The sequence below is a fragment of the Cydia fagiglandana genome, chromosome 14, assembly GCF_963556715.1.
Source record: "Cydia fagiglandana chromosome 14, ilCydFagi1.1, whole genome shotgun sequence".
Lineage (NCBI taxonomy): Eukaryota > Metazoa > Arthropoda > Insecta > Lepidoptera > Tortricidae > Cydia > Cydia fagiglandana.
In genome coordinates, this window is record NC_085945.1 from 2,329,298 (window position 1) to 2,455,860 (window position 126,563).

A 126,563-nucleotide genomic window follows, 5' to 3' on the forward strand; every position below is an offset into this window, starting at 1 on the left:
AGTTTGGAGACGGCTCTGCCCCAAATTGCTGCGACCAGCGTTATTACCACATTTCCAAGCATTTGCCATGTTTATTTGACTTTGTGTTGGTACTATAATGTCTCATTAACATTTAGATTTAGACCAAGATAAGTCTGCAACGATTTGAAAAATACTTATACAAATTTTACTTGAACTTGAATTTGTACCATAGTTGTAAGTTGTGGACTAAAGTTACCTACCTGATTTTGCGGTACCTTTAGTTACAAATATAAGTATAACTTAATACGACAAAATCGTCACCCTTCAGTTGACAACCGAGGGACCAAATTCAAGCAATAGAGTATTGGCTCCTCTACACGATAGGCCAACACCGGTCACTCCAAGGGACGCAGCCATGCGGTAGAATGAGATAGCAATATCACTTGCTCCCTCTAACGCATAAATGCGTCCCTTGGAGTGGCCGGCGTTGGCCCATCGTGTAGAGGAGACATATAAGGTGATTTATTTATTAACACAGCTTACGCATGCTCAGATAATTTTCATTATAATAATATGCTAGTGTGTGAAGTTACCATATCATTTTATAAAAATTTATAGTTTTGGCTTGTAAGGTAAAAACGTTAGAACTATTGTTAAAATGAATCAAGAACTGTGGAACTATGCTAATAGAAAAAAACATGATCTGCTAGATTTTGATTAGTATATGCTAACTTAGCCTTGATATCACAAAGCATACCATACGTTTACACGCATATAAGTGCTACGAGTTACGCTCGTAGCGTGGTTCACCTTTTTCTTGTGTTTCGTTCATCATCATCATCATTTCAGCCTATATACGTCCCACTGCTGAGCACAGGCCTCCTCTCATGCGCGAGAGGGCTTGGGCTATAGTCCCCACGCTAGCCCAATGCGGATTGGGTGACTTTTTTTTGGGGGGATATGTTGGGGACTAGGCGGATTGTGTTTCGTTATTGACAGTAAAAGTAAGAGTATACTAGCTGCCTTAAGCTATGACAGCCTACTCGTAGGTGTTGAAGGGAACAGTTTTGGATATGTGTGACAAAATACGGGTCTGAGGGCCTACCGCGAACCACGTTCGACGTTTTGCCTCTCTGTCGCACTTGTAAATTCGTACGTAAATGTGACAGGGAGGCAACATCGGACGTGGTTCGCGGTAGACCCTCTGGCATGGGGGGCGGTGTGATTCATTTGACACTCCACTAGACAATCTTCTTCAATGTTGTCTGCGGTCTCGGTGGGTGTGTATGCTATCAATTTTGGCAGCACGATATCGTCGTCACAGTAATACTGCCGTATTTGAACTTCAAGATATTCACAAGAGAGGACACGTACTAGATCCATTCTAGATACGTTATAGTTTAGATATCAACTAGTTCTCTTTTGCAGCGCAATTCGGGCAACCAATGTCACTTTTACGTTAGATAGAGTAAGATATCTATTAGATGTGAATTGGATCTCTAAGTCATATCCTGTGGAAATCGTTCAAGAGTATCTCCAGAATCGCGCAATTGTCAAATTTGACAGGTTAGATCTTAAACATATCGTTATCGTATCTTGGTGATGTCTAAAAGATATCTAATAGATATCTATTTCAAAATCCGCATCGGGCCCATAGACCCGGTGTTTTAGATGTGGATGTAGTAATTCGATTATGACTTAAATCATTTATTTACATACAATATATATACAGTGGTACAACTAAACGAAATTAATAACTAGCTTAAATCTAAAATAGGCCCCTGAGGCATTCGATTATTAGATCAGATGTAGATACCTATAGTAATTAGGTTAATATTAAATATGATGCTGAAAATAGGACTCTTAGGTGGTCTTTCAAGCAGGGACCAATACCGGTATTATTAAAAATCAAAATAACACATTGCATTCGCAATATTTCTCTGATATTCTAGAATGATATTTAGGTAAGGACAATGCATTATCAGATTAGCTAATTGAAATGCAAAAATATACATACAACTTACTAAATTTGTATGAAACATATACCGGTTTTCAGTCCTCGCTTTCAAGGCCGACGCTACATAAATGAAATGTTAGTATTACAATTTGAAATTTTGTTTTCCACGCCAATGATGTCATGTTACTCGCAATAAACGTAAAAAAACACAGCGGCCATTCGTCGGGTCCGGCCAGGAACGGCGTCATTATACCCGCAATCAGCGTTGGCACGCGACCGTCATTTGCCGGGCATTCAGTTCTTCACTCAAAACTGTCTCCAGCTATGTTGATATTGTTACTACATACACACAAGTGTACCAACTAAATAACTATATGTGACGTTCCACGGGAAAAGGTACCTTATGAGGGTTTCTAGTTTCGGAGATATGAAATGTTTTGTAAAGAGGTGAAAAAATGCTCAATTTTTTTTTATTGTGTGATCTGAAACCTTAATGCGTAACGTTTGTTTACCTGTTTTTATTTTTGTTATAAGTTAGTTATAAGCCTAGTAATGTCGTCTCAGAGTTTAGTAAAAAGGTACAAAAAAACTAGTCAATACGGGAAAAGAAGTTTGGTAGAGAACTGTATTAGCATTCTGCAAAACTAATTTGATAATTTCAGTTCTGGTTGGGGCGCCTAGCAAATATTATAACCGTACATCGACCGACATTACAAATCCAAGTAGCCTGCTATTATACCAAATTTACTCTCGTCAAGTCTTTCTTAACTAGTATAATCTTCATTTAGTTTGGTCGCATGCAATAAATCAGCCATTGGTTTGCTGAAAAATGCCAATACCCGACGCATTACCTTATGGAATATCTGAGGTCATTGAACCTCAATGCCGCTTGTCTTCAATGGCAACCAAAATATATTATTGATAAGAAATAGACGATTTATACCATCTTTACCCAAAAATATTATTAGTTTATCCTAACTGTTCCATCATCATCATGCCTCATCATGTAACTTAACCACAAGGTACCTTTTCATTACATACAAATTATTGGTCTTTTTTAAGATTATTATGACGAAGAACTAATTAAATTTGTGGCAGTTTAATGTAAATTAATATTTTCTATTCATAAAAGATAAACTGCAATGTGATGGATGTTTTGTAGTGATGTATTATTAGATTTATTTCCATAAGGTACCTTTTCGTAAATGTATGGAGCAAATACTGTAATTGTTATGTAAGTTTAAAGTGGCATAAGGGGTTAAATATAGTATTTAGTTGGGGTTTTAGGATTTATTTCATTTGAATGACAGAATTTCTTTCATATGTGCTCAGAAAAATTGATTGTGTGTTACATTAAAAGTAAAAATATTCAATTTTCTGATTTTATATGAAAAAGTCAGAAAATACATTTTCACCTCTAAATCGGTATTGTTTTTTGCTTAAACTGTCTCTCAGTGTCGTTTTCTAATAGATACAATTTAAATCTTGAGAGCTCATTGCAATCAATCGTGAAAATGAAATAAAACTTTATTTTCAAGAGATTGGTTAGTATACACATAAATCAGTCGATATCAAAGGTTTCTATTTGCATTACAGAACAAGTCGCAACATTTTTTTAATCTCAGATATATAAGGTATTATTATTTGTAGTCAACTATGTAACTTACTTCAGGAACATAGTTTTTTAGACGGCTAAACTTAAAACTTCTCTATCGTAAAGTTGCTCATTTCACATCATTATTTTCAAAAAATCATATCTCTGTAACTACGCAACTTAGAAGGTTGATCTTTTGTGTTATCGATAGCTTATTTATTGTAGATTACTGGAGTATGCATAACTCCATACCCGCCATAAGGTACCTTTGCCCGTGGGACGTCACATATAAAAGTAAGGGAGATAGGAATGGGGTGTATTATTATCAAGATTTTTTTTTACATTTTTACTTACCTAACTTATATGCAATTGCACTTTATGCTTAATAAATTTTGTCCTCCAAGGGCCACTTGCACCATTTACTAATCCCGGGGTTAACCGGTTAAACCTGGTGTTACCATGGTTACCAGTACAATTTGACACTGGGTTAAAGGTTTAACCGTTTCTATATAATTATACTTCTTATGTTGATTGTATAAATTTTATTATCATATTATATAGCAAACTTAATACAAGTATCTTATAAAATCTTATTTTATCTCTTATCTTACTTCTTATGTGTATATAATTACATCAGAATACCGTCCGCAATTTTGTACCACACTGAAAATAAATAAAGCCAAAAAACACAAAAGTCGCACAGATCAAACAAATCCACGCCGCATTTGACTAATTGCTTATTAAATTACATTTTTCATTCGTCATTCGCTCCTAAATAAATATTCCTTTGCATAATGTTATCATGCTACATATAGAGAGTTATGTAACACGATGTGTAGCAATTACATTTACATTGTTGATTCAGATTCGCACTAAGACATGGAATACTCCTATTGTTGACCGTGGGCCAGGATTTCCATGACCAATAGCATCCCGGGTGGAACCTCGTAACCTCGTAACCGGGCGATGTGTATTGAGCCCTCGTGGACGTTAGCTGCCGCTCTGTTGGTGGGTCGGGGAAAGGCAGCCACCCAAACACGTAAAAAATGTAAATAAATTTAGCATCGCCTCCTGATTGTAACTTTATCAGGAAATTGTTAAAATATTACTTTGAATTTAAAAAAATTGTCAGCCGGTTGTATTGCGGTAGAAAGACTGTCAGCTGGTAGCATGAACATGTAAAAAGTACTACTATAATTATACTTAAATACAATTTTAAAAAGTGGCCGAGAAAATTAAATAATGTTCTTCGAATTAAGTAGGTAGGTACTTACTTAACCATCTGAATTTAAATTATGAAATCAAACAATGTACAAAGCTTCAAGGAACATGTCATATTAATATACCTAGTGAAAAAATACTCGACCTTTCCTAATACTTTTCATTGAAAAACTTTTTTGGAGCGAGCCGGGAATATTTATTCGGACTAAAAATAAGCCAAACCTAATTTCCGGTTGGGAAATAAACTACTTTCTTTACACATCACCAAATCCTAGTAAATTAACTTTACATTTTTCGTCTTTAGTATTTTAAACTTAAGGTTGATTTTTGAATAACGCTTCTAATTAAGATACGAGCTTCAATAAGTAGGTGTTGGAATTAATTTCAAGTTGTGTTTAGCAGTGTGCATTGTCGAGAATTCTAAACAATTCTGTGTAAAATAGACGACGGTATATTAGTTGTTAGGAGGAAATTATTTGTAAGATGTGACGCTATTTTAAACAGTTCAGTTAGGACTGTTTCATTATAGAGTTAATTACCGGAGACACTTACCGGTGGTGGTGACACGCCTTTACGAGCTGCAAATCACGAGATACAGCGATTTCTAATAAAATCCTTCTATAAATCTTATACGGTTATTGTAGGTTGCGCGCTTTGATCTTGACGACCGGTCTGGCCTATTGGGTAGTGACTCTGCCTGTGAAGCCGATGGTCCTGGGTTCAAATCCCAGTAAGGGCATTTATTTGTGTGATAACTCAGATAGAGAATATTGGTATAAGGGTCATGCAAGAAAATAAGGATTTAAAGTCCATTTACTATTTCATGATGTCTGGGAAACTCGCACAACCTTACTCATACTATAAAAAAATTTGACCCTTATGGATGAGTCACGTTAGACCGGGCCGTGTCTGGAGCTTCCGGAGCTTACTATTATATGACATGACAGGTGATCACTGATGCTTTCCATAGAAAGCGATGCGCCGGAAGTTCCGGCCCGGACACGGCCCGGTCTAACGTGAGTCATCCTTTATGGTGGCCTATTCACAGCCAGTGTAGCGTAAGTCAAGACGGATTCTAGACTCTCTGGACCCGATTCGGATTTTGAAATAGACATCTATTAGATATATTTTAGTCATCACCAAGATACGATAACGATATGTTTAAGATCTAACCTGTCAAATTTGACATTTGCGCGATTCTGGAGATATTCTTGAACGACTTCCTCAGGATATGACTTAGAGATCTAATTCACATCTAATACATATCTTACTCTATCTAACGTAAAAGTGACATTGGTAGCCCGAATTGCGCGGCAAAAGAGAACTAGTTGATATCTAAATTATAACGTATCTAGAATGGATCTAGTACGTGTCGTCTCTTGTGAATATCTTGAAGTTCGAATACGTCAGTTTCTTGCCTCTTATGCCTTACACAGCCCTGGTAATAGTTGTCTAATAAATTTTTGCTCAACCCCCCATAACCGTTTGCTCGCGCTAGCTCTAATTAATTTCCGCTGCGCCCGAGTTATGCGCTCTAACTGTCCGTGTTACAGAACACTTATTCAGCTAAGTGTGTCTTAGTGCGCTTTTAAATTCTATAGTAGTTAAGAAGAAATAATGGGCCCGATTCGGATTTCGGAATAGACATCTATTAGATATCTTTTAGACATCACCAAGATACGATAACGATATGTTTAAGACCTAACCTGTCAAATTTGACATTTGCTCGATTCTGGAGATACTCTTGAACGATTTCCTCAGGATATGACTTAAAGATCCAATTTACATCTAATAGATATCGTACGCTATCTAACGTAAAAGTGACATTGATTGCCCGAATTGCGCGGCAAAAGACAACTAGTTGATATCTAAACTATAACGTATCTAGAATGGATCTAGTACGTGTCGTCTCTTGTGAATATCTTGAAGTTCGAATACGTCAGTCTCTTGCCTCTTATGCCTTACACAGCCCTGGTAATAGTTGTCTAATAAATTTTTGCTCAACCCCCCATAACCGTTTGCTCGCGCTAGCTCTAATTAATTTCCGCTGCGCCCGAGTTATGCGCTCTAACTGTCCGTGTTACAGAACACTTATTCAGCTAAGTGTGTCTTAGTGCGCTTTTAAATTATATAGTGGTTAAGAAGGAATAATGACAATTGGGCGGCATTTAACTAATAGGGAATATTACGAAAAACTCTGCGTAGAGGGCGTCACTAGGCCAATTACATGGCCTACCGTGAAACACGACATCGAAATCGAGGCAGATAAAGAAATTTCTATGTTCGCGTTTTGCGGTAGGCCACCTGTAAACAAACCGCCTTGATACATCAATTTCAGTGAACACTTGTCAAAAAACTGTTTAAGTTAAAATGTTGAAGTTACTCTATGGTTTACTAAACAAATTAGTGCTGCACTCTGGCGACAGAACATTGCAGTAATACTCCCTATTAAGTTTTACAAACAGAGTTTTAGAGATGTTTTCATTTGTTATGGGCTCTATTCTTCGAGCAACACCGGCGTCCGACACGTCGGAAGGGACTGGGCTCCTCCCAAGCGATATCTTACCGTACAAATCGTCTGCCCTTTTTTTGCGGGGGGACACGTGCACACAGTCACACTTCTCACTCACTGTATACCAAAGACATATGTAACTTCGTATAAGATGAATAAAGTCTAAGAAAAAAACGTGCCTCGGAAATCAAGAAAAAGTAATTTTCTGATAGATGGCGCACATACCTTTGGCCTATGCTCGGCTAGATGGCGTATGGAACAGTATTTACATTTATTTTTTCTTTCTTTTTCTATTTTGTATAATTTGTGTGTCTCTTATTTGATTTTGTATGTCATTTTCGTATTAGAATTTTGTATATATACCTATTGTCACAAACAAATAAACAGATTATCTGTCTATCTATGAAAATTCCGGTGTCTAGGCTGGCAACATGAAACTCAATAGATCAGAAGGATGCAGACGTTTATGGCTGAACCACTGCCAAGCGGATATAGATGGACCAAGTGGAATGATATTGACAGGTTTATTGTACAGATGTCGCTATAATGTTGTATTTTATGATATAATTGTGTAGTAGGTCAAGATTCTAAGATAAAGATAAAATCAATTTATTCAAGTAGGATCTGGTGAATCGCTTTTGCATCGTCAATGTCCACATTTTATGTTAAACATGCACAGTTATAGTAAAATTAATTAAAAGGAGTCAATAAAATAGAAGGAAATGTCAAGAAAATCGCAAATAAGAATAAATAGTAGATTACAATTTGGAAATGATGAAAGGAAAGTGCCTACTTAATACTAAACTAAAAATTAAAACATGCAAAAGTGCGATTACCTAATTGTAGTTATGTCATTATGTATTTACAATAATTTAATTTCATGCAACATCAAAATATATAGAAATTAAAAATTTAGTTAAGGATAACTCACGTTAGACCGGGCCGTTTCCGGGCCGGAGCTTCCGGCGCTTAGTTTTCTATGATAGATGATCACGTGATGCTTTCCATAGAGAATGAAGCTCCGGAAGCTCAGGGCCGGACACGGCGCAGTCTAACGTGAGTCGTCCTTTTGTGATGGCACTTCATAGACTAGGAATCCTCTAGACCGAGTTTAGAGCAATTATTTCATGCAACCGATGCTGCCAAAAATGCGGGGGTGCGCGGGACGAGGTGAGCGAAGTCCCGTGCCGTGACTGGTCCGTTCAAAGACACGGACGTCACACAAAGACACTTTCGACTGGAACATGGAGTAAAATTACCGTATGCGTGGCAGAGGGGGTAGCGCGACTATGCTCAGTCTGGGGGACACGAGAACGTTTTTAACTTTTTAGATTCAAAATGAATCACATAAACGACATCGCATCTCATAACTCGACATTCTCACTTTTCCGACATTCTCGGCTCGGCCGAGTTCATTACGCCCACAATTATCCCTTTAATAGGGCACATAAAAGCTAATGGTCCCGACACTCCCGACTGTACCGCTGAGATACGGGCATGCGAAGTGATTACATAAGTTGTAGGCTGGAGACGGTGGCGAGACTGTAGGAGAATGGAAACTGAAAATGGGGGGGGGGGAGTATACCTACCAACAGGTTGGCCAACAGATCTGTGCATTTCCGTTGCCAGAAGTTTTTGAGATTATACTGAGCAACTTTTACTATGGGACTAACCCCGAAATCGGGAAAAATTGTTTTTCTTTTCATACATTTTGGCTGGTCCATTTTCTATGGCAGGGTAAATTGTTTTTTGCGATTTCGGGGTTGGTCTCATAGTAAAAGTTGCTCCGTATAATCCCAAAACCTCCCTGGCAACGGGAATCCACTTATTTTTTGGCCACCGTGTAGAAGAGAGATTAACACTTTGAACTGCGAAAAATCATAAGCTGGTTGCTCGCTGCTGCGGGGTAAAAAAGCCTTTAGCGTAAAACATTAAAAAAAACCGGGCAAGTGCGAGTCGGACTCGCGCACGAAGGGTTCCGTACCATAATGCAAAAAAAAAAAAACAAAAATAAGCAAAAAAAACGGTCACCCATCCAAGTACTGACCACTCCCGACGTTGCTTAACTTTGGTCAAAAATCACGTTTGTTGTATGGGAGCCCCATTTAAATCTTTATTTTATTCTGTTTTTAGTACTTGTTGTTATAGCGGCAACAGAAATACATCATCTGTGAAAATTTCAACTGTCTAGCTATCACCGTTCGTGAGATACAGTCTGGTGACGGACGGACGGACGGACGGACGGACGGACAGCGAAGTCTTAGTAATAGGGTCCCGTTTTACCCTTTGGGTACGGAACCCTAAAAAATGCGCGTTGCTCCAGAACTTCTAGTGTAAATTTCATTCTACATATATTATATTTTCTACACATACAGTGTATAGCGTGACGGACGTACGCATTTGCGTCAACCGTAATTGGTGTACTTAACTGGTGTTTGGTTTCTCGCTACATTTCGTAAAGCAGCAAACGGTTTTTAAAATTGACACCGTGTTTTAAACACGATTTGCTTTTTATATTTTACAGAGCGTTACTGTTTTTGTGTTCTCTTTTTAGACAAATTAACAAAAAAAGTACGCTTTTTTCAGATTTTCCTAGCATTAAAACAAAGAGAACAAAATGAAAAGGTTTTATTTGCCTATAACAACGGGTAAATTGAGCCAAATTCCGGAAACATTGTTAATGACGGCTCAAAATAGGATTATTTTAGTTCTTCTTGACTCCGTGAACAGAATTTGTTTAATTTGAGAGCTGTGCCTCGGAATATTACACGTGTAAAAGATTAAATATAAGGGATCGGATACGCGTGTTTTTGTATTGGAACGAAAACGGTATTTTTTCGTTCTTTGTTAATTATTTAATTTCTAATTGGGTAATCTAATAATAAGAATGCAGTATTATTTCTTTTTAAAAATAAAGGAATGTCTCCTTTAAGTAAAATAAGTTTTTGGCAAAAATGACATTTTTGGTACAAGCTTTTATCGCTGACTGTACTTTTCTTTCCACAGGCAACTAATGCTCATCGAGACAATTCTAAAAACCCTAAACATAATTAGGTTTCGTTGTTTTATCACATAGTTCCTATCCATCATCAGATCACCTCGATGACACCATAATATTGCATTGTCACCCGACTTACGTATGTATGCAAAAGTTCAGCTCATTCGGAAACCGGGAAGTGGATCAAATTTAACTTGCAAGATTTGATTACACACAGACAGACAGACAGACAGACAGACAACGGTCAGGTGAAACTAAATAAAAGCTTGTAAATGAGCCAACTTAAGGATGTAAGGTAGTTTCCCTCCAGGGCCTGACTTATTTTTCCACACTCTCGGCGCGATTCAGGAAATGAATTAGAGATTCACTAGATATGATATGAAATAGTAAATATATGTGACGTTCCACGGCAAAAGGTACCTTATGACAGTTGGCGCTTACGCTATTATTAACGCCGCTCCAATATTATTGCGGTCACCATAAGGTACCTTTTGCCGTGGAACGTCACATATCTTGACTATTTCATATCTAGTGAATCTCTAATTTATTTCCCGAATCGCGCCGTCTATATATAGTAGATAGGATATACTTAGATGACTTAGATAAATACCTAAACGCAGAGAAAACACACATAACTCAGTACAGGACTAAAATTCTATATTTCTCTATGATCATACAGAAGGGTAATTTACCCTCTTACAGTATTACTCCTTAATCCAATTGTGTCTAGTGTAAGTAATTGAAGCGTGTAATAGGGTGATTGCGTCAGTTTACCGTCACGTGCTAGTTTCCGCCCACTTGACGGATTAGCAAATAATACATTTAATTTATGATTTGCTTCTTGTGAAATATCCACTCACATGCTTTTGCCAACTGTAGTTGCCAGCTGTCACCCACATTTTATAGAAATAATAGAGGAAATATCAATCATGTGATTGGATATAATTTTTATGTAGATGGATAAGTTGTTTAGATATTATGGATTGCAATAAGTCCAAATATGTGCAGCAATGAAGGTTTATATTCAAATTTCGTCAAGTGGACGGAAACTGACACCGGACGAAAACTAACGCAATGACCCTAGTCCGTGTAGGTAATTATACCATTGTCGGCACAATTTATGCCACCGCATATCGTAGCAACATTAAAACTCTATCAAAAACCGTTTAGCGAGCTAACTGAACACTGAAATAGTGTTACAATTTATAAAGAAGAAGAGATTTTATTTATTATGAAATAGAGTTAAACCAAGAAAAGTCTGCAGCGATTTTGATAGCCTACGCAGTGCAAGTGTTATTTTTTTACGTCAAAATTTCATGTAAGTTTGACATTTAAAATAACACTTGCATTGCGTGGGCTATCAGAGGCGGCGAGATTGTTCGTAGGCAATCCGGAGCTAAGTTGCCATTCCTTTTCTTCATAAGTTTAAAGAAAATGGCCCAAGAGCAATATCAGACAAGCCGATAGGAATCGAGTTATATGGACGCTCCGCCACTACTGTGGGCTATCAAAATCGCTGCAGATTTTTCTTGGTCTAACACTAGTAGATAAATTATTTAACAGTTTCACTGCCAACACGAGCTACGCGCTACGAGCGTAACTGATAACATGGGAAAACCTGTATGTAGCGAAAAGCGTCTACGAACAGAGAACCCGCCTAGCGGGACGTTGCCGTCGTTGCCAATGGATGTGTTAAGTACAGTTTTTAGATTTTTTCAATAATCATTTTGACTGGCAATTTTTCAAGTTACTTAGGGGTTGTGCACAAATCACGCGAGGTGTTTCCGGCTACTTTTTTTTCTTAGTTTCGTTCACTGTAAAAAAATACACGTGAGGTTTCCTTATACCCCCCTCCCCCAACGTGATCTATCGTGATTTTTTCGTGACCCCCCCTCCCCCTATCGAGCCTCGCGTGATTTGTGCACAAGCCCTTATGAGTAGATAAACATAAAAATCGTTTAACCACAATTAATTGTTTCAATTTTATGAGCAGATATTTTACTTTTCTGCCTGCCTTTAACGTAGTAAATTTTTTCTTTACTCATACGTCATAACATCTTCAAACATACATTTTATATTAACTAAAAATGGGTTTAATTAAATCTCCTATTTCCATATTTTATGAAAATTTATTTCAATATTTTTTTTTATCATATTATATTATCTATTACGTAGGTATCTATCAATCAATCATTCATTTCAGACATAAAAACCCATATCATTTGTTAATATGCTATAACAATAGAAATTAATGTGAATAATTATACTTTTATAAATCCAACAACTAAGTACCTCTATAAAATATACTTTACACTTTTAAAAGGCCTTTGTAAAACCCTCAGGGTTCATAACTCGCCTACTTTACATACTTCTAACCATACAACTTACCTTTTAACTTATACTTTTTAGGGTTCCGTACCCAAAGGGTAAAACGGGACCCTATTACTAAGACTTCGCTGTCCGTCCGTCCGTCCGTCCGTCCGTCCGTCCGTCCGTCTGTCTGTCACCAGGCTGTATCTCACGAACCGTGATAGACAGTTGAAATTTTCACAGATGATGTATTTCTGTTGCCGCTATAACAACAAATAATAAAAACAGAATAAAATAAAGATTTAAGTGGGGCTCCCATACAGCAAACGTGATTTTTGACCAAAGTTAACACGTTCAATGCGAAGCTGCATTTTGTGAACTCGCTCCCAGTGCATTACAACCCATGAGAGTCCTGTATTGAACTTTTTCGCTGTGCGGTACAAGTCAATTACAGCCTGTATGAAGGGGTTTATATTTTACCTAAAATATCTTTACTAAGTATATACTTATTAAATTTAATCATGACAATGTTTAGTTTAATAACTAATCTACCTTATATTGCTTTCGCCGAGGTTGATGATGATGACCGTTGGTTGAGCTTTTATAGACGAATTAATTAACAGGTCAAAATTGACTTGTAACGCACAGCCAGGGCGGGCAGGGGTAAAAGTGTCGATGATTTAGTAGTGATGGGAAAGATAAACAAACAAATATATCGATACAATTTTTAACTGTAGGTATATTTTTAAGGCAATTCTTACTGAATGTGTATGCATGTCTGCATATTAAATTGTTTTCGTCTTTGAATGAAACTTTTGTCAATAACTGCACTAACAACTCATTGAAGCAAATTCCCTTTTTAACTAAGAGGCTGCATGCATATACAATCCAGGCGTTTACAATACAAGTCCCAAATAAAATGCTCATCATTAATTTTGTCTACCATTTTAATCCCCTTTTTAAGGCTGAATAATATGCAGTCATTTTGCCACTATAATCATAATTAACAAACATGTGCATTGATAACAGGGTAACAACACCGGCCGTACACAACAGGTCATATAGGCCCTGTTCCGCACTGAATAGCAAAATCTGGTGCGCACAGGTCTTACGTGACCTGTTAATTAATTTATATCCTGTTAGATAGAATGTTAAATGACAAACATAAATGTATACTTGACTATATAAAACAATTAAAATATCACAACATTATCGCCTTCGCACCAAGGGGATATTACGTATTTCGGACGCCGCACCAGGCGAAAGTCCAGTACAGGGTCAAAATGACCTGTTACGCAGTGAACGTGTTAAGCAACGTCGGGCGTGGTCAGTACTTGGATGGGTGACCGTTTTCTTTTTTCATTTTTTCCGTTTTTTTTGCTTTATGGTACGGAACCCTTCGTGCGCGAGTCCGACTCGCACTTGCCCGGTTTTTTCCTTTCCGCAAGAACAAACCCCAAGATTTATAACTACCCCCCTAATTCAGTGAGAGAATTCACTTGACGTCTAGTTAAGGCAAAGTTTTCCTGCCAGGAATTTATGTAGGGAGATAAATTTACATTTTGCATCCGGCCGTGATGACCCTTAAGACTGAATACGTCTTTATTTCTCTACTGAGGTTTTTGTAGCAATTTTCAGTGTTTGAAAGGCAGAGTAACAGGTCAATTCGAACGTACTTTGAGATCAGAATGATATTTAAATCATGTAAAATATATTAAGAACGAGTCACTAATGTATTTCACGTCGAAAAACGCTCAACATGTTTCACTCCGTACCGAGGAGTGTCATCAGGAGGTTGCGTTTACGGTGACGGACCGGCGCAGACCCGTTTTTAATATATTTAATATGTCTGTGTCTCACGGAAGTTTTGTTATTAAAATTGAATCATGCAGATCATGCTATTATTTAATTATCGAGCGTCTCGCCCGCGCCATATATGTAGATGTCGGCGGCCGATCGTAAGATTAGGCAGATCGTAAATGTTCCTGTGTAATGTTTTGACGATAGTCACATTTAACCAATATATAGGTAGGATAGGTTCGTTCCATATGCCCGAAGGGCAAACTGCCCAGAAATAGGAGCCCCGCACAGCGGGGCTCCGTCGACTCAGAGAATGAGTCAAAGATTTTCACGTTTCACGATATGCCTAGGAATTTCACGATATGCCTGATTTTACGATCGGCCGCCGACATATACGCCACCAGTACAGTAAAGTGTAAAAATATGGGTGTAGACAACTTATTTAAAAATATGTCCCATAGTTATTCATAGGGCCATATTTTTGAGATGATTGGAGAACCCATATTTTTACATTTGACTGTACAAGCGAAATACACAATAAAAATACTTAACACGATTCAAGTATGATGTCAGTTTACTTTGGTAATATCACAGTAATATAGTGATTTGGGATGTTTTCAGGTTTAGACGATTTGAGTTATTCGGGATTAAAGTGAAAAGTCAAAAGTAATGAAATACTCCTTAAATTTGGTGCCTCTATCGTTTAATTGGATAATATTTTACATATATAATAGATTGGATATATGTACGATAAAAACACGAGCGGCGAAGTTATCAACATGAATAAGGCGAGAAGTTCGCAACTATGTTTTCAACTCGCGCATAATAACATAGTTGAGTAAGATCAGATCGGCATGCAAGCTTTATTGTGCACTTTTAATAAGAATTTGTTCGTGGAGCGTGAAAAGTAGATAACTAGACTAAAATTGTTTTCTTTTTTATTTAGGTATATTTTTTCAATCTGCATATAAGTATTAAACAATACGAGTAGGTAAAAATAAAGAGTTATAAAATGCCACTTCTCGCGTAACTTTTTAAAATAAATTCACGCCGATTACTCCTTCTCGCGTTATGGCTCCTCTACACGATGGGCCAACGCCGGCCACTCCTAGGGACGCGTTTAATGCATTAGAGGGAGCAAGTGATATTCCTATCTCAATCTACCGCATGGCTGCGTCCCTTGGAGTGGCCGGCGTTGGCCCATCGTGTAGAGGAGTCGTTAGCCGTAGCAACATTTACGAGTACCTACTCGTGCAGGACGCACGCCCTACAACCCTAACCCTAATCCTAGGGTTACCTATAACCCTAGCGTTACCTATAACCCTAGCTACAGTTGTAGTGCATACTTATTTTAACGGAAACGTACGAATGTGCCTTCCCAAGTAGCATGGAAGTGTCGGCAACATCAATATAGCAGCCAATTAAGAACTTAGAGTGATTTAAGGGACGTATAAGAGTGTCAGAAAAGATTTAAGCTGTATAAAAGGTACTTTACAGATATTATACAGCTCAAGCTGTATAAAATCATTATAAAGGATTCTGCGGAAGCATGGGGTGCTTTATCAGAATGTAAAAAATCTACTATAAAACTAAAAGTGTTGTGAGAGACTACAAGCTAATTCTATCGTAAAAGCTGTATACAGGCTGTATTGTAGTAACACTTGGCACTTTTAGCTGTACAAAAGTATCTGTCAACTCCGTTTTAAAACATTAAGTGTTGTGAAACACTACAAGCTAATTTTATCGTAAAAGCTGTATACAGGCTGTATTGTAGTATCACTTGGCACTTGTAGCTGTACAAATGTATCTGTCAACCCCGTTTTAAAGCTATTTCTTATGGCGTAATCTTACTCTCCTATAAGAATAGTAGTTGTATAACTTCTGTCTGTAAGGGTATTATAAAACCAAATGAATAAATGGCAGCTATAGTACAGCTTTTTTCTGTATTACTGATAGAGTCGCTTATAATAATCTTTTGGCGTAATTTTACACTCGTATAAGTATAGTAGTGTAATGATTTCTGAAAATAAGTGTATTATAAAACTAAAGGAATATATGACCGTTACAGTACAGGTTTTTTATTTGTTATACGGATCTCTAAAGAGAATTATAACTTATGTACGGAGAACCGAAATACAGCCAAACGAATACAAATATTCTATTATAAAGCTGTTTTAATTACAAAAGCTGTAAAAGACACTCCATTTATTACACAGCACAGCTACTAAGATTATAATGCTCTCCAACTATCCTGTAGGCTGTTTAAAAATTGTCGCCATTTTACAATAAAAAAAAATGTATTTGTAAATATAATTAAAGAAATACTTGCAAATATTTAGCAGACTAGCGCCGTGTTATGATTACCAGCTAAAATAAATTGTTTAGCCTTAGAATTAATATTTATAAATATTTTTGATACTCTAACCTTAAAAACAAACAGTAACTTTACCGATTTTTGATATTTTCCTTATGGTTTCTCTTTGTTATTTTGTAGGCGCGTAAATATTTTGCCAGAAAAGATACACAGGTTCACAATAAATAATAATCCGCACTTACCAATAATGTAATATTCCATTCAAGTCCAGTATAATATTTACTTTTACTTTTACCATCCACTATAACACTTTATTGTAGCCATTACTATATTACGAATGAACAAGATTAAGACATTTTAGTTTCTTAAATAATTATTATTCTCTTGTAATTCTTTCTTATAACTCATTTAAAACTTATATTCTTATATCGTACTTATAAGAGATTATCTGTAGTGTTAAGGTTTCCTGTTACACCGAAATATAGCTGTAATGCAGCTATTATGCAGCTTATGTATTGCTTATACAGCTACTCTACAGCTCTAATAACGCCAAAGGCTGTATAATTTGGGCCCTTTTTTTACTTATAAGGGCTGTATAAGCGCTTATACAGCCTTTGTACAGCCTAACTGTACAGCTTATAGTATACAAATAAACTTTAATACAGCTTATATACAGCTTGCAATGCTACTTGGGTTGCTATTTTAAGACAGACTCGGTACAAAAAGTACTGCGGTTGCAAGCAGCATGACAAATACGAACGTTAGCGAGAAAGTACGATGGAAAACAATTAATTCACTAGAGTTAGACCTAGAAAAGTTTGCAGCGATTTTAATAGCCCACGCAGTGCAAGTGTTATTTATACATCATAATTTCATAGAAGTTTGACGTTTAAAATAACACTTGCACTGCGTGGGCTATCAAAATCGCTGCAGACTTTTCTTGGTCTAACTCTACATTTGTATTACTATGATGCTCAATATTAAAATGGCGTATGTTAAAAATATCACACTTATACCGGGTGTGGCCTGTAACATGAGAAAATAATTAAATCATAGATTGTAGGTACTCCTCAAACGGTGGCACTTTTGTTCAACAATTTTAAAAAATTAGGAAGTATTTAGACTCCCTATTTTTCATACAAAATAAATATTATCTTCAATGGACGCCATCGCCACGCCATAACATTGTGATTGACATTGCTTGTCACGCCTTAAACATAACAGAATTCGCAATACATTACGTCTTAGAATAAACTTTAAAGTGTATTAAAAATCAAACCACAAGTTATTTTTAAAAGTCGCTGAACAAATGTTGGTCAGTATGAGGAGTAACAGCCTATAGTTTAATTTTTTGCTCATTTTACAGGCCACACCCGGTATATCATCATGCATCAGTCACTCCCTGCATTTAATTTTTTTGCCTACTCCTACTGTCGCGGCACACGTCGCGAATACGTTATGGCAGTTATAACGTCACGTGACAGTTATAGCGTCACGTGACATCTGTAGCGTCACGCGCAATATGTCACGCGTCGCGTTAATAAAACGCTCGTGACGTAAATCCGTGTAATATCACAGAGTTAGAGCATGGGCAGAGATATTGTTGAGACGATTTTATAACACGCGGGTTTCCTCATGTTTACCTGCGACATACTCACGTCACGTACATAACTATCTCGGGGGCGTGAGGTGAATGTAATTGATGACGTAAAGTGTGGTGAAAATATAATACTTATACTTATTTTCATAGAAATTTGGCGTTTGGAATAGTTATGTACAAAAAATTGTACGCAGGGATTTAGGAGGATAGTAGGTACCACTTTTTATTGAGTCTCAAGTACTTTTACTGAAAGTATAATAATGTATTCAGCTTGCAAGAGTAGGGTGTTTACAGACGAGACGTTAACGAGTTCTTTGTGACAGGTCCTTACTTTGTCATTGTAAATTCTGTGCAGAGTTAGCTTGGTCCAACTTTGTATGAAGTCTATGAAGTAACAGTTTTGGCTACGATCGTACCTCTGTCCACTTTTCAAATCTGTGTGTCAGAGACATAGACTAGGAATCCTCTAGACCGAGTTTAGAGCAATTATTTCATGCAACCGATGATGCCAAAAATGCGGGGGTGCGCGGGACGAGGTGAGCGAAGTCCCGTGCCGTGATTGGTCCGTTCAAAGACACGGACGTCACACAAAGACACTTTCGACTCGAACATGGAGTAAAATTAGCGTATGCGTGGCAGAGGGGGTAGCGCGACTATGCTCGGTCTAGAGGATTCCTAGTCTATGGTCAGAGATCACGTCACTGGCAATACTCTGACATGTGTGATATAGGGGTGTGGCAGTGAGGAAACAATTAATGAAATAAGCGGAAATATTAATATTAGATTTAATCGTGAAGAGTATTTAATATTATTATTGGAGTTAAACAACAACGTAGTGAAGTGTTCGGCGTTCAGGGGTTATAATGATAACACAAGAGTCGAGTAAATACTGAATATATTGGTAGAAAGCGCTGGCCTTATATACTAAGGTTTTAACAGGTTTAATCGAGTGGAAGTTATGGCAATGGTCATTAACCATTGTATAGTAAATTACAGTAAGTCAAGGTTTATGGCATCGTTAACTTAATGTTCTATAAAGTAGTAAAATACATATATGGGAGATAGGCATCAAGTATCAGCTGTATCAGCTGATAGCAGCTGTGTATGATCTGACTACACTACAGCTTTCCCGTTTTTTTTTTTTTTTTTTAAGACAAAAAATATATAACAAGTATTATTTTTTTGCTTAAGTGAACTTATATCTATGGTATACATATTGGTTCTTAAAATTATGAATGTAATAAAAATCTTAATGCTATTTGGATATGCAATTTGCTTACATGCTTATTTCTAAGATTACATGTTCCTTATATGGTTATGGAATACATTGTTACATTAACATGTGTTTACTTTTATTGAATCTGTTAATATGATATTTATTTGTTAGGCATTATTGATTAATTTTCTGTGTCATGGAGATAGTGGTTCCTTATATGGATGGTGGTATGCGATGGGATGGCTTTTTTTTCATCAGAATTCTTGCTCGTAAATTGTTTGTTATGGTAAAGAGTTGATCACCAATGAGCCATTTTGTAATGTCTGCATTGTGACCTAATAATGTAAGCTGACTTCGTGATACTTGTCACCTGTCTTTTAAAAAGTACACAGCGCCTTTTAATAGCGCTCTGGTCGTTCGACCTTTTTTTACATACAACATATTTATTAAGGATACAAAATTTATTATTTATTATAGCGCCCAAGGACCGCTGCAATTGAGAGCTCGCTCGAATTGTTTTGGTTTCGAGGGTTATTGCCTGGTTGTATCCTGGTGTACCTTGCTTACATTATTTATTTCCACGAGCTATCCAGTTTTGAAAGGAAATCATCATTTTGAAAACTTAAAGCATATATAAAGTCATAATAACTTATTGGTCATAATATTCTTATGAATTTAGATGGTACGGCAATATTCACTTTGCTTACAACAATATTTGAAATTGGTATAACACAGTTATGCTTAAATTGTACCTCTTAACATCGTATGGTCGTTGTTGGACACTAGGGGGGTAGTAGTAGCGACGGCTCTGGTGCTGGTGACTCGCTGCAGGTGCTGGGTAATGGCGGCGGGGCTGATAATATGCTCTTCCTAGACGCTTGCGCCGGCGCGCGGCGCGCGCATGCCGCACTCGTCCTGCCCTGTAGTCATCTGGTGGTTGCTGTTAGGCACAGGCGGTGTTGGTAGTGGCGGCGGGCCTGGTGCTGGGCTAGCTGGCTGGCTGGTTGGCTGGCTGGCTGGCTTACTGGCTGGCTGGGCGGCGTCTAAGCCGGGGCTGCCTCGAGCAGCCCGACTGGCAGGGTCGCCATGAAGTGTTCGGCGTTCAGGGGTTATAATGATAACACAAGAGTCGAGTAAATACTGAATATATTGGTAGAAAGCGCTGGCCTTATATACTAAGGTTTTAACAGGTTTAATCGAGTGGAAGTTATGGCAATGGTCATTAACCATTGTATAGTAAATTACAGTAAGTCAAGGTTTATGGCATCGTTAACTTAATGTTCTATAAAGTAGTAAAATACATATATGGGAGATAGGCATCAAGTATCAGCTGTATCAGCTGATAGCAGCTGTGTATGATCTGACTACACTACAGTAGCCCCTTAGTATAATATTGTAACAACAACAATAACATTGTAACAATAACACAACAATAATAATATCATTGTAATCCTTATTTAGTTCCAACGTGGTTTAATAAATAGTAAAATAATTAACACTACTTAATAGGGCATACTGAAAATTCCTGGAACTAGCCACTTAGAAAATATAAGTCTTTTCATTTATTAGAATCCAGAAGCTTTCAGTATGGCCCACGTAATTATTTATTTATTTAAACCTTTGGGAAACAAACAGCCAAAAACAACACATATAGTAAATCAGATAACACATTCACAAGCCACACAGTTTCCACTAATGAATAATAACAGTTATGTTGCTCAGAATCTAACATTAATACAATTCAAACTTAAACCTAATTTAACATTAATAGAATTTACAACATGCAAAACTCGAATACCTAACTTGAATTGTTGTAATAACAGACATAAAAACAACATGTATTGTGAACATTGGAAAGTATGATGTAATATAGTTACTAATGGATATTATTTTTATTTTCATTTATTTATTTTTCTTCTTAGGCTAGGTCATTTATAACATGAATATAAAAGTAAAATACAAAAACACATAAAAAACAACAATAAGTATAAACACATTATAAAATACCTAACCTAGGGTGCCGCCAGCAGCGGGGCAGGGCCCAAGCTGCCAGTGGTCAGGGCCGCAGAGAGAGGAACCGGCGGACTATCCGCGCCGTGTCCAAGATCACCGCCTTCTGCATCTGACCCTTGATCCAACCACCTAGCAAGAGTCTCTCAAGATGTCGGTCGAGACTCTTCGCTATTAGACCGTTCACTGAAACGACTATCGGGACAATGATCGTCGAATCAACATCCCACATAGCGGTTATCTCGTGAGCCAAGTCTAGGTACTTACTGGACTTGTCCTTCTCGGCTTTCACGAGATTCTCATCATGGGGGATGGTGATGTCAACGAGCACGGCCCGACGTTATTTTTATTTTTATTATTAACTGTACTTTTTATTGCAGAAACAAACTGTTGTAATGATAAATGAAATATATCAGTATCAGAAAATTTTTCATTAAAAGTTCTACACGCTCTAGCTAAGAAGCTATTTCTTGCATATGTAGTGCGCACAAAGTTAATTGCAAAAAGGTTTGTGGAGCGAGTTCGCCGATTAGGACAGCGAATCGAAATTTTAGATAAAATAATAAATAAGGCCATGTAAGATTTTGAACAAAAAAATTTGATCTCGAATTTCTCTACGTGTTTGAAGAGACTCTAAATTGTCAGAGCTAAAAGATTTAAATTTATATTTCATTGTTCTAATAAATTTGATTTGAATATTTTCAATTGTGTGGATGTGAACATTGAAATGAGGATTCCAGACTGTAGTCGCGTATTCTAAGTTTGACCTAACAAATGCGTTAAATAGAAGTTGCAGAGTCTTAGGGTTTGTAAAATCCTTGCTTTGGCGGAAAATGAATCCCATCATTCTGTATGCTTTCGCTGAAATTTTGTCAATATGTGAAATAAATTGTAGTTCACTATCGAGATTTAAACCCAAATCCTTCACTTCAGACACAACTCTTAACATTTTGTTGTTTAAAGAATAATTATGCTGTATCTTATTGCGTTTTCTTGTAAATGTAATAGCACAGCACTTTTCGACATTCAAGTACAGCTCATTCATAGAACAATATAAAGTCAGTCTATCAAGATCAGCTTGAAGTTTCATGCAATCATCACTATTTTTTATAATACTATATATTTTAGTGTCGTCGGCATATAATAATAAATCAGAAAATTTGAAACAATCAACAACGTCATTAATGTAAATATTGAATAATAATGGACCCAAATGGGATCCCTGAGGTACGCCTGAAGATACGGGAACAAAGCTAGAAGTGTATCCCTTTATAGCAACTGCTTGCGTTCTGTCGCGCAGGTAGGAAGTAAGCCATCTCAAAAGATTACCGTGAATTCCAAAAGTTTGTAATTTTTGAATAAGCAAAGAATGAGAAATTTTATCGAATGCTTTGGAGTAGTCGGTATAAATAACATCTACCTGATAGCCCTTATCCATTGCATTCGTCGTAAAATCAATCAACTGACATAAATTGGACTCAGTAGAACGTCTATTGATAAACCCATGTTGCTAATTTACCAATTTCGGTCGAACTGCGTAAAACAGTGAGTCGTAGATAAGTCGTAAATAACCGACAACTTAGAGATACCCCGATAGTTTTTTATATCATGTTTATTGCCACTTTTATGGATTGGAACTACGATCGATCTCTTCCAACAACATGGCAATGTCCCGGTCCTTAAAGAAAGATTGAATAGTAGGCATATGGGAAAAGCTAACCTCGCCCGACAGTTCTTTAAAAATATTGGATGTATTCCATCTGGTCCACAGCCTTTAGAGGTCACCAATCCCTTAAGGTAGCTTATACACCGTGAAATTTTAGTGGTTGTTTTCCCGCGGCAGGTCGATTTGCTATCGGTAGTACTTTCGAATTATGATAGACAAACTTATAAATAAACTGTTTTCCAAAAAAAAAAATTACAAAAAAATAACCTAAACTCGAACAAGCGAAAAACAATAGTAACACACTAAAACTGCAAGTCGACGACAGTTCCCGATATTGTAAACAGATAAACAAAATAAACAAGCTCATGTTACTTTTTTAAACTGTGTAACAGGCTAGAGTGCTTTACTGTTTGACAACTGAAATTAAAATTTACTTAGACAGTTCCTTCACGATTAACAGTTGAAATAAAACCTTTTTATTAGTTTGATGATTGCCTTTACTTTGTGTCAACTTTGGTAAATCGAATAATTACATCCTCTTCGCTTATTAAACTAATGTGATAACAGATCCTGTCAATGTCATCACTGCTATTTCTAGTAAAATGGATTGACATTACGAATATTCTAATTTAGAGTACGTCGCGATGGTGCAGCTCGGCTGCCCTAAGCAGAAAACAAGTAACCCAGTTTTGGCAAATTTTTGAGGAGAGCAAAAAAACGTAATTTGTCTGTTTTGTTAGGTATTTGGTCTAAAATGTAACATTATTTTATACCATTATGTTAAGGGCGATAAAATTAAGCTTATACGGACTTAATTTTTTTATATTCTTTTATACAAAACTTTGTACAGGCATAAATTGTTTTCTGTGTAGTTTACTGCCCGAAAATCTCAGAACCATTCTACACAAATTCAAGTATCTTGTGTTTAGCTTTGAAATAGCAAGCACTTTAGCTTCTTAAATACTAAACATATTTGGCTCTCCGCTCAATAACTTTTCAAATTTTCATGCAATTCTGAAGGAAAAGGTATCAAATAAAAGCTAATGACATAAGCTACCGAAAACTCATTTTTATTTCTTTCAGGTTTGTCGACTTCAAAATTTCTGTTAGATAATAAAAAACGCTTGAAAAAATTATATTTTTTTATATATATTTACAATAGACCCCTGTATTTAGCCTTTGTGGACTATACAAAGGCTTTCGACAGCATTACGCACGAGTCCATATTTACAGCACTTCGCCATCAAGATATCGAGCCCACATATATAGATCTACTAAATTCCATTTACAACAACAGTACCGCTAATATAAAACTACAATCCTCTGGTCAGCCGTTCAAAATAGAAAGAGGCGTAAAACAGGGGGACCCGTTATCTCCAAAACTCTTCACAAGTACCCTTGAACATGTATTTAGGAGCTTGGCGGTCCCTTGGGAAAACAAGGGCATTGTCATCGACGACCGAAGACTAACAAATCTCCGCTTCGCCGATGACATTGTACTGTTTTCCTCATCAGCCCGAGAACTCCAACTAATGCTCCAAGACCTAAGCTCAGCAAGCCTTCAAGTTGGTCTTACAATGAACAGGACCAAAACGCAAATAATGACCAACAGCACAAAACGTGGGGTCGAGGTAGATGGGCAGACAATACATTATGTCGACGAGTACCCGTATCTGGGCCAATTAGTCTCCTTCAGCCATAGACAGGATAAAGAAGTCGAAAGACGGATCCAAAACGCGTGGAGGAGCTATTGGTCTATGAAGGAGCTGATGAAGGGCGACCTTCCTCTGACCCTAAAACGGAAACTCGTCGACATGTGCATTCTGCCTGTCCTAACCTACGGTGCTCAAACGTGGTCACTCACCGAGGCGCAAAAGACCAAATTGAAGGTTTGCCAGAGAGCTATGGAGCGCAGCATACTAGGAGTAAAACGGATGGACCGAATCCGTAACTCTACGCTGCGCTCAAAAACGCGCATTACCGATGTTGGAACTAAGACCGCCAAGCTGAAATGGGACTGGGCCGGCCATGTCTGCCGCATGCACCCACAGAGGTGGGCCAAAATAACCACGGTATGGGTGCCGCAAGACGGGCGAGGATGTGGTAGGCCCAGACGGAGATGGCGGGACGACCTGGACGCATACCTTAACGACTGGCCGGAGATTGCCCAAAATCGAGACGAATGGAAATCAAGGGGGGAGGCCTTTGCCCAGCAGTGGGACACCGTATAGGCTTTTCTAATATATATTTAAAACTCATTTTCTCTTGGAAAATATACTTTTTTTCATTAGTAATGGATGTTCCCATCCTCAGACCTTCTGACAGATGGTTATTGGTACCTATTTCATCGATTTTATTTATTTCCCGCGATTATTTTGTGATACAATGTCCCATTCTTTCAACTAAACTTCTGTCTTCGTGGATGGGTGGTATTAAACTTCTAAATTAACCTAAAAAAAGATACGGTCGTTTATGCCAAAATACGTAGGTATTCGACACTCTCACGGGAATCAAAATTTAAAGGGTACCTAAGTAGGTAGAACTATGAAATTTGGCAAGTAATATTGTCTTACACTATATGTAGAGGGAATAATCTGAAAACTATAAAGTACAAAAAAAGGAATACCTAATTTAAATTTGTAAGGTGGGCGAGTCCGACTTGTTGCATTTTTTATAGTCCTATTTGACAGATGTCTTTGATAGGAATGAGGCTGGTGCATGGCATGGTGAGAGCTGGTGAGTCCATTCAAATCAATATTTGGGGACAATCTTTCACCGGTTGACCTAGCCCCAAATTAAGAAAAGTTTGTACTGTGAGTACTAGGCGACGATATACATACTTGCATAGATAAATACTTAGGTACATAGTTACTTTATTTACTATTTAACTTTACTGATGTAACAAAGTAAAAATCTAATTAAATCCTTCAAGTCAATTTTACCTATTTCTTATAAAGCAATATCGATTCTTGGCTATGTTACCTATTAATATGGTAAGTAATAAAATTGGTGGTTCTCTTTAGTGGCTAGAGTTAAACCAAGAAAAGTCTGCAGAGATTCTGACAGCACACGCAGTGCAGGTGTTATTTTAAACGTCAAACTTCTACGAAATTATGATATAAATAACACTGACACTGAGTGTGCTCTGCAGACTTTTCTTGGTCTAACTCTACTAATAGACTCCTCGAATGATTCACTTTACCACATAATATATGTCTTTATAAAAAATCAATTGTTGGCATTATTTCTGGATTAAATATTTCCCTTTTGGTCAATTGAATCCATTGAGTTATTGTTTGTTTCTATTTTTTCCAAAACCTTTGGCATGGATACGGCATGATTATGATTTTTGTTTTCATTACTGTAGACAATACAGATAATTTTAATTGTTTTAACAACACTTTTTCTCTATACTTAAATCTCACAGACTCTTCGCATGTTAGCCTTTGACACGAATATTGCTAAGCAAATTTGTTTTCTATGTATATGTTTAAACAAGGTACCTTCTGTATAACTTTGTAACTAATTTCTAACCTAAATTGCAGATTCTGTTGGGAGATACTTGTTTTACCATTGTAATAAACTGATTCGCAGTTACGAACATCTACGCTAAACTCAAGTATCTCGGTCATCTATATGAATTACAAGTATCTCTGTTTAGTTACTTGAATTTAGCGTAGAAATGGGACATATACTTGAATTTAGCGTAGAATACGGGGTCAAAAAAAGATACTTGGATTTTAAAAACATGAATATTTTAAAAACTACGCATTCTTTTACAATTATTTTTTTGGTGAAAGATGCGCCTGAAATTGTAGATTCCGAAAATCCAAAAAACCCGTTTTTGAAAATTTCCGAGATACTTGTTTTCTGCTTAGGGCAGCCGCTGTACGCTAGGGCTAACTACGATTCCTACGCCGCCCGGCGACTTTACGCGGAACCGGACCATTTACAGTCGCTGCGTCTTCGGGGATTTTAAACCCCCAAGTTACACACGGACGAACAAATTGTCGCTGCAACACAGCGGCTGCTTAACCACGGGCAGTTTCAAACGCCAGCACATGCACAGGGCAGAGGTGATTGTGTATTGAACGTGGCGGATTGCAGTTCGAACAATTATTGCGGTATCGGGAAGTTTAAGTGTTTGTTTAAGTTTTTGATCATTAAAAGCTTGATCTTAACTTGTTATGTTTACTTTTAAGGATCTGCAAACTAACTGCACGTAAAATGTGTGAAGGAAAAATAAATGAAACTACTTTTTAGGTTATTATGTTTCATTCACTCAAAAGAATTAGGTAGGTACTACTGCAGTGCTACTACTGGTGTTAGGTCACTTTCGAGTTTCGTTCGACACATTTATAAATCTGGCATTTCTTAACATTATTTAAAAAAAAGATTACACATCGACTGTATATCGATAGCAGAATCATTTCGTTGCGGGAAAACAACCACTAAAATTTCACGGTGTATATTATTATGTTCCAAATTCCAATAATATTTTTTCTGAAAAGTGATTTCAAAACAATAGGTAGGGTAATGTGTAGGTTTTTTTTTATACCACATCGGTGGCAAACAAGCATACGGCCCGCCTGATGGTAAGCAGTCACCGTAGCCTATGGACGCCTGCAACTCCAGAGGTGTTACATGCGCGTTGCCGACCTTTTAAAAACCTGTACACTCCTTTTTTGAAGAACCCCATACTTTAGACCCTCGGGAAAACCTCGGAAGGGAGCTCATTCCACAGCCGGAGCGTCCGCGGGAGGAAATTCCTCTTAAATCGCACAGTACGCGACCATTTAGGTTCTAGGGTGTGAGGATGAACACCCTGCCGGCGGCGAGCGGTGCGGTGATAGAAAGCAGGTAGGTAGGTAGGTATTTTAAATTATTTGGCGACAGCTCTTTTTTTCAATTTAATTCATACATACAGTCAGCTGCACAAGTTGCTAAGCGGGCCAGGTGTTCAAAATGATCTTGACGCGACTTTATTGTTAAGAGAATAAGAGCGTGTCAAGGTAATTTTGAACACCTCGCCCGCTTAGCAACTTAGCTCCTGACTGTACATGTTACATCTTGTGAACTTTGGGCCCAAAGTTTCGGGTGTAAATCACTATCTACCATAATATTTAAACAAGCACAATATAATGGACTTATGGCTCCTCTACACGATGGCCCAGCGCTGGCCACTCCAAGGGACGCAGCCATGCGGTAGAATGAGATAGCAATATCACTTGCTCCCTCTAACGCATACATGCGTCCCTTGGAGTGGCCGGCGCTGGCCCATCGTGTAGTGTAGAGGAGCCATCACAAGAATTTTTTTCCCAACTGCCAACTTCCTCCAAGAAAACATATTTCGTTTTTCATTACATGTATGATGATGTATGACTTACGTTATAATATATGTAGTAGGTTTCTTCCTCCATTTCCTTACAGCATTAAAAATATTATAGCAATTTTTTCTCGGCGCCCAGAGAGGCCATAAATTCCGTAAACCATAGTAAATGACATTTCAATAGGAAAGTATGCCCATTAAAAACGCATTAGTGGGAATCGGGGTTTATACGTCATTAACCCGGTGTATTGTTGGCCTTAACCTATCATAGACAAAGCTAATAAGGGTGAGGATTTAAAATTTTTGTGGCCTAGGCCGGAAAGGGTTGGACTGTGCCAATTAGGTATTAGCAAATTGGTTTTTCTGTTTTTTGAGAGTTAAACTGGCTTTATTCATTCAAACAAACATAAATATATATATATTTAAAAAATATAAGAAGTATTTCAATAAATAAATCATATAAAAATGATCATATTTATGACGACAACATTAATTGCTGTTTGTTAGGCTGAACATTTTTTAATTAAAATATTCTTGTAATTTCTTTCTGAACATATTTGATACGGTAATTAAAAACGATATTGTGTTTCGAGAAGACATAATTATATTTACCTACGTACAAAGACTTATACATTCTATCTTTATTAATTAATCTTAAAATACGCTTAAGAATATTTGGTATATGTAGATCTTTCTTTTTTCAGCATCTCTCAGCATCTTCGGTTAATAATTTTTATTACCTAATTAGAAAGTAACGAATATTAAATTATGTATTATATAAGGGCAGACAATAAGCCGAAGCATTTAAACTTTTAATTATTACCTATTTGATAGGTATTTCTGATTAAACCTAAGGTTTTCACGTAATAAATAAAATATAAAATAATAGGTACTGTGAAATCTTGAAAGCAGAGAGAGAAAAATGGAATGGCGGGACGGTCTCGACGCCTTTCACAGCAACTGACGAGAGCATGCACCATAAGGGGCCATCCATTAATTACGTCACACCAATTTCTAGGTTTTTTGACCCCTCCCCCCCTTGTCACACTTGGTCACATTTGGCAAACCCCTCCCCCCCTAGTGTGACGTCACATTTTTTCTACGAAATCGCCAAATCGAATTAAGTAAGTACCTAAGTATTATTAATATTTTATCAAAATATTTTTGACGATAGAAAATTAAACGATTAAAAGCTATTTATTTTTAAAAACTTGTTATTTAAATGTACAGCAAAATAAATAATTTAAATAAATTTTCGGTTACTGATGAAGTTAAAGTGACGTCACAAAGTTTGTGTCTCCCCCCTCCCCCATGTCACAATGTGTCACATTTTCTTGCCCCCCTCCCTCCCCCTAAACGTGTGACGTAATTAATGGATGACCCCTAAGCCATGATGAGTGACCAGCAGAGCCATACAATATAAGCTATGAAAAAACGCGTGAAATCTAACTTTCACATATTATAATTAAAATGTAAGTTAAACTTCATTTATTTACAAACAAGATATACCTATACAGTGGTATCACTAAAATAAATTTCTAACTAGGATAATTAAAAAAAAATAAGTAGGCACTCATAATAATACTACTTCTAAAAACCGGGCAAGTGCGAGTCGGACTCGCGCACGAAGGGTTCCGTACCATAAAACAAAAAAAAAACGGAAAAAATGCAAAAAGAAAACGGTCACCCATCCAAGTAATGACCACGCCCGACGTTGCTTAACTTTGGTCAAAAATCACGTTTGCTGTATGGGAGCCCCACTTAAATCTTTATTTTATTCTGTTTTTAGTATTTGTTGTTATAGCGGCAACAGAAATACATCATCTGTGAAAATTTCAACTGTCTAGCTATCACGGTTCGTGAGATACAGCCTGGTGACTGACGGACGGACGGACGGACGGACGGACGGACGGACGGACGGACAACGAAGTCTTAGTAATAGGGTCCCGTTTTACCCTTTGGGTACGGAACCCTAATAATAGGGTCCCGTTTTACCCTTTGGGCACGGAACCCTAAAAAGTAATTGATCTTAGCCCCTATAGCCACCCAGAGACCTGGGTAAAGGCCTGTGTACACCAAAAGCGTGGGCGTAGACGTTTGCGCGTTGTAATATATAGGTCCTTATGAGAGGCGGCACACCGCAAGCGTGACGTACTTGCAAGTCTACGCACACACGTGAAGATAAAAGTACGCTAATTTCTTTAAGGTTTGAAGGTCTTATTGGTTCGGAAATAGCATCAAAATTATTATATCCAGGAAAATTTATAAAATTGACGTTAATTTGGAGTTTAAAATTCCCTTGTACATTTCACTGTTATTTGTTACGAAATGACTTTGATGTGGCACGGGAGGAAAATATATACTTTTCACAAATATAACGTCTTTTGTGAGCAGAAATGCTTTACTGTATAATGAGCATCGTTAAATTTAATTATACAGGTAGTATTTTATGCAAAAATATTTCACAATTCATTTCACATATCCTGTGTTTGTATACAAAAGTGCTTAAATATTATGTTACGGAACCGACTTTATGCCGAGGTTTTTGTTCGTTGTTTGTAAGAACCTTTTTTCCCATTTTAACCATGTAAAAACCAGGAAAATGTATGCTTTCTACGTTCTGTTACCTAATTACATTGACTTTTTCAGAAACTTCTTAGAGTTAGACCAAAAAAGTCTGCAGCGATTATGATAGGGCTATCATTGTCATCTACACGCAGAGCAAGTGTTATTTTAAACGACAAACTTCTATGAAATTATGACGTAGAAATAACACTTGCATTGCGTGGGCTATCAAAATCGCTGCAGACTTTTCTTGGTTTAACTCTAGTTAGGTATGTTTGATATTGCAAAAAAATAAAGCGAAATATCTAACTTGTTTCCGTCTTTTACATTAAACGTGAAGATATCGTACGTCGTCTGCGCAAGTGTACAATTTCAGACTTTAATGCATATGTGTCATATCTTTCTCCTGTGAGATGTATGCACGGATCGCACTTACTAGATGGATCATACTTGTGAATCGCGGTCACTAATTATTGGCGCTCCATAATCCCTATTATTAATATTATAATTGCAAAAGTAACTCTATGTCTGCCCGTCTGTTACTTCTTCGCGATTAAACCGCTGAACCGATTTAGATAAAATTTGGTATGTTGGGTACTTTTTATTAATCAACATCATCATAGCTAGTTTGATATAAGAGCGTAAATGCACTTAAATTGTGTCCATGTTTGCGGCCTCTATCATATAAGTAGGTACTTGGTCTTGGCTGATACTCTAACTATACTCTATACTCTGTATCTTTAGATATTAAAAAAAACTAGTACCTAAACAAAATCTTACCTCAAATGGCTTCTTAACATGATGTTACATGATCAAATAATGTAGGTTAAAGTCAGGTCGTACAGTGACAGATCCAGGTGGTTTTGTATTTGGCTGGTTATCTAATCAATAAATGTTATAATTACCCTAAAATGTACAAATTATTTGTTTACTTTTATTTAAGTGCCTAAAAATATCTACAGAGTATACATGAGGCCTAGCCGAAATGAAAATAATGAATACAAAACGCCAATCGGAACTCAATAATGTATGCAAATAGTCACTTGACTTTTCGTAGTAGGTATATCTTGTGTCCGTTTGTTCATGTACGATTGTCATCTTGGCTAGGCTGTCAGATCAAATCGACTACAAGATGGAGCGTGGTCTTATTTAAACGGTTCTAATTTAGTATGGGAGTTCTCGACGAGTTGGGAGTTGGGAACGTTTTCGTGAACGTTTCATAATGCGGTGTCTACTATTAGTTGTCTATGGACGTATGAAATGCAATGCTAAACAACTGCACTTGACTACGACAAGCTAATGCAAACGCTGCAATGCATTTCAACTTGTATACCTAAGTAACATTTTGTCGGCAGTAACGTCGCGTTGTAATGTTATTGGTGCAGAAAGATAAAGATAAAGATAAAAAATAGTTTATTCAAGTAGGCATATTACAATGCGCTTATGAACGTCAAATAAATTTACCGGCTCCAACCGTACACCTCTGCCCCGAGAAGATTTAAATCCCCCCTCAATTGGACCCCCTCAAAAGGACTCACGCTTGACCGGGCCGGGGCCGCGCCGGAGCTTCCGGCGCTTCGTATTCTATGGAAAGCACCACGTGATCACCGATCAGCTGTCATAGAAAATTACATGTCGGACGCCTCGGCCCGGGCACGGCCCGGTCTAGTATGATTCATCCTTAATGCTGGTAGTAACGGTGGTTGGCAACGGTATCTAAATCCTAAATAATGCGGTCCTGTGCCTGCAAAAGAATAAACCAAACGAGTTTTTCACAAGCGGGATCAGATGGCGTGTAGCTGTCAAAAAACCATTTGTAGGTAGCTATTATATCAATATACAAAGCTTATATGATATGATATGATATGATATGATATGATATGATTTATTTATCTCACAATATACAATGTCACTTAAAATTACACATGGTAAATTTTTAGGAATTTATATTGTGATTGTCAGTTTTTTAGGGTTCCGTACCCAAAGGGTAAAACGGGACGCTATTACTAAGACTTCGCTGTCCGTCCGTCCGTCCGTCCGTCCGTCCGTCTGTCACCAGGCTGTATCTCACGAACCGTGATAGCTAGACAGTTGAAATTTTCACAGATGATGTATTTCTGTTGCCGCTATAACAACAAATACTAAAAACAGAATAAAATAAAGATTTAAATGGGGCTCCCATACAACAAACGTGATTTTTGATCAAAGTTAAGCAACGTCGGGAGTGGTCAGTACTTTTTTTTTTTGCTTTTTTTTTGTTTTTTTTTGCATTATGGTACGAAACCCTTCGTGCGCGAGTCCGACTCGCACTTGCCCGGTTTTTTACATTATGAATAATTACAAAAAATAACACTATATATTTTAGATTCCAAAACAATAAATAAATAAATAGTATAGGACATTTTTACACAAATTGACTAAGCCCCACCGTAAGCTCAAGAAGGCTTGTGTTGTGGGTACTCAGACAATGATATATATAATATATAAGTATTTATATACTTAAATACATAGAAAACAACCATGACTCAGGAACAAATATCTGTACAATATATATTTTAGATTCCAAAAATGGCACTAAAAAATTAAAAAGTCAACCTAAAATAAGTTTACGCGCACAAAGTCGTGCGTGAGTTGCAAGTCAAGACGATTGTCATCAAATCGAGTTAGTATATACCTGAAACATATTATGTATAACTCATACAGGCCAATTCAAACGTGCACTGACATCAAACCGATATTGGAATCATATAATTTAGCTGTCATTCGCACGGGCGTCTCGCGCGCACTAATAATAACACTTGTGCGGCCAAGTCCGAGCGAAATGAGCGCGCGAATGACAGCTAACTAAATAATACGTTCGAATTGGTCTGTTAGTCCTATTCCCAATAGGCCTCGTGCATGCACTATAGGGGACAACATAGAAGCCGTCAGATCTTTGGCGCGAGGCGTAAATGTGACGTTTATGCTTCCGATGTAGCCCACAAGATAGCAGAACCTACTATGCACAAGGAAACGTACCGACGAGAACGGTAGATGACAGCACTTCCTTTTGCAATGTACATGTGCACATATGTTTCGGATTGAGGCCACAAGATGGCAGACCCTCCAACGCGCACAGTCCCTATAATATCTCCAAGACAGAACCAAACAACTGACTTACAACGTCATTACAGTCAAGGCAAAAATAAATGGAAAAAGTTGCCGTTCCCGGACATAGCTATTTGCCATTTATTAAGACAAATCGGTATTGTTTACAAACGGGGATATATAACACAGAAATGGATAGCTTGTTAATCTTAAAAGGAAAAGAACAGTGTGTTAAGGGCATGCTGAGTTATGGAAGCGTTTGTATAATAACCTAATTTTACCGTTCAACTCTCGTATTTTTTAGTCTCGCGACATATAATTGACGACGGGCTGGTCGGGTGGGTATTAGTGACCCTACCTATGAAGCCGATGGTCTCGGGTTCGAATCCTTGTAAGGGCATTTATTTGTGTGATGACACAGATATTTGTTCCTGAGTTAGGGTTGTTTTCTATGTATTTAAGTTTTTATATAATATATATATCGTTGTCTGAGTACCCACAACACAAGCCTTCTTGAGCTTACCGTGGGGCTTAATCAATTTATGTAAAAATGTCCTGTAATATTTATTTACTTTGAAGAGCCTGAGGTCTCTATTTTCAAGCACTAACCGTAAGAACCCTACAACTTACTTTTCCACTCATGTGGATAAAATGCAACTTTCTCGTCAGTGTATGAACAATGAAAAGAGCGACGAGCTGGTGTGGACAAAATTATATTCTTCCGAAGTCTTTGCGACACCCACGCCAAGAAATGCTTTGAATAAGCTTTAGAATGGTGTCAGCTGTATAAACGGAATTTGCAAGTAAAAGATAGGCAGATGAATAAAACAGTCGTGACCTTTATGTGAGACCACTCACAAGTTTAGATAAACTAACGGTAATAACGGTAACGGTAACGGTGATAAAAAATTATTAACCCACTAATTTTATTCTAGTACTACGGTGATGATATTCCTTTATTTTATACTATATCCATATTTAGGAAGAGTAATAACTGACAATAGTTTGAAAATAGTACATTTTAATGCAAGTGAGCAAAATAATGTAAGATTCTCCAAATGTAGGAGACGGTACTGGTACTACCGCGCATCTTTTGTTTTTATTCTATAGATTTTTTTGAAAGATGTGCAATGAAAAGAAGAGTACGATTCTCCAAATGTAGGAGACGGTACTACCGCGCGCCTTTTGTTTTTATTGTATAGATTCATACATAACTAGTTACTCGTACTTTTTATCAATGAATTATGTACTCGTAAGGCTGCTAATAGTATAAAGGATCGGCAATAACTATATAGTGATAAAACAGTTATCTGAGACTGTCGGCCCTATTCTAACTTTAACACTAGAGATCATCTAGACATGAATAAGATACGATATCGAGAAGATATAGTCATTTGTAAGTTAGATATGTCAAATTTGACATTTCCGCGATTCTGGAGGTCCACTTGAACGATTTCTACTAGTTATGACCTAGATATCCAAGTCACATCTAGTCGATATCTAATGTAAATCTAGTTGATCTCTATATCGTCTCTAGATCTTGTGATTATCTCGTTTCCCGAATATGCGTGTGTTTCTTTTTAAAGATGTGCAATGAAAATAAGAGTATTCTTACCTTTCACAAAAGTTTAGGTTTTCTTACTTCCAATGCTTTAGGTACCTACGCAAAAAAACCGGGCAAGTGCGAGTCGGACTCGCGCACGAAGGGTTCCGTACCATAATGCAAAAAAAAAAACAAAAAAAAGCAAAAAAAAAAAACGGTCACCCATCCAAGTACTGACCACTCCCGACGTTGCTTAACTTTGGTCAAAAATCACGTTTGTTGTATGGGAGCCCTATTTAAATCTTTATTTTATTCTATTTTTAGTATTTGTTGTTATAGCGGCAACTGAAATACATCATCTGTGAAAATTTCAACTGTCTAGCTATCACGGTTCGTGAGATACAGCCTGGTGACAGACGGACGGACGGACGGACGGACAGCGAAGTCTTAGTAATAGGATCCCGTTTTACCCTTTGGGTACGGAACCCTAAAAACGAACAAACATAATTTACAACCTCTCTCGAAAGTCGGTTAAATACGATCACTTAACCTTAACGAGCGACAAATCTCAGTTAGCGAGTTCAGAAGCAAACGAGCGGGGACAAAGTAACTGTTCTGCGCGTCGCTGATGACTTTTGCAAACTTTGCCTGCTTTTTTGTAACAGTTAACCCCGGAAGGCCCAATGTGCGTTAAAATATACTCCGTTTCAAGCTTATTAGGACCTTTAAAAACCAAATAGAGTAGCATTATTCTCATTGCTTTATGAGTAGGGGAGACCGAGGTGAGTTGTAACAGAGGAGAGTTGGAACATCGTCGATTTTTTTTTTAAATCTATTAACTAGAAACTAGGTCGCAACAGTGTGCGTTTGTTAGCTTGTAACTTGAACTAACAAACGCGCGCTATTGCGACCTGGTTTCTAGTTAATAGATTCCAAAAAAATCGACGATGTTCCAACTCTCCTCTGTCACAACTCACTTCGGTCTCCCCTACAAATAAACGAATTTCAACGCAACGCCGTTTCCAAAACAGACGCCAGCTATGGAACTAAAATTTGTTCGTTATTTCGGCCGGTGTATTATTCAAATTACACCCTTTTCCGTTGAGACGGGTTCAAACTATCAGCATTGTCCTGCCTTCACAGAATGTAGTACACAGACACCGCATAATATTTTTTTAAAGACCCCCTATTATTTTTGTATTAAGGAGAAGGGTCCATAAATAACACTACTAAAAGTTCACTGTGTTGGGCAAGACTCGAACTCGTGACCTCGGGGTACCAACCCACCTCTCTACTAACTGAACTACAGAGACTTCCAATTCAATTTCCACTTCTCCTTAATTTATTTAATGGTAACATTCCATTTCTAACCGCAGCTGCACTACCGGTACTGAACGCGTCGCTGTCATTGTCAATTTCCATAGTAAAATTGACAGTAGTGCAGCTGTCGTTGGAAATGGAATGTTACCCTAATTCATAAACCTACTTGTTGATGTGTTTTTGCTTGTATGTAAGTAAGTTTACTTGACTTGCAATACCAACTTTGATTTTCCATGCCCTGAAGCAAAATATATAATATTTGACGGGATTTGATAATTTTTTGATGAAAATCTACTGAAAAACACCCCACTTTTAGGTTGGCATTATTTATTCAAAAAATAATAAAAATAAAACCTACCACCGAATTGATAACCTCTTTCTTTGAGATTTGGATGTCGGTTAATGAGATTTGGAAGTCGGTTAAAAACTAAATTTTACCCCCGTGGCGTCAGTGGTACGGCAAATGGATGCGCCATTTGGCGTTCAAAATGTTAAAATATTTAGATTTTTATTTGTCGTTTTTTCTTTCTTTTTGTCATCCTGTAGGTATGTGATCTGCACACTTCTCTCTAATGTATGCAGGAATTAACAGAATTAAGGCGGCTAGTCGTACTAATTTTCGGTTTGCTGACTTGCCTCCATTATTATTTAGCTCATAAATCTTGTTAGCGCTGAATTATTTTGTAGTTTATTTCGTAAGGTCAGTTCAGATAATTTACGAGGTGACCTACATAGTAATAAGTATATCCTAGGATAGTTTATGTCTTTGGTCTATCTAGATAGATTTTATTATAGGAATAATATACAGTAGAACCTTGATTATCAGAACCTTTATTATTATCCGAACCCTTAATAAATTTAGCCTAACTTTTTCTGGTGTTTCATATTTTAGCACTAATTGTACGTCAAATGTTTATACAGGGTGTTTGGTACATCGATAGCCTGAGTCATTTGCTATCTTCTCATGCCTAGAAAAACAAAATTTGCCATGGTTTTTTTTACTACTACGCAAGTAAAAATTAGAAATTTACGAAAAACTGTCATAGAAGTGAAACTTTTTTTTTTGCACTAATTAAAAATTTCTGGGCCTGAGAAGATAGCAAATGACTCAACCTATCTGCCGTTTTAATTTAGCAAACGATGTACCAAACACCCTGTATATTCTATTGTTTTGAATCATTCAATTGATAATCACGTTTCTATTTATTAATTTTAAAAATATAATATTAATTTAACCCAAACTGCGCCTAATTGGCACAAAATATGCAAACTGCGCTGTGAAATTAATCCCACCAATTCAAAGCCTTGTGAAGTCACACTATCGCTTTTATAGCAAGTGCCGCAAACTGGCCCGAGACACAAGCGGAGGCGGGAGTCGATTTAAAATTGATCACAGCTGGAAGGTAAAATGAAAAGGAATGGATTTAAGGATGTCCCACGCTAGGATGGTACAGCACAGATCGGTCAGGTTGACATCGGTAACCCATTGATAACTTGTGGAATTAACAGCGCCATTTATCTGACGCTTTTATGTACTTAATCGAACCCTAGATGGCTTGTCAATAGTTTGATAATCAATACGTAGGTATCTAATAAGGGTTCCCAGTACAATTAAGTCAGGTACCCACTGAAAATCAGCGTCATGGCTTGCTGTGGCATTATGCTGAGTGGGGATCCTGTTTAGCATCTAAGTAGTTTGTGTAATTTGTTTTGTGTGTTTATTATCCACATAACCCGGATGTTAAATAAATGTATTTCTTCGTCTTCTTCTTTCTTCAATATAGTTCATAGGTGAATAAGGAAAATAAGTATTTTACTGTCCAAATTTAAGGATGACTCACGTTAGACCGGGCCGTGTCCGGGCCGGAGCTTCCGGCGCTTACGTTTCTATGATATGAAAGGCGATCACGTGATGCTTTGCATAGAAAACGATGCGCCGAAAGCTCCGGGTCGGACACGGCCCGGTCTAACGTGAGTCATTATTTACTCGATACGAAGCATACCTACGCTTGTTTTGCTCGACTCTCCCAAGATCCTACGACATCTGCCCACGTGCCAACAACCTTAATGAATCAAAATAAACAGAAATTGCTAACTTTTTACAAATAATTCAACCATCATCATTTCAAATAACAATCAAATCATTTGTATAAATAATAAAATCTTAAAATCAAACATTCCGCCGTATTCTTTTGCTTAAACCCCAAACTGCAAGGTTGGCGGAGTAGAAATTAATTAGAGAAAGCCGGCAAACTTGCCGTGGCCTCGCTTATTAGGCTTTAGGCAAAAATATATGAGACAGCGAGACTGTCAGGCAGGGCCTTTATGCCTCCTTAAGGAGTAACGTGTGAAGAGGTATGATAACGGCTTGTATTAGCTGGTGGGTTTTATAAGGGTTTAGAAGTAGTTGGTTGGTTATAAGTAGGCTTTGGTGTCAATCTTGATACAAGATGTAGTAGAGTTAGCGAGCGACACGCACCCCGCGGCGAGCGATACATACCGCGCGGCTATCGTGAGATCATTATTAGTGCTTAAGTGCCATAATTAGTGCCGGCCAAGTGCGAGTTGCACTCGCGCACGAAGGGTTCCGTACCATTACGCAAAAAACGGCGAAAAAAATCACGTTTGTTGTATAGGAGCCCCACTTAAATATTTATTTCATTTTGTTTTCAGTATTTTATGCTATAGCGGTAGCAGAAATAAATCATCTGTGAAAATTTCAACTGTCAGTTCTATCACGATCACGGTTCATGAGTTATTACAGCCTGGGGATAGACAAACGGACGGACATACGGATAGACGGACAGACGGACAGCGGAGTCTTATCTGTATAGATACTTACCATAATGATTTTCTTCTATATTCGCTGATATCGCATCCTTATTATTTCCTCCTGCAACGTCATTATCATAATAGCTTCCAACCTAAAGCGAACGCTCACCTTTCATTAAAATTGTATATTTAATGCTCTCGATAGCACCTAAGAGTTGTATCTCCAATGTAACTTGGCAATTTGGTGTTAGATAAACCGTGTGTCACGGAACACTTATTTATAGAAATAATAGAAATAGTAATAATTTTAATCGTGAGCACAAACACAAAATAAAAACGTATACTGAACAGAGAAACATAAAAAAGAGAAAGTGCCACGAAATGGTCTCACCGCAGCATGTTGCTGGCGACTTCCAGCGCTGATCTTCCGATGAGACCATTCGGTGAAACAATCACAACAGGTAACATTCATTTGGCTCTCAAGTTTTGAAAAAATGTATCCTACCTTCTCTGTATCTTTAAGTTTTTAAATAAAAGTAAACAAAATCTACTCTCAAATGGCTCCTTAAGCCAGACAGATGCCTTTTCATGTGGATAAGGGTTAAATAAGGAAATTAACCTTTATAACTCTTAACTTTTGGGTAAGTCTACAGGAAAGACGAGAACACAGTTTTGTGTTTGACCCATGTTTATGTCAAACATATATCTACTTAGTACAAATATTAATATTTTCCCCGTGTACTAAGGTAAAATATGAGTGAGTAGAATATCATTAAAACTAGTCAGAAACTAATTTTCATAGGTAAAAGTCTGTTATTTTGCAATTTCCTGACTCCCAACATAATCCCAGATTCGCAGCAAAGTTCCGTAAGTAGCAACTAAATTCGCCCCAAACTAGGGGGCAAAATATACGCGTCGCACTTACCAGAGGCATTATTCTCATTGCTAGGAGAGATACAGCCGTATTCGAACAATGAGTACGTCAAATACTAGATATTGAAAAGATATGGAATAGATATGTTAGTGTCAAACAAGTGTCAAAAGTGATTTTTTTGTTTGAAGAAATGTCAATGGTGATGCAAATCCTTAAGATGACCAATATAGAAAGAAAGAACAATGAAAGAAAGAAAGAATATATAGATACATTTATTCACGTCATCACAGTTACAAAACCAGTTAAATTAAAACAAGATATAGGTCAGATGGACGTTAAAACCTTTTATTTCTCTTTGCTAAAAAACCGCGTATTTTACACGTAATAAATTGGTGTTACCAGTTTTTTTAGATGGGTTTTTTAAGCCTCATATTGATATGCACTTTACTCACTTGAGAAGTTACAGTCAAGTAATTCAGACTTTTATATTTATTGCAGTCAAATCATGATCAAAATAAGTATGTCGTTGAGTTGCTTGAGTGCCATGAGTTCAATTACATTTGTATTTTCGATAATTGGCTTAAAATTGTAATTTTAGAATACCTATCTGACAAAAATACACATATTTTTTTACAATAAAGTACAGATACGAAAAATGCATCGACACATCTTGACATTTTGTTTCCAAAATGAAACAGTACGGTTACCATCAGTTTCTCACTGACATAAACGCCGTCGAGAACGTAATTTACTTTCTATACATCTCGCTCGCACTCGCATATTAGTGCAAACGGGATGTATAGAAAGTAAATTACGTTCTCGACGGCGTTTATGTCAGTGAGAAACTGATGGTAACCGTAGGTACTGAATATAATTATGCGTGCACGATAGAGATAGTAAGTTTCACACATTTGACTTGTAATTATTACTTTATTTTGATTATCTGTATTTTACTTTGTATATATTGTAGCTATTTGTATACGTAATTAGTCTAATTATGCGGTGTATTGGCCTATGCTGTGATGCCGTGTAAATGTATTAAATAATAAATAAATAAATGATAACAGACAATAGTAAGCGTCATACAAAAAGTAACAAGCATTTTTCATTAGTCTGGTTTTTATTTGGTGCAGCCGTCATCAACGCGCCAACACTCGGAATGGCACCAGTGTTTAAAGCTGCGTAGGAAACAGTAGTCACAATGAATGGCTGCTTCGCCGATACTTGGAGTCCGCGTATCTCAGACCGGCAGGCTCCATTAGCTGGTTAACCTCAGGACACATTGATAAGAGGAGCGGATAAGTTAGTTTCATAACAGTAGAGTCACAATGAATGGCTGCTTTGCTGATACCTGGAGTCCGCGTATCTCAGACCGGCGGGCTCCATTAAGTAGCTAGTTAACCTCATGATACATTGATAAGAGTGAAAAACTTACATAATTAAGGAAGCAAGATTTTTTATTCAAATCTTTGCAGATGGCTCTTCTCTTCTTGAAATCTTTGCAATATGTATATTTGAAATTGTATGTAGTTCAACATAAAAATGTATGCTTAATAGTAAATTTTTCGTACTTTTAATTTTTCTTGCACCTATTACTACTTGTTCTCTGTTTGGCCCAAGGGTTAACTGGTAGAGAATGCCTTCTGGCATTAAGTTCGCCTTTTGTACAACTTTTACTGTGCAATAAAGTTTAAATAAATCAATAAATAAATGACTGAAGTAGCAAATATCAGTCAGATTGCGACCGCAGCAGCGTTACTGTTGTGGCATTATGGTAACATTCCATTTCTAACCGCAGCTGCACTACCGGTACTGAACGCGTCGCTGTCATTATCAATTTCCATAGTTAGAAATGGAATGTTACCCTTATTCTACTATCGCGCGAGTTAGACCAAGAAAAGTCTGCAGGGATTTGATAGCCCACGCAGTGCAAGTGTTAATTATACGAATATCTCCTTCATTTAGTTTCATAGATGCTATAAATCAGCAGGTAAATGAGGTTTTTCTTCATATAACCCTGGCTATCCGCTCCGCTACCCGCCCCGCTGGCGCTCACTACTAGACCCCCACATCAATGGCAGGGTGTAACCACGGTCGTAACGATCTAATGATGCAAACGCACTCCCAGTTTGCTGAACAAAGAATGTCTCCTTCTAGTTTCGTTACTGAGACTATCTAGATCTGCAGGCCGGTAAATGAGGTTTTCCTCATACCGCGTTTTAACGAGCATCGACTATGAATAAGCTTTGGAAATTTTACACGAATTCGTCAAAAACAAGATTTTAGGGTTTCGTACTAAACTAGGTAACAGTTTCATCTTGTCTGTTCTATACGCTACGGTTCAACTCAAATGTTTTTAGTCATTAAAATTTACTTGATAATGAACTTAAAGCTTATAGTCGCTGACGGACGGACAAACAAAAAGATAATAATTATACAATCATAGTTAATAGATTTTGACTTCAGTAAGTACACTAAAAACTCATTTCCTCTGTAATAGCTATCAACCAATATTTTACCTCAACATCCATTAATATGCTTAATAGCATTATTGTCGTTGCACCAACATGTGGTAATGTATGCTCCCGCCAAGGATAGCGGCGACTCATTAAATGGGAGCCCAGATACGCTGACCACAGCGAGGCCACGAGATTAGCGATTAAACAAATAAGCCACTTTTTTCTGCATTCTAGCGCAAAAAAATATGCTATATAAGCTGAAAAAGTCGAGGCATCGGAGGCGGCTGAATGCCCAGAGACATTACCGAGAAAAACGAAAATCGAAATTTATTTATCTGCCTCTCTATCGTTCAAATATGCAAGTTAGATGGGGAGGCAGATAACGAAATTTTGATTTTCGCTTTTCGTAGTAGGCACTCTGACTACTAGGCCACTCTTTCACTGCGGTACGCGTCCCAAATCCTCCGGAGCAAAGCAGAGCTATAACCCGAAAATCAAAGTTCGCAAATTGCTGGGATTTTTCTTTGTCACTCTAATTACGCCTTCATTGGAGTAAAAGAGAAAGATCCCCGCAATTTGCGAATTTCAGTTTTCGCGGTAGCCGCGCAGAGCCAAACGGAGCCGAGTTTGCCCCAGGTCAGGAGTGTCTCCCCACTGCCACGGTAAATATGGAATAATGGCTGTAAACTGCTTTTGAGACGACCTTGACGATCCTTTTTGGTGATTGACGCGCATCTCGAGAGAAAACCTGACGAATTCTTTTACTTCAATTTGAATCCGGCTTCTGAAAGTCTGTTATATTGCCTTTTCCTGACAAACAATGAAAGAAACAAAAATGTGTCCTAATCCCATGGATTCAAAAAAAGAATGTGTCAAAAATGCGACGCGCAATTACGAAATCTAAATGGGTAAAGTTAAGACATAAATTGCTTTATGAAAATTCGTGTGAAATAGGGCCCATTTACGAGGGTCGAGTGGTAACAAACCAAGGTGTCCTGGTTAGAAGTTTGGAATAGTTCCTCAAACTATGTGGGTACTTATAACTATAAGTAAGATAGTTTATGCTTTATAGCCTTGAATGTAATTAATGTTGAAAATTTCGTCGAGTACCTAGAGCATCGCATTGAAAAATTGCTAATCATGAATCTACTTAAAAAGTTTATACCATAATCCATTTTTGTTGTTAGTAAAAGTAAGTAGAGTTAGACCAGGAAAAGTCTGCAGTGATTTTGATAGCCCACGCAGTGCAAGTGTTACTTAGACGTCATAATTTCATAGAAGTTTGACGTTTAAAATTACACTTGCACTGCATGGGCTATCAAAATCGCTGCAGACTTTTCTCGGTCTGACTCTAAGTAACACTTTATTGTACGGAAGAGAGGAGTACAGGTACACCAGATAGAACATAAATATAGTACAAGAGCGAACTTATCCCTAAGAAGGATCTCTTCCAGTTAACCTATATACCTAAGGAGTAATTAAAAACTATACCTAGAGTTATGTTTTTGTTTGTTATCAAAAATGTGTTCATAAGCTCGTTTAGTGGCCCAACGCCAACAGTTTTAGCCGAATCGCCTAAAACGGCCGTGCACGTTGCAAAGCCCGGAGTTCCCGGGTATTAACGGAAGTTTAAGCACCAGGTAATCTAGGTATCGGTGATTTTCTATTGGTCTAATTGGAGTAGGTTCTCTAGTTTTGAACGCGTCGGCACAGAATAAATAATAGTACTAGGTACAGAAGACTCACTCTCTAGCAAAACGCGTCTGTTACGATCAGTACAGATATGGCCGCTAGGTGGCGACAGCGCCACGCGCGGCTTATGGCTTTCCCCAAAATTGGGGTGGAACGGATGTACTTTTAGCTACCTGTAGCAAAGCGACGAAATCGCGGAGTGAGCCACGCCTGGCGTCGGGAACGTAAGTGTTTGTAAGTGTTGATGTTGCTTGTTGAAGTGTTGTACTACCTAAGTTGTTGGTGTTATACAAATAATTGATGTAGGTTATACTGGATTTCTTGGTTATACTGGATTGGACCCGGGTATGTCCTTAAACTACGTCCAAGACCAAAAAATTTACAGTTCGCCCGAACACGCTAGTTTTCTCTCCTGTGGGCAATAGTTAACAGCTTGTGGGCATGTAAGTAATGATTTTATCATAGTTCTGTAAATAAAAGGAAGACCTTTTTATGTGGATAAGGGTTAAATAATAAAATTAATCTTTATAGCCCTAAACTTTTGTGTATGTCTACAGGAAAGAACGTAACGCCGTGATCTGTTTGACCCTTATGGCATTCACCCCCATAAAAGGGGGAGGCCTATGTTCAGCAGTGGACGTCTTATGGCTGGGATGATGATGATACTGGATTTCTTTGTGTAAACTTATACCGCGTGGAACAGAATGAGGGAGTTTTATGCAAACGAGGAATTTTTCAAGCTACGTACCTACTTAATTTTTCACTTAAAATTAATCACGTTAATATTTATAACTGTTTTTGATATACAGTTTGTTAAACTTAAACATTAATGCGAAAAGTATGACTCAACCATAGCAAGTAGATCCAAATAATAACATGACAAGTGTCGATGTAAAATATATATAACTTTTTAGGGTTGTCACTGATATAAAAATATTTCATTTTAATTATTTCGTTCGTTCAGACTACCAGCACACAACAGGGGGCCGATTTTTGAATTTCGACCACTCGATTTCGTGTATTTCGTTAATTAATATCTCCACTACTAGGCATTTAAATTTTACTAATATAATTGAAATTGAGTGATCAATACCACTTGATTCCAAATGTTCATCGCTCGTATCTCAAAAATAAGCATTTCGCCGTTTTCCATCGATATTCGAGTGACGAAATCGAGCGATCGAAATTCAAAAATCGGCCCCCAGCCTCTCAACCTAATTGTAACAACGCACGGAATGTCGTAATATTAAAGCAGTATTTGAACAATTGAATTATTCAAATACTGCTTTAGATCACATTTCTCGTTTTCAAGGAGTAAATTAACATCCCAGTCACTGTAAATATTTTTCGTTGATCACAAAAATATCCCAAAACGGCGTCCATCAAAGTCATCAGTTTCCGTCCCAAACAGTCAGTTTACCCAATATTTTCCGGAAGCAAATTAAAAACGCACGGAATTAAAACCGTCCGGAATTCCCACGCGATCGGGGAATAAAATAAAAATAAAAAGCGGCATTAATCCTTGATATTCGTCTCATTAGCCATAATTCAGTGCGAGTAGGCATTTCTCTGTTGGAATTTGAGCCATATTTCAGCTCCCAAGTGGTCGTTCAATTTAGAATGCTGTCCAAGTTTAGAGCGGATAGCGGGGTCTTAACAATTACGAAAATGTTAAAACTCTGATTTAACACATTCGTAATCCGATTTTTACTCATTATTATTTACTAAAACGGGACTTATACGTGTACAAATAGAATTACCTCCGACGTTTCGAGAGATTTTGACAGCACACGCAGTGCAGATGTTATTTAGACGTCAAGCTTCTATGAAATTATGACGTATAAATAACACACTATGCTATCAAAATCTCTGTAGACTTTTCTTGGTCTAAGCTAGGCTCTCGCCTTAAATACACCATACACTATTTTCCGTTCGGACGGGAGTTAAGCATCCACATGCATCCAAAAAATTCTCGAGGATTTGGTGAAGGTAAGAACCGGTGGTAGTTTTTGACTTTCATTAGTATAATGTAATGTGCCTAAATTGAAGAATAAAGTTTTTCGGGTGCCGACCTCGTCGCACAATAAACGATTGTCTTAATGTTATGTTACGCCTAAAATTTTATTCGCATAATTTTTCTCCAGCTGAAAAAAAGAGTATTTTCGAAAATATTTTGCATAGGTTATGTGGAATACGGTAGGTTAGGTTAATTTGTTTTATAATTTTTCAGAAATGTTATTAGTTTCAGCACAATAACAATTATGCGAAATGAGTTTTATGCGTAACATTACATTACATCTTTGTTTATGTTATTGTTCATTTATTGTAAACTTCGTGTATGTGTAATAAAGAGTATTGTATTGTATTGTATTGTACACTAGGACAATCAATTATTATGCGACCCAGTATAGACCCAAGTTTTAATTTACATCCCCGCTCATCGCTTATGAACCGCACCGCCGCGTCACGCCTCCGCCTGTGTTTGAGAAGATAATTTTCTTCTTAATTAACCTGCTTTGGATGGCGTATTTAATTACGGCATCGAGACGTGAGAGTGTGATGATGATGACTCTTTGTACGTTGCAATTGGATCCTTTAATACCTTTAGCTGGGACGTGAACAGAGGTGTTTGGGACGGAAATATTTAATTTTAAGCACGTACGTTTCTCGATTCGATCGTAGGTGTGGTGCAAGTAAATGAAAGCATGAAAACCGGTCAAGTGCGAGTCGGGCTCGCGTTCCAAGGGTTCCGTAGATTAGCCAATTTTTAACAATGTATTTTTATACGTGAAACGCGAGTCAATTGCCTTTAAAAAACCCGTAGGGGTCGGATCAAAAAGTAAGTAATTAGTGCGACTCACGCTTCACGTTTATTCTTTTAGAGGTACGGAACCCTAAAAAAAATGAAAGCAGTGAAGAGTGGATTTTCTTGTGGCGTTAGCCGTGATGTTAGCGCCATAATTATTAACCCTTATATTACTAACTAAACTTACCTTAGATTATAGTTTAATTTATAATTATCCACTGAAAATCTTGCGTTTTGGAAGTAAAGACTAAAATAAACACACAATCAACAACGAAAGATTTTATTTTAGTTAAAAACGCCTTTGATTTATTTTAACCAACGCATTTATTCTTTTATATATTAAACTCCAATCGTTAAATAATGATTGAAAATGATGACGTGACGTTTCGTTGCAACCTGATACATTTTTTTTTACTTTTCGATTGGAGCTTGTGCATAAATGATTGTCATCATAGCTACATTCAAGACCTTTACAAATTGCAGTCTAACCATTAGGGTCAAATTGGTTAAAATTCTACTGAATTTTACTAACTTTACTAAGGTACAAAAATCCAATAAAATATCTAGATATAAAGTGTCATTCTATGAAACTTGCTAACTATGTAAACAAAAGTCACCAGTAAATTCACCATTCAGAGACAATTTCAATATGACGGTTTGTTTACATAGTTAGCAATTTCCATAGAATGACACTTTATGTACAACATAACTTCACCAAGCGAGAAGAACACTTCTCGCCCCCTCATCACTGACCACATTCGTGATCAAACAACCCCTCAACCTCACCCAACACACGCTGATCACAATCCACACACACACGATCCACGCACTCTGCCACAAATACAAGAAATGTGTGTCCAAATACCGGCCCCAGAAGAACGGAAAAGTGTAAGAGAACATAAGATGACCGGCGAGAGTGGCGATGGAGGAAATGCCGCAGGTTGTGATGATGCTGCTTGAAAACTGACGGACTTCGGTGAGATGGTACACGGAGGTATAGACGAAGAGAACGGCAGAGGCTATGAGGAGGATAGAAGATATCGGCCTGAAAAAAGAAAAGAAATAGGTAAGATATATATAGTTGGTCAAGCAGATCTTGTCAGTAGAAAAGGCAAATTTGAAAAATGTAGGCGCGAAGGGATAACGTCTCATAGAAAATTTGAATGTCGCGCCCTTTTATACTGACAAGATTTGCTTGACCATCTATATAAACATTTTTAAGGATGAGTAAAAATGCCTCAAAACCTTATAGACTATGAAAAAAATGTTAGAAAACTAAGCCTAACTATGATTCTTTACCCATCATGCTAATTCATAGTTAATAATTTTAAGTGCGGAGAGATGACTAACAAACAGCTACATTTGAATTGAACAGTGTAGAATTTTCGCATGAACAAATCTCAACAACACAAAAAAAAAACATGCTAAAATTCTTAATTATATGATACTTTATTTTGGCAAATCTAACTAACTAAGGGAAGAAATAGGAAATGACAAAAACGATATCAGATGCAAGCGGAGTCGCCCTCGTTATTTTATGACATAACGACTTATAAACTCCTCAACATACCAGTTAAAATACAATCAAATTGATTCGAGGAATATGTTCGTATTACCACAGAATAAATAATAGTACTAGGTACAGAAGACTCACTCTCTAACAAAACGCGTCTGTCACGATCAGCACAGATATGGCCGCTAGGTGGCGACAGCGCCACGCGCGGCTTATGGCAAATCCCAAAATTGGGGTCGAACGGATGGACTTTTAGCTGCCTGTAGCAAAGCGCACGAAATCGCGGAGTGAGCCACGCCTGGTATTACCTAACTATGTATACGATGAAAATCTCTGTAACCACTGTTACGGGCCGCATAATAGCAATTGTATTCATTAAAATTCCAATTCAGGCAAATAAATGTATTGTTATTCATCGACAGGGGTATCAACAATAATTAATTCATTAGCACAATGATTAGCCTCTATTATCACCGCCATATTGCCAATATCGGACGAATCATGATTTAATTACTTTATATTGCGTTAATACGGTTTGCATACAAATTTGTTTGTATTGTTTGGAGCGATAAGAGTCCGGTTCGAAGGAACAATATTTGTTTGTCTAACTAAACTAAAATTGTGGACTGAAATGAAAAATGTACCTACCTATTAGTTGTTATGTGTGTAACATTGATAAAATTTTACTAGGATTTGTTTCTTAAGGTTATAAATGTTGCTTCTTACTCGTAGGTGCACTTAAATAGGTGGAAATATAGCGCCTCGTAGGTTACTTAAAAAAAACTAATAACACTTTTAATAAAGTGTCATTCAATGGAAATTGCTAACTATGTAAACAAACCGCCATATTGAATTTGTCTCTGAATGGTGAATTTTCTAGTGACTTTTGTTTATATAGTTAGCAAGTTCCATATTATTTATTTTTATAATTTATTGTTCAGAACACATACAGTCACACACACACACACGCACGCACGCACGCACGCACGCACGCAAGCACGCACGCACGGAAGCACGCACGCACGCACGCACGCACGCACGCACTCACGCACGCACGCACTCAAGCACGCACGCACGCACGCACGCACGCACGCACGCACGCACGCACGCGATTACCAATATTAAGATTAAAATTAATCTAGTCGAATACAGCATACGTTGTTAACAACGTCAGACGATAATATTTGCTGTGCATAAAATGAAAACTTACCAAAGATTAAAATTGAGAGGACTGGCGACCGCAGCTAGGATAATACCAGTTACTCCAAAAACGGATGCCCAGGAACACCACTGCTTCATTTTGGATCTGTGATCATCATGTTGGAGGTAGATGACACCAGCTTTTAGTCCAACTAGTGCTGTGAGTGTGTATGAAATTATTCCTGGAAAATAAATAACTGTGTGGAAATACTTGCGTATAAAGCTGCTACGGGTAGGCGGAGAGGAAATTAAACAAAGAGTTAAGAAAAGTAACTAATTTATTCTCCGCCGCAAGCACACGAATAGGTCGTAGGGTAGGGTTCTAGGCCGGTACTGATTTTGCTCCGAGGACAGTTCCACCACGCAAGTACTCCCCTGAAGCTGCCGGAGCCACTGCGGGTTTGGAGACGGAGACGGACGAGCTGAGGGACGTCAGCTGGGCCGCTCAGGAACTGCCGGCTGGTCTTCACGGCTACGGTCTTAGCCGTAACTAGGCCCCCTGGAATTTATTTCCATTGTGTAAAGGAAAGTTCTTAATATGTCTCCGCTGACTGTACCCGGCACGGCAAGAAGCAAAGCAGGAAGCAGTACTGCGTGATGATGATGGTGAAAGTTTGGTGATGTGCGGAATGGTACAGTCAGACGGAGTTTACACTTTGCACTGATGTCATGTTTAAAAGAACAAGTTATAAAACAAAACTGAGTGTAGGAATCTAACGGTCAAAATTTGAATTTAAAAAGTACTGGAAATTAAATTAACTCATAGACTTTAAGTAAACACAATTTAGCAATTAAAACGAGATGAAATAAGAGTGAAATGTATGCAAGAATACTTGAATTAAGTGGCAAGCAAAATCACACAAAGAAGTAGCATAGCAAAATAGCCGTTAGAAATAACATTTAAATCTACCTGCTTAGAATAAGCGTAAGAAATGTTCAACACTTACCCAAAGGGGATTTTAAACACTAAAAATGATTCCATTTGCACTAAATGAGTGCAGGAACGGAATGAATAAATATAATCGTACAAATTCATTCTCGCCGGGCACGACAGACGTCGCTGCGCGAAGGCAAGCGAGCGTGCGCCGGCGACGAAAGCTAGATCTGTCCTGCCCTGATCGACTGGCGCGCGGGCCCGCGCGGAGAGAGGGTCCGCGGGACGGGGACGCCGCTAGCCGGTTTACGTCGAACAAAAGAGTGTTGCTCGAAGTACAGTGAGTCGCAATTAGAGGGAACAGTTTTGTGTAAATAATATTAAAGTGATATTATTAAAGACAAGTGTTTATTATTAAAGTATTTATATTTTAATGCCATATAAGTTATTTTACAATCTAATTTAATTTTATAAATGTAACCTAGGTTACGTAACGTATCTACGTTACAATACCCCGGCGCGTGGTCAAGGATTTTATGTCATCTAAAGGAAATAAAATCCACAGAACTAAGCACTTGTTAATACGCTTCCATAAATCTTCATTCATACTTCACGCTTGCATAAAACATTAGTAACCACTCGAAAATACGTTCAATAATTTAATTACTAACGCACAATCACAAAATAATAATGAGGTGTCTCGTTACATGAACTAGAAACCCTACAAGTACCTTGCTAAATAGGAGGTATCACGCACTATTTTTAAATTAAATGAATATCTTCGGAAGGAAAAGAAAGCCACACTTCGCAATTGATTACGCAATTTCTGCACTGTGCGTACAGTATTTGGAAGTGAAAAGGATTTAGTTGTCAAAGCCATTGGTTATTAATAAGTCAAGAAAAATTGGGTAAATGTTGAACAAATTCAAAAAAATAACAAAATACTCCGTCTGTTACAACAGTAATTAAAAAAAATTACGAACGTTTTTGGTTGTTTTTCTTAAAAGCACGAAAGAAAATGTAAGAAGCAGAAGCAGAAAGAAAGAGAAAAAAAACAACACAAAAATAAAAATCAAAAAAGCGTTTAAATGCAACTAATGCGTACGGAGCGTAAATGTACAAAAAAAAACAGATTTAGTTAAAATTAAAAAACACACTCTAATATGGCCGACTGTACTAATGAAAAGACTACTGATAACGGTTACAATTAAAAAAAATGCCAAATAAGTAACAAAAAAAATAATTCAACAAATGCGGCTGACTATACAGTGCGTACGATACAAAGAGATTGCAAACAAATTTACAACAATACACTACTCCGTACACTGTAGCTGCTGGCAACCAAAAAATAAAAAAAGGAAAAAAAACGTTTCACAAAAAATAAAAAAAACCAAAACACCACACAAACACACAAACCACAGATACCCACTCAGAGCAAAATCAGACCCTATTTAAAAAAAACCACGGTGAGGCGCCAGTGCTACGGGTAGGCGGAGAGGAAATTAAACAAAGAGTTAAGAAAAGTAACTAATTTATTCTCCGCCGCAAGCACACGAATAGGTCGTAGGGTAGGGTTCTAGGCCGGTACTGATTTTGCTCCGAGGACAGTTCCACCACGCAAGTACTCCCCTGAAGCTGCCGGAGCCACTGCGGGTTTGGAGACGGAGACGGACGAGCTGAGGGACGTCAGCTGGGCCGCTCAGGAACTGCCGGCTGGTCTTCACGGCTACGGTCTTAGCCGTAACTAGGCCCCCTGGAATTTATTTCCATTGTGTAAAGGAAAGTTCTTAATATGTCTCCGCTGACTGTACCCGGCACGGCAAGAAGCAAAGCAGGAAGCAGTACTGCGTGATGATGATGGTGAAAGTTTGGTGATGTGCGGAATGGTACAGTCAGACGGAGTTTACACTTTGCACTGATGTCATGTTTAAAAGAACAAGTTATAAAACAAAACTGAGTGTAGGAATCTAACGGTCAAAATTTGAATTTAAAAAGTACTGGAAATTAAATTAACTCATAGACTTTAAGTAAACACAATTTAGCAATTAAAACGAGATGAAATAAGAGTGAAATGTATGCAAGAATACTTGAATTAAGTGGCAAGCAAAATCACACAAAGAAGTAGCATAGCGAAATAGCCGTTAGAAATAACATTTAAATCTACCTGCTTAGAATAAGCGTAAGAAATGTTCAACACTTACCCAAAGGGGATTTTAAACACTAAAAATGATTCCATTTGCACTAAATGAGTGCAGGAACGGAATGAATAAATATAATCGTACAAATTCATTCTCGCCGGGCACGACAGACGTCGCTGCGCGAAGGCAAGCGAGCGTGCGCCGGTGACGAAAGCTAGATCTGTCCTGCCCTGATCGACTGGCGCGCGGGCCCGCGCGGAGAGAGGGTCCGCGGGACGGGGACGCCGCTAGCCGGTTTACGTCGAACAAAAGAGTGTTGCTCGAAGTACAGTGAGTCGCAATTAGAGGGAACAGTTTTGTGTAAATAATATTAAAGTGATATTATTAAAGACAAGTGTTTATTATTAAAGTATTTATATTTTAATGCCATATAAGTTATTTTACAATCTAATTTAATTTTATAAATGTAACCTAGGTTACGTAACGTATCTACGTTACAAAGCTTAGAAACAAAAAAGTGGAAAAATTCACTATCTTGGGTGGGACAACTCAGTATTTATTTCCAATTTTAATTTGTTTCTATGCTTAATAGCATCAAAGAGTTTAGATAGTATAGAGGGGTCCTGTCATAGTAAATTTTGTAGTCACTGTAAATTTACTGCCATCTATCGACACACGACTAAAACTCAAAATTAACACGTATAAACTAACACGTATGGCTTCGTCACTTTTTCTTTAATATGTGATATTTCATAAGATTTCAAGAATAAATTATAATTATTTGCGTGGGTTATGTTAAACTTATGGCATTCAGTGGGTAGTGATTAAAAATGTGATTTGTGTTTACCCGAATATTTGTTAATTAATCTGTGGGTAGTCGCGAAAATGACCCTTCTCTCCTACCCGCCAATTCTAATGAGGGAAAAGTATAAAATGTAACTTACCATGGGATGGAGGGATCATTCTCGCTTGGCGCTTGACCCAGTAACATGTAGCACGAAGGTTACGGCTTGTTAAACTAAATATTGTCAAAGAGTGTTGAAGTAAGAAGTTGGAGTAAAATAAAAGTAATTGATTGTACGAAGGACTTTGATTCATCACAAGTCAGAAGCGGTGATCAACGGCGCCCATAAAAGGACTAGAACGTGTGAGTACCTAGTATACATATACATATTTTATATACTCAGACGTTATGGTAGTAAGTTTTAAGTTGCAATGCTTGTAACCTCAAAACCTGATTAAGAATACATGTAGATTCGCGATCATGGGTCAAGTTGAAGTAACGAATGCAGACTTATTACATAATTTAGAATTCTGCTGGTAATCAAAATCGGTACAGGTATTGAGCAAGTTAACCTTTTTTTTTACAAGAGCCATGTTTAAGATAAGACCGTGGTTACAAGTTGTCTTAGAATTTGAATACTTACTTACGATTAGTGTGTACAGTGTAGTAGTATGTTTTTTTTTTGTGTAATATCGATGTTTAGCCGAGCATAGGCATATACGATACGTGATCGCGATTATAGTGAAATTGGATACGATTTGGATAAATATTTAATGAATCCATTAGCAATTAAGATACAAACATGTATAATTGTACGTGTACGGTTATAGGCAAGTAGGTAAGTTTATTGTCATTAAAGGAACAATTTCATTTACCAGAGTGGTTTTAAATTTAAATAGCCCATATTGTGAAGAAACATACAGTGTGAAGTGCTCTGTTGTCATGCAGATTTTGTTTAAATACTTGCTGTCGTTAAAATGAAAGTATTTACATCATGCATATTAAATATATACGTGAGTTTCGAATACTGATCTTAATCTATTCTAATAAATAGTATGAGCTAAATGATCTAATAAGTAAAGTCATACATGATAACGCCTTTGATTGGTTTCTGAAATGAATAAAGGGCTCCATTAGGTTAATGACACGTTGTCATTAACAGTGTAGTCACCATGTAGGTGGTGTACCATCATAGTCAGACGGGTCAGACCCTAATGTCTTTGTTATACAGATTTTTATTGGTAAATTTTTCATGTCATTCGATTTTTACAAATAAAATTATTATTAACTATAATAAGTGAAAATGTTATAGTAGGTAAATAAGTAATTAATAATGGGAGGTAACTGTTAGGACTTAGAACCCTATTCAATACGATGTGTTGGAATCAATGATCGTTTTGCATAGATAATATAGATTCGTCAATTGAGTAATAAGCGTGTTCTAGAAGTAATGATTTCAGTTTTTGTTGAATGTTGTGTCACTTTTTGATTCCTTTATGTCAGTATGCACTGAATTACAAAGTGTTAGTCCATGACCTTGAAGAAAGGCTTCGTCAGCAAACATAACGCAGGTTGTGTCTGTGTTAAGTATCTTTGGCAGGTCAAGAAATAGTAGGCATCCACAAACGCTTCCCTGAAATATTGACATAATGGAATAAACAATATGACGCGATTTTGATGTCACGGTCTTTAGTTCCTCGCGGTCCTTATCTAAGTGTTCTACTTGTATGCATTGTTTACGGTCTCAGAGGTACGATTTGATTTGAACCAAATATACAGAGTGCCGCGTATTCCCATCCCGTACAATTTACAGAGTAAGATTTCGTGTGATACTTTTTTATACGCTTTTGTCATGTCCACCAAAAATCCTAAACTATGTGTTCTGTTGTCTTTATGACCTAAGATGTTCTGTATGTATTAATAAAATGTAAATGATAAAATACTGTACTTTACGAAAAAGTTGTCTTAGACTCCATTTATTAAGATAAAATCGGGTAAGAGTGCGATAGGTCGATATTGGTTTGGATGGATTACGTCACCGTTTGTAAATATGGGTTTAATAATGGATATTTCATGGATATTAAGTAAGTCCGGGAATATTCCTTGATTAAATGACTGGTTAATCAGTTTTGTCAGTGGCTGTGCTAACTTTACAAGAACGGGCGGGATTTCATCGACTCCAAGACTATTTTTATTTTATTTTTTGAGTTGTTTTATAATTTTTATTGTTTCGGTCACCGGCTGAATGAATATCGAGTTGATGGCGGGGTATGCACACGGCGCGCGCGGTCCGTTATCGCTCCTGCTTTATTAAATATGAGAACTCTTGCGCTGATTGATAAATTGTTGAACTATGGGGAAGCTATATATCGTAACATATCATATAGGCGGTACCCTATAACCAGTTTTAATGGTTAGTTACCTATGTAGGTTGTTATGGTGTAGTTAGTTAACTTGTAAGTGCTATGTTGCTCGTGGACCCGATGTTCCATTACCTGAGTACGGGAAGAACGATCTAGTTGCCACGTTATTACCTACATATATTTAATATTATACTACGTACACAAGAGCTTGATCCTATGATTAGTGGTTTGAATATATATGTTTTTGATAGTATCATTGGGTACAGGACAAACAAACCACATGAGATCTGTTATTGAGTTCACTGCAAATGGATATTAAGACTACTATATTACGGGTACCATTTAGGTTTGTTTGGAGGTGGTATGTTATAGCTAGACCCAACGTCTAATGAGCCAGTTATGTGTGATCGCTTTGATTATTTAGTTGAATTATTTTGAGCCATGTAGGCGAGCTGTTTAGGAGTGCATCTGTTTATGAGTGCAACCATCTATTAGGTGTGCTACCAGAAAGTCCACAGCCATGTAGATGTGCTGTTTATGAGTGCGGTTATGTAGTGCGCAGCTAGAAAGTCGATAGTCATGTAGATGTGCTGTTCATGGGCGAGGCCATGTAGGTGTGCTGCTGGAGTCTACAGCCATGTAGATGTGTTGTTTATGAGTGCGGCCATGTAGTGTGCTGCTGGAGTCTACAGCCAAGTAGATGTGTTGTTTATGAGTGCGGCCATGTAGTGTGCTGCTGGAGTCTACAGCCAAGTAGATGTGCTGTTTATGAGTGCGGCCATGTAGTGTGCTGCTAGAGTCTACGGCCATGTAGATGTGTTGTTTATGAGTGCGGCTATGTAGTATGTAGATGTGGTCGAAAGTCAGAGTTAGGTTCTGAAGAGTTAAAGTTGAATTAAATTAAAGAGTTGAATTGAGTTAAAGAATTGAATTGAGTTAGAGAGTTGAATTGAGTTAGAGAGTTGAATAGAGTTAAGAGTTGAATAGAGTTAAGAGTTGAATAGAGTTAAGAGTTGAATAGAGTTAAGAGTTGAATCGAGTTAGAGAGTTGAATCGAGTTAGAGAGTTGAATAGAGTTAGAGAGTTGAATCGAGTTAGAGAGTTGAATCGAGTTAGACAGTTGAATCGAGTTAGAGAGTTGAATCGAGTTAGAGAGTTGAATCGAGTTAGAGAGTTGAATCGAGTTAGAGAGTTGAATCGAGTTAGAGAGTTGAATCGAGTTAGAGAGTTGAATCGAGTTAGAGAGTTGAATCGAGTTAGAGAGTTGAATCGAGTTAGAGAGCTGAATCGAGTTAGAGAGCTGAATCGAGTTAGAGAGCTGAATCGAGTTAGAGAGCTGAATCGAGTTAGAGAGCTGAATCGAGTTAGAGAGCTGAATCGAGTTAGAGAGCTGAATCGAGTTAGAGAGCTGAATCGAGTTAGAGAGCTGAATCGAGTTAGAGAACTGAATCGAGTTAGAGAACTGAATCGAGTTAGAGAGCTGAATCGAGTTAGAGAGCTGAATCGAGTTAGAGAGCTGAATCGAGTTAAAGTTGGATAGAGTTAAAGAGTTGGATCGAGTTAAAGAGTTGGATCGAGTTAAAGAGTTGGATCGAGTTAAAGAGTTGGATCGAGTTAAAGAGTTGGATCGAGTTAAAGAGTTGGATCGAGTTAAAGAGTTGGATCGAGTTAAAGAGTTGGATCGAGTTAAAGAGTTGGATCGAGTTAAAGAGTTAGTTTTGAGTTAAAGAGTTAGTTTTGAGTTAAAGAGTTAGTTTTGAGTTAAAGAGTTAGTTTTGAGTTAAAGAGTTAGTTTTGAGTTAAAGAGTTAGTTTTGAGTTAAAGAGTTAGTTTTGAGTTAAAGAGTTAGTTTTGAGTTAAAGAGTTAGTTTTGAGTTAAAGAGTTAGTTTTGAGTTAAAGAGTTCGTTTTGAGTTAAAGAGTTCGTTTTGAGTTAGAGAGTTCGTTTTGAGTTAGAGAGTTCGTTTTGAGTTAGAGAGTTCGTTTTGAGCTAGAGAGTTCGTTTTGAGCTAGAGAGTTCGTTTTGAGCTAGAGAGTTTGTTTTGAGTTAAACTGTTTGTTTTGAGTTAAACTGTTTGTTTTGAGTTAAACTGTTTGTTTTGAGTTAAACTGTTTGTTTTGAGTTAAACTGTTTGTTTTGAGTTAAACTGTTTGTTTTGAGTTAAACTGTGTGTTTTGAGTTAAACGGTTTGTTTTGAGTTCAAAATCAAAATCAAAATAAACGGTTTGTTTTGAGTTAAACAGTACAAAGAGTTTTATTTTGAGTTAAACAGTTTAAAGAGTTTTATTTTGAGTTAAACAGTTTAAAGAGTTTTATTTTGAGTTAAACAGTTTAAAGAGTTTTTTTTTTAGTTAAACAGTTTAAAGAGTTTTATTTTGAGTTAAACAGTTAAAAGAGTTTTATTTTGAGTTAAACAGTTTAAAGAGTTTTATTTTGAGTTAAACAGTTTAAAGAGTTTTATTTTGAGTTAAACAGTTTAAAGAGTTTTATTTTGAGTTAAACAGTTTAAAGAGTTTTATTTTGAGTTAAACAGTTTAAAGAGTTTTATTTTGAGTTAAACAGTTTAAAGAGTTTTATTTTGAGTTAAACAATTTAAAGAGTTTTATTTTGAGTTAAACAGTTTAAAGAGTTTTTTTTTAAGTTAAACAGTTTAAAGAGTTTTTTTTTAAGTTAAACAGTTTAAAGAGTTTTATTTTGAGGTAAACAGTTTAAAGAGTTTTATTTTGAGTTAAACAGTTTAGTTTTATTTTGAGTTAAACAGTTTATTTTGAGTTTAAAGAGTTTAACAACTCGCTGGCGTAGGGTGATAACAAAGTTTAACAACCAATCATGCAGCGCACTGAAATTTAATTACAGGGTAAAATGGATTCCGATATTGACACCCCGAGATCACCTAGACTGTCGTCACGAGCACGACGGATGCAGAGTCGCGAGCGGCAGACGCTGAAAGTCAGCGACGGTGAATCTACCACAGAGGACGCTGTGGACTGCGACAGCCGAGCGTGAGGGGCCTGAAGACAGATGTCGTCACCACAGTAGGCGCTGACGACGGGGGCCTCTCTCAGATGACCAGTACGAAGAAGGCGACGCTCAAGAGGGACTTTGCATCTGTTAATTACAAACCTGATTAAGCCATTAATGTAATCACGTAGCTTCCCCAAAATATTATTTCCATAAACAGTTCCTACATTTACTATGGAAGGTCTAAAAATTCGATTATTAATGTCAATTATTATCGCTCATGCTGTGGAAGTTGTTTCTTTCTTCTTATATCAGGCAAAATTTTATTGCTCATGTTTGTTATAAGTAGAACTTAATTGAAAATAAGTATGTTACAGTACTAAAATCAATGCAATGAAATTTGGGCTTATATTCTATAAGCACGTGCCGATAATAATGTGTCTATAACCCTGCGTGTAATTAGGTAAAATATCTTATCGTATGGGGATGTAAATTTTAGTAAAAGTAAAGGGTTTGACAGTGTGGACGATGTATTTCGTGAACCTTTACATGATTAGTAGTATAAGTAGGTATTTAAATATCCCTTTTTATGTAACAATAATACTAGTCTGAAGAATAAATACCGTTTACTTTCTGCAATACCTGCTACCATGAGTAAATTAAATAATTTGAAGTTTACCTCTACTAAAGTTGCTGTAATTCTTTGTATTATTTTATTGTATTCTGGTGTACAATGAAGAGTATTGGTATTGTATAAACAGACTACTTTTAACTAAAATAGGATTGAAAAGGCAATAGGCAACACGGCCGAGTGTGATATTATTGTTGATCGTGCACCGGAGGTAGCACGCAGTCGGATGGCCGAGTGTGATATTTCATAAGATTTCAAGAATAAATTATAATTATTTGCGTGGGTTATGTTAAACTTATGGCATTCAGTGGGTAGTGATTAAAAATGTGATTTGTGTTTACCCGAATATTTGTTAATTAATCTGTGGGTAGTCGCGAAAATGACCCTTCTCTCCTACCCGCCAATTCTAATGAGGGAAAAGTATAAAATGTAACTTACCATGGGATGGAGGGATCATTCTCGCTTGGCGCTTGAACCAGTAACATGTAGCACGAAGGTTACGGCTTGTTAAACTAAATATTGTCAAAGAGTGTTGAAGTAAGAAGTTGGAGTAAAATAAAAGTAATTGATTGTACGAAGGACTTTGATTCATCACAAATATATGACATCTATTTCAGTTTGTCCTACAATATTTATTTATTTATTATAAACAAATCACTTACCAAGTAGTCCTTCAGTGAAGGCGTTGTAATAGTCAACGTAAAAAGGCTCATCCCTGTTCACGTTGAGCATATTCTTGTTGAACACTTCGCTAAACACGTCGCCCTCTTGGCAGTTGTTGCCCTGAGCCGTCCAGGAGTCTCTTCGTGGGTCGAATACGGTATATCTACAATATAATGTGCGCTTAATTTTTTTTTATTATTCTGCTGGTAGGCCTCAAGGGCTCTTTTACAAGTCAGTACGACATTTACAGTAAAATTTACATTAGTTTCATTTTAGTTTTACAATAAGTTCAATAAAGTAGCATAAATAATTTGATAACTTACTGTTTACACTCGGTGTAGTAGAAAATGTGGATTGAAACTATCATTACGACGAAAAGAAATGCCCCTAGAAACCAGCTCCAGCAGAGTGTCCCGGCAGTTCGAATGGTATTCTGAAACCATGTTTGAAATTAATTAAATGAAATGAAAATAATGTATTTGAAACAACAATCTTAAAATTAACAGGTTTTAAATACCTATATGACACGGTGTTGAACTTGGTGCCTCAAAGAGGATTCCACTCACAAACTTAAAACCTAAACCTTAGGGCCCCCCCACATTTAACGTCTTTCGAGCGTCGGCGTCTGGTCAGCGCTATGGAAAATGACGTCACTGCGCAGTTGCGTCGACGTTGCGTCGAGCAGCGGCCATAGAGTTGTAGACGCCGACGCTCGAAAGACGCTAAATGTGTGGCGGCCCTTAAGAATTGATTAAGCTACTGTCACTACACGGTCGATCCGCGACAAAGGCATTTTCACTTAAAAGTGTATCATTTACTTTTTTTCGTAAATCCATCACCTTTTTGGTTATTTCTACTCAGAATCACGAGTACTATCGATTCTAAAAGGAAAAAAAATGTCAGGTTTGTGACGCATTTTCACATATTTTTCGCATATTTTGTATGATCCGTCACAATACTGACACCAAAAATTTGTATGAAAAACTGGGGACACTTTTTTTCTTTGTCTCATTCAATCTCTTGATTCTGAGTCTAAATAACCCAAAAGTTGACGGTTTTTCGAAAAAAGTAAACGGTACGTTTTTTTTTCAAAATTCCGCTATTTTCACTAACCTTGGACTTGCCCTGCTTATTCACAGTAATCAGGTAAACTGTGGCAACAGCAAGGTAAGATATAGCTATGCAGGGTAAAGGCGCCCATAATGGCACCGCCAGAAAATGTGAGCGAGGTGCAGCCGCGCTTATAGCGACCCCGATGAAAAGTAGCACGAACGATCTCTGTGAAAAATAATAATTTTAGTAATTTCAATATTTTTAATGTCAAAACCACATGTCAAAATATACAATCTATCTATCTATACATATAATAAAGCTGTAGAGGGTCGAAAGTCTGTACATGGAAGATATTTGAAAAAAAGTTGGCTGGGGATACTTAGAATCGATAACAGAACACGTCCCAACAGTTTTTAGAATTTTTGTCTGTTTGTCTGTTTATCTGTTCTGTTTACTTGAACGCGCATCACGTGAAAACGGCTGAACGGATTTTGATGCAAACTTTACTAATCTGCCGAGAAAATCTCCGGCCAGGTTATAGGCTATAAAAATTCAACCCCTAAAAGGGGGGGTAGCCACAACCGTCGCTTGATTTAAGTTTGCCCCTGAATCTTATGGCGCTACTTATGAAGGAGGGGCAAACTTTTTTCAAATATGTGCTACCTATTGAGTACCCTGGTAAACTAACAGATGGCGCTGAATTTAATACGTAGTGACATGAATAGCCACCGAGGAAGGCTTTTGCCAAATTAACTCTAAGTTTAGATGAGTGGGTACGGACATCAACAAATTTAATTGAATAATTATGTCTAATTATATTGTCCCTGGCGCTAGGCCGGGAAAACGCTAGGTCGAAGAAGAATTATGTCGAATTAATAATATACAACAAAATTAAATGACAGTAAATTACCTACCAAGACAACTATAGCAAGCGTAGAATACTTAGACATTCCTTTTTTACAATCCTCTTCAATCATTATTGGTACTTTTAGGCCAATAGAGAATGTATATGCGAATAAAAGACAGTTTGCCGCCGTCAGTCCGCCATAGTCTTTGCTGAATATTGGGTATCCTCCTCCACCGGTCGTTACGAATATTATTAGTATTAGTAGCAATCTGAAAAACCCTACAATTGGATTATTCAGCCGAGGGAAATTAGGTCTTAGATCTTATTATTATACACCTAGCAGAAATGTATATGTCGCCGGCCGATCGTAAGATTAGGCAGATCGTAATGTTCCTGTGTAATGTTTTGACCATGGTCACATTAAACCAATATATAGGTAGGATAGGTTCGTTAGGTTGCTTCAGATGCCCGAAGGGCAAACTGCCCAGTAATAAGAGCTCCACGTAGCTGGGCTCCGTCGACTCAGGGAACGAGTCAAAGATTTTCACGTTTCACGGTTTGCCTAGAAATTTCACGATATGACTGATCTTACGATCGGCCGCCGACATATTTACCTAACCGAAGCTTTCAGTACATTTTTGACTTTGAAACACGATATAATGAAATAATGAAAACAAACAGGTGTAGTTAACCTCCTTTCTACTTCAGGCGTTAATTAGCTAAGCATCCAAGTCCTCATTATTTTAACGCCTCCTCGACGACCCTTGACACAGAGTTAAAGGTCTAATAAAATTTCTAAACAGGTCTCCTGCTACGGAAAAAGTAATAAATACGAAAGTGTCCTACTGGAGTCACGGGTGGCCTCAATTAACAAATTACTGACCGTTTGGATTGGTTTCAATCTTTTAGAAGGCGTCAATGTGCATGCTACATGTAAGTATGTTGGCATTGCATATTTGGAAATAAACCAGTCTACTATGGATCTCAGTCTTTTATTCTACTAATAGAGCATATTGAAAAGCATCTAGGTTAGTAGAAGTACATATTCCATCAAAGCGGCGCTTTACGAATGCCTCTTTTAAATACCAGAAACATTAGGTAGTAGAAAATGCTGAGGAGAAGTAAATTTTCCAGTCTAGTATTAAAATAAATTGATCGATAGTTATATTAGAACAACAAATATAGGATAAATATTTTCCTAACTATAACATGATTTTCTTTGGGTTCTTCCTGTCGTATGCTTCAGATATTTAACCAAAACGATTAGGACATTGATAATTTGAAACACCCGTGGCTCCAGTCCAGTACTATACCTTTTTACTACGCACTTACCCCCTGAAGAAGTGTAGGCTGGGCATTATATCTGAGTTATCTCGTCCTACAGCCAAGTTTAATGCTACGTTATGTCTTTCTTTGTATCGTTTTAGGAATAATTTTACGAGCCCGATGGCTGTGATGGTGCTTAGTAGGATTAGGCTGAAGAGCAGAAGAGCTGAAAGAACATATTTTTTATCATTGTTGGTTTTATGTTGAGGTTAGGTAGGGTTTGACGACCGGTCTGGCCTAGTGGGTAGTAATCCTGCCTGTGAAGCCGATGGTCCTGGGTTCAAATCCCGGTACGGGCATTTATTAGTGTGATGACGATGATGTTCGTGAGTCATGGTTGTTTTCTTTGTATTTAATTACTTATATAAGTATTATATAAATGTTAGTCCGGGATTTTGGAAAGAACAAACATAAAAGTGGTTTAGTGTCAGACCAAGAAAAGTCTGCAGCGATTTTGATAGCCTACGCAGTGCAAGAGTTATTTGAAACGTCAAACTACAATGAAAATTATGACGTATAATTTGGTATAGAATCTCTTTCATCCTAGTTGTCAATTAGATATTTAGATTATGTAGCCTTCTACAGAAACAATTCATCGTTTTATTCAAATCATACAATTACATAAACCATGAATACAACTAAACCTAATAGAAATTAAAACTTATACCTAAACATATTCAATCATCAAATTAATAAATTAAAAAACACAAGTCGAAAACAAAGCAGTCAACCGTCAGTCACATATTCCACCCCGCGTCATCCCTGGCGCAAAGGTGCCCAAAACGCTTGCCGCATTACCGCGCTGAATCGCGATGGACAACCTCTGCACCAGGAATGACCCGGAGCGGGGATCCAGGCCTCTATCTCGTAATCGGTTCCCAACCTCCTTAAAAAACTCTCTAGCCTCTGAGCACCAACAGCCAGCCGTTTCGACTGCCAGAGGCACAAACAAATAGCCGTCCAATTCCGCATACTTCTCCCGTTTTCTCAGCGCCGCCACCTCAGCAGCTGCCCCTGCTGCCCTCACGGTGCGGCCAATGTGCGATGCAGCAAAAGTGCTGACGCATGTAGCGTCCCAAAGCAAGCACTTTCCTCTCCGCCAAGGCACCAGCGTCAACCCGTCCGGCCTCTTACCATCCGACCGGCTAAGGCCTGGGGGCTCAAGCATGCATGGGACATTCGCGGAAACAAGCGCCCTCCGGATCAGATCGTTAAGAGCGTGATGGCGTGGGAATCTCCCTGCACATCGACCACAACTCAAAGCGTGGTGGCCGTTGCTCTCCACCATAGTACCGCAGATGCATAAGTGAGGAACACACACATCGCAGCCCAGGCGAAGAGCCACCGCCACCCGCATCGAATCGTTGTCCAGGAGGGTGCCCAAATGCGGAGATGGAAGCGCGTGCAACCACGCCCCCGATTCCGATTGGGACCCCGCCAGCAGCCTCGCCCTATCCGCCCCCACTGCGTTCTCTATCAGACCCTCGACAATCCTCTTGACTCCAACATCGTCCCATAGCCGTTGTACGTCCGGCTTCTCGGGTTGGGGCGCGTTCGGATTGAGAGTCATCCAAGCCGCCAAAGCATCCGCAGCGTACCTTCTACATACATTTTAACCCTATCAGTGCTAAAATACTAACGCAAGTAAATGTTGACCGGAGGAACTTCTGTTTCCATTACACATCTCCCGATGTCCAATCTGTAGACACCATACTCTGCCAGGGTAGGTTTCAGGTTACACATCAGGCCTCTGCAAAATAAACCATAATACACCGTGTTTTTATTAAATTCCGTTAACTTCGGGGTATGGTTACTGTTAAAGAGAACTAAATGGCATTGTTAATTAAAAAAAAAACTTTTTTTGCCTTTTTTTTTAAATAAAATTTTAGTTTTAAAAGTAATTAAATGTAGCATATAGCGTTGTTGTAACACGGACATTAGGTACATTTAACTCAATCAAACAATTTAAATCTGTGACATATCAATATCATTTCGAACATCGATCTAACGAGATTGTACTTAAGGCGTGCTTTTTCCGTAGGAGCTAAGCGAACCAGTTTTTTGAATCCATTAGAAATATAAGAAACAATGTTTTAAAATTGTGAAAAAAATATATCTTATACTTAAGGATCTGGCAGATACGTTTTGGATCTCAAAAACATGATTAAATAAACTTTGCTCGATAGAAAAAAATTCCAAAGTTACGCCTTTTTTTAACAATAAATCCAAACTATATCTACAATACAAACTTTTTTGACTTGTTTTTTACACAAATGTATAGGTAATAAGATAATCTAGACGTTTTGGATCACTTTGTCTCGGTAACATCATTAAAATAAGTTCTATGTTTCAATACCTACTAAATCCGCAAGCGCCATCACTCGCGAACGCACTTACGCCCTCTTCAGTCGCGCGGCAGCGCTTGTAGAGGACGGACCTGCGTCAGTGTGTTCCGCGCGGTCACGTGATTTTACCATTTACAAACAATGGGAAACAAAGCAAATGAAACGTAAGAAAAAGTCACTAAGTGCTATAAAAACACACTTTCTGATAACAGAAGCATCTAATACTTTACGAGGTGCTTGAAAGCGCCTAGCTTTACTACATCAACAGTTAAAATATTTCACTAGGTCAGCAACCAATTTCAATGTAGGTAAATAATATTATATTCCTAGATAATATAATTGTGAGTATGTAAGTATGATATATTTACAGTATTTCACCTTTACTGATATACCTACGTCCGATCTGCAAAATGATTATATTCCTTCGTGCTCTTTGACTCCTTTGAAAATCAGAAATTATTTATTTGGATTGACACAGTATGGGGATGTTACAATATATGTATAGTGTTACGCTTTTAGTATGAGGGTGCCGATGGCGCCCGGCTTTGGATCGTATGCAACGCGCCACGCCCGTCAAGCGTGCAAATTCATCATCATAATCATAAATTTATATAAATATAAAATGTCAAATTGAAATAATTGAAAAAATTACCATAATAGGCATATCGCAATACAATTATTTAAGAACTAAATACATATCACTAATTTTAATATTTGACCACGGTCGACATGAATTAAATATAATTGAGAGTTCATCAAGGTGCCTACAGGCAGTTCATCTTGCGCTTGGTTGTATTAGTCTTGTTCGAGAAACTGAAAACGGTGAAAAATAGAGATATTACTCCTAAAATACGTGTGATACCTCATTAGATTCGTTATTATATATTCATTAGAGAGGGCTATGGTTATTATTAGGGCTATGCTCGGAGTTTCTCTGCGTCATAGATTTATAAGGCATAGATTCCTAGTCCGTACACCCCCAGTGAAGCCATTTCAAGTGCGACGTCACGTCACACTCGTATCGTCGTATTCGAACGGCCGTCGCAGTACTCAAAGTCAAATCGGTGTGTGTACACCGCCCGTTTAAAAATGAAAAACTACAGGAAAGATGGTTGTTTGTACAGTGAATGGGTGTCACAACACATCATAATTATAATAAAAACAAGCTGCCCGATATTACATTTCACGCGTAAGTACCGAGTTTAAGGTGATATTTTTACATAATCGTAAATACAAAAATCCAAATTTTCGTCAGCTGCCATTTCTTCTAAATGTTGCCAGTGTAGTGATAATTTTTTCCTCCATATGGGACATGACGTCTACATTCTAAAATAAATACGCTCAATTGAATTTCATTGTATAATTGCAGAAAATTATAATTAAGTTAATTATTTAGGTATTTAGTTTTTTTCTTATTTTTATTATGTGTAATGTTCGTTTCAGTTTTCTGACTGATCTGCTGTCTGCGAGATGGAAGGAAAAAATTAGACTATGACGCAATATGGAAACCTTGGAAACCGACTAAACACGGTCGAATATGCTCTTTTATATTTAAATTTATTCTTATTATTTTATGCACTTTTATTTTGTTGAATAAAAATAAAATAGTAAAAACTTATCAGCTATTTATTTAAACCTTATTTCACGAAGTACAGAAATGCAATAAATCCCAAAATAAACAAAAAGCTTTTGCTACAAAATCGAATCTACACACTTCCTAATATACACACGTTTTATAATCGAGGTTAGTGGTCCTGAAAGCGACACAACATCTGATGAAAATCAGACTTCGACAGAGTCAGAACACGAAGCATATATAAATATTGAATATTTAGAATCAGATTTTGACGAATAGGCAAATTGAAAGAACCGAATTCTCTGTAAGCAATGTTTCTGACATTATACGAGTATCAACATGAAGCCAATGCCCACTACCCCAACTATACATGACGTACGCACATTATTGCCATACGTAAGCTGTTTGCAGCGACACTATCTCAGGGTTAAATCAACTGTTGTCAGGCTTTAGAAATGTAAATAGCATGTGTGATACCATTTTAGAATCAGTATTAGATAAACTATTTTTAAGAAAGTTGGCCAGTCTGTTCTCCATACATTTTTTTTTTCACCACAAGCGACCAGACTTCTTGAAAATGTTATATATATATATATATATGGGCAGGCCACATTGCGCGCAGAGAAGGTGGCCGATGGGGTCGAAAAGTGCTCGAGTGGAGACCACGGACTAGCAAGCGCAGCGTAGGACGTCCACCCACAAGATGGACAGACGACCTTGTTAAGGCCGCCGGAAGACGCTGGATGCGGGTCGCTTCCAACCGGTACGAATGGAGATCCAAGGGGGAGGCCTATGTTCAGCAGTGGACGTCTTATGGCTGAGATGATGATGATGAGTCAGTTACAACTTAATTAAAAAAAATTATATAATGTACTTAATAAAATGTAGGTACCATCGGTGCGCGAGTTTTATTTTCTTGAAAACATTGTTTCGTTAAAATTGTGTGATCATTAAAGTAGGTATAAAGTCGATAGGTATTGTAAACAATAATTTATTAAGTTAGGCAACAAAAGTATTGGAAATTGTGATAATGAGACCCACCAAAAACATTTTCATGTAAAATGTTGCCAAGACGAAACCATAAGGCTTGCACTGACAAAAAGTTATCAGAAATTTACTTTGAAACTGTTCTTTTTTGTTTTTAGAGCTTATAAATAAGTACTACTGATCAGTAACAACGTTTTAATTTCACGGCAGCGTTATTGAGTTAAAGGAATCTGTAAAGTAAAATTACTGATTAAGGTTAATAACCTTTATAGAACCCTTAATTGACCGTCTCCTTTAAAATTGTTACTTTCCTTTAGGTACTTTAACTCGAACACGCTGTCATGAAATTAAAACGTTCTTACTGATCAATAATAAGTACACATGTCTATATAAAAATTTATTTATTTAAGCGTATGGCGTATTAATATTGTAGGCAATATAATTATGCTACTAGCATAGCTAATTATAAGTCGACATCCAGGCTACGCAGCCAGTCGATCGCATCAGGTGTCAGATTGGTGTAGAGGTCCTCCACCAATCAATTATTATAAAAATAATAATTCTACATGAAATGATCAGAAATACGTAATGCAAAAAATACATACGTACATATACAATAAAAACTCTAAAACGTGACCATTTCCCGGTCTAGTTAAAATACTGCCATCATAAGATCATTATACTGTGACCCGTCTGCTATGTTTACCGTGCGCGGCTCGCGCTCACAAGCTCGGCGAGCGGGTCGCGGGACGCGCGGGCGGGGCCTCACGGTGCCGCGCACCTCACCCCCTCAGATTCGTTAATGAGTCGAATCATATCGCCTTAAGTTTAGTAGCAAATGTATGAACTCATTCTAAACACTAATCAATATGTAAACCGGCCCTAAGGCAAGTGTACATGCTTGTAGAGGCCTTATAGGAAAAAAATAAATTATAGATTATCTCCGAAATGGAGTTAATTAGAATATCGGTGTCTTTGAGAAAGTTACTTGATTTAAACTCAGGTATGCACCCTTGAAATTAACGAAAAAAAAACACGCTGTATAGTCAAACAGGAAAAGGTCTATCAGAAATTTAATATTGAAATAACGGATAGGAAACCAGACACTATTTATCCGTGTAATCATTAATTATGAAGAATCTTCAAGTAACACTTAATTAGGAAAATTTACCGAACAGCAATGCTTAGAATTATCTAGATACCTAAACATAACCATGTCATTTCGAGATTTTTCTTCACTATGAAAAGCACGTATCTCGTAACTTGTATGTGTGTTGCTTTATATTGCGACCGAATTATTTTAATATTTTCACCCCTAGCCAAGAAGCTCTGGGGGCCAGGGTGCTAAGAATCTCAGGGGTGCTAAAAATATTTTCATTGTATTTCCAAACAACGTATACACCCGAAACTGGCAGAAGTTATGAATCCTTTAGCTTTGGTTGTATACTCCGAGATTGGAAACATGGTCTAGTAAAGTCACTCCAATTTTTAAAAATGGTGTCAAGAATTACAAATTTACTCCTCCTTTTGCTTTGCCGGAATCGGTTGAAACCTAGATTATAAACGCTTGATTGACATCATTTGTGGTTGATATTCCATTTTATTTAAATTATTTATTATGAGCCTATATTGTCCCACTGCTGGGCAAAGGCCTCCCTCTTATTTCTCCACGTATCCCTATCCCCTGAAGTCTCCCACCAGCAGGGGTCGGAAACCGGTATTTGCTCCATACAAAAATACCGGTATTATTTCGTTCTTTTTCGTTCTTTGATTTATTATTTAATTTTTAATGGGCCAATCTAATAATACAAACTCGTTACCTAAATACTTGATTCAGTTCTACGCAAAGAGCATAAAATAATTCAAGATATTGGGCAGTTTCGAGGGTTTTAAAAAATACCGGTTCCGAGGCCTGCCCACCAGTCTCTGTCATAGTCAAGCTCGTCCCGCCATCTCCGACGACGTCTGCCGTGACGCCTTACAGTCCGTGGGACCCAGCGGGTGGCTGATAGATTGTAGCATTTGTCGTCACAAAACCATTAACCTCGTCTTTTTTGGTAAGAACGGCTAAGGAATGGAATGCGCACTCGTCATCTGTATTCCCTGAGAAATATGACCTCGGTCTCTTTAAAGCTAGAGCGAATAGGTTATTACTGAACCGGTGAGCTCCATCTTAGGCTCTGTCTTCACTTTCCATCAGGTGTGACTAGAGCCAATAGCCGATCAGTTTAAAATATAAAAAAAATATACTTGGTCAAGCAGATCTTGTCAGTAGAAAACGGCGGCAAATTTGAAAAATGTAGGCGCGAAAGGATATCGTCTCATAGAAAATTTGAATTTCGAGCCTTTTTCTACTGACAAGATTTGCTTGACCGTCTATAAAAATAAAATGAGGGTTAAATTCTTACCTAACATAGTCTGGCTGGATGAAATCGTTAAGGTTATTGTTAAGAATCCTCCATTTGGTCTGTTCTCCTGTATATACTTTATAAACGGCTGTTTTATCCGATTGAAATTCATCGTATTCACTCTTCTGACGTTTGTATGGGCACTGAAAAAAAAACACTTAATTAGGTACTAATACCAGCCAATTAATTATATTAACATGTCGTACGTAATGCCTAATGACGCGTAATGACGGTTGAAATATGTCCATACACTTTTGAACGCCAGTGTACATGTTAAACAACCCCGTTTTAAATAGTTTTATAATACAGGCTGAATGACCTGCAAATATATTTACGATGTAAATATCTAGGTCATACTGAGCAACTTTTACTATGGGACCACAACCCCGAATTGTAACACGAAATAAAAAAATCCCAATTCCAAAGTCAATAAAAACCAATATCGGCTAACTAATCAAATTACTAAAAGAAGTAAGAACAAAGCATTCTCAAACATACTTCGTTTAAAGAATTGGCAATAAGCGAACTGACGGGGCCAATCCGCCGGTACTGTCGGATTAAGGCCGTCACTCAATCAGAATGAGCGCTCAATCTTCCGTCCCATGGCAAAACACGGTATCTATAAAACCGGGTTTTTGTAGGTATTTCGAAAATCTTATTAATATTTTTTTTTCTAAAGCATTCAAATTTTAAACACTTTTTCTTTGAGCCTTATATTTCACCGTCCCAATTTGTATATTTTTGTCAAAAATTAATTGTATCTTCCAAACCAAGAAAGAAACCAAGTAAGAGTTGTGTCGTGTGTTCAGCCAAAAAAGTGACTACTCCTTAGAAAATCCACTCAAGTCCATGGTGTGGGCGACAGCCGACCCGCGGACCACAACCGACCATATTTATCTCATAGATGATCCTAAGTTTTAAATCCGATACTTAAGTTGTAACAGCTAACAATAAAGATCTTGATCACCGTAGGTAGCCTAAGATCTAGGTAGACTATGTATTATGCCTAAGTTGTAATCATTAATTTATAATAAGTATTAGAACCTATCTCTATCCCAGCCATAATAAGAATGAGTCATAAATTTGCCTACATTCAATTTATATTTACGTGGTTGAGCCATGCCACGGCGTTCTGTAATTGGTCGAGAGTAGAGCGTAAGAGTGTGTGTGTAGATAGGTAAACAAATGGTATTTTCCCCAAAATAATTGGGGAAAAACTTTGGTACTCATACCTACTTCAGGCTTAGAACTGCGGCTAGAAGTACGTATGACAAACATTGTGGAAAATGGTAACGGTTATGATCTAGGTAAAATCTAGACACACACTTTTCTCCTCGAACCGTAGGACAAGAAAATGTGCATAACAAAAGTCATTCTGGCAAACTTTGGCTCATTGAATTTAGACCTTGTAGCTAGACCGTAATCATACACTAGTTTAAACTATTACCAGCATATAGAACGTAATTAGACCTATCTAAAAACATATAGTTATATAGCCGAACGATTTAGCTTAAAGTAGGAAACCTAGATTTATACCAAATTGAAAGACAAAAACGCTGGCAAATACGTCTAAACTTGTGCATTTTTACCAAAGAATATAAGCCAATCACGATCGAGAGACCGAACGCGTTACTTGGTGCGACATAGTTCTAAGAATGTCGCGCGCCCGTAATTACCGTAAAGAGAGCCGCTCTTACTCGATCGACATTGGCTATAATTCAGTGCTCGAAATCATACAAATACGAGCGGACCCGGAAAATCTAGTTTAGTTACGATCCAGGACCCGAACGAGAAACACGCGAACCCAAGTGACCTGACCCTAGGCCCTAAGCTAGAACCTAGACCAGTTGTGATCCGTTTAAACTCATATTTAAGTGAACCTTTTTAATTGTGAACCTTGCAATAAGAACTTTTCATATCAGACACCTTTTATTTGAACTTTCTCTTACGATCCGAACCTGAGCGAGCTATCGTAGATGCTAACTGTAGGCGACCGTCACCTACAGTTGTGGTCCTTCGCGAAGCCGGATAAAGTTGTGATCCGTAAAATCACCGGTTAAAATTATTTCATGAACAGTCAGTAGTGCAGTGTAATTTTAAGATCCATTTTTAAATTCAGTGTACGACGAACAATGTTAACATGGGCGTGACGGTCCGGTCTCCGAGCGGCGTAGACATGCGCGCCGCGCCGGCGCCGCCGCGCCGCGCCGCCATTCATACGCGCCGCCGCCGCCGGCTCATCCACTCGGCGCGCCGGTGCACGGCCATATATATGAATTTTTCGATTTTATATTTTTATGGCAAATCTAATGAGATCCTAACGATTTTAATGCCTGAACAAACGTGAACTAACGTCGCCCGATGACTTCACATAGTTAATTTGGCTGATTTTTGGTTAGCGCGAAGACATCCACCCCACTTTGAAAAAATATAAAAAAAAATCAAGGAATCGGGGCCCTAACGATTCTAAGGCCTGAACAATCATGAACTAACAAATATCTTGCTATCTAGACGAAAAAAACTTATAAAAAGTGGTTTGGGGTGGCTAGCGCGAAGACAGACACTGCTGTATTCCAACTTCAAGATATTCACAAGAGACGACACGTACTAGATCCATTCTAGATGTGTGCGCCGATTAAAAAAAGATCAGCGGCGGCGTTTGCCAAAAAATCGGCGGCGGCTACGTGTTTTCGGCGTGACCTTGAATTTCAGGTTTCTTAAGAAAAAACATTAATTTGTTGTTTTTCTTGAAAATTTTATCAATGCAGGTTACTGGTCAGTTACGAGTAACTTCGTATAGTTTGAATATGCTGTGAGTAAAATAGGGTTTGTAAATGAATATAGGATAGGTATAATAACTTATTTTCCCAAGTAACTGGCTTGCATTAAGAGGTTACCTGGTCCCAATGCCCTTCGATCCGATCTGTAACTCTCCGTTTTCTCAAGCTTTCCATGGCTTATCCTATTTTAAAAAATGACGTACTTTAACAAAACAGAACTCCACATATCCTTGACATTTGCTAGAATATAGTGGACTGCTATGGCTTCTTTTTAATGGTTTTCTTGTCGTACAAGCACCAGGCTCTCCGAGACTACCTTCTTTCTCGTTTCCTCGTTACTGAGGTTCGCGACCACATGTCTTCCTTTCGTGCGGTCATAAGCCTTATGGACTGCACGGTGCAGACTGCTGCAAGCCGACCTCTTCATAGCGTTCGACCATCTCGCACATGCTCCAACTCGAGCACGTTTGCCATTCATTCAGCTTAAATTGATGTATTTCTCCACATCATGCGTTGGATAAAATGCCCGAAGAATCTAAGGGCTCACCCATGGCATGTTAGGAAGAGATGAGTGGCGATATAGAGCTCTTTGAGAATGGAGGGGTTTGTTCTTGTAGCTGTCCAAGGTATAAGCAGCACTAGCAGCAGTCTTCGTTCGTTCGTTAACAGTTGACGGTGAATACTTAGGATTACTCAGTTACTTTAATTGGTGTGTCAAGTAGTTTCTGCAACTGGCTATTCAGTTTCATTTAATTAAAATTGATGTATATTTGCAATGTAACATAAATAATACAAAAAATCCATTTCGTAATCCAAAAACCAACTTGGAATAGCTAATTAACAACACTCAAGGTCACGCCGATCATTTATCGGCGGCGGCGGCGTGGTCAAAAAACCCGGCGGCGGCGGCGCGCCAGCGCGGCTCACACGTCCAATCCATTCTAGATACGTTATAGTTTAGATATCAACTACTACTACTAGTTCTCTTTTGCAGCGCAATTCGGGCAACCAATGTCACTTTTACGTTAGATAGGGTATTTAGATGTGAATTGGATCTCTAAGTCATATCCTGTGGAAATCGTTCAAGAGTATCTCCAGAATCGCGTAAATGTCAAATTTGACAGGTTAGATCTTAAACATATCGTTATCGTATCTCGGTGATGTCTAAAAGATATCTAATAGATGTCTATTTCAAAATCCGAATCGGGCCCACAGACCCCCTTTTGTTTAAAAAAAATGTATGTTAGAATCGGGGATATGTTCAAGAACAGCGTGTGCGTAAGTATAATGCTAGTGAAAAACTATAGATAGTTAATTTTTGCAGTTTTTAGTAGGTAATACCTAAATGAAAAAATGTGCTACACGCCGGCGCCGCCGCGCCGCGCCGACCAAAAAAGCCGGCGCGCCGCCGCCGGCAAATTTTAGGTCGGCGCGCACGTCTAGCGGCGACAGACGAGCAGAAATGGAGCGCGAGCAGCTTGAACGACAGCGCGAGGCCCAGGCCGCAGCCGCGGCGGCACGCGCCGCGGCCGGCGGAGGCGCCGCGCGCTTTGAGGAGGCCCGCCCAACCGACGATCGAGAGGACACGCCCCAATCGGTATTGCTAATGCCGAAAACCCCGAGGAGGGCTCCAGAAAGGTTAGCCCGAGGACACGAACCAGGCCCGTCGGCACCGCTCCCTGATCCCGGAGCGGCCTCATTCCCCGGTTTACCAGCGCGCGCGGACGCGACCCTGAACCCCGAACCCCGCGCGGCGCCACCGATTTCCGCCTCAGTGCGGGACGAACGCCTACGATCTTCACGGGCATCGGTAACATCGCGTGCGTCTATGATGGAGCTACGTAGACAAATCGCACAGCAAGAATCTCAACGGAAGCTGATCGAGATATCTCGCCGAGAACTACAAATTGAACGCGAGCTTTTAGAGCTCGATCATCAAATCGAGCTGAGCCAGCTCGAAATTGAAAATAAAGAAGCTGGATCGAGTTCGTCTAACAAATCGATGGTTAATATACATAATGTAAATGATTGGCTAGAAGAAAATCATAATAATATTAACATAAGTGATAACGACGAAGCAAGCCCGGACGGCGGGGGGCCCCGCGCGTCCTCTCCGCGTCCGCCGCGCCACATCGTGACCGCTCCCGCGCCGCCGGCCGTGGCCGCGCGCGAGCCGCAACGGCCATTTCAGTCACCCCCGCGCAGCCGACGCGTGCGCACGCCGCCCGCGCGGTCGGCAGATGTATGCGAACGTACGTGCGAACGCCGACAGTACGAAGTATGTAATAAAGTGCAATGCGCCGATTACTGCAGATGTGGCTCGCGGGAACAGTCGTCGAGTGCGACGGCAAATCTGGAGCAAGTTATGTCACAGTAAAAGGCTTGCTACACGGTCGCCGACAAGCCTTCTAACCGTCTGACCTTGGTCTGTCCTTGGACAGTTTTGGTCAAATTTTGTTGGTAACAACTGTCTACACGGTCCGGGACCGGCCAAGGCCACGCGGTCTGGGGGCTTGTCGGCGACCGTGTAGCAAGCCTTTTAGTGGCACTGAACAGCAGACCGGCGTCGTCAAAACATGTATGGGATTTACCCATATTCACAGGACTTCCAAGTGAGTGGATTACATTTTATACTGCTTATACTGAGTCAAGTAGCCGATCTAAATTTAGCAACTGGGAGAACCTATCCCGGCTAAGACATTGCCTTAGAGGCGAAGCGAGAGATTGCGTCCTGCATATGTTGGTGTCGTCGGCGGATCCGGAATTGATTATGAGAGTTTTAAAAAAGAATTTCGGCCGGTCCGACCTTTTAATCGATAAGGCGCTGAATGAACTGCGAAAGTTACCGAACCTGGGGCCCAGTGCCGTAGATCTGAACGACTTTGCCACTAGAGTAGTTAACATCGTGACGACACTTGCAAGTTTAGACCGACGTGCGTACGCAAATAATCCCTTCCTTATACGAGAAATTACAGAACGCCTGTCACCCCACGTACGATCGCGCTGGTGTGAATATGCAGAAGACAAGCTCGAGCAGGCCGAGAGCGAGCTCGCGCTTATGGTGAACTTCCTGCTTGACCTGAGTGACAAGGAGCTGCAATACAGTCATGCGCGCGGAGGCGGCATTCGTCGCGGAGCGCCGGCGCCTTCGCGTGAAGACGCGCGTGGAGGTCGACGACCTCCGGCATCGAACCATCAGCTGTCAAGTGGTGGAGCGGCCCGCAAGTATAATAACTCTAATCGTGTGCAAACATATACTACTGACAAAATAGAACCTTGCCTGTGCTGTGGTGGCGTGCATCCTGCCACAGAGTGTAAACGTGTGTTAAATATGAGTGTCGCGGCTCGATGGGAATGGGCGAAGAATAATAAGATTTGTTTTAAATGTCTTGACAGGAAACACAGGCGTGGCAGCTGCAAGGCAGGTGTGTGCGGAGAGCGAGGATGCCAGCACCCGCATCACCGGCTGCTCCATGATGAATCTACACTCCTACGAAGGGAACTACAGTCTTCACGGCGTGACGAAGTAGCCTCAGCGACACCTGCAAGCGCGCCCATCGAGCCAGAACGCGCACAGAGAGAGCACACGTTGATGACGGCGGAACGAGAGAGGGCGCCACCAGTGCACCACTTCGTGCTGAACACAGAGCACCAGGAGCCGTCAGATGTTTTACTTAAGGTAATACCTATACTTTTATCGGGACCGACAGGCGAGATCAAATGCTACGCGCTTTGTGACGAGTCCGGTTAATACACGACCAAATAATGTACAGCCCAATAATAGGCGTCCACTTTTTTGGATGCGTATTATTGGGTTGTACACTACTGCCCTGTTCAAAGAGTGGCTTCGTATTATTGGCACGGACCGAGCTTGTACAGCCTGATAACGCTCAACCCAATAATACACGACCCAATAATACGAATCCATTTAGTGGACGCCGAATATTGGTCGCATATTATTGGCCCGTACCGATAATGTTCGACCCGGGATTGCTCAACCCAAGAATGTACAGCCCAATAATTGGCGTCCACTTTTCGCTCCACACCACAGACTATAAATATTTGACACATAGAGTGATATTCTAGGGATGGGGCGACGATTTTTAAGTTTACGATTCAGTAATGTTGCCATGCGCAAAAAATAAGCAGATAATGGTAAGGTTAAGTAGCTAACATATTATCGCACCGCACCGCGATCTTGGTGCGTCGCGCCCATAAGTAAGAGCGAGAAAGAGATATATTTTTCTTCAGCCCGCTCCAGACTATGCGCGTGAATCGCGGGCGAAGCCGCGAACGCGAGTGTGGAGTCGATTTCGCTGTCTGCGAACATCGACGCCACACTTGCGTTCGCGGCTTCGCGCCGCAATTCGCGCACGAGTGTGGAGGGGGCTTTCCAGACGGAAACAATTGTTCGATCCATGAAATGTATACTTGGTCAAGCAGATCTGGTCAGTAGAAAAAGGCGGCAAATTTGAAAAATTTAGGCGCGTAGGGATCTCTTCCCATAGAAAATTTGAATTTCGCGCCTTTTTTTATTGATAAGATTTGCAAACCAGCTATAATTAGAATAGAATGACAGAGAAAGGTGCCTGCAATTTGCACGCACCGCGACCCTTCGCACCGGTAAGTGAGGGCGAGAAAAAGATATCTGTTTCTCGCTCTCATTCATGAGTGCGACGCACCAGGGTCGCGGTGCGGTGCGATAGTGTGTTAGCTACTTTAAATGAGTATAGTTTTCCTGGTTCTTAGGCCCCGTTCGCACGACAGCTTTTTCAACGCGCGTTAAAAAAAGCGTTTGAATGACACAAATGGATAACCATTTATGTATTCACACGACAACTGTGACGCTTTTATTCAGTGTTGTTGGATTTTAGACTTTAAGCTTTGGTCGTTAAGTCGAATTTAGAGTGCGACCAGATTCAAGCGCTTTTTTAACGCGCGTTGAAAAAGCTGTCGTGCGAATGGGGGCTTACTGACTGTCAAATTGGTTTGACCAGAGATACATATGTTTGACGAACTATAATTAAGTCTTCGTCACACAGGCGCGTTTTACGGGTGGCGCGCGAGCGGGGCGTGAGCGTTTTATATGTAAAGTAGCTATAGGTGGTCAAGCAAATCTTGTCAGTAAAAAAAGGCGTGAAATTAAAATTTTCTATGGGACGATATCCCTTCGCGCCTACATTTTTCCAATTTGCCGCCTTTTTCTACTAACAAAGAAAAGAGATATACGTTTCTCGCTCTCACTTATGGGTGCGACACTCCAAGGTCACGGTGCGGTGCGATAGTCTGTTAAGCCCCCCATTCACACTCTACCTTGTAGTTCGCCTCGTAATCCGCCTCGTTGGGTAGGATCGTGTATGGGGGTTGCGGACTACGAGCCGTCCTACAAACTCAAGTAGGATGCCATAGTACTGGTGATGGACGGCAAAACAGAGGGCCTACCGCGAACCACGTTCGACGTGTTGCCCCTCCGTCGCGCGTGTAAATTCGTACGTAAGTGTGACAGGGCAGGGGTGCTGCCTAGCACGTCCAACGTGGTTCGCGGTAGGCCCTTAGTACCGTGTGTAAGCTATTTCTTGCTCCGTAGTCCTGTGAGGCGGACTACAAAGTAGGATGGTGTGTGAGCTATATCTTACACCGTAGTCCTGCAAGGCGGACGACAAGGTAGGAGTGTGAATGAGGGGCTTTAGTTACGCGGCGCGCCCCGCTCACGCGCCGCCCGGAAAACGCGCCTGTGTGACGAAGCCTTTACAGAGAATTCTTATTAATAGTTTTTAACAGAAGTAGACCGTTGGATCTGACCTAAGTTTCTGAGTTACACACTCTCTTTTTGTATTATTTAACGAAGACTTCCTTATTCCTTCGGGACTGATCGAATCGGTCGATTTGATCAGTAATGAAATTGGCGTCAATCTCCAATTTTAGATTTATGGTGATATTAGAGCCCTCTTAATTGAATAAACGGGTATGTCCTTAAACCACGTCCAAGACCACCGGTGGACAGGCAGCAGCGTCCCTCAAATTCGGTGTACTCGACTGCGATCGCCAACCCGCCTGCCAAGCGTGGCGATTATGGCATTCACCCCCCAAAAAAGGGGGAGGCCTATGTTCAGCAGTGGACGTCTTATGGCTGAGATGACGATGATGATGATGATGAAATTGAATAAATGCCCCAGAACGAAAATACTAACCTCACAAATTGGTATTCTTGCGTCGGTCATTATCGGTGGTTGAATTCGGTGAGCCAAATTGGTATTTGCGTCCGCACCTCCTGATTCGATCGGGCAATTGAATCAGATTGGCGAAAAATGGACTAATCTGTGGCCTATTTTATAAAGCTACAAGTTACAATTTACAAGCGGAAGTCTCTTTCTAACTCTATGTGTTAGAACGAGACTTCCGCTTGTAAATTGTAACTTGTAGCTTTATAAAATAGGCCACTGGATATGCCTTTAATTGACAAGAGTTTAAAGGATATCATACAAATACGACGGAATTAAAATAAAAGGTAACTTGCGTATACTGTTGTGTATTGCTATTGAATATAGTTCGTTTTTTTTAGCATTAGAAAGAACTCCACAGAAGCAAGCGTGCAGTCTTTATCGGGCTCTTTAATTGTTAATAATTATTGAATTATCTAATGTAGCATGGTCAATACATATAATTTACTTCAAATTATTACCGCTGAAAGTGCCGGATTTGGAACCAGAAGCTTACTTCTGCGAAGTTCTTTCTAATGCTAAAAAAAACGGACTATAGCTTGGATTGCTCATGATAAAATTAATCTTGATTGAATTTCTTTCAGATCAAAAATCAAGCCTCAACATCGCAATCCCTCAACTCAAAAAAAAGATTCCGATTGTTGACGCCAGAGATATAATTATTTCCAAAAAGCGTGCACAAATAACAGATGCACGTGAAATATTAGCTGAACTAGCTCACAGATTAATAATATGTGTCTACAGATTAGTATAGCCGCCCGTCATACTTTTTTTTTCTATTTATTTTTAGAGCTTGTCACTGAGGTGAACATGTCGCTCCATAAAAAACTACAAATTTATACATTCTTACAACTAACTTATTCTATATACTAAAGCCTTTCGTACAAGCTGCAATAGCATCCGACGAAGGAGCAGCCAGGACACTATTGCAGCCCCCAACATAGCATTATGGCTTACGCCCGTCATACTGGGTCATACTGAACAACTTTTTCTATCGGACCAACCCCGAAATCCCAAAAAAAATATTGGCCTTCCCATAGAAAACGTCGACATCCACTCGATCAAAATGTATGAAACGGCCAAAAAAGCTTAAGTGATTACGAAGTTGGTCCCATTATAAATGTCATAACTGAAAAATTTGAATTTGATTAGCCTAGTAGCCAATCAGGTAGCGGTGATTGCTAAAGGGGCTTATACATAGAACACGGACCTAATGTAAAGCGCCCTCCAGACTATGCGCGTGAATCGCGGGCGAAGCCGCGAACGCGAGTGTGGAGTCTAGTTCGCTGATATGCGAAATCGACTCCAGACTCGGCTTCGCGCCGCGATTCGCGCACGAGTGTGGAGCGGGCTTAACGATGCATTTTTAGAGCCGTAACACACTACCGCACCGCACCAAGGTCATTGTGGGATGCACCCATAAGTAAGAGGGAGAAAGAGATATCGCTTTCTCCCTTTTACTTATGGGTGCGTCCCACAATGACCTTGGTGCGGTGCGATAGTGTGTTAGCTACTTTACAAATCGGTCGTTAAGCCCCCTCCAGACTATGCGCGTGAATCGCGGGCGAAGCCGCGAACGCAAGTGTGGCGTCGATTTCGCAGATTGTTCACGCCTTCGCGCCTTGTTCTCCGTTTTTTGTCGGTATTTCGGCCCGCGTCAAAGGAGACGCGAAGCGCGAACTTGCAAGACTCCACATTACACACTATTTTGGCTCTTCTGTGGCAAGATAATTATACGAGTATTATGATTATATTATATTAAGCAGCTATATTTTACGGTTTCACAAGAAAACAAAATGGAAAAACAGCTAAATCACGTATGATGCCATGGATAACTAACAGTTAAACTCGATCAGCTGATGCTTTTCCGCCATCTTGCCGCAAACCAAACTGCGAAATCACCGTGAAGTGTGCGAGTGTGGAGTCATACGTCAACTTCGCGATATGTTCGCTCCGCGACGTCGCGGCGCGATTCACGCACGTAGTCTGGAGGGGGCTTTACAGCCGGTCGCAGCGACGGACTCTAAGCCCCCATTCGCACGAGAGCTTTTTCAACGCGCGTTAAAAAGCGCTTGAATCTGTCCGCACTCTAAATTCGATTTAATGACCAAGGCTTAGGTAAGTCGAAAATCTAACAACGCGTGATAAAAGACCGTAGTTCTGTAGAAAGCGACCAACTTTTTATATTTGTCAAAGTGACTTACACCCTAACTCAGTAGCTCTGGTCTCTTTCTGCATTGATAAAAAAATTGAGTTGGTCGTTTTCTGCATAACTACGGTCATTATTTAGCGCCACCGCTGTCGTGTGAATAAATACACATGTATCTATTGGTGTCATTCAAACGCTTTTTTAACGCGCGTTGTAAAAGCGCCCGTGGGAATGGGGGCTAAAGGCGTATCCTGACCAGATCCTGACTAGTAAATTTTTCGCCAATCTGATTAAATTGCCCAATCGAATCAGGAGGTGCGGATGCAAACACCAACTTGGTTCGCCGAATTCAACCGCCGATATTGACCGATATTACCGATAAAATGAGGTGCGGACGGTTGAATACCAATTTGTGAGGACTGACGCCACACTGTGGGCTGAAATTAGGCTGTCATTGACATAGAAACCGAAGTTATTTTTATGTTTTCTTGATTGAAATCGGTTTTGCTAGGCATTAGTAACCTATGAATTTTAGACGATTAGGTATGAAAGTTGTGGAATGAGAATTACGAATTAAAAAAAAAATCGGGGGCACTCCTGGGGGCCGATTTTTTAAATTCGACTACTCGATTTCGTGTATTAAATTTCGTTCAATAATATCTCTACTACTAGGCATTTAAATTCTACTAATAGAATTGAAAACGAGTGGTCAATACCACTCGATTCCCAATTTCTATCGCTAGTATTTCAAAAATTAGCATTTCGCCGTTTTCCACCGATTTCCGAACGATCGAACGATCGAATTTCAAAAATCGGCCCCCTGGAGTGCCGACAGAAGTGAAAACTCAATGACTAGTCCAAAATGTCTGCAGCACTACCTATGTATAATTGACCCATCCTCCTTACTATTGAAAAACTTTAGTTCCGAAATTGCTGGCTAGTGAGCTTAAATTTGTAGCGTTAATTGTTTAAAATTCGAATAGAAATTGTAAAGTTACCTTGCAGACCTCGCATCTAAATATATTTGGTCATGATATTCTGAGTTTTCACTTTTATTAGCGATTTTATCAAGATGCAGCTTTATTGAATTATATTTGAATAAAGTTAGAATGTAACTGAGATTCTCGTATTTTAGCCCGTACAAGATTAGAACATTGAGCTTTATTGCTTAAATAATATAAAAGTTCCAGTTTTAAATAATTCACCTGATTATGATACGTTATGACCTGGTTATGACTAAAGTTCTTTGGTGAATAACATTGTGCGTGACACATGACGTCAGCCGTCGTCGTCGTCGTTACGCGTTATGTGTTACGCTGTATCGAGTTTTCATTTTTTCCCCACCTCAAAAAGTGCTCAGCGCCGCTAAAGAAGTTTTCACTTCAAAAAAATGTATGGAGCAGGAACAAAAAATCATTATTACTTAGCCAAGAAACAAAACAAACCGTAATATCTTCGCAGGTGGTTATACTACGAATTATTTGTGATTTTTTGGCATACTACATATTATTATATCCGTCACGGGTGCGGCTTTTTTTTAAATCATTAATTGTTTCTATGGGAAAAGCACAAAAACCAAAGTCAACATAATATATATTAAGATTTTTTTTGACTGAAATGGGTCTTGCCCAGTATGTTTATGCTAAGTTGTAAGTTTCAGACGATTTGAGTCGAAAATACTAGTTATGATTTTTTTTCAAACAAAATGTATTTAGCCGGTACAAAAAAACAAAATATCTCACAACAGTTGACTTTGGTTTTCGTGCTTTTTCCATAGAAACAATTATTGTTTTTTTTTAAAAAGCTGCACCCGTGACGGATATATGTAATATGCCAAAAAATCACAAATAATTCGTAGTATAACCATCTGCGAGAATATTACGGTTTGTTTTGCGGTTCTTGAGTAGGTACTTAATAATGATTTCTTGTTTCTGCACCATACATTTTTTTGAAAAAAATTCGTAACTCGACAATTTTCATTCCAAAGCGTGTAAAATTCATAGAGTCGGACCAAAAAAAGTCTGTAGCGGATTTGATAGCCCACGCAGTGCAAGTGTCATTTAAACGTCATAATTTCATAGAAGTTTGACGTTTAAAATAACACTTTCACTGCGTGGGCTATCAAATCCGCTGCAGACTTGTATAGTACGATAGCTGCCTTTTAGGACAGTAAAAAAAAAAGTGGTCGGCCAAATCCTGTGTTGGCAGGTTAATGTGTCCGACCAATTTTGTGGTACCACGTAAGAGCTACAATTTACCTCATCGAAAAATAGAATGAAACAAACGGATTATAATAGATAAAATAAGCCTGTTGACTTATGGCTTAGTCGGCCTCACCTTAGCCGGGCAGTTTTTGCAGTCCGACCACATTTATAAAGAATAATAATTTCTTTATTGAAAATATGGTTTCTTCGCAGCTTGAACTTAACTTAATAATGCTAACTGAAAAAAGTCATAAGTAAATGAGTCCATGGAGGTCTTAGAGGGCTTTAAAAAAAAAGAAAACATTCAGTTCAAATTTTATTCATAAATCTATCTACTTAATATCTAAATAACGTTTTCTAACTACCGACGTGGTTTCAGAGTAACACTTACGTTGAGATGATGTCTCACAGATGTCAAAAATAAAAAGGTTTTCATCGATTTTTGACAAGTTTTGAATCGTATATCCTACTTTTCCACTACAGATAGAATGAGGAGGCATAACTGACATTTTATCACGCCAGGTGGCGCCTCCATAGTGGAGTTGCTGTCACTGTCAAATCACATACATTGTTTCCAATAAATTGTAAACATTCTCCTTTTTTAACCGACTTCCAAATCCCAAAGGAAGAGGTTATCAATGCGGTTGTATGTTTTTTTTTCTCCACAATACTGCAATAGTGTGCGACAAATTGTGGAAATATACCTATAGGATCTCCCTTTTTTCCCAAGGACCCGATATGCATAAATCGGTGAGAAAAAGCTTTGAGTACCAAAAACTAAGGCAAATGACAAAGACCGTTTGTGTAGGCTGCAATTTAAGGAAGATAAATATTTTGGAAAGAGTAAATACACAGGTAAGCTAAGTTTTAACGAAGTAGTACATAATTTAGGGCATAATGGCTTGGCTACACATGCTGTATTCCATACGCATCATGACTTTGTGTACCTATCTGATGGGCGGGCGTATATGAAACGCCTTCTTGTACATGCAGGTGATCTAGGTATACACCAAAGCTTAGTTTTCAATCGAACACTTGTAATATAACAGGAAAAACTGCACGTGAGCCTTCCAAAATTTTAATAAATGGTAAAATACACAAGATTAACATATATTAAGTGATTATCTTTGTATCAAATCAGCCTTTTTTCCATCAACTGTAGCATTTCTCCTTCGAAGCTCGGTTAGTAGAAAAAAAATTCCCACCTTTTACCAGTGGTAACTACTGGGAATAAAAATTCCCAGTAGGTACCACCAAACCGAGTTGGTGGTAACTACTAGGATTTTTTTTCTCAGTAGTTACCAGTGGTAAAAGGTGGGAACTAGTGGAAATAACCCTTTTATTGTTAATAATTACTGTTCATCATAATCATCTTGTTATTTCTTCGACTCGCAAAGGCGTTATGTGCCCTTCAAACCATTTTATCTTATACATTTCATCTTTTAATGTCCAGTCACAATGTGTGGCATCAAATTTGATGCAAGTGGATTCTGCCGCACACCGCCACATTGAATTTGTGAAAGCCATCCGTAACAAGCCATACGTCAACAGGTTTATTTTAGCTATTATAATCCGTTTGTTTCATTCTATTTTTCGATGAGGTAAATTGTAGCTCTCACGTGGTACCACAAAATTGGTCGGACACAGGAACCTGCCAACACAGGATTTGGCCGACCACTTTTTTTTTACTGTCCTCAAAGGCAGCTATAGTACCATACAAGTTTCATACGATTTTTCGATAAAAAATTTTTGATGATTTTTTTATAATTTTGGTCGGACTGCAAAAACTGCCAGGTTAAGGTGAGGCCGACCAAGACATACGTTAACAGGCTTATTTTAGCTATTATAATCCGTTTGTTTCATTCTATTTTTCGATGAGGTAAATTGTAGCTCTCACGTGGTACCACAAAATTGGTCGGACACAGGAACCTGCCAACACAGGATTTGGCCGACCACTTTTTTTTTACTGTCCTTTTGAGGCAGCTATCGTACCATACAAGTTTCATACGATTTTTCGATAAAAAATTTTGATGATTTTTTAATAAATTTGGTCGGACTGCAAAAACTGCCAGGTTAAGGTGAGGCCGACCAAGACATACGTTAACAGGCTTATTTTAGCGATTATAATCCGTTTGTTTCATTCTATTTTTCGATGAGGTAAATTGTAGCTCTCACGTGGTACCACAAAATTGGTCGGACACAGGAACCTGCCAACACAGGATTTGGCCGACCACTTTTTTTTTACTGTCCTCAAAGGCAGCTATCGTACCATACAAGTTTCATACGATTTTTCGATAAAAAATTTTTGATGATTTTTTAATAAATTTGGTCGGACTGCAAAAACTGCCAGGTTAAGGTGAGGCCGACCAAGACATACGTCAACAGGCTTATTTTAGCTATTATAATCCGTTTGTTTCATTCTATTTTTCGATGAGGTAAATTGTAGCTCTCACGTGACCCAATAAATCTGGTCGGACTGCAAAAACTGCCAGGCTAAGGTGAGGCCGACCACTTTTTTTTTACTGTCCTCAAGGTCAGGTATCCTACCATACAAGTTTCATTCTATTTTTCGATGAGGTTTTTTTTGATGAATTTTTGTCCAACGTTTTTGCCATTTGTACAAAATCTGCCAGGTTAAGCCTAGGCCGACCAAGTGCGTTGGAAGCTACTAAATGTCAGGTACCTCTACAGGGTAGGTATATTCTATTTTTTGATGAGGTTTGTTTCATGCAGCCGGCCACCGGACTATTATTAAACGTCAAAACTTCTATGAAATTATGACGTATAAATAACATTTGCACTAGTTGCACTGCACTGCTTATAATGCTATCAAAATCATTGCAGAATTTTCTTGGTCTAACTCTATTCATTCACCAGTCAAGCTAACATGTAGATACAGGGTCAACCAAAACAGCCAAAAACGCGAGCGCAGCGAGCCCCAAATTTTTTGTTGACAATATCGCAAGGCTGGGTATCGATCTTCACCTGGGCCTAAAAGTCTGAAGTGCCCCCGTGAGGGGAACTTTCATGTGGAGTCAAAGCCGTGCTTCAGGCTTCAGGATAAGTAGTTGAGCACAGACTCCAACCTTCGGTCGGACACTAGTTTTGTGTGAGGAGAGAGATTAAACAACGATGCTGGCGGAACCGACGCTTCTATGACGTTACAAATACAAACCCGTAACGGTTCTTGCGGCCCTCAATTTACCGGATTTTTCTTTGATTTACCGGTATTATTGATTGACATTTCGGGCTTTTACCGATCAGCATCGGTAAAACTTGGGGTTTTCCGGTAAATCCTAGGTTTTACCGTACTTCGGGCTTATGTACAATTAAACGACGCATTAACACGGCAGGTGCACTTCGCCCCCCTCATCTTGGCAATGGCCGCGTAAAGCATCATCATCAGGCCTTTTATATATTTACAGATGATTAAAATAATTAAGCAGCATCTGTGATCTAGCGACAGGACCGCTCGTGGCTATATATATATATATGACACAATTTTTGAACGGCATAATCGTCCACATTTCTGTCAAGTAATACGAGGGTCCGCACCAGGGATGTTGCGAATATTCGCATCCGCATCCGCGGAACATCCGCATTATTTTCAACATCCGCATTCGCATAAAATCGATGCGGAGCATCCGCATGATGCGGATGTCGACCAAGTAGGTAACAGGAACGTATTAGAGACGGCACCGCTGGCGTAAGTGTAAAGGCTCCAGTACACAGTGGTCAAGGATGGTCCATGCCAAGCCATGCTTTGCAATGCGCAACAGTAGGCCTATATCACGTAGGTGTTCACACAATGGTGCATAAAAAAAAAAAAAAAATTGCAGGCTCTGATTCATATAAATCTATAATAAACTGATAAGTCTCTTCATTGCTCCACAATGATGACATTTTGTGCTATTAACATTGAATCAAGCGGTCAAAAATTCAAGAAACTAAACAAACAATGGCGACTGTGTGAACACCACAGGCCACGGTACGCCACGATTCCTTTGAAGTGTGCCAAAAAACCGACAACTCCCCGATTGCTCACCACGGCTGATACAACTGACGGCAGTCGTCCGCCATTGCATACCATAGCATAGCCCCCTGTACACAATGGCCAGGGTGTGGCATGGCCCATCCTTCACTGTGTACTGGGGCCTTTAGGTAATTTCGTCATTATATATAACGAAATCGTCTAGATCCCGAAAAACCGGCCAAGTTATTGTTTATTAAATAAAACACACCTATGTGACGTCCCACAGGTAAAGGTACCTTATGGCGGTTGGCGCTTACGCTATTATTAACGCCGCTCCAATATTATTGCGGCGCCATGCGACGTAAGCGCCAGCCGCCATAAGGTACCTTTTGCCGTGGAACGTCACCTATATTCTTGTTCAAATACTAAACGGTTCGTTTTTTTGTAAATAAAAAATACTAAATATGTAACATTTGACGTTTTTTGAGTACCAAATCTTGACATCCGCATCCGCATCCGCGGATGTGAGGCTTTAAATATCCGCATCCGCGGATGTCATAAAAAATCTGCATCCGCAACATACCTGGTTCGCATTAAGGCGACCCTCATCGCACATATATGTCTTATTGCTCGTTTTCGGGCCAAGTCTTGAAACCAGGACCTAACATTGGTTACGCGACCTCTTAAAAGGTGTTCTTCCACTCAACGCGGTGTGTTGCTAGGTCTTTCCATGAGTTGCAGTGCTTTATTGTTAAACGCAATCATATTACGCTTTACGCAGTCTTTAAAGCGGAGTAATGACGTCTTACGTTGCACTTGCCTAATAGCACTGTCCATTCGTTAAACATGCCCTAGCCGCCGCAAACGTCTCTGTTTGAGTAGCGCGGTCTCAGATTATAAGCGCGGTGATACTAGGAAGCTTAACAAACTCCAGCGCACTTTCGTTGGTAACCAGTAACCCTGTCTTTCCATGTTATGTTTAGTATACCATACCTACCTACTCCGAAGGCAGCGCACGTGGAAGGTGTTAATTAAGTCTTCGTTCCTGATTAGCTTACGACGTTCAGGTTTCGGCCCCCTACAAGAGTATTCTCTAAAGACACAAGTTTGGTAGACAGTTATTATGGTCTTTGTCGTAAGGTGTTTGTTATTCCATACGAGTACTCTTGCATATAGCCCTTCGGTTTGCATTATAAGAATTCAGCTGTGACCCAGTTACACCTATACAAACTCTTTAGATAGAAATAGGTTTTTTTACCTTTTATTTTAGCATAGGTTTTTTTTAACGTAGTAGTTCCCTACGGTAAGTACCCTAAAAAGGGCAGCAAAATTAAGCCTACCAAAAATAAACGAAGTATTAAACACATTGGCTGCCCACCATCCTTCACCTAAAGTGTATCTCCCACGCCCTTTACAAATTTAGTGATCCCAGCATCTGACTATACATTTATTACTGAGGTCAATAAAGAGGTAACGAGCTTTCGATTCCACTGGTGATGTTCATGGGCACACAGAGAAGATTACGTGATCCCAACGGTGATGTTCAATGTTCATGGCAGCCAACGTGTTAAAAGATTAGCCTGCCAGGCTTTCCAGTTATATTAGGCTATATTGGTGTGCATATAAGTGAAACAACGACATATGTGCAACGTCTTGTAATATATTGATAATGATAGTAAATATATTTATGGAAGCATAGATTAAGTACATTTAATGTAGGCAATGACTAATGACATTCATTTATACAAATTAATAATAAAAATATCATTTAAAGTATATAATTATGGTCCTATTTTCCCGCACTAGTGCGTAAAATAGCACTTTTCGTGCGTATGTCAAAAGCTTAAAGGGCCATGTACTGTAAAACGTTGTACGATACACGTGCGAATAGGTAATTTGCAAATCGTGTGGATTTAAAACACTCCCTTCGGTCGTGTTTTAATTTATCGCCACTCGTTCGAATTTCCTCTTTTCCGCACTTGTATCGTAAATAACTATTCGCCGCCCTAGGCCCCAGGCCCTGTATAGCCGCCTCTTTCAATAGCACTTGAAAGAGGGTTCTATGAGGTTCATGTTGTTCTAACTAAACAGTGATAGTGATACGTTTCAGCATTAGAACTTTATATTTTTCACCACACCTACTCGGAAAGGCTTTCTTAGCACTTCAAAAACTGATAGCAAAGTTGCATTTTATTCACATGTGAGGCAAAGTAATCAAATGCAAATTTTGAGTTGTTTTCTTATGTTTGCTGGTAGAACTGACTTTTATGATGATTTTGGATGATAAATATTTAATAGGTAACATTAATTTGGATTTGATTTTGTTTGATATTTTACATTTAATATTTGCTTCGGGTCGGTGTGGTGAAACATTTTGTGTTTCACTCGGGAGCAAATTTTGTTTAACCCTCGCGCTTTGAAACCCTCGCAACGCTCAAGATTCCATTTTTTTAACCACTCGCTACGCTATCGGTTCAATTTTGGAATCTTTCGCTTGCTCGGGTATCAATATTAGCACGAGCGATTGAACAACAACTTTGCCCCCGAGTGAAACAGATAACTATTACTGCGGGGCGGGGGCGCGGGCGGGCGCGGGTGGCGGGGGCCTGACACTAGGGCTGTTGACATGAATCGCGAATATATAACATGTTATATGTTTACCATACCATAATATTAGAATGCTGCAAGTGTATATTTGCAAGTGTAAATATGCTTAACAAATTATTTAAAAATATTAATCAATAATTATCATGATAGTATTAAGGTTCAAATCTATGTAACGGCTCATACGAGTTAACATGTTTTGGTAATGTATTTAGGACGATCGACCACCTCGATGTAGACGAGTTGAATCTTAATACTATCACGATACGGGATACGGATTTAAAGGACATTGTTGCTTTAGCACGTGGCTAGGTATAATAGAGGTAGGTACGGGAGCTAAACCGCCCGTAGGTATAAAAGAAATAATGGTTTTTGTTAAAAGCTTAGGGTCTTAGGCGTAAAAATAAGGCATAGGTATATACTATAATAGTAGATGCAAATAATCCAATTAGCTCCAGGATGGTAGTGTAATATGTGGTTCGTATACTTCGTATGCGTGCATGTGCCTCCATCAATTGGTTGAACAAGACAGATTCGAACTGTCGACCTCCGTCTGTGGTGATGTGAAGAGCATCAAGCATGCCAAACCGAGAAATCTACCAAAACCAAACCAATCTACTAAAAGTTTGCAAAGCTAACCGTTTCTACTACTGTTTTAACATTGTTCTATTGATAAATTACTTGGCTATCGGCTACCATAGTATTTGCGGATTCCTGAATTCGACGCCACTTTTATTCTACACGTCGTGAAAAATATTGCGGCGTCGATTTTGGCGTCCTTTGTGTGACGTAACACAAAAAAAAACACATACATTTTCTTCATTTTGTGTTACATTCTTTCATATTTTTGTGAATATTCCATTGTGTTACCTACACTTTTTTGCAATTCACTCGTTTACGGGTTTTACTAGTGCTGCACTCTGGCAACAGAACATTGTATTCTCTATCGCCATAATTTGTGACGTTTTCAACCAAAAGGTTAACATTGTCGGTTGTCGACGAGGCTGATTTCAAATTGAAGCTTTATGGAAATAGCGCCTTATTGACAACAGATAATAAGAACCCATTTGGTTGAAAATGATACATTTGTCCCTATTAACATAATTTAGCCATAATTTCATGAAAGCATTTTTCAGCTTTAGATGTGCATATGCAGTCATGCACATCTAAAGCTGTAAAATACAGACTTATAATTCGAAATGTAATAAGTGACTTAGGAACATATTCCGATTGATCAAACTTTAATTATTCTATGTGCGGCAATTAGCACTGTACGTAAATACATACCTATTTCGAAAATTTAACCGGCCATATGTAAGTACTTACTGCAACTACAAAACGTTGTGCGAATAGTTAAGGTGGTTCGCTTTCCATACAAAAAACAATTGCGTTATATTAAGTAATTACACACTATTAGGTACTTATGTAATTGTTTTTTTTGTATGGAAAGCGAACCACCTTAATTGCCAACGAGAGGCGATAAATTGAAACACGATCTATAGGTCAGGAAATGAATGCTCAAAAAACGTTGTAGAGGGAAATGCTAGGAACACAGTTTTTGACTCCGTAACTTTGTTTGGACTATAACTAGTCTACCCCCCAGCACCGGGGCTACAGCCGGGGACTTTTGATATGTTCACCTCCTAACTAGTCCAAACAAAGTTACGTAGTCAAAAATTGTGTTCCTAGCATTTCCCTCTATAACTTCTTATTGCTTGGCCTACTAAGGGAGTTCTACTTTTCGAACATGTATGTTTGGGACTGCTTCTAACTCGACCTAGCAGAGATACTATTTTCTTTCGCATGATTGCCAGAAAACTTCTAGCTTCGCAAAACATGCCAGATGCACTACATCTACGAGGTAAGCCCAACAGCATTCTGAATGCATTGTTATACTGCACTTTTAATGCATCGTAGGCTCGCTTCGTATAGTTAACCCACAGGCCACTCGAGTAAAAGGAATGGCAATATGCTCTAAAGAGCGTTGTACCTTGACATTACTGATATTATTAACATAAAAGGTTTACATTTGCTCCATGTGAAGCTGTTGGAGGAAAGAAAATAATAAAACTCATGAACTTTCCTTTTCAATATTTTACTGACAGGTGAATAGGTTCTAAAAATGTAGTGCAATTTCCTTTACCTTCGTATTTTCACGGATACGTCCGAACGTCTCATATATGCTACTTGTATTTCAGTCAATACAAACAGTACTGAGGCGAGGTTGACTAAAGTAGCTTTTATACCTAACTATTCGTATCTTCCCCTGCAATTGGCGACTCACACGAAGACGTCAGTCGCCCGAGGCGCGCGACGCACGTCCGGCGCCGGCGACTCAGCAGAGACTCATTCTGGCTGCTTGTATCAGCTCCTGAAATTTGAGAATAATTATACACCGTGAAATTTTAGTGGTTGTTTTCCCGCGACAGGGCGATTTGCTATCGGTAGTACTTTCGGATTACGATAGACAAACTTATAAATAAACTGTTTTCAAAAAAAAAATTACAAAAAAATTACCTAAACTCGAACAAGCGAAAAACCATAGTAACACACTAAAACTGCAAGTCGACGACAGTTCCCGATATTGTAAACAGATAAACAAATAAACAAGCACATGTTTCTTTTTTAAACTGTGTAACAGGCTAGAGTGCTTTACTGTTTGACAACTGAAATTAAAATTTACTTAGACTGTTCCTTCACGATTAACAGTTGAAATAAAACCTTTTTATTAGTTTGATGATTGCCATTACTTTGTGTCAACTTTGGTAAATCAAATAATTACATCCTCTTCGCTTATTAAACTATGTGATAACAGATCCTGTCAATGTCATCACTGCTATTTCTAGTAAAATGGATCGACATTACGAATATTCTAATTTAGAGTACGTCGCGATGGTGCAGCTGTACGCTAGGGCTAACTACGACTCCCACGCCGCCCGGCGACTTTACGCGGAACCGGACGATTTACAGTCGCTGCGTCTTCGGGGGATTTTAAACCCCCAAGTTCCACACGGACGAACAAATTGTCGCCGCAACACAGCGGCTGCTTATTAACCACGGGCAGTTTCAAACGCCAGCACATGCACAGGGCAGAGGTGATTGTGTATTGAACGTGGCGGATTGCAGTTCGAACAATTATTGCGGTATCGGGAAGTTTAAGTGTTTGTTTAAGTTTTTGATCATTAAAAACTTGATCTTAACTTGTTATGTTTACTTTTAAGGATCTGCAAACTAACTGCACGTAAAATGTGTGAAAGAAAAATAAATGGAACTACTTTTTAGGTTATTATATTTCATTCACTCAAAATAATTAGGTAGGTACTACTGCAGTGCTACTACTGGTGTTAGGTCACTTTCGAGTTTCGTTCGACACATTTATAAATCTGGCATTTCTTAACATTATTTAAAAAAAAGATTACACATCGACTGTATATCGATAGCTGAATCATTTCGTTGCGGGAAAACAACCACTAAAATTTCACGGTGTATTTAGAATATTTGTTTAAAATGATTTTATCAGTGCAACATGAACTTTAATTCACTTTCATAACTTTCCTGGCTTATTTTATATAGGCCCTACATACAAAGATGTCGCTAGAAATAGGTACGTAACTTTTCTGAAAACCTAAATGTTTAATGTTTTAAAATTATGCCTGCTTATATGACCTTGTATTATCGTAGTTTATATAAACTGATATGTCGTTTTTACAAACACTCCCTCAGTGGACTTGTTGTACAAAGTAGCAACAAAGGTCTTTCAAATTCTGAAAGTGTCATTACGGGATTGTCCATATGAGTATGACACCAACGAAACGGCCAAGCCGTACTGTTTGACCAAGATGTTGGCTTTATACTGTTAGAGCTTATAAAGTTAGGAATGACAGAGTAAAAGTCTTGGTACCTACTACGGGATCTGATAACTTTTTTAGTGTAAAAGCTTTATGCAACTAGTCTTGGCAACACTTTACATTAAATGTTTTCGTGGGTTGTTCTAACCTCAAAAGTAGTAAGGTTGTCTGGAAGAGATCGCTTTTTAGCGATAAGACCGCCTGTTGTTTAATCTCTTCTTCCTGTATTATTTGTATTGTTTTCTGTAATGAGGTGTGCAATAAAGAGTATTTGAATTGTATTGTAGTATACTGTAATTGAGGTAATCTGAAAAAAAAAACCGGACAAGTGCGAGTCGGGCTCGCGTTCCAAGGGTTCCGTATATTACACAATTTTTAATAATCAGTGCCGGATTAAGATATTTTGATGCTTTAAGCATTTCTAGACCATGGTGCCCCCTCTCCCTAGGGTCATCAAGATTACATTGATTTTTTTTGGTAAATTGAGAGAAGTTCAATGCCGCATTACAGCTGAGAATGGAAATCAGTCACATCATTTTATCACGAAAATTGACAGTGCCGTTGCAGTAATGTTGCAACAGAGTACCTAATACTGCTGCAGTCGCCACCCGAATGTCACCTTTATCATATCTAAGAAAGTGATTGAAACGCGAGCGAAGCGAGCGCGAAAATTTTTCGATATAAAAACGCAATATGATAGACAGTTGTACATTTTTACTTTTAGCATGGAAATCAGTCACATCATTTTATCACGGAAGTTTTAATCATTTTTTATCATTTTATTTGCGATAAAAAAGGTTATATACAAGTTGTTTCTGTAAAATTATACATTTTTAGGTCCCATCTTTCTTAACTGACTATGCAGCATGCAAATTTTAGTGTAATATATGCCTAACTTAACCTACTTAAACTAGTTTAATACAAATTAATTATCAACAACAATAGAAATAAAAATACACTGTCAATTATGAAATAATAATATATCATGTATCTATCTCAAACAAAACCACTTCAATTAACATAATTTAAAAACTAGATTGTTGATTTACAAGGTATTCATTAATAGAATAAAATGTCGAAGACAGCAGCCATTGAAAAAGTGCTCTTTTAAATTTACTATTGGGCAATTCTCTTATGTTGTTGGGTAACTTATTAAATATATTGACACACATAGCATAACAATTTTTCTTAAAAGTGGCAGTTCTTTGCATTTTATTTATGACCAGCCTGTTAGTGTTCCTAGTATTTCTTAGGAATACTTCGTTGGCTGTTTTAAACAGGTCTATATTTAACTTAACTAAGTTGACAGTACTTTGCAACAGAGTAATGTTGCTGCAGTCGTCACCCGAATGTCACCTTTGTCATACCTTAGAAAGTTATTGAAAAGGCGAGCGAAGCGAGCGCGAAAATGTTTCGATATAAAAAACGCAATTTTACTTTTAGGCCGAACCAGGCCCGAATGCTGGCATTTTGGTGCTCCCCCCTGAACGTGGTGCCCTAAGCACGTGCTTGTTTTGCTTATTGGTTAATCCGGCACTGTTAACAATGTATTTTTTATGTGAAACGTGAGTGAAATCTAACACTTTAAACTCTCGCGTTTTGTACATATATTTAATTACACAAACGGGTCTACCGCGTTTGGACGCGCGTTTGGTTGGCGTTTGTGGGTTTGTTGGGACGTCAGTCTTTCCGTGACCACAGCTAGTGCAACTCAGCTGAAACGTCGGAATTAAAGGTAAAAACAATGAAATTATATCGCGGTAGACCCGTTTGTGTAATTAAATATGTGATTGAAATCTCTTTAAAAAATCCGTAGGGGTCGGATCTAAAACTGTAATTAAGTCCGACTCACGCTTGACTGTACATTTATAATAGGTTTTCCTGTCATCTATAGGTATAGACCTATTTTATGTATTTTTTTCAAAATTTTAGACTTAGTAGTTTCGGAGATAAAGGGGGGGGGGAATGGTCATTTTTTGCCTATTTTCTTGAATAACTTCTAAACTGTTTATTCGAAAATTATAAAAAAAATATATTTGAGATCCTTACAATAAGCTCTTTAATTTGATATGTAACATGATATAATTTGAAATTTTTTTTTTATAATTTTTTCATTTACCCCCCAAAAGTGGCCCCCATGTTTAAAATTAATTTGTTTACGTTACATGTCCATATTTGGGTCACAAACTTACATATGTGTACCAAATTTCAACTTGATTGGTCCAGTAGTTCCGGAGAAAATCGGCTGTGACAGACGGACAGACAGACAGAGAGACAGACTGACAGACAGACGCACGAGTGATCCTATAAGGGTTCCGTTTTTTCCTTTTGAGGTACGGAACCCTAAAAAGGACTATAATTATTAAAATCATTTAAATTAATTAAGGTAAATGTGTGGAAGACTGTCAGGTAAGACGACAAGCTCTTTCAATCCTTCAACTCTTGCACTTGTGCATTCTCTACTTACAGAAGTTTTGTAGAGCAGAATAAGCGAATCCATGTAGATGTAGTGTAGGGACGCTCGGCAGGAAGCAGGTGGGCTGTCGATCACGTGTTGCGTTCATTCAGCCCAATTCCCTAGAGTTGGAGCTGCAGCTAGGTTACTGTCCCGGCGGCATTAAGTGCCACACCATTCTCCTCGAATCTTCTTGTTTTCCTGCAGAACAGAAGAACATCTTTAAGTTCGTTTTCTTTCAGTGTGTCTTTACCGAATGTATTATATCGCGGTGCCGCATACATGAATTACATGATAAGTTCGCCTTTGTACTAATGATGTGTGTTCTTTCATGTTTTATGTTTCTTTTTGTACAAGGACTATACCAAACAAATTTAAGAATATCCACAGATGGCTCAAAAACAAATGAAGGGACCGGATGTGGTGTCTTCTCGGAGGACCTGAACATATACATCTCAAAACCCCTGGGTTACACTAAGCTGAATGTGTAGGAATAATGGAAGCTTGCAAAGCGATAAAAAGACGAGAAGTAAAACAAGAAAATATACTAATACTGTCAGACAGTAAATCAGTACTGCACGCACTAGGTAGCTACAAACTTACATCGGAACTCATACTTGAATGACATCGAGGCCTCACTGAAGTGAGCAAAGAAGGCAACAAAGTAACAGTATAATGGATAAAGGGGCATAGTGGATCAAGAGGAAACGATGCAGCGGATGAACTGGCCAGGAAAGGTTCAGAAACCAGCTTCACAATAAGTTGTTGTTGTTGTTGTTGTCCTAAGGCACCCCAGAGGTGCAAAGGGCCTTCACAAGCTCGCGCCACGCCTTCCTATCTTCAGCGACCACTCTGGCCTCGCTCCAGCTCAACCCGACCGCTCGTAGTTCATTTGTGACGGACTGCTGCCAAGAGTGTCACAATAAGTACTGGACTAAAATGAACACCTGTAGGCAGACCAAAGAACAAAACTACAAGCTTACACCAAAATATTACTAAAAACACCCAGACACGTTTTACGATTACAGTGAGTTTTTTAATATTCCATTAGTAATTTAATAATTAATACAGGCGTGACATTTGTATAGTACCGATATAAATTACATTCTCATTGTTAATAATAATTTCGATATATTGCAAATTTTAACGATTAATTTTATTTATATAATTTGGATTATGTTTACAGGTATATGCACATAGAATACTAGACCAATACTAGTACTTATATGGAAAAAAAGACATGTAACAAATTGTTATCAATAAATTTTTCATTTCATTTCATTTCATTCATTTCATTTCATTTCACACCAACTACGCAAAATAGTAGGATTAATCACAGGTCATAACAGACTAATCCAGCGGTCGGCAACCTTTTAGCAGCCAAGGACCAAATAGTAGTTACCGAAGTTGATGCGGGCCGCACTTTGTTAATATTTATGACTTTATCAGACATTGTTGTTTGTCAATATTACATACAAAATAGCCTAGGAGGCACGCGGGGTGCAAGTGAGAGGTTCGCGGGCCGCTTGTTGCCGACCGCTGCACTAATCAAACACCTACATAATATGGGTAAAACAGACAGCCCCACGTGCAGAGTGTGCATGGAAGAAGAAGAAACAGTAAAGCATATTCTCCTACACTGTAGGTAGAAGTATACAGGAACCAATACCTAGGGACTCCGTGCACATTGAAGGAGGCAGTTAGCGACCTGAAGACACTGCTAGGTGTCATGGAGGAGCTGGGGCCACCCCATAAACACAATTGTTTTTGCTCTTAAGTAGTAGTTTTTGATGGTGTTTGACCCATTGATCAGTGACCCAGTCTCAGTTTTTCTGATAAACAGCTGTCTTAATGGACTCACCAATATGTTTTGCAGAAACCTCCACCTTGTAGCATACACCTTGTTTTCTCAGTCAATCTCAATATAAATAAATATATTGGGACATTTTTACACAAATTGACCAAGTCCCACGGTAAGCTCAAGAAGGCTTGTGTTGTGGGCACCCAGACAACAATATAATTACTCAATATACAAATATCTGTCTCATCAAACAAATAAATTCCCTAACCAGGATTTGAACCCAGAACCATCAGCTTCACCGGCAGGGTCACTAGGCTAGGCACCCACTAGGCCAGACTGGTTGTCAAATATAACCAAGATATTCTTTTGAACAAACTGCCATGTCACTGCTGGTTTCAATCTGTGCCCTTCATAATCTACATACTTACTGCTGTCTGTCTCTCATGCAGTCTAAAAAAATTAAGTGTGGGGTACAAACTTTGTGTCGGTCGAAAGTCGAAACCCTCTTGCCTTATCTCCTGATCCACCTTTCAATACTGGTCATCACTCAAGTAATTTTCCAAATTTCTGGGAATACTTCTAGCTCGAGACAGAGGTTAAATATGTGCCATAGCGGCTCCGCCAGCACCATGCTGTACAGTCCATACGCACGAGGGAATACCATGCGGACACGAAGATTTTTTTAGCTTAAGTTGTTGAATTGCGGCACTTACCTCCAACTTCGGCTTCTCCATTAATTAATATTTTTTCAGTACCTCGTACCTCTACTGAGTCTACTGTTTCTTTTATTAGAATTCATTTTATTGTATTTGTAAACCAACAACTGTCAATACAATACTGTCAATGTCACTGAAAGATGGCACTAGAAAAAACCGATTATTTTTAAATTGTCAAGAGCTAATGTCAGAACGTCCCTACTAATTTTGACAGCTCCCTTAAAAAAAAGAATCTCTCTGGTTTTTGGCTTCCTATTATTGGGTCGTACATTATTGGGTCGGGCTTTCTCGACCTGTACCAATAATGCGCAGCCCAATAATTGAAAGCCAAGGGACTCAAATTATTGGACGCGAATTATGGGGTCGTACATTATTGCCCTGTGAAAAGAGTGGCTTCGTATTATCGCCCCGGACCAATATTGCGCGGCCCGAGAATGCTCAACCCAGGAATGTACAGCCCAATAATACGCGTCCACCATGGACGCCTATTATTGGGCTGTACATTCTTGGGTTGAGCATTATTTGGTCGTACATTAGTGGCTCCCTTTGTGACGACGGCTCGACGATTAGTCTGTGCGAGGAGTCGCTGGCCAACGCCGTGGGTGCCGTGGGTGACGAAGCGCCACTGCACATCAACGGGATTGGTCCGATGTCAACAGTAGAACCCAGCCGACGCGTGACGGTGCAAATACGCGGGCTGACCGAAGGACATACACATCTCGTGAGACTTAGAACGGTAAAAGACCTAGGTATAAACTCTCAACAAGTGCCAAGAACTTTGATCGACCGATACAAGCACCTGAGGGGCCTACAAGAGGCCACATATGCTACCGCGACGCCTCGAGTGCTCATCGGATCGGACAATTGGCACATGATAATTCCACTTGAAGCACGGACCGGAACGAAGGATGAACCTGCTGCAGTTAAGATAGATCTTGGCTGGTTAATATATGGACGCGCGCCGCAGACCCCGCGGCGAGCTGAACGAGTGTTACACCTCTCACAAGCGAACGAACGAGACGGGGAGTTGAACAAACAATTACAGCGATATTTTGAAATCGACTCGCTGGGGATAAAGCTGATCGATAAGGTGCGCCCGCAGGACGAACGAGCGCAAAGGTTGTTCAACGAGACTGTAAAGCAAGTGAGTACATCACAAGGCCCAAGATACGAAGTAGGGCAACTATGGCGTGATGATGACCCTAGACTACCGCCTAGCTACAACATGGCCCTGACAAGACTACGCGGAATAGAACGGAAGATGGATAGGGATCCGAACTTCGCTGCGAAATATACTGCGCAAGTAGATAATTTACTGAACAAGGGGTACGCTGAGAGAGTAAGTGAACCAGGTCTAGATCCAAGATCATGCTATCTCCCTCACTTTTCTGTCCACAATCCGAACAAACCAAAGAAGATCCGTCTTGTATTTGATGCCGCAGCAGTAAATCAGGGACAAAGCCTGAACAACTTCATTCTTGAAGGACCAGATATGTTACAATCACTTTTGGGTATAATTTTACGCTTCAGGGAAGGCGCGTTTGCTGTGACTGCAGACGTAGAAGAAATGTTCCTGAGAATCCAGATCCGTGAAGAGGACAGAAACTCACAGATGTTCCTGTGGCGAGCGGCGCGCCGAAGCGGCGTCCCTGATGTGTACCGAATGAAGTCAATGGTATTTGGTATCGCGAGCTCACCGTTCCTCGCACATTCGGTAAGAAATTATAATGCTTACTCTCACGAGAACCGCTACCCGAGGGCCCTAGAAGACATAGTTAGAAACCACTACATGGACGACTATGTTTCAAGCTATGAAAACGAAGCAGATGCTATCGCGTGCGTCGAAGAGGTCTCCGCTTGCCACCAGCAGGCTGGATTTCATCTCCGTGGGTGGTCTAGTAACTCGACACTTCTTATAGAACGGATCCCAGAGGAACTACGAGCCGACACACCCGCGCCGATTGGCGATAAGGAACAAAAGGTATTGGGTTTAACCTGGGATGCAAGAACAGACCATCTAGGCTTCAACATTACCATGATCCGAGTCCCTAGCGATGTTAAGGAACTTAAAAGGGCTCCGACGAAAAGAGAGGCTCTCAGCGCAGTTATGAGTATTTATGATCCGTTGGGAATAATCTCGTATTTCTCAATTACAGCAAAGATCCAGCTACAGCGACTCTGGGGCCTAAGTTTGGATTGGAACGCTCCGCTGCCACCAGACGAGTGCGAGGAATTCCAGACATGGCTACGAGCGCTGGATCACGTCGGTGGACTGCGCATTCCCCGCCACTACGGACCTATGGAAATGGTGAGACGAACCCTCCATATTTTTGTTGACGCATCCTCACAAGCATACGCAGCGGTCGCTTACTGGCGTATCGAAAGACGAGGGGAGGTCTATGTCAGCCTGATCGCGGCAAAGGCTAAAGTGGGACCAACGCGCTCTATTTCGATACCACGAGCGGAGCTACAGTCGGCCTTGATCGGAGCTCGACTGAAGAAGACTATTCTAGAACAACACAGGTACGAGGTAGCGGAAGTCGTCATGTGGTCTGACAGCCGAACGACACTCCACTGGGTAAGAGAAAACGCACGCCGCTACAGCGCCTATGTCTCGCACCGCCTAGGCGAGATAGCCGAACTCACGGAACCAGAACAGTGGCGATGGGTGCCGACACGCCAGAACGTCGCAGATGACGCCACTCGAGCGGACAGCACACGTGAGTTTAACATAACACACAGATGGTTCCAAGGACCCGCCTTTTTACGGCTACCAGCTACAGAATGGCCACAAGAACCGTCGAACCAGCCAGAACCAGAGCCAGAAGTACTGGAAGTCAAACAGTGCTTAGCGAGTCGCGAGGTTGCCTCGCCACCGCTGCCCGATGTGAGCCGATTTTCAAGCTACGACCGGTTACTTGGAACAACTGCACGAATGTTGCAATTTATTGACATTCTAAAATCTAAAACTAAGATGAACTTACAAACCGAACATATTCTGGCCGCTGAACGTTTACTATTGCAGAGAGCGCAGAAAGAGGACTTCGCCGACGAACTTCGAAGCCTCCACCGCGGCGAGCCTCTGACCAAAGGCAGCCCGCTCTTCGAGCTGGACCCCGAGCTCGCACCTGACAACGTGCTCCGCATGCGGGGGCGCATCGACGCCGCGCCCGTGCCTATCAACAAGAGGCCCGCCATTCTACACGGACGTAACCGGTTGGCCAGACTTATTATATTTAGAATGCATAGAAGAGCGGCGTTGTAAACGATGTTAGACAAGAATATTGGATATTGCGCCTAAGACCGACTGTGCGTGCTATCGCAAGCGCTTGTCAACTCTGCCGAATTAGAAGAGCGACTCCGCGCGCCCCGCCTATGGGAGATTTGCCGCTGTCGCGCATAGAGCCATTTTGTAGACCTTTTACAAACACTGGTGTAGATCTATTCGGTCACATTACAGTTACCATCGGGAGGAGACACGAGAAGCGCTGGGTGGCGCTCTACACCTGCCTAACGACCCGGGCGGTGCACTTGGAGCTGGTGCATTCCCTCAGCACTGACTCCGCCATCATGTCACTTCGTCGCATGGCCGCGCGACGGGGCTGGCCTCGCACGATGTGGAGCGACAACGGAACCAATTTCCGTGGCGCTACAGCAGAGCTACGGGCTGCCTACGAAGAATGGCTGCCCGCACTGCAGCAATACGGCCTGCAGTATCGCCTGGACTGGCGGTTCATTCCCCCCGGTGCCCCGAACCAGGGCGGTGCCTGGGAGCGAATGGTCCGCTCTGTGAAGACTGCTCTCATGGCCACGCTACACTCGCGAGCGCCCAAGGAAGAGGTGCTTGCGACTCTACTGGCCGAGGCCGAGGCGTGCGTTAACGCTCGGCCTCTCACACATGTCTCGGTCGATCCACGCGATCCCGAGACACTGACACCGAACCACTTCCTGCTCAACGGCCCCACGGGGACCCCTCTCACTGGTCCCTGTGGCGAGGTCAACCGAAGAGCCTGGAAGGTCAGCCAGGCACTCGCCGACTCCTTCTGGCGTCGCTGGGTGCGCGAGATCCTACCCACCCTCGCCCCGCGACGATCCTCAGCGACGGGCGAGCGGCCACTAGCGGTCGGCGACCTAGTCATCGTCGTCGACCCCTCATTACCACGCAACGTGTGGCCTCGCGGCGTAGTTGAGCGAATCTACCCGGGCCCAGACGGCGGCGTTCGCAGCGCGGAGGTGCGGACCAAGGGCGGCGTCTTCAGAAGACCCACGACCAGGCTGGCTGTCTTGCCGGTCGATCGAGAGTCGACGTAGCAAGTCGACGAGGGGAGTGTGGGCGACAGCCGACCCGCGGACCACAACCGACCATATTTATCTCATAGATGATCCTAAGTTTTAAATCCGATACTTAAGTTGTAACAGCTAACAATAAAGATCTTGATCACCGTAGGTAGCCTAAGATCTAGGTAGACTATGTATTATGCCTAAGTTGTAATCATTAATTTATAATAAGTATTAGAACCTATCTCTATCCCAGCCATAATAAGAATGAGTCATAAATTTGCCTACATTCAATTTATATTTACGTGGTTGAGCCATGTCACGGCGTTCTGTAATTGGTCGAGAGTAGAGCGTAAGAGTGTGTGTGTAGATAGGTAAACAAATGGTATTTTCCCCAAAATAATTGGGGAAAAACTTTGGTACTCATACCTACTTCAGGCTTAGAACTGCGGCTAGAAGTACGTATGACAAACATTGTGGAAAATGGTAACGGTTATGATCTAGGTAAAATCTAGACACACACTTTTCTCCTCGAACCGTAGGACAAGAAAATGTGCATAACAAAAGTCATTCTGGCAAACTTTGGCTCATTGAATTTAGACCTTGTAGCTAGACCGTAATCATACACTAGTTTAAACTATTACCAGCATATAGAACGTAATTAGACCTATCTAAAAACATATAGTTATATAGCCGAACGATTTAGCTTAAAGTAGGAAACCTAGATTTATACCAAATTGAAAGACAAAAACGCTGGCAAATACGTCTAAACTTGTGCATTTTTACCAAAGAATATAAGCCAATCACGATCGAGAGCAGTGTTGCCAGGGCTCTGGAGTCATAAGTTACGTTTCGTTTCCCTAAAAGTCACGTTTTTGCTGCTTAAGTTACATTTTTATATTATTGTATTGTATGGGTAGGTAATCGATTTTGTTAGAAGAAATTCAGAAAATAATATATTTCACAAAAATTCTACTAATCTTATATGATTATTCTTTTTGATAGCACTAATTTAACACATTTATATCATTTAACACAAAAAATAATTAATTCTACCAGCAAACATAAGAAAACAACTCAAAATTTGCGTTTGATTACTTTGCCTCACATGTGGATAAAATGCAACTTTCTTATCAGTTTTTGAACAATCAAGAGAGCCTTTACCAGGGGCCCGTTTCTCAAAAGCCCGCTCCACACTCGTGCGCGAATCGCGGCGCGAAGCCGCGAACGCGAGTCTGGAGTCGATTTCGCATATCAGCGAACTAGACTCCACACTCGCGTTCGCGGCTTCGCCCGCGATTCACGCGCATAGTCTGGAGGGCGCTTGAAGCTTGTAACTTGTAATACAAGCGGATGTCACTTTTTGACAGCATATGTTAGAAAGGGACTTCCACTTATATTACAAGTTACAAGCTTTTGAGAAATGAGCCCCAGCTGGTGTGGGGAAAAAGAAATAGCCGACCGCAGTTTTTTTTTGCAATAACAGACAAAGAAAAATTGAATTGAACCTACGGTCGACGAATTGGATAAGTACAAACTAAAAGAAATTATTAAAAATGGTGGATGTAACGTCAAGGTAGAGTCTGTGCGGAAAGAGAAGAGTCGTGGGATTTGAGGGCGCGCCAGTGCTATTTTATGGTTTTTGCTATGCTGACAACACTGGTCACGTGATTATAGTACGACACTAAAGGTCATGATACTTGTATCCCTTTTGTTCCGGTTTTTTACCACGGCTTACTAAACGGAGCCTGTGGCCTATTTTATAAAGCTACAACTTACAATTTACAAGCGAAAGTCTCGCTCTATCACATATGGTTAGAAAGAGACTTCCGCTTGTAAATTGTAACTTGTAGCTTTATAAAATAGGCCACTGGTGGTGGTGTCGGCTCGTCAACTCAATCCTCTGATTTAGCGCAGGCACTAGTTTTCTTTTTAAAACACACTTTTGTTTTTATGTTTCAGATACTAAAAAGTGACAGTGCGATTGACAAAACTGCTAAAACTAGTTAAGAATCTGCCCAATACAACTGTAATTTTAGTACCAAACAAGATAGAGTCTCATTTATGTACTACCTAATCTGTGCAGTCCAACAGTTATCTTAATACAAAACAGGGTAGATCGGGTAGAAATTGGGCATTAGAACTGTAATTTTACTATCTGGGATATATTTCACCCATTGTAAACTTGACTTGTAATGTATGTGTACATTATTAATAATAAATATGAATATGAATAAAAATAGTGCATAAGTAGGTAGGCCTTATTGGGATATGTCCGGTTCTCTCATCTCACGATATTTTACTTCGCCGAAAAGTCTGCTAAATATGAAATACCTACTTATAATTTCGTAACTAACAGAACCTAGTAAACGAACTTACAAATAAAGAAATATTTTTATGAAAAGGTTTTATTCTTTGTAATCGACGTCTGAATTAAAATATTCAATGTCACTTATGTTTGAGCTAGCTTCAGAACAATCAGGGACTGATGTGAGGAACTGGATGTGCTTGAATCCGGCACGTAGATTACGAATTCTTGCATATCACTTAGCGGTCTTTTATTGGAGATACCGTAGGTATTTTTAAACAATCCTGAAAAAATAATTACATATAAATATGCATAAAATGGCAAGTATCAAGACTATTTGTCAGTTATTTTAAAGATCATGAATGACCTGCATATTTATGAAAATTAATATATTTTGAATGAATATACTTACCGATTATGTACTGGAGACAAGTTACTTAGGGGGCTTATTAAATAGGTAATTACTTGATATTAAATACAACATCAATACCCGCGAATAGAGGAAACACGTTCCGCGACTTTTTGTAAGTCGATAGTCGGTTTTTAGCCGTTTTCTTCCCGCTGACAAAACCGAACAATGTTAAATATAATTTTTCTTGTGGTTTTATGTACGGTTTCATCGTGTTTTGAAAATATTTTATACATAAAACTTGCGGTTTTTGTTAATAAAAATATACAATGACAGAAGTTTGTTTACTTTTTACAAGACAGGTGTCAAAGGTTTGATTGCCATATAAAATTTAAAATGTTAGTTCCCGTTTCTGCCACGACTCTTCTCTTTCCGCACAGACTCTATCAGTGCAAGTGTCAACTTGGGTGCGTTCACTCCGTTCCTAAATAATACGAATTGCAGAACTAAACTTGTCCAAAATTCGACTAGCTTAAAAAGTCACAAAAATTGCCTCAAGATCGTAAGTCACGCACGTGTCACACGAGAAGGCGAAAAGTCACGAAAAATGTGACTTTTGTGACCATCTGGCAACACTGATCGAGAGACCGAACGCGTTACTTGGTGCGACATAGTTCTAAGAATGTCGCGCGCCCGTAATTACCGTAAAGAGAGCCGCTCTTACTCGATCGACATTGGCTATAATTCAGTGCTCGAAATCATACAAATACGAGCGGACCCGGAAAATCTAGTTTAGTTACGATCCAGGACCCGAACGAGAAACACGCGAACCCAAGTGACCTGACCCTAGGCCCTAAGCTAGAACCTAGACCAGTTGTGATCCGTTTAAACTCATATTTAAGTGAACCTTTTTAATTGTGAACCTTGCAATAAGAACTTTTCATATCAGACACCTTTTATTTGAACTTTCTCTTACGATCCGAACCTGAGCGAGCTATCGTAGATGCTAACTGTAGGCGACCGTCACCTACACATGGACTAATGAGACTTTTTAATGTTTGGGTGCAAAATGGGTTGACTGTTAGTATATGTAGGTGTAGATAAACAAATCATCTTCCTCGCGATGTCCCGTTATTTTGCAACGGCTCATGGGAGCCTGGGGTCCGCTTGGCAACTAATCCCAATAATTGGCGTAGGCACTGGTTTTTACGAAAACAACTGCCATCTAACCTTCCAACCTAAACTAAACTAGGCCTTATTGGGATTAATCCGGTTTCCTCACGATGTTTCCTTCACTGGAAAGCGACTGGTAAAAGTGAAATGATATTTCGTACATAAGTTCCGAAAAATTCATTGGTACGAGCCGGGGTTTGAACCCGCGACCTCCAGATTGAAAGTCGCACTCTACGCCACTACGGCTACGCCATCAGCGCTCTACGTGTAGATAAACCACAGATATCTGAGACATACTGCCGTATTCGAACTTCAATATATTCACAAGAGACGACACGTACTAGATCCATTCTAGATACGTTATAGTTTAGATATCAACTAGTTCTCTTTTGCAGCGCAATTCGGGCAACCCATGTCACTTTTACGTTAGATAGAGTAAGATATCTATTAGATGTGAATTGGATCTCTAAGTCATATCCTGTGGAAATCGTTCAAGAGTATCTCCCCAGAATCGCGCAAATTTGACAGGTTAGATCTTAAACATATCGTTATCGTATCTTGGTGATGTCTAAAAGATATCTAATAGATGTCTCTTTCAAAATCCGAATCGGGCCCATAAACAAAACCTTAATTATTGATCTTATCACAAAACATTGTAACTCGTGATACACTATTTTACCACATCACAGCAGATCTTTCCCTATTCTGATTTGTAGGGTGACAAGGGGGCAGGAGATTAAGGGACTCTGTCCCACGACGAAAAACCGTTGGAAAGCCAGTTTGAATTTGGAATTTATCGAACAAGAATACGGTAAACAGTTGAATGAACTGTTCAGCGGCTGCTACGGCTTTTATGTATGAGAAAAAGAACAGCGGAAGTTTTTTGCGTTTCGTTTCGGAGTTGTTTATTTATTCTCGGTAATGTACCTACTAATTTGTCTTAATATAAAATCAGTGTTTTTTGATAACTTTTGTTTCCTTGAAATCAAGTATTATTCTATACTAGCTTCTGCCCGTGACTTCATCTTCGTGGCATGTTGATGAAGATGGATAAAAAGTGCCCTATGTCCTTTCTCAGGGCCCAAACTATCTCCATGATATATTTTGTCCAAATCGGTTCAGCAGTTTAAGCGTTTAGAGGTAACAGGCAGGCACACTTTCTCATTTATAATACCTACATATATTACTATGGATTATAATATTACTAGGTATGGTTTCTAATATACCTACTTTGCAGTATGTAACTTAAAAAAAAGCAATTACTCAAACCCGTTAGGTAATGTTAATGTGTGAGATCATACTAAGCATTAAGCAACTTTTCCTATGGGACCAACCCCAAAATAGCGAAAAAAAAATTGACTCTCCCTAGGTATTTTCTACATCAGAACGGCAAAATGTATGAAACATCCAATTTTTCCCACGTTTTGGGGTTAGTCCCATAGTAGATATAGCTTTCTGCAATAAGGGGCCAAATTCGACATGTACTTGTACAACTGTCAGATTTCGCATCCACGTCAAATAAACAGTTGATTTTATTGCATACTGAGTGTTGATTCCATCAACGGTGGATAATATCATTTGGTACAGACAAAACTCAACTCTAAACTAAGGGTGGTTCGGTTTGGTTTGCTTGTCACCCTAACTGTGGATTGTTAATGTCAAATTTTGACATTGTACGTATTCGAGAACTTATGATTTTTCCCACATCAACGGGAGATCAACACGATACGTCAAACGTCGCTTGTCGAATAGGGGGTCCAGAAGATAATATGCCTCTTTGTCAAAGCATTTTGAAATATATCATCGAGCACCTTGGATTCGATATATCTGTTGACAAATTGACATAGTACTCAATTTTAGTTGTTAACGTGGTATAGTATGGTTCACTGAGCATTAGTTTGTCTAGAAACTAGTAATTAATATAGTTTGCTTTTGACTGTTTCGGGTTTCTATTGGCCAAGCAAAACATGTAGGTACAGGTATCAATTAGAATACATTTTCTGTATTCGAGTACATAGATTGAAATCACATTTACGAACATCAAGGATAAATCTGAATAAATATCAGTGTGTCTAAATATACAGGTTATAATATGTAATATCGGAGTCGGACTCGCCTACCGAGGGTTCCGTCTTTTTAGGGTTCCGTACCCAAAGGGTAAAACGGGACCCTATTACTAAGACTTCGCTGTCCGTCCGTCCGTCCGTCTGTCACCAGGCTGTATCTCACGAACCGTGATAGCTAGACAGTTGAAATTTTCACAGATGATGTATTTCTGTTGCCGCTATAACAACAAATACTAAAAACAGAATAAAATAAAGATTTAAATGGGGCTCCCATACAACAAACGTGATTTTTGACCAAAGTTAAGCAACGTCGGGAGTGGTCAGTACTTGGATGGGTGACCGTTTTTTTTTTGTTTTTTTTTGCATTATGGTACGGAACCCTTCGTGCGCGAGTCCGACTCGCACTTGCCCGGTTTTTATTATTATTTAGTATTTGTTGTTAAAAATAGCGGCAACAGAATTACATCATCTGTGAAAATTTCTACCATATTTTTTTTAAATTTTCATATTAAGAGGTTAGAGGTTCAATCATTTACAGTCTCTATTTTTGTTATGACTGTCTAGCTATCACGCCTAGCCTAACCTAGCGTAGCTAGCCTGGTGACAGACAGACAGGCGGACAATAGAGTCTGAGTAATAGGGTCCCGTTTTACCCTTTGGGACGGAACCCTAAAAATTACAATATTATCATGATCGTATTTTCTTTATATCAGCAATGTTAAAGGTGAAATATACCGAATGTTGAAGCAACATGTTTGTAAAGATAAAAAAAAAACAAGTGTATAAAAAATGCTATAAAATTTCCCTTCGTCGATATCGTTTGATGCCCCTCATTTAATTCTTCGCATAATAAATTACATTCAGCGGTACGGCACGCAACCAAGATAACCATTTTTAGACTCCGTTTTATAAATCAGTTACAAAAACCACAAACAAAGCAACACAGCTCTTGTACCGCTTAATTTGTACTGTCCAAAAATTGTACACAACCTTTGACCCTCTTTTGTATTTTTTTTTCTTAACCAGAATCATTGATACTTTGGAGGTTTGAACTCACGACGTTCCGTGATTTTTGCCAAATTAAGGGGTACAGGCACCATCATACCTATATCGGAACATGCACTTTAACGTCTTGATAATAGAGGCTTTGTTTAGATACTTGTGAACATCTTGGCCGCTCCAATATATAAGATTATCTGAGCTTGGTCTAACTCTATCAAATTAATATGGCAGAGTCAATGTTTGACCACCAGTTTTTATATAGGTACTTATACGTATTATAGGTACCTACTTTATGTATTATACTTAATTTAACCTCCACTATTCTTTAACAATGTTATAATACTTATAATTTATCGAATAAGGTGCACGGTCCAGATAGCAAAAAAGATGTGTTGTGTGTTAATTCTGTGTGACTCTAGTTAATAATGTAAAACATGAAAGATATTTCGATTAGTTTAAATTACCCCGCAGTCAAAATTTACCCCCCTACACGTTAGGTAAATGATCTGTAAGTATACCTAACGCACTTCAGGGGTGCGAACATAGTTGATTTTGTTAGCAACGGTTTATATTGATGGGTCTGTGTGGCGGAAAAAGGGGAGGTTTTGCCCAGATTATGACTACACCTTATAAAACAGAGTCCCCCGCTGCGTCTGTCTCTTTGTGTGTTGTATGTTCGCGATAAACTCAAAAACTACTGAACGGATTTTCATGCGGTTTTCACCTATCAATAGAGTGATTTTTGAAGGTTTAGTTGTATAATTTGTTAATCCGTGCGAAGCCGGGACGAGTCGCTAGTTCCATTATAAAACAACCCACCGTATCTTCACGATTTTCAAGTTTTGCTTATTTTACGTTTTGATACATTCAAGCCGGCCGCTAGGCCGCTATGGAGTCTCAAAGTCCTTACGTTTTCGTATTTTGTTGCCTGTTTCTTTCGGATTTATGAAATGTTCATATACGTAATGTCTTCCCTTTTTGCGCATTTCATCTTTAAGCGGAAGCGTCAGTCTAGATCTGTGATCAGACTGATCAGGGGGACTAGCCAAGCTGCCAATCACTTGCGCCGTAGTGAACAAAACGCTAATGTCTCTCTGTCGCACTTATATGGAAGAGTCATGACTCTTCCATATAAGTGCGTTTGTACGCTACAGTGCAAACGTTTGGCATCTTGGCTATGGCTAGGCCCAAAGTTGATTATGCGTGGTACTCTGACCCCTAAATAATGTTGTAAAAATATTGACCTTAGTGTGTCCTATCACACTTGTTTTCTTAGGGTCATACTTCTAGATGTTTTTATTGGCATATTTTATCGGAACGGCCTCATTTTATATCAGTAATACTCGACTCGTACAATAACAGTTAATTGGTTATTGTTATGTCTAGTATGTATTTGAATTTGATTGAATTAAGATGGTCTTTTTTTTTCGGCATAAAATCCATATGGTGTTCTTATTATTATTGATCGAACGTTAGCGAAAGGTCTCCGATTCAACTTGGGCAGAAATGTTTTCTTATGTACGGATGTTCTCCTCTACAGGTGTTAATTCTTTCGTTAAATTGTTTGAGCAGGTTCAATAATCAAATAGATTTTTCTTTTCGATTCGGTTTTTGGATTTTTAAAAATGACGGAGCCACACATTTATTCACTTTTAAACTATATCTAGAGCTAACAGGGTCGCCAGGAAGTAAACATTTATTACGGTTTTACCAGAACATGTCACTGAAAATCTATCAGGGGTCTATTGCATAATAAAATACATACAAGCTAATACTATGGGCCCGATACGGACTTTGAAATAGACATCTATTAGATATCTTTCAGACATCACCAAGATACGATACGATAACGATATGTTTAAGTTCTAACTTGTCAAATTTGACATTTGCGCGATTCTGGGGATACTCTTGAACGATTTCCACAGGATATGACTTAGAGATCTAATTCACATCTAATAGATATCTTACTCTATCTAACGTAAAATTTACATTGGTTGGCCGAATTGCGCTGCAAAAGAGAACTAGTTGATATCTAAACTATAACGTATCTAGAATGGATCTAGTACGTGTCATCTCTTGTGAGTATCTTAAAGTTCGAATACGGCAGAATTAGTGATTTTACATACAAAATATATTAACATACGTACCTACATACAAAAATATTAACTAGAGCTGTTAAATCACTAATACTATTAGCTTGTATATACGAGTATATGCCCGACGACTTAATATTTTTTATATGACAGTTGAATTACGGCACATAACCTAAAAATAACACTACTACGTCGTCTTCACAACGGCAGTTTCAGGGGCCCATCTAGTCAGCGACAAGTCACCGCCTGCCTCGATAACGTGTGTTAGCATTGTTATGGCAAGTGTCCGGACTTCTTTACAATAGCCCAGTCTCATTGTCCACCCAAACTTCAATCCATAGACCGGTATACTATTCACTTTTTCTACAATAGTCGCAATGCCTGTCGCGACCGGTTCATGGGTGTTTATTGTTGCGCCTGTGAACGGGTTCCAGCAGGCGTTCTACATGACATCAAAGCTCTAATCGGCCTCTACGTGTTGGATCTATATCTTCACGCTGAGGTGTGCATATACTATACGTGTATGTAACTAGATGTAGAGAGAACATGTAAGTTAGTTTAGACAGTCTGATTATAACCATCGAACTGGACTCACGTCTTTTATTCCAACTGTCCACCATACCTCAACGCCTTAGAAATTACCGGGCTTAAAAACCCTACAGTTTAAAACACTACTTACTTTGTAGCAATCCTCACTGACACTGTAAACTCTAATGTGATCCAAAGTCGTATTTAAAATCACATAAGCATAATTTAATGGTAAAAAGTTAACATGAATATCATTGTACACTTCCATATTTGGTTGGCCAATCCATGACGCCATGTTTTCGTATCAAAAATACACTCGTACTAGCAGAAACGAAACGCGTGAAGCCACGCTAAGTTCAAGGACTTGTATCGTTTAATTGATTTTGCACTTTGTCATATGGGGCTTAGAGTCGTTTTTTATTTGTATTTTATTTTAGTGGACAGTTTGTATGGACTGTCCACTGTGATGTTCGGTTTGATACTGAATGTATTTGGAGCAATGTTGTTCGGATTGAATGAACCTGACCTGATAAGGAATGATAATGTAGTCGTATTTGTTTGTAACAATAGGTATATTAAGTGTATGTAAATATATCGCATGTTACGAACTCGCTGAGATTCGGTAGAGTAGGTAGGTACCTAAGTAGTATTTTTAGATGAATTTAAAATTTACCAGTAGCTACCTAACTACTGTAGGTAGAGATTTTTGAACCTGTTATATTAATATTCTACTCTATTATAGCAAAGTGCCAAGGAAAGTCAGGAATCCAGAAATCCACTACAAATGCTTTTTTGATTTATTAATTTTATCATGGACTTTAAAACATGGTATAGGTACCTACTCAAAAGATTCAAATAGGTATATAACTACCTACTTATTTTAATTCATAAAGTGGAGCTGCATGTACCTATTTGTATCAATCAAAATTAATTACTTAACAAACTGACCCGCGTTATTTACTGAGTGTAGATAATTAGATCTGCACTATACCTTATCACGCACACACACACGCAGAGAAGATGGCCGATGGGGTCGAAAAGTGCTCGAGTGGAGACCACAGACTAGTAAGTGCAGCGTAGGACGTCCACCCACAAGGTGGACGGACAGACGACCTTGTTAAGGTCGCCGGAAGACGCTGGATGCGGGTCGCTTCCAACCGGCACGTATGGAGGTCCAAAGGGGAGGCCTATGTTCAGCAGTGGACGTCTTTAGCATTAGAAAGAACTTCACAGAAGTAAGCTTGTGGTTTCAAACCCCACACTTATAGCGGTAATAATTTGAAGTAAATTATATGTATTGACCATGCTACATTAGATAATTTAATAATTATTAACAATTAAAGAGCCTGATAAAAACTGCACGCTTGCTTCTGTGGAGTTCTTTCTAATGCTAAAAAAAACGATTTATTTATTAGTTATTTATTTATTTAAACTTTATTGCACAATAAATGAAGAGTACAAATGGCGGACTTAATGCCAGAAGGCATTCTCTACCAGTCAACTATAAGTAAGAACATTTTATAATTGAAAGAAAATTGGTAATAAAAACCGGCCAAATGCGAGTCGAACTCGCGCACGAAGGGTTCCGTGCCATTACAAAAAATCGCGTTCGTTGTATGGGAGACCAAATTTTATATTTATTTGATTTTGTTTTTAGTATTTGTTATAGCGACAACAGATATACATCATCTGTGAAAATTTCAACTGTCTAGCTATCACGGTTCATGAGATACATCCTGGTGACAGACAGACGGACAGAGGAGTCTTAATAATAGGGTCCCGTTTTTACCCTTCGGGTACGGTACCCTAAAAACTAGGAACGATGTAACAAACTATAATGTACCTACACTATACCCACGTAACACGTACAGTTCGGTTGGCCGTGTTAAATATATACGAGTACCTAAGCATAGGTATTGTACTCAGATTGCGGACACGAGTTTAACACTATACGGCGTATGCCCATTATACTACGGGTATAATCGAAATAGGACAAAGGTCGAAATTTCTAGAAATTTTCTGAGCTTTAGTGTGTATGTTAAAAAAAGTTAGGTTCATGTTTTCATGTCCAGACCATCTGACATTTGAGGATCTCGAGAAAATGCCGCCATCTTGGATAATGTGTTTCATCCGTCAAATTCGTCTCTTACTGTGATCCACGCTTCTTCTTGTCCTTGCCCATATTCCCAGTTCATCTGGGGTCGGGCCTCCTTGTGCAGCGGCGCCAGGACCTTCTGTCCCGGGTTGTCATTGGCGAAATGTCTTGGGCCTTTAGATCCCTCTCGACAGTTGACCACCACGTGGCTGGTGGCCTGCCTCTTCCCCTGGGCTGTGTTTTGATGTTGAGCACAGTCTTTACAGAGTAGCTCTCCTCCCTTCTCATTACGTGGCCATACCAGCGGAGTCTCCCTTCTTTCAGCTTGTCGATTATTGGGGCTACCTTAAAGGATCCTCTGACGTATTCATTTCGGATTTTATCCAAGCGTGTTACCCCACCTGCCCATCTCAGCATCTTCATCTCTGCCGTATGCACTTGTTGTTCGTGCTTCTTAAGTGCAGTCCAGCACTCCGAACCATACAACATGACCGGTCTTACGGCAGTCTTATAGATTTTGCCTTTTGTTTTAATGGGCATTCTGGTATCGCAAAGTACTCCAGATAATGATCGCCATTTCATCCAGGCTGTGTTGATCCTATGGCTTACATCTTCATCGACTCGTGCATCCGTTGTCAGGACCGACCCGAGATACTTGAAGCGAGTGACTCTGGGTATTGCGGTATTTTCAATGTTTATGTTGCAGCAAAGCTGTTCTGTTCCACCCAGGTCACACTCCATATATTTATACTTACTGTGATCCACGCGCGCTATGAAAATATAGCTTAAGGCCACATTAAAGCTTATTAAATTCTACAGAATAAAATACTATGTATCTGTATTTAGGTAATTCAATAAAAGAAAACAAAATGAATCTAATCTGGCTCCTTAAGTCAGTTTAGGGCTTGAGGGTAGATGAAAACATTAAGTACTTGATCAAATAATGTAGGTTGTTCATTTTTAATTTAGGTTCATAATGTAGGTTGTTGTTGTTGTAGTCAGGTTGTTCAGTGATTTGGTTGGTTAACCAATAAATGTTATAGCTACCCGAAACTGTACAAATATCAACTATTTAAAAATTATTTACAAGTTTGTGTCAAGAAAAACTCATGTCGTCTTTTGCCCGAGACCTCTTTTTACGACAAAAAACCGAGCAATTAGGCATTTTTTCTGCTGCTGTGTTCAGGCGCGCGTCTGGACTCGGTCTAGTGAAAAATCCGAGCGCAACTAGTTTTATTACCCGCGCTAGATCAGTTGATCTTGTACCTAGGCAGAGGGGGAATAGTGCGAATGCCGCCTCCCTTCCGTGTTGCTCGAAGAACAAATGGAAACAGTCCTCAGGAGGTTTATTCCACAGTCAAAGAATCGAAAGTCGTTCAAAGTTTACCAGTTAGGCTTTAAGTTGTTCCTTATCCAACAAAAAAGTCGTAACAGTCATCAAAACCATTTTGAATTTGGTCGTTATTGTCCGGGGATACGGTAGAGAATCTAATGGGGTTTCCTATAGAGTTATGGTTGTTATACGTGGTGGGGTAGAGTTGTACTGCGGATCTCAGATAGGTACGTGGATTAGGCTTAGTTGCTGAACTTGGAATTGTCTATTAAATAAGGCTAATTGGCCTTTTGTTAGTCTTTAGTTGCGTTAACCCTTATCTTGGCAAGACTCAAAATATCTTAAATATAAACATTTTTTTAGTTTTTCGTCACCGTTTGAGCATACTAGACTATTAAAAAATGAGGAAAAAAATCCAGGATTTTCCAGTTTCGGAAAATCATATGTATCATATTTGATACAATGCCAATCCCTCGACAAAATAGTTACCTACTTTTTAAAAGAAAAATGTGGATTATAGTAAAAATAAAACATTTAATGCAACAGAAATTAACATTTATTGCTAATTAAACGCAATCTAAAGCATCAGATGACTATTGCACCTGTAAAAATGAATTATATCTACGAATACCTGATCATATGGGCGGAAAATTTGATCCCGTAAAGTTGCAAAAAAGTCGTCAGCAAAAAGTTGAGTAAAATATGAAAAGTAAACAAATAAAGTGAAAGTAAAAAGAAATTGTTTTTTTACTTTGGGGCCATTTTTTGCAATTCATATATTTTTCCGTGCTACGTGCTACGGCGTAGCAAAAAGGCTACGGCGTCCTAATATACTGTTAAATAACATCCGTTACTTAAAAAAAAAACAAAGTTCACTAACTAATTACTATGATGACTAATATGACGTATTGAAAACATATATTTCAACCCCTCACAAATATAAAAAAATTAAAAATAAAATAAATCATCTACAACTATTTTGACGACAACTTGGCAATGTATTAAATATAATACACATGTACTTTTATGAGTTCTTGGCAATGTATCAAATATGATACGTAATAGTTTTATGTAAATATTTTACGTGTTAAATGTTTTTAAATGGGACCACTATGTGAATCCTAATACACTAACAGATAGTAAGTGTATTAAAATGTAGATTATGCAAAAATATATACTAATCTAAGAAATAAGTGCAAAACTTACAGCACGAAACAAGATCTGTTGTTTCCGTGGCGCCATGTTGATAATTATTAATTAATTTACAATGACACTTGTATGTATAATTTTTTGCTATAATAAAGGAGGGTAGATCGACATATCTATAGCAGAATTATTTTTTTAAGTAATAAAGTGAACCTGCTAGATTTTTTTATGTTCCATGTATCACGGGTGTTACGATGCCAAGATAAGGGTTAATTCTGCTCTTTTATTTAGACCTAATTCAAGTACCTACTAAGTAAGTAGGTTAGTACCTGAGATGTACATTATCATATGTAGGTACCTACCTTAACCTAACTTCCTAACATTTAGGTTCTAATTTAACTTTTCTTTTACCAGAAGATAAGTATATAGGTGAGCGCTAGTTGGACCTACAATTTTAATTCAGACAGAGTTGAGCTGTAGCTGTTTTATTTTGGCTACCACCAGTTTGGCACTGACATCTGTCAGTGACTCATGGTATGGGTACAGGTGTTGCGGTTCGTCTTTTAGTACATATTAGTATTAGAAGTTCGTTTTTTAGTATTAGAAAAAAGGTAAACAATCCTGATGTGTATTATTGTTAGGTTATTATGAATAATTACTACTAACTACTCCGTTGGCTCAGCGACCCAAAATGAGACTTGGCCTCCGACACAAGATAGCGCCACTTTTCTCGGTCCTGTGTTAATAATTATAGTACAATCATTTATACTTGGTCAAGCAAATCTTTTCAGTAGAAAAAAGCGCGAAATTAAAATTTTCTATGGGATGATATCCCTTCGCGCCTACGTTTTTCAAATTTGCCGCCTTTTTCTATTGACAAGATCTGCTTGACCAACTATATATTCTTCTAAAGTAGTGTAAAGTTATATACGTTTTTCATTTAAAATACATGTCAAGATCGCTTATATTCATTCTAATGCTAATAAAAACTAACTATAAGAGTGTACGTTAATGTTCACATATTTGAGAAAAGCAATTAAATCATGTCAAATAATAATTGTAGCTAAAGTCTGACAGAACCGTCAGTCAATTCGTAATTCCGGATAATGCGATTAATCCGGTTTTGTTTTAATTCCACGGCCGCGATCACTCAATGTTGGATGTACAAATAAATGTAGGTCAATCAGTACGTTGACTCAAATAAACTGGCCAAGTGCACGTAAATACGTAAATTTTTGGTCTGAACCCGGACAAAAAATTTCAAATCGATAGCTTCATTAGTACTCGAGATATTTAGCAATGTGACAGACGGACGGACAGACGGATAGAGTCGCATCATAAGGGTTCCTTTTGTACCTTTTTGGTACGGAACCCTAAAAAGCATCAAACTAAAGAGTATACAGGTGAAAACTTAGTGGACGTTCGAGCAGGACGAGACGCCCTTTTGAACAAATGCAAACATATTGGCCTCAGTGCACTGTGCTTAAACACACTGTATTTAAATAAAAGTAAACAAACAATTTGTACATTTTCGGGTAGTTATAACATTTATTGCTTAACCGACCAATTACAAAACCGCCTGGATCCGTCACAAAATAACCTGACTTTAACCTCCATTTTGATCGTGTAATGTTTACTTCTACCCTCAACTGGCTTAAGGAGCCATTTGAGGGTAGATTTTGTTTACTTTCAATTAAATACCAAAAGATACAGAGTATAGTGGACGTTGAATAGCGTTACTATGACGTCAAAGTACTGGCGTTATCACACACCGTTTGCCTGAACGCTCAATCGCTCGGAAAGGATTATGAGATACATATTTTATCAGCAACCAGAGGGAGCCATTGGTTGCAATTTTCCGGCCTGATTTTCCCCGGGAAATGTTGCAGACGTTTGCACGTGTTAGCACTTTATCAGAATATTATTCCAGATGTAAAAGAAATTATTATGTGTAAGAAAGTATTTTAGGTAAAGATGTAATTTTATAAACCTAAAAAAATAAAATAAAGGAATAACAGATGTAATAACAGATCAGATGATGTGGCCAATGATGATGATGACCTCTCTACCATGTCTGTCGTAGAACTTTTTCGGTAAGATCCGAAGCAAAACAGTCCGACGTCCATGACAGTTCCACAATTAGGCTACTGCGCCTGACTGTGATTGATGCTGGGCAGTGAACGCCATCCTGCCATGAATCTATGGCGTCGGATTACTAAGAGTCCGGTCAGAGAGAATCAAATTAATACAGAGTGTTACATACGGCGCGATTCGGGAAATGAATTAGAGATTCACTAGATATGAAATAGTAAATATATGTGACGTTCCACGGCAAAAGGTACCATTGCCCCAGCTGGATATTGGAGCGGCGTTAATAAGGTACCTTTTGCCGTGGAACGTCACATATCTTTACTATTTCAAATCTAGTCAATCTCTAATTCATTTCCAGAATCGCGCCGTAAAATACGTGAGTTAAAACGTAGTGAAGGGGGTTAGTGTCAACCCCCTTCTACCACACCATTTTTAGGGTTCCGTACCCAAAGGGTAGAAACGAGATCCTATTACTAAGGTACGGAATCCTCGTTAGGAGAGTCCGACTCGCACTTGGCCGGTTTTTTGGAGATCGTTATTTGTGAGCGTAACAATTATCAATATCATTTTGCTGCTTATTATCTACAAAGATTTTATGTCAACAATTTCATTTTGGAGACCACGGAGACCACAGACTAGCAAGCGCAGCGTCGGACGTCCAGCGTCCACCCACAAGATGGACAGACGACCTTGTTAAGGTCGCCGGAAGACTCTGGATGCGGGTCGCTTCCAACCGGCACGTATGGAGATCCAAGGGGGAGGCCTATGTTCAGCAGTGGACGTCTTATGGCTGAGATGATGATGATGATGAATTTCATTTTGAGGGTTCCGTATCTAAAGGGTAAAAGCCTCCACTGCCCATCTGTGCGTCTGTCTTTCACCAGGCTGGATCTCATGAACCGTGATTTTGTACAATACAATACAAATACTATTTATTGCACACGTCATTACAGAAAACAATACAAATAACACAGGAAGAAGAGGTTAAACAACAGGCGGTCTTATCGCTAAAAAGCGATCTCTTCCAGACAACCTTTAGGTAGCGGAAATTAATAAATGTATGATGATTATCTGTGGTCTCTTTTCTCGTGTTTCTTTCTGAGTTCTCGCGTTGAAGATTAACACTCTTTGTTAATGTTTCTCTATATTCTCTGGTCGCTGAATTATGGGACGATTCGTCAAGTATTGGGCGGATGTTGATGTTTCGGTGACGCGCTGGCGACCTAGTTCATTGCAAACACGTTCATAGGTGACCTCATTCTACACTTTACCAGTGGGGACACTCCTGACTTCGGGCAAACTCGGCTCCGTTCGGCTCAGCATGGCTCCGAGCAAATTAGGGTTGGCACCACTTGACGGCCTTTTGCGTGCACGACCACAGATTTTAAGATAATGACTTGAATTTTGACAATCCTAAATGTCTTACTAATTATGGAGCTTTTTTGCCGTAACGCTGCATTTTGGGGTGGAAGCAAGCCACTTTGCACGATGATAGTGGAGACCAAATAAAACGATTTTTTTCGAAGCACCCGTAATTTCGTCCCTTAGGAGCCGAGAAAAATCGAGGTCTGTTAAAAACAGAAAAAAAAATCTATAAGTTTCACGGATCGTCCGATTAAGATAAATTTTATGTCAATCGAAAGAAACTAACTTTGCTTGATGTAAAAAAAATATACACAAAATTATATTAAAGAAATATAGTGTTAGAGTAAAATTATTTAAAAAAAACCCTTTTACGTTTTATTTTTCAATTAGTGTCTTCCACATTGAAAAATGTCTGCAAATAAGTACTTAATAATAAAGAAAAACATATTTCTTATCAGAAACTGAAAACCGCATCAAAATCGGTTAAGCAGTTCATAAGATTCATGTTCCAGAAATTGGCCTAGTTTTATTGACATGATGATTTATAATTAGTAACTACTTTTAAGTACCGTATTAAGTTCTAACTATGTTGTGCTTTTCTTATTAATGTAAAACACACCTTTATCTATGTGTTATATAAACATTTATACATATATCTTCAAATTCATTAAACATATTATGAGGCACTGTGCTTAAAAGTAGGATTAGTACTTTAATCCCTACCGAATATTGGACAAATCAAAGTTTTAAATTAGTAGGTACGTTAAAGTACGTATAATAACTTATATAATTTTATAAAAATATTGCTTTTTCAATATAAAGTATATTTACTTATCTGTAAAAAAGATCTACATTTTATTTCATCCTCTAGTTTAACCAGTTTAGCCAGTATGAATGAAGCTGAAGATGAATAATCTTCTTGTAAATATATAATATCATCATATCAGCCTTTAATCGCCTACTGCTGAGCATAGGCCTCTCTTCGAGTACGCCACTTATCCCGGTCCTGAGCCAATCTCATCCAGAATTGGGGTCTTGCGGGGGAATTGCGGATCACCCGCAATCTTCGGAATGTCGTCCACCCAACGAGCCAACGGACGCCAGGCACTTCTTTCGTCTGTAAGCGGCCACCATTCCGTTAACATTTTGGCCCACCTGGCATTACTCTGCCTGGCAACATGTTCCGCCCAGCTCCATTTAAGTTTGGTGATGACGCATCCGACATCTTGGTGCGGCGTAGGATTTCGACATTCCTCACTCGGTCTTGAAATTTGATGCCGAGCATGGCGCGCTCCATGGCTCTCGGTGCCACTCGGATTTTATACACAGCCTCTTTAGTGAGCGTTCATGTCTCGGCACTGTAGGTCATGGTAGGTAGGACACATTGGTTAAAGAGGCGAGTTTTCAGGCATTGTGGAATGTTAACGGGTTTGAGGATGTCCGCTTGTTTATTGAATGCCGCCCAAGCCAGCTGGCTTCTCCTGGAGATCTCCTTCTGCTGATGTGTTTTGTCAAATGATAGAATATATCCAAGATACACGTATTTCTCGACCACCTCCTGTCTTTCGTTCCCAACCGTAATGGTTGGAATCGATTTACTAGATATGTTCGTCATAACTTTAGTGTTGGACGTATTCAGCTTAAGATCTATTCAAAGAAGCATGGCTTTCAACCATGCCTTGAAGATCTTCCAGGGACTCGGCAAACAAAAAAGGCGGCAGGTGCGACAAGAAGACCCATGGATATTGATACCAGTTCTGTCCCATGCAAGCGTTTTTATGACGTCGTCTAGCACTGCCGTAAAAAACTTGGTTGAAATGGTATCCCCTTTCGATAGATATTGGGTTACTAAGTTTGTAAAGCCAAACTTGTATTGTTGCCGAGGTATATATATAGCTCCTAGAGCAGATCCACGTAGCGATTGTCGATTGAGCAGCGATGGAGAGAGTCAAACACCGCCCAATGCTCGACACTATCGAAGGATTTTTCGTAATCTACGAAGGCCATGTACAGGGTCCGGTTGCTTTACCGCATGTATATGGTCGATTGTAGAGAATCCGCTCCAGAAATCAGCCTGCTCGGGAGGTTGGCATTCATCGAGGATACAAGTTAGGCGGTTGCATAAAACTTTTGCAAATAGTATGTACGTATGGGAAAGGAGGCTTATAGGGGAAAATTCGGCTTCGATATATCTCCTTTTTTATGTAAGATGGTGACTATGGCAGTTTTCCACATATAAATATATATTATATACATATCTCTAATGTAGATAAATTAAGTACCTTCTAATTTACGTATAATTTACTATGACTTACTCGCCTTTTGGACTATATAAGACGAAAAATCCCATATAAATAAAAGTAAGCCAACTTCTGAAACTTGTATCTCAAAAACTGCCGAACCGATTTTGATGCGGTTTTCGTTATTTAGTAAGAAATATATTTAACTTTAACCAAAAATACTTATATTTGGACATTATTCAAAGTTGAAGACATTATTTGGAAGAATAAAGCGCAAAAGAGAAAAAAATGGTTTTTAATAATTTGACACTAATATTGTTTGAAAAGATTTTGTATTTATTTTTTTTACGTAAAAAAAAGTGATTTTCTTTGAAATGATATCATTTTTTTCAATATTTGTTGTTCCCTGAAACTTGTGGAATTTTTTTCTTTTTCCTAATAGACCTCGCTAAATCTCGGCTCCTAAGGGGTGAATTTTTGGGTGCTTCGGAAAAAATCGCTTACTTTGGCGTCTACTATCACCATGCAAAGCGGCTTGCTTCCACCTTAAAGTGCAGCTTTGTTTTCATAATACGTATGACTAAAAGCCAGTGTGTCGGCCACAGTAAGCGAATGCTCACGGAAAGCAGCTCTACGGGAGGAATGGCGACGTGTCGTTAAACGAGTCGCTCAAAAGTCTACATAATGGCCACGACCACTCTGTCGAGGGTGTAACGAAGAAGAAGAAATAGTCGAAAGGGATAGTGCCATAATTTAGAAAGGGATGTCATGATTCGACCTTGAATCACTGTCAAACTTCGGTGTTGTAGGAAGTGCCCTTTCTGTACGGTAGTACTATTACTTGTTCTGTGACTTTACGTGTTATGGAACAAAGTGAGAGAGTTTCATTATAAACATCACATTTTGATAGAACTTTCACGAAAATCGGTTGAGAATTGCGACCTGTAGAGGACAACATCCGGACGACCGTCCCGTGGTTTCCCATAAAGTTTTAAGTCATAATGTATTCTTTGTCAGATTATCATTAGTCATAAAAGTGAAACCGTTAACTTTTCAGGATTTTCGTAAGGTTATCCTATAGATAGGTTAGGTTAGGTTAGGTTTGTTTTATGGCAATCCTGAAAAGTGACGCGTTTCTGAACCAAATAAATTAAGACTAACGAAAATGCGGACAAATAATACATTATGACTTAAAACTTTTTGGGAAACAATACCCCACCCGGACATATGAAAGCATTATTTTCCAAGCTGAAACGGAGATCCTCGCTAACGCTTGGTCAATTAATTTATTTTCACCACACCATCTCGGAAAGAATTACTTTGCACTTCAAAAACGAATAGCAAAGTTGCATTTTATCCACATGTGAGGCAAAGTAATCAAGTGCAAATTTTGAGTTGTTTTCTTATGTTTGCTGGTAGAATTGACTTTTAAATGATGATTTTGGATGATAAATATTTAATAACATTCATTTGGATTTGATTTGGTTTGATTTTGTTTGATATTTTACATTTAATATTTGCTTCGGGTTGGTGTGGTGAAAAATTTTGTGTTTCACTCGGGGGCAAATTTTGTTTAACCCTCGTGCTTTGAAACCCTCGCAACGCTCAAGATTCCAATTTTGGAATCTTTCGCTTGCTCGGGTATCAATATTAGCACGAGCGGTTAAACAACAACTTTGCCCCCTTGTAAAACAAATAACTATTAATTAACAGTTGCTTTTTACTTAACTATTTCCTGGCCCTAATTTTTGTGCATGACCCAAATATTTAACAGACTCGAATAATAAGGACAACATCCGACAAATAACTAATGTACTATCCCAAATAGTTTGACACAATCCGCCTCTAACGATCCCCTCCCTTATGTTAAACAGAAATGCACCATATTGTCTTCATAGTTCTAAGTTTGAGCAGAAAATCACCTGATTACTTCCCCAACCTCGTACACCTCGCTTACAATCTATTGTATTTTGAACTCTATTTTCTAAACAATACAGTTGGTTTTACGGGTGTGTATTTATAAAAGTTGAGAGTTAGAGAGGGTGTGTAGAAATGAAATAATACCCCCAGGAACTATTATGGGGGACGCCTAATTCGAGTTTCATAATAGCGTGGTTTCCATGCAGCTAATGAGTTTCACTATGGGAGGTTGTGGTCAGAATCTGGTATTAGAAATGTATGCAAATTGGACGGTAAATGTAGAAATATACTAAGTACCTAAAACATTCAGTAAATATTCGGGGTGTTTAGTCAACATTTGCGATGTAACGGTACCAGCTTAGATGTAGTGAACAATCCTTTGCCACCGTAGGTATTTTCTTTTTACCAAGAAAAGCCTGCAGCGGATTTGTTAGCCCATGCAGTGCAAGTGTTAGTTCTACGTCATAATTTCATAGAAGTTTGACGTTTAAAATGACAGTTGCACTGCGTGGGCTATCAAAATCGCTGCAGACTTTCCACAGTCTGACTC

General features: G+C 38.9%; 2 protein-coding genes and 1 long non-coding RNA gene across 3 annotated transcripts; 1 reads left to right on the forward strand and 2 right to left on the reverse strand.

Annotated features, from left to right (window-relative positions):
• Nucleotides 1-48,194: 48,194 nt before the first annotated feature.
• On the reverse strand, nt 48,195-114,288 carry LOC134670647 (heparan-alpha-glucosaminide N-acetyltransferase-like). The gene is made up of 10 exons (XM_063528457.1): nt 113,975-114,288; nt 71,276-71,418; nt 65,600-65,709; nt 63,966-64,125; nt 62,701-62,902; nt 61,847-62,011; nt 61,057-61,166; nt 60,733-60,896; nt 50,330-50,501; nt 48,195-48,651 (listed from the first exon to the last, which is right to left on the reverse strand). Exons 1-10 carry the CDS (start codon nt 114,116-114,118, stop codon nt 48,318-48,320), a joined length of 1,704 nt encoding a protein of 567 aa, XP_063384527.1. The 5' UTR covers nt 114,119-114,288; the 3' UTR covers nt 48,195-48,317.
• LOC134670689 (uncharacterized) lies at nt 93,029-100,495 on the reverse strand. The gene is made up of 3 exons (XR_010099106.1): nt 100,024-100,495; nt 97,522-97,710; nt 93,029-93,577 (listed from the first exon to the last, which is right to left on the reverse strand). It is a non-coding gene; the product is annotated as an uncharacterized LOC134670689 (long non-coding RNA).
• Nucleotides 100,577-104,396, forward strand: LOC134670592 (uncharacterized). The gene is made up of 2 exons (XM_063528393.1): nt 100,577-103,242; nt 103,487-104,396. Exons 1-2 carry the CDS (start codon nt 100,676-100,678, stop codon nt 103,584-103,586), a joined length of 2,667 nt encoding a protein of 888 aa, XP_063384463.1. The 5' UTR covers nt 100,577-100,675; the 3' UTR covers nt 103,587-104,396.
• Nucleotides 114,289-126,563: the final 12,275 nt, after the last annotated feature.

Bases quoted from the DNA above. Each gene is read 5' to 3' on its own strand.
- LOC134670592 (XM_063528393.1), top strand. From the start codon at position 100,676: ATGTCAACAGTAGAACCCAGCCGACGCGTGACGGTGCAAATACGCGGG. The intron at 103,243-103,486 runs GTTGGCCAGACT...GTCACATTACAG, and splicing joins ATTCTACACGGACGTAACCG to TTACCATCGGGAGGAGACAC.
- LOC134670647 (XM_063528457.1), bottom strand. From the start codon at position 114,118: ATGGCGTCATGGATTGGCCAACCAAATATGGAAGTGTACAATGATATT. The intron at 64,126-65,599 runs GTTAGTATTTTA...ATGTTCTTTCAG, and splicing joins TCCGGTCAACATTTACTTGC to CTCTTCTGCTCTTCAGCCTA. The intron at 62,012-62,700 runs GTAGGTAATTTA...TATTTTTCACAG, and splicing joins CGCTTGCTATAGTTGTCTTG to AGATCGTTCGTGCTACTTTT.